Source organism: Gopherus evgoodei, chromosome 1 (assembly GCF_007399415.2).
Source record: "Gopherus evgoodei ecotype Sinaloan lineage chromosome 1, rGopEvg1_v1.p, whole genome shotgun sequence".
NCBI classification, from domain to species: domain Eukaryota; kingdom Metazoa; phylum Chordata; order Testudines; family Testudinidae; genus Gopherus; species Gopherus evgoodei.
In genome coordinates this window covers 306,269,053-306,413,231 of record NC_044322.1, presented here as the reverse complement: position 1 = coordinate 306,413,231, position 144,179 = coordinate 306,269,053, and positions in this window count along the sequence as shown.

Here is a 144,179-nt window from a genome sequence, read left to right as displayed (position 1 = left end):
GCAACTTAGACAAGATTTTTAAAGAAAGTTAGGTGCCTAAATACCTTTACAAATCTGGCCCTTAGTCAGTGAGACTTTGTGGATGGTTTGGAAAGGTTAAGAAGCTCTTCTCCAGTTACTTCTATATTGTATAAAAAAATCACAACTGACTGGGGCTTCTGCTCTGGAGCTAAAAAGAGCAATGTAGACAGTCCTGTTGGGGCTGCAGTCTGGGCTGTGAAACCCTGCAAGCGAGGAGGTTCTCAGAGACTGAGAGAATGTTTATACAGCTACTTTTAGCCTTGTAATGTGAGTCCCATGAGCCCAAGTCAGTTGACAGGGCTCTGAGACTTGCTGCCACAGGGAGGTGGGAAAGGGGAGAGGTGTTTCAGTGTAGATGTTCCCATTTTCTCCTGCAAAACTGTGGACCTATGGGTGAGCAGGTAGCCTGTGTCATAACCTAGTCCCAGATTTGGACCTTAGCGTCCAAAATATGGGGGTTAGCATGAAAACCTCCAAGCTTAGTTACCAGCTTGGACCTGGTAAAGCTGCCACCACCCAAAAAATTAGAGTGTTTTGGGGCACTCTGGTCCCCCCAAAAACCTTCGGGACCCCAAGACCCAAATCCATTGAGTCTCACAACAAAGGGAAATAAACCATTTCCCTTCCCCCCTCCAGGTGTTCCGGGAGAGATACACAGAAGCAAGCTCCGTGAATCTAAACAGAGGAATTTCACCCTCCCTATTTCCAGTCCTGGAAACAGAAGTACTTCCCTCTTCACCCAGAGTGTATGCAAAGTCAGGCTAGTAAATCTAACACACACAGATTCCCCCCTGACTTCTTTCTTCCCACCAATTCCCTGGTGAGTACAGACTCAATTCCTTGGAGTTCCCCACTAAAGAAAAAACTCCAACAGGTCTTAAAAGAAAGCTTTATGTAAAAAGAAAGAAAAATACATTAAAATGGTCTCTCTGTATTAAGGTGACAAATACAGGGTCAATTGCTTAAAAGAAATATTGAATAAACAGCCTTATTCAAAAAGAATACAATTCAAAGCACTTCAGCAACTACACACATGTAAATACAAAAAAACAAACCTATCTTTGTACTTACAACTTGGAAATAGAAAATTAGAAAGCCAAGAGATAGAAAATCCTTCCCATAGCCGAGAGGGACAGACACAAGACAAAGAACTCACACACCAACTTCCCTCCACCCAGATTTGAAAAAGTCTGGTTTCCTGATTTGTCCTCTGGTCAGGTGTTTCAGGTTACTTCTTTCCAGGTGTAAGAGACATTAACCCTTAGCTATCTGTTTATGACAGCCTGCAACAGGGCAACTGGACCCTTTTAAGAGGGAACAGAATCCAATGCACCTGGACTACTTACTTTCTGCCCAATTGGGTTTAAAAGAAGGGCCTTATAAAGGGGGAGACAGCTGCAGGTGGAATTTGGCAGATGCCTGCAGAGAGTAAGAAGGTTCCTGCAAGACTCTAAGTCAGCAGGGAGAAGACACTAGAGGGGAAGGCCAAACTCCAAGCAAGAGGCACCTGTAGAGCTGGAAAATAGACACTCACAGATGAAGGGCTGTGCCCATTTTGGGACTGGGGTGAAAGAAATTAGCTTTAATGTGAGAAGTGACCTTTAGGAAGCAGGGGCTGGATCTAGTTAAAATTGATGAGGATTTTGTAGCTTTGAGTTCTATGTTGAAAGACTTTGTGCAGGACTTCATAAACTGGACCCCAGAAAGGGGAATGTTTAGCATATCTGTACTGTGTGGATATTTAAGGGGAAACTGAGGCCATGCTTACACTACAAACTGTGGTTAATACAACTTACATTGGCACTATATCACTCATGCACATGCATACATGACTCCTTATGCCAACGCCGTGCATACTCATTAGGAGTGCTTGTGTCAATGCATGGTGCAATGCACCTTGTGTAGGTATCCTGCTGTGCAATTGGTCATCAACCACCACATTGTCTTGCGCAAAATTTGAGCAATACATGGTGGGGCAGAAATGAGTCATGCAGAGATGACTAGGAGTGAGGGGTCAAGTGCCATCATGCAACTTTTCCATCTCTGTGCCATAATTTTCACACCTTTTTTTAAAATCCCACAAACTTGTCACCATGTGCCATCTCTGCACGATCCACTGGTATTTGAAGAGCCACAAGAAGAACTGCAGCAGCGGGGAACATGACAATCTCATGGGGGAAAGATTGCTGTGGAACATATCGAAAATCAATTCAAAGTGATTGGTGGTGTTCACAGAGCACCTGCAGATGGTGTACCATATTTAGGTGTGAAAAAGGAGCACTGACTGGCAGGGTCACATTGTAATGCAGGCTAGGGACAAACGAGCAGTGGCTGCAGAATTTTCAAGTGCCAAAGGCTACATTCCTGGATCTGTGTGCTGAGCTCACCCCAGCCCTCCAGTGCATTGACAACAGAGTGAACGTTGCACTGACAGTTGAGAAGCAAGTGACGAGAACATGGTGGAAGCTTTCAACACTGGATTGCTACTGGTCAATTGGAAATCCAGTTTGGAGTTGGAAAATCCAGTGGGGGCTGTTGTCATACAAGTGTACAGGGCAATGAATTATCTCATGCTATGGACTGTGACTCTCAGGAATGTGCAGGACATAGTGGATAGATTTGCAGCAATAGGATTCCTGAACAGTAGTGGGGCAAAAGATGGCACACATATCCCTATTTTGGCCCCTGCCCACCGTCGCACAGTATAGATCAATTGAAAGGGATGTTTTGCTATGGTTATGCAAGCATTGGTGGATCACTGAAGACACTTCACCAATGTCAGTGGTGGCTGGTCGGGGAAGGTGCATGATGCTTGTTATCCTGAAGAACACATGACTCTTCAGAAAGTTGCAAGTAGGGGCATTCTTTTCCAACTGGCAAATTACCATTGGCAATGTTGAAATGTCAGTAGTAGTGATCCTGGGATACAAAGCCTTTCCCTAGCTCTTACACTGGCCATCTGACAGCATCAAGGAAAGATTCAGCTACCGGCTCAGCAAGTGCAGAGTGACATTTGAATGTGCTTTTGGTAGACTAAAGAGACACTAGCATTGTTTATTCACATGACTGAATATCTGTACGAAAAATATCCTAATGGTGATAGCTGCCGGTTGTGTTTTGTATCTGTGCGGTAAAGATGCCACCAGGATGAAGATGAAGAAGTTGTCTGCTTAGTTTGAACAGCCAAACACAAGGATTAGTACAAGAGCTCATGGCTGAGGGAAGCCTTGAAAGAGCACTTTAACAGTGAGCCAAAGTATTGCGGCGTGGAGGTGTCAAGGTTTTTTCCCCCACTTCGAACTTTAGCATCCAAAAAGTGGGGACCTGCATGATCACTTTTAAGCTTAATTACCAACTTAAATTTGGTACGCTGCCACTAGCCAGAAGTCTGTATCTGGCACACTTCTGTTCCCCCAAAAACCTTCCCTGGGGAACCCAAGACCCAAACCTCTTGGGTCTTAAAACAAGGAGAAATTAACCATCCCCCTCCTTCCCCCCCAGACTCTCCCCTCCCTGGGTTGCCCTGAGAGGCTACACAGATCCAAACTCCTTGAATCCTAAAACAAAGAGGAATTAACCCTCCCCCTTCCTTTCCCCCCACCAGTCCCTGGTGAGTTTAGACTCAAGCCCTTGGATTCTAAAACAAGGAAAAAATCAATCAGGTTCTTAAAAAGAAAGCTTTTAATTAAAGAAAGAAAAGGTAAAAATTATCTCTGTAAAATCAGGATGGAAAATGCTTTACAGGGTACTCAAATTCATATAGACTAGATGGACTCTCCCCTCCTCCCCCAGCCTGAGATTCAAAGTTACAGCAAACAGAGGTAAAAATCCTTCCAGCAAATGACACATTTACAAGTTAAGAAAACAAACATAAGACTAATCCGCCTTGCCTGGCTATACTTAAAATTCTGAAACATGAAAGACTGATTCAGAAAGATTGGGAACACATGGGTGTACGTCTGGTCCCTCTTAGCACCAAGAGTGAACAACGAACCAAACAAAAAGCACAAACAAAGACTTGCCTCCACCAAGATTTGAAAGTATCTTGTTCCCCTATTGGTCCTCTGGTCAGGTGTCAGATAGGTTGACTGAGCTTCTTAACCCTTTACAGGTAAAAGAGACATTAACCCTTAACTATCTGTTTATGACAGGAGGATTGCACTCTACCCGGCCATGAGTTTTGGGAGCTATTAGGAATTGTATTGTTCTTGGTATACATTTATGATAACACCGTTTGCTAATGCACCTATTAATTCTGTGGTGCTTTCTATGACTTTATAATTAGTATGCTGTGTTTGTCACTGATTCCATGAATTCTGTTGCCTGTACAATTACATGTGGTGGGGGAAGGACTAGACATTCTGTATTATATGTTGTAAAATAATAAAGATACATTATGTTTCCCAAAATTGATTTTTATTGTGTGCCCAAACTGGTGCATAGAAACCATGTGCAATAAAAATAGACTAAAAACTTCTGAAATAAATTAACGGAACAGAATTAAACAAGGGGAAAGGACATTGTTCATTTCACTCCATTTTGGCTACATATACAGCAACATGGCACTCACAGGTAACTGTATGTGAAGCTTTGGTTGTCCTTACTGTCTTCCAGGATAGATTGGTAGGAATAGGAATGCTATCTCTGGTAGCATGTGGAACACTGGGGGATGTAAGGAAGTGCTAACATGGAGTTCTTCATGGACAGCAAAGGAAGTGAAGTCATGCTTGCTGAACCTGTAGGAGAAGCCCCATTATGTGCTGGTGCATCTCACACTCCTTTTCCTGCTGGAACTCCTGGGCCTTTCTCCTGTCCAGTCTTTCCTTCTCCTTACTGTTTGTAATATTTACCCTCCTGACCCTCTGTTCACAGTCCAGTGCAGCACTGGCTTGCAAGATCTTACTGAACATGGCATTTTGCAATCCTCTTTGTTCTCCTTATCTGGCTCAGGCATTTCCACTGTGTGGAGAGGGGCCCCTTAAGGCCACAATGGGAGCAGCTACCAATAAAATAGTATCATTGTAAGTATAGTCACAATGGATTACAAATTTTAAAATTCAGAACTCTTTTTCTCCACTCCCCTAAAGTTTTAAACAAATCATGTTTATGCCTAAGATTTAGTCGTGGGTATTTTTAGCAAAAATCATGGACACGTCACTGGCAATAAAGAAAAATTCGTGGCCTGTGACCTGTTCGTGACTTTTATTAATACCCATTAGTAATATTTGGTAAAATTAGTAGTATTTATTAATACCCATTAGTAAATCTCTGCTCCGCTGCCCTGGGGGACCTCCTGCTCCAGCGGTGGGGGCTGACTGCCCCTGGTGGCCCTCTGCTCCAAGGACCTGGGGCCTGGTCTCTCACTAGCCTCCGGCCCCTCCCATTCCCTCCGGGCTGCTGCTCCAGCCACTCCTAGGACTGCTTCTGCTTGGGTAGTCCCTGGTGCCAGCCACACTGGCTGCTGCTAGGGCAGTGCCCGGGACCAGCTGCCTGGGGCTGTCCAAGCAGCAGCTGATGCAGCTGGCCCTGGGTACCACCCAAGCGGCTGGCCCCAGGGCTGCTCCGGTGGCAGCTGCTGTGGGTGATCCTGGGACAGCCCCAAGGATCACTGCTTGGCTGCTCAGCCGGCCCAAGAGTCAGCCACACCAGCTGCTGCAGCTGTGGAATTCACAGAGGTTGCATAAAGTCATGGAATCCATGACCTCCATGACAGAATTAAAGCCTTAATCAAGCTTATTGACAGAGCGCTAGATTTTTTTTTTGTATGATCACATGCTACTTTGCTTTCAGGACCTGTTCAGCATACAGGATGGAAATCGCTCAGTTAACAAGGCAGATATTTAATATTAACTTTTTATTTCATCATTCCTCTATCTTGTTTACTGCACAACATCCAACTCTGAATGGAATAAAGAGTTTTTCTTTCCTTATAAACTTTTCTGTGGTTCTCATCCAGGTGCTTCCCAAGAGTGCAACCTCATAACATCTGTTTACATTTGGGAACTATTATGATCCCCATGTTGCAGACGGAGCTCTGAGGCACAAAAAGACTAAATGCTCTGCTTCAGGATAACTTGGGAATTCTGTGACAGAGAAAGAAAAAGACTTAGGTCAAGGTTTTCAAAATCGATTGATGACTTGGGCTGCTTTGGTTTTTGAATGCTTGGCATGAGACACCTTAAAAGAGCCCAGTTTTCAGAAAATAATGAACACCTGCCATCTGAAAATCAGGCCCCTTTAAGATGTCCCAAACTGGGCATCCAAAAACCATGTTTGAAAAACATAGCCCTAAATCTCCTGGGTCCCAATCCAGACTCTTCTAATAGTGCATTCTTCGTCTTCTGGCAGACTCTGCCTCATTTAGTTAAAAACACTATGAATCTTCTGTAGAGTCTGTTAAAGTGTGCTAAGGACATCTTACATTATCTGTCGGTCTCAGATGGGAAGCCAGTAGACTTATTGTATATTTAAATGTAATGTTCCATTTTTCCTCATTATTACTCAGTAGGATCAGTAGTTTTAAGTATGTTTCTGCACTTGCAATCAAGGTCAAGTATCTTCTTTCTGAAATAAGACATTTAAACTAGTGTAAATGGTTGATTCTCTGTAACTTGACATCTTTAACCATAATTTGAGGGCTTCACTAACTCAGCCTGAGATTATGAGTCTATTACAGGAATTGGTTGATGAGGTTCTGTGGCCTGAGATGTGCAGGAGGTCAGACAGATCACAATGGTCCTTTCTGACCTTAAAGTCTATGAGTCTATTTAACCCTGTATTTCATTTCAGACTGCCATCATGAAAGGATTTGATCCTGCACCACTGAAATGTATGGGAGAGTTGCCATTGAAATGTATGGAAGCATGATCAACAGCAAAGAAAGTAATGGTATCTACTTATAATAACTAATTTTTCATGTTGTGGTATTTTTGTGAAGGATAGATTATTGGGGTTAGGATTAAAGTAACAGGAAAGTGAGACTACTGAAAGGAACTAACAGGATGAGAAAGGTACAGGTTTATTTGCCAACACATTGAACTATTTTTAATTAAACCTAATAAAGCTTTTTGTATGGATTTGCTCCCCCCCATCTACATTGCACAACAAAGATGATGATCAATTCCTTTTGTTCTTTTCAGAAATATGCTAGCTGAAAAACAGAATCATTTTCACAATGCAAAATATACTAACCAGTGCTCTATCAGAAGAGATAACACATTTTATTATCTTTCATGTTTCAAATGACTGAATTGTCTATATCGATAGATAAGAAATATGGGAAGAATATTCCTCAGTAAGACTCTGATCCAGCAAAATCGGAACACTTAAATTATCTGCTTAAAATCACACAGATTATTTTCTTAGCTTAAAATTTATCAGCCAAATCTTAGTCCAACAGACATTTACCACAGGATTTCACTATACAGTCCAGATACTACACATGAGTAAGACTTGTGGGATCAAATTATTTTCAGTTTATTTTGATGCAGTAGAAAAACTTAAGATGAATATAGTCAGTAGTAAGCAAATTTTCCTCCATTGTCCCAGATGCCTCACAAACAGTTTACAAACTCTCTGAATATGAATTCAATTTTACATTTACAGTGGCTTACAGAAGTGGGTGGAGGTTACTTTCAACTGCTTCAATCATCATCTTTATAAACATTTCATTTTTATTTTCCTAGAAGAAGCAGAAAATGAAAAGAGCAAAGATTTATGCCATTGAATGTCATAGCTGATTACCTCCAGAAATGAAAAGAATGTAATTTTTATGACTTTATTTAAAAGTCAGTTATTTTTCATAGGGAAACATAGTCTGGTTAAACCATATTAATTTTTAAGAATGCCTGGTACACTGTGGTATGAATTTCTAAATTAAGTTGTATCTTTGCAATGATTATTTTCCTAAATAATACATCAACAGTGTTCTAGTTATGTATGATATTTCCATTCTAATTTTAAACCACATTAGAATAATAATTTTCCCTTGTAAGATACAGAACATCCAAAATAATTTAAGGGACCTTTTCACTAATAAATCACTTCCAGTGATGACCCACAACCAGCCTGTGAAGTCTCATAAGATTTATTGTGAAATTTAATGGAAGCATCATATTGTTCTATTCGGTGACATGGACTTTGCATTAGGTATATGAAGATTTTGTAACAAAGCTATTGAGATCAAGGGATCAGAATACTTAGGTGTGCTATCTGCATGAGACTCAGCACCACTGCCTCCCCAAAACAGTGGCTGCTAGTGTTCTTTGAAAATGTGGGGGTTAATTTAATAAAAGAAAACATTTTTTAAATTGTCTCCCACACTTTTCCCCATTTTGAAGAGGTCAGAAATTCAATGAAAATGTTAGTTAATTTCAAATTTTTGAAAAAAAAAATTGACTAACTCTAGCATCTACATATTCTTGTGCTGCAAAAATCAGATACAGAGATACTGTGGTCCAATGACTAGGGCTCAGAACTGGGAATGTTCAGCATTCTTGCAACTTGTGCAAGTCACTTAACCACACTGTGCATCTGTAAAATGAGGATATTTGTACTTACCCTCCTTTAAATAGATCCATAATTTTTAGTTTTCCTCCCTCAAGTACCAGTATTGTGACTACTAAAAACTCTTTCCTCATAGGTTGTTTGATACAGAAAAGGCTAGCAACAGACAATATAGAAAGGAGAAAAAATGTAAATTGCTCATTCTGAGGCTGTGACATCATCTTTAGCTGCTTATAACTTTCTCAGTATTTACTCTTCAAAACGAAACTTAACCCAGGAGTGAATAGTTATTAGAAAGTCTGAGGGAAAAAACTGCTCAATTACCTTTGAGAGAGAAGAGAGTAAAGGAAAAAAAATCTGCTGCAAAATTTTTACGAAAAGCTAAACAGATGACAGAGACAGACACTCTGCATACAACTGGGACAAATACTTTTTAAAATTCCAATTACATTGTGAATGACACATGACATGAGTCTTTCCTCTTCTGGGACATTCCAGAAATATAAATGCATAGCAATATATTTGTCATCATTTATTTAAATTAATACAGAACTATGCATATCCAGAGCTTAAGGTCTTTGTATAATTATAGTTTATACAAATAATTATAAACTGAAATGTTATTATGAGTTAACATATTTTAATTAATTTTAGTTTGCAATCTATATAGCAGTAAACATATTGTTTTAAATTGTAATTTGGGGGATTAAAAATATTCATCCCAATTTTTCACAATTTAATAAACAGGACGGTGGGAATATGTGCCAGGGGCTGCTCTCGGGTCCCCCACCCCATCCAGGGCAGGTGGAGTGTCCAGGTCTCCCCACAGTAACCTGGGTGGCTCTTACCATGGCCCAGCTCTGGCTTATGGGCTGGCCAGGGGAAGGGGCTACAGAGGGAAGATGAGGAGCAGGGGGCAGGGCACCAGTTCTGGCACTGTGCCCCCACCCAATTTCTACCCAGGTTACAGAGCTCCTGCAGGGGTCACCAAATTGGCCAGGTGCATTAATCTGACATTGAGAGAGATAGGCAGGTAAGAATGGGATCCACAAAAGTTAGTATACTAGTTGGGGAGCCACCTAAGCTAAGTGTAAGGTAGCTAAGGCCCCTAAGCCATTCTTGCAAGAGGTACTGAAAGAGCAGGTACTGGTGCCATCATTATAATTTTCATACCAGTGGTTAGACCACCTAGGATGTGGGAGCCAGGGTTCAATCTCTCCACCCTCTGCCTTATGGGGAGAAAAGATCTGAAGAGGGGTGTTCCACTTCTCACGAGCATGCCCTAACCATTGGGATCTCGACTATTCTGGTGTGCGTTATTCTGTCTCTCCTGTTGAAGCTGTTTCACTTTGACTAAATAATTAAATACGTATTGCAGCAGAGAGACTGGACCATGGGTCACCCAAATGAGGGCTCTCTTGCTTTGGCCCAGTAAGTCTTTAAATATTTATCCAAAGTGAAACATCTTAAATAGGAGACATTTGGGGATTCCCCCTCCAAATCATAGTATCCTCTCTTGCAATTGTTAGGGCACTCTCCTAAAAGCAGGGAGACTGAATCTTTTCTCCATTTCAGGCAGAGGGGAGAGTGCCCTAATCACTGGACTAAAAGTTATAAGGGAAGGAACCTCTTTGGGCCTGATCTGTAAGGCATGCTCTGAGCTAATGTCTTCATCTTGCTTGCAAGAAAGTCAGGGGAATGCTATCTTTCCCCTGTTAGTTGATCATTTTTACAGTGAAAATTTAGGCACACACATTTTTAGGCAGCAGCTGAGTGGGGGTTTGTGGATTTCAGTAGTGCCTAAATCTGGAGTTTAGGTTCCTAAGTCCCTTTTTAGATCTTTCATCCCTTATCACTTTCAGAATCCTATTGGTGTCACGGCCATCACATTGCTACCAGTGCAAGATGCTTTTATATACCATTACTGTACTTAAGGTTATATGCATGACTTGAGCACAATGAATTACATAGGAGTGGGTGGGTTTTGATTGACAAACTCAAATCCTGTTGTGTTGTTGCTTGCTTATATAAATATAAAAATATGCACCATACACTGACATTGTTAACAAATACAATAGACATACTTTGTTTTGTGGGTGAGACTAGAGAAGTTCAAGTGTGGTGTGTAAATGCAGAAATTTGCCAATGGCAGCAAAATGCCTCAGGCTGGCCCTGAGATGATCCTCTCCCTCACCCACTCCTAACTTCCTTATGGTTTGTTCTGTTATTTCTTTAAAACCTCATTCCATTTGTTAGCAGGAAGCAAGGTTATATCAATATCATCCCACTATGAACAGAGGAGAAAGCAAAACCACAAGAAAACTAAAGACACTGAAAGTGTGTGCTGCATTTCTGTCAGGAATTGCTGGTGTTTGAAGCTATAAGGCCCTGGTCATGCACCATGAAAGCTTGCACTGACTTTAATGGTGCAGGATCAGGGCCTAAATGAGGAGCAAATCTGAGTTTACCCTCTTTATTCAAAATGGTGGCTCTGCAGTAAGTAGGCTCTGCTGGTTTTGTATATGTTCATAGTGATTAAGAGTGCTGGAGGTGATTCCCATTTTTAGAGACTACAATACTTCCCTAAGGTAAGAGAATGCCCAGGATATTATTCCTAAAGAAAGGAGATCAGTTCTGGAGTTTATAGCCTACAGAGACTTCTTCCTCTTTTATTTCTCACTCAGGTCTCTGTATCTCAGTAAAACAGTTTAATACAATTGGGGTATCCTGTTCAAAGGTTCTCCCTTTGTCCTGCCTCCCCTAAGGTTTCAGTTTGCTCAGTAACAGATTGCTCTTTTGAAATATTGCAAATATATTTTGTTCCTTCACTATACTGTTGCTAATGCCTTCATGTTATCAGATAGAAACTTTTTTTAATTGCACATTTGAAACTTCGTTTATTAAAGGCTATTATGCTTTATTACACTTTACTGCATCTATCATTCTTCACAATCAGGTTTCTGAACTCTTGGAAGTGTGTTATATATGTGAATTTTTGCCATGTGAATTCCTTAGCCAACAATAACAGTTAACTCATAGCTGAAGAGTCAATTTAATACTAAATTGCAATTAGTGTAGTAAAACCATACATTTCAGGTAAGATGGTTTGCAGTTATATGAGCATGCATTTTATGAATTCATACTAAAGGGGATCATTTAAATGTTCACATAGATTTCTCATTGATACACAAACTGTTTATATAATGATGTGGAATCTATTCAGAAATAGATCTAGTGGGTTAGGCAGGGGCTGACTATTTGTAGAGATCATCCTGCATTCTTGCAAATAGACTGAGAGTTGCAGTCACCTTGATTAGATGTGATTTTTCAGGATACTAATATGCTGGGCATGTTGGTAGTTTCAGCATTATCAGTGAGTACTATGTTCCTGGTGTTCTATAAGACAAGACAAGCTGATACAGGGTAGGGAATTGGGCAAAATGTGGAAAATAAGCTGTTAAAATAGAAAAACACAGCTGGTAAAGGAATAAATGGCAGACATTAGGCTTCCTAGCAATCTCTCAACCCTGGGAATAAGATCAGGATGAAAAATGTTACTCTTGTGGAGTCTTCTCTTAACTAACTGCTACATTCTCATGTTACATATAATGGAGTAAGGAATTCCTATCAACTGAAAACTAATTACTAAAGAATTCACTTTCTATACTGCAAGTTTATAAGGTGAAAACATTTAACCTGGAGATGAAATCTCTTAAAAAAATAAGAGACTATTAATTTTCTCACTTAAGGGCTACAGTTTTATTGGTTGCTAGTAGTTTCTGACAGTCCTGTAATCAGAGGTGTTGAAGATGTGTGTGAAAGATTCCGTTAACCAGTCTATGTGGCTGTTATCTTTTAGTGCTGCAGTTTATTGTGTACATATATTACTAGATAAAATCACAGAGTTTTGTTTTGGTTTAGTTTTTTTTTTTTTCCTTCCTGAGACTGATATTTCTGTTCAGCTCTATACTAATGCACCTGACACCTTCCTGGAACTTTAATCAACCACAGACAGAATGGAAATCAATAAAGCCCTGAAACATAGCCCTGCAATACCAAAAATAAGTGAGAAAAAAGACAGTCTATGCAGCGTAATTCTAAATGTTTCTGAGGATTGTGCTAACACTGCAAAGAACAAGTGTTATTTTTTTTTCCTCTGTAGACAGCTAAGGATCTGAATATTATATGACACATTTAGTGGTAGGTAATATATTCCTAAAACAATATTATTGAAGTCTTATGTCCTGATTCTGACTAATGAATATCTGGAGTAACTCCATAAAGAATCTTTGAAGTTATTCTGGATTTACAGCGGTGTACAGAATCTGGTCCTGTGGTGCCCTTCTCTACCAGGTGTTTATGGGAGTGTCTTAGTGGCTAACAAAAACTGTATGCTGGTAGATAATGAGGTTTATTTTAACTATGGTTCTAAATACATTTTGTATAGAAACAGGAAAAGGATTTGTTTATGTTAGAACAATATACCTTTTGGGAGAACCTGTGAGAGAAAAGCAAAATTCCATTGAATGCGAGAGCATTCTCTTGTATGATTTGATTGAGTGGGTTCAACTGATAAACCATAATCTTATGCATGACAGATGGTAACCACTTTGTTCTAACTGAATGAGAGAAAGCAAAGCCTTCCTCTGCAGAACAAAGCACACTCTTGGACTACTATCTAAACTCTAATGTAGTGGCTGTCCTATGCCCAGCTAGTATTTAGTTGTTTGCCTTGGCAGTTGTTTTTAAAGGTTCACTACCGTAGTCATCAGTTATTTTTCTAGATTTCATTTCTGAGGAGAAAGACAGTGGGGAGAGTAACATCTACCAACATATTTTAGAGCAGGCCATGTTTGGAATTGAGGCAGTGATCTGAAAACTCATAGCAGTATTGGATTCTGCCCACTATTTAGAAAATGAAGGCTAATGATCTGTCTCTTTATCTTTCTCATAATTATCCAGTCCATTAAAAATCTACAAATTTGGATGAAGTATCCAGTTCCCAGCTCATTCACTAAATACAATCTCTAGAGTCTGCAGTAGGATATTTCCACAGGAAACAATGCCACCTGCAGCATTAAATATTCATTCAAAACAACTATTCAGAGGGGGCAAGTTGGGCAGGGAATAGCAAGTTTTTGCTCATGCAGCTCTAGATACCCTGCTGGTGTTTTCACAGTAAATTAAAGAATCTTCTCTTTGTATTTATAGCTCTGTCAAATGGAAATATTTTCCATACAGGACTAATACTCTGACACCTTCTCATTCTAGGACCTAAACCGGTTTGTAAACACTAGCTAATTAATTGCCAGAACACCATTATGACAAAACAGTAATCTCATTTTCAATAAGTAGTGTTGCCAACTCCCACAATTTTGTGATATTTGGGGTGTTTCTTAAAGTCCCATCATGCACTGGTAGTCATATGACTGTGAAAATCTCAGCTTTCATTGATGTAAGCAGGTCTCCCCTGACATTTAGTGATCGCTGAAAGAGCTCTCCTCCAACCTCTAGTAATGAAGTTGGGGGGGGGAGACTTCAAGAGCAAGGCATATTTGCATAGACAAACCTACTCTGTTTAGGTATTTGGCAAAGCATCGGTATCTGCTGATGTGATCAGTTTTGGCTGGTTTTGGATTACAATTCACTTTATTTAATGCAGGGGTAATGAAATGTTGTTATCCATATGGTATGAGTAAAGGGCAGCAGAACTGTACCTGGTGTGCCCTGACTGAGGGGGTCACCCTCAACTGAACCTCACTTGCTAAGCAGGGGGAGGAATGCCAAATCCCTGTGACAGAGAGGGCTTGGGGATAGGTGTTCTTATTTCTGAACTTTGGGTTTTCACTGACTGACAAACTATGAGTGGGTTGTTAAAAGGGATGTTTGTCTGTGAGACTTGCACACCTCAAGGTGAGAAATTAAGGCAAAGGATACTATCTAACATACTGTGGAGTGGGTGTGGTTACATGCTTTTGAATCATGGTTGTGGTGGCTTACCAAATTAATGCTGGGTTCTCTTTCCCTTTTAACAAAAGTTATCTTGTGTTATACACAGACTTAGTTTTGTGGGTGGGGAAGTACTGCCCCTTAGAAGTCCTTGGGGTGGTGTTCCCAGATTACTGGGTGGGGGGCTCAAACTGGTTCTGTTTTGTATTGTTATTAGGAACCCTTAGATATTGAACCTGTCTGTTGTTGCTGCTGACTTCAACTGACATTAAAATAAAGTTTCTAGCTATCAGAATTGTAGAGAAAAGCTTGAAAACATGAAAACCAGAAGGCAAATACAAAGAATAAAAAAAATCATCTTTTAAAATCACATGATTCTGAAGCCAATTTAGTGGGTTTTTTGGTGGGTAGTTGACACATGATTTTTGAATGGTTTGGCTTGACAATTCTGCACATGGCAAATCCGAGACACACATTAATTGCTGTACTGAAATTTACACAGGAAATCAGTGAAAGAGCTGGGATTAGAACCTAAATCTCTTGACTTCTGTCATGGATAAAAAACAGACCCCTCTCCCCCAGCACTTGCTTCATATGCACTTATTCACTATTAACAATGTAGAATGTCCATCCCCTATAATGCAGTAGTCAATCTCTCTCTAGTTCTGCACATCACTGCTATACTAGGTTTGAATAGTTTGGCTGGAAGGAATGAGATACAAGAATCACTGCCCCATGGAAGATTAAAATTGAAAATCTCTGCATTAGCAATCCAGAATTTATCTGGCCCTTCTGTGAAATAGATTCAGAAAAAGATCCTCAAAAGGTATTCAGGTGTCCAATTCCCATTAAAGATGTGGACCTCACTTTCTAGAAAATTTGAAGAAATGACTCGCGTTTGGAACTTCTTGTCTGCTATGCAGCCTCAAAATAAGCCTTGTCCCTATGAATTTTCCATCCAAGTTAGATTCCACTTGGTGGTATCCTTCCGTCATGTAACATTTTCAGTCTATCATCCCTGGATATCATGGAAATTCCCTTGCAGACAGACTCCTAAAACATCTTTTAACAACCCTTAAGCAGTAGCTTTTGGATTTATTCTAATCTGATAGTTTCACATCTCATATCGTAGCCTGATTTAAAAGTGGAGTTGGTGAGTGTCTGAAATATGTTGCCCAGTGGCTTTCTGTTTCTTAATCATTATGAATCTCCCTTTGGTTGAAGTAGCCAGTGACACCCTCTTGGTGTCAGGAACACAATCCTTAGGTTCTATTGCTAATCTCAGCATAGCAGGCTTTTCTTTGTAAACAGGCTTTTCTCTGTTTTCTTATAAATAAGATGCAAAATAAGCACTAATGAGATTTTAAATATTTACTGGAGAGTGGTGCGTTATTTAACAAATCATCTATGAAATTTCCAGAATATTTATCTGTCTCTCTGTTGGTCAACCACCCCATCATCTGCTGCCAAGTGTCCAAGTTCTCTTCTTGGTTACTCTCTTTTCTGGTCCATTCCTGCCTGTCCTGGAGGCCAGAATGAGCTAACTTGACTCAATGCTTTCTATTCCAGCATCCTCAGTGTCCAACTTTCTGCTCAGGCTCTTGTTGTATTACACTTTTCTTTTGTTCTGTCTCTAAAATCATACACAATAGTGGACTTTTAATAACACTAGCTGCCTATTTCCCTATGTGGATTTAACAATCAGCCACTTACAGGCCTGGCAAATTATGTCAATTTATATGAAGACTAAAAAGACAAAAAATGAAGCAAAAAAAACCCATGTCTGTTTTTTTTCTCAAATGTCATACTCTTTGTGAAATCTGTTAATGAACTGAGCTTCAATAACCAGTCTGTAATAAAATAGCACCATGTCTCTGTATCATCCTAATAATAAATTCTGTACAAAAGATACAAGACAAAGTAGTCTTTGTTTATGTAAGTATATTAAATTTGCTTTTTCCTATTCAGTAAATGCTTTATTTATACTTTGCCTTTTGTAGCCTGCTGCCAGTGAGATACCATATTTTCCGGTACGGTATTGTGCACAATATACATTTGACAGTATGCTTCATGCATCATGTGAGACAAAAGTTGTTATATTCTTACCGTCAATAATCAAAAGGTAATTCTAAATTTTCTGTAACAAAAACTGGCAATAATAAAAAACCATTGACTCATGCACATTCCCAAAGAAAAGTAGGAACAATAGTTCCTGTAATTTCAGGAAGGTCAATATACCACAGTGATATTATAATTTTGTGCAATTTCTTTGGTTCAGCAGATTAATGTTCCCTGCATTTTTCTATTTAAAAGTTAAATTGTTACTTGCTTCTATCTAGTATTATGCTAAAAGAGAGAGAGAGGAAAGAGAACTTTCTAGAAATGTTCATTCCAATGATCACAGCTTTCATGTGCTGCATGGACTGGAAGATAAACTCCTTTCTGAAGCCTAATTCAAAAGACTTTTCACTGTGTTCTCCCTTTCATCATTCTTCATTAGAAAAAACTGTGTTTCAAACCATCATGTTGCTTATTATGAGAAATAATAAGGCAAAATAGTTGTAACATTTACACAGATTTCCCAATAGTAATTGTAGAAATATTATAGCATATGTTGTTATCCACATGGACAAAATCCCTATTCTTTTGGGGCCCGACCTAGATTCTTTCCTCTATTTTAACCTTCCTGTCTACAGTATTCTATGACTTTGATATATAGGCTAAACAGTAAAAGGACTCCAGTTTCTAAGTCTCTTGGTTAGAATGAAGTCCCCTGGTAGGATTATATGTTATATCTATAGATTAAGTTTAACTGGTTTCCTTTGAGATTCCACTTCAAGCAGACAAAGGTCAGATTTCAGTTAGGGTCTAGTTGATGGTTCATTGTTCCAAATAATAAAAGAACCTCCAGGCATGTTAGTGAAGTTTGGTACAGTCAGTTTGTGGAAGGAGAGGGAACCCGGGGAGGAGTAAAACAAACTCCTCATTGAAGAAAGAGACATTGGTCCACATTTTGCTATTTAGCGTGGCTGTACTGCAGTGTGCAGTCAGTGCAAAGAGAACCTAAAAACCAGGTCACTTGCCTTGGAGGATTCCACACATGTAAACAGCCCTTGGTGGATCATGTCCAATGATAGCAGCGTCACTGCTACTTTGAGATCTCCTTCTCAGCTGCTGGCACAAGGGCGCTGGAACAATTTGTATACTGTAAACAGGGCCCAGCGCACGCCAAGCGTGTTCTAGGGGCAGCATGCCGCAGGAGGCACTCTGCCGGTTGCCGGGAGGGCGGAAGGCAGCTCTGGTGGACCTCCCACAGGCGTGCCTGCGGAGGGTCCGCTGGTCCCACGGCTCTGGTGGAGCATCCGCAGGCACGCCTGCGGGAGATCCACTGGAGCCACGGGACCGGCGAGCAGCATAGCGCCCCCCGCGGCATGCCGCCGTGCTTGGGGCAGCGAAATGGCTAGTGCCGGACCTGACTGTAAACCCTGTATATAATGGAAACCACTTCAAGCCAGGGGGTTCCAGTTTTGTTCAATGGCTCTCAGCACCCCCAGAACCCTTAGTTCCAGAACGTATAGGCACAGGGACCTGAGTGAAGTAAAGAGGTATGGTCTGGGATCCCATGTGCCTCACCGATCCTAGTCTGCTGTTTTGACCTACAGGCTCCATTGGAATGTGTAACCTGCATGCAGCTTTAAGTTACACTCGGGGTAACTAGCCTGGCACATGTCTGCTCAGGAACAAGGATGCACAAAAGTGGGTTTTATGCCACCTTTACACCACTCTCCCCTGCTGCAGTGTGAACTTCAGTTGCAATTGAAGATCTGTTTCAGCACCTGGCTCTAATTTTCTATTCCATTTACAAAGGATACTTTGAGGACTTTGGTACTTCTAATTTTCTTTCATCTTGTTTAGCATATGTTTTTCCTTACTCTTTTCTCAGTTTCTGGTTTTTGTTTTGTTTTTGTCTTCTTACAGTTTGACACCTATCCTCTCTTTCATAAGAAAGAAAAATGACTTTTGTAACTAATTTGCAGTGTTCATTGATATAATAGAGACTGGAAAGCTTTCACAAGAAAAGAGGTGATTTTACTGAGGTTTAACAAATTTATTTAGTATTTTTGTGTGGTGTCCAAGGTATCTCCACCCACTGTCAAGTATTCCCTTTATGACAGTCTACTCCTATAATTTTGTGGGAAACATGGGGGGGGTCTACATTTCAGCTATGGGACTTCAAGCTCACATTCAATTTGAAATAGATGAACTTAGGGTTTGGGAAAATGTGAAAATTGTCCCTTTTTATGGTGAAAATGGCAAAACTGCATTGCAACTAAAAATATTATGAATGGCAACTGTACCAGTTTTACTGCAGGTAAACATCTCTTAGACACAAACTTATTTTACAGTGTAGTTTGGGATGCTACTGAATTAGGGTGACCAGATGTCCTGATTTTATAGGGACAGTCCCAATTTTTGGGTCTTTTTCTTATTAGGCTCCTATTACCCCCCACCCCCATCTCGATTTTTCACATTTGCTGTCTGGTCCCCCTATACTGAATTATGCTAAACTTTGGAATTGTGGAAATCCTTTGACATCTCTCCTCATATTGTGGTGATGTCTGATATCATCATTTTAAGAAAGATAGAGCCTGGTCAGTTCTTGTATAAGAAGCCTCCAAAGAAAATGCAGAATAGTGTAGAAATTGGTGTTGGTGATTTAGCATGTGGCACTATTTTCTCTGAGCCATTATCAAACCTTTTCTCTAGCATGGTGTGACGGGGCACACTTGCCCCACACTGGTACTGTGAGTGTTAACTCCAGTTTCTGGGCTGAGGAGGCCACGGCCCCATGGCTCTGCTGGGCAGACTCTGGCTGCAAACTAGGTATAAAAAGGAGCAGCTCAGCTCATTCAGTGCTGACTGCCGAAAAGAGAGGATGCATGCTGCAAGCTGCATCCCAGGAATTGCAGAAACCCCAGATGACAGAAGCCAGGGACTCTGAGACTCTGGAAGACACCCAAGGAGTGGCAGAGCTGTTGGGAGCCTCACTGGCCGAGGAGCCCAGAGACCCTGAAGATGCCAGGACCATGGCATCAGGAACCGGGTAGGAGGTAGCTCAGGAAGACTAGTTGTGGTCCTCCAAGTGGAGTCAGTGTGTTTTGGGCAGATTTCCCTATGACCCAGTGGCAAGCATACTTGCCACTGACAGGGCCATGATCTGGGACCCAGTGGAGCAGGGAAGGCCTGGGTCCCCCTACCTGGCTGCCACCTACCTCAGGGTGGCTGCCCACTCCCCTGATAGGCCACTAGGCCACGCAGCCCCATGGAAGGGGCAGTGATACAGACTCAGGCCACTAGGCCATGCAGCCCCAAGGAAGGGGCAGTGATTCTGACTCTGGTCACTAGGTCACGCGCCCCTGAGAGAGGGTGACCTTACTGACTTGTCCACTAGGTCACGCACCCCTGAGAGAGGGCAACATTACTGACTCTGGCCATTGGGCTATGCAGCCCTGAGAGACGGTGGCCCTACTGACTTTAGTTGCTAGGCCATACAGCTCGGCTGAGCCTGGTGGCCCCACTGACTTTGACCACTAGGTGATATGCCCCAGGCGAGCTGGAAAGCCATATTGACTTGGGCCATTGGGACCCACAGCCCTGTGTGAATGGGCTGACTCTGGCCATTGGGCCACACAATCTTGAGAGAAGTGGCCCCCATATTGACTTTTACCACTAGTCCACAATACCCCAAGACAAGGGGTGCTCATAAGGACATGGCCGGGGGAAGTAATTACTGTGCCCCACCCCAAGAGGGGACAGGGCACACTTGCCCAGCAACACATGGCATCAAATGAGATGAGATGTGCAAGTGTTTACTCAACACTTTTTCATGTACGTTTTCTTGGCCAAAGTATGTGTGCAGTGTCTAGAGTGCATGAGTTTACTTCAGTATCAAGCTATAGAATTAATGTTCTATTAGAACTAAGGGCCTGTACACTAAACTATCTTCCTGAAGTATTTGAGTTTCCAGGTTGCATTATGTTGTCATTAAATGAGTGCATTACATTCTTCCTCTACTGGTTTAGAAACCCACCAAAGCCTAACTTTTATAAGCCAATCTTTACAGTTTTATTCTTACACAAAGTAGTATTACAGATCTGTAGAACTTCTTTCTGTGGTCACATACAAATACTGTTTTTCTTTTGATCTGCAGAAATGTTAAACTCAAATATTTCTAATGGAATTCTATGATTTGGATCCATTTTACTACCAACTCTCTTCCTGGATTTGTTGTGGAGTTTGTGTAATATTTTTCTCAAAGAATGTACCTGTTTTCTTTTCTGCTGTCTCTAAAACATCTGGAATGGGGTGTATTTGTCTCCTTAGTTCTGTCTTTTCTCAGCTGAACTGCCTGTTCCCATCCAGAGTTAATTTAACAGCAAGATTTTGTCTGTGTGTGTGTTTTTTAGTTTTGTTTTTCCTTTCTCTATTTCCTATTGTCTCGTCTCTTGTAGTCTTAATGCTTGATTTTTTTTCCAGTGACTTACACATTGTGTGGTCACTTGCAAAGGGAATGGAGAATGATATGGGCCAAATCTCCAACTGGGGTAAATTGTCACCACTCCGTTAACTTCAAAGAAGCTACACTGCTATACATAAACTCAGGATTTAGCAACATTATTCTAACATGGTAGTATTTTACATCCACTTTGCAAAGGTGTAAAGGGTGCAGACAGTGCACAATGGGCCCCTAAATCTTGACAAGCTTTATATTTTCTTTCTCTTTTTTGAACACTTCAATTTCTTCTGGCACCCTCTTAAATTCTATTTAAATAACCTTTTTTATCAGTCTGCATTTGTTTGAAGTTGATTCTACTCTGTTGAGGCATATTCCAGCTTTGTCACTATGGCTCCATTCTAATTTCTTCTTCGCAGCTTCATTTCTTTTTTATTTGTATTATTTTGTGTGCACTTTTCTTTTGCATAAGCATAGTCTAAGAAAATGATGCAGGTATAAGCTTGATATTTTTGTCTTCTAACCCTATTTTCAGGGCACTGAGGTCCTGACAGATTCTCCCATCATGTAGATGTATTTAGCTTTCTCTGATTCCGTATTTTCTTATCACACAGTCACAGTCTGATCTTCGCTGATATCTGCCCTGTGGATGTTTTCCCTTTATCTCATTGGGCCTGAAAGGTTATTAAATGATGTTGGGTTTTTTTAATTCCACACTTACATCTTTTCTAATACCATGGAAGTAGAGTATCCTTCTGCTGGGTAGGGATTATGACCCACTTCACTTTATTCAAATATTTTCAAACCCCAGCATTACTATTTAAATTGAACTGTCAGCTTGTGTGGCTTCCACATACATATAGGTTTCATATTGTTCTGTGTCCTTATCCAGCATCCAAAAATCTGTCCAGCATTAACTGACTCACTAAGGACTTTTCTCTAGAGCTGTCTGTTAAGCAGCTAAGCACTGTTAGTGCCTGCTAACTTTGGCACCTAAATTTCTAGCATGGAAATTAGGCACCTCCCTTCCAGCCTGGGCTTAGGCACCTAACTCCCTAAAAGGTGCAGAACTTAGGATACACCTCTCTCCTTGGCATCTGCTTTAGGCTAGTTTAGGTGACTCTTAACTTTGTGTGCTGGCTTTTGTGGATCCCATTCTTAGGCTCCTCTCTCTCTCTCCATGAATTTTATAGGAAGCGTAAGCATCTTACTCAGGGTTAATGGCTAAACACATAAAAAGTTAAGTGCTGTAACGCTGAGCTTTGCAAAACCTAAGTCCCTTAGCTAATTTGGGCTTTGTCAGGTAGAAATTCCTATCTGCCATGTGTCTTCTCAAACGATGGATCATGAGTTTTTTACCTTCTTGGTCACATACTCTCTCTCTGGGGTTTTAGCTTGGACCCCAGAAACCATCTAAATTTAAAGTTTACTGGCAACCTTTTTTTGTGAAAAGTTTTGGTCTCAACAAATTGACTTTTTTTTTTATTTTGGTAAGAAAAGGAAAAATGCCTTGCCAGATCTGATCCTTACTCAGGGACAACATCCACTGAAGTCATTGTTTCCCTTGTACTCAAAGTATCATTTATAGCCATGGTGGCTAAACTTTTTGACCCTTAGAGCCGCATGAGGCAATCGTGAGAACTTTAAGTGCTGGGGCTTGGGGCATCAGCCTGTAGGGAGGGTTGTCTCGGTATTTCAGCCTTGTAGGAGGTGCCTGCCCGGGGACAGGGCTTCAGCCCTGCTCTAGCTGAAGCTCCCAGCCCCAGTAGACATGCACAGGGAGGCTGAAACCCCGAGACCCCCCACTTCCCACAGGGCTGAAGCCAGAGGCGACACGTAGGGGGCATGTGCCTGTCCCAGATTTTTGCCAGGGTTTGCTGGCTGCGCTCCATCACATGGTGCTGCTGGGATCCCTCTTTGCAGGGCAGCTGCTGGAGGCAGCAATCTGGGAGCTGCAGCCATGAGGGGAGGCAGTGGCAAGCAGCTGGGAGCTGCACGGAGAGCTGTTGCTTTCTCTCCAAGCAGAGCGAAAGTAGCAGCCACTGCCTGCAGCTCCCAGCTATTTGCCGCTGCCTCTCCACGCAGAGCTAACAACAGAGAGCTGCAGGGAGGGGCCACTGAGAGTAAGAGGGGTATGTGTGTTTGGGGGTGTATGACTCAAACTGCTGCGGGAGGCAAATCTTTAAATTGTGTCCCCTACTCTCAGCAGGCACCAGTTGTCTCTGGATGAAGCTCCTAGCCCCCACCGCAGGGCAGAAGCCCTGAGCTGCCGGCCCCTACCCCTCAGTCTGGTAGGCAGAGAATGGGGGGGGGGGGGAATGCGACGTGTGGGATTCTGCGAGATGCACTTTAATTGTTAAAGAGCTGCATGCAGCTTGGAGCCACACTGTGGTCACCCTTGATTTATAGTTTGTAAAACAACTTGGGATCCTTTTGCAATAAAAGGCTTTGTGCAATGTAAGGTATTATTTATTATTAATATAGGCTTCAATCTTGCAAAGAACTCTGCATGGTCAGAATCCTATACATTGAGTTCAGTGGAGCTCTTCACAAGCCTCACTGCAGGTTCAGGGTTATTGACTCTTAGAAGAAACTGAAACAGAGTTGCAGTTATTAGGATTAATTGCAGTTTGTTCATTCCAGCTGTGGTGCACCACTCCCAAAATACCAACAAAGGATGCACCCATTACAGCTGCATTCACCCTAACTCAAAACTTTGTAACTTCTCTTTAGAGCTAAAATACAGATTCACAGAATAGGTATAATTTTGTATTCTATGTTGCTCTTGGACATCTCCTCATGACCACATTAATCCTCTGATGACCTTTTAATTTCAAGAAGCCTAGCTCCTTCTGTGCTGCCTCTAAAAATAACAAATCTGCTGAGGTGACTAACCTCTAAATTATTTTTTCCTTACTAATCAGAGACAATAAATAAAGAAGCCCTCGCTCTTTGCTGCATCTCCGAATTCTGCCTTTACGGAAGAATAGTCTTCTGTGCAATCCAATATTATTTTTTGGGGGGAGGGGTTTAAATGCCAGTATTGAGTGATATGTGTATATTTAACATTTATAAACTGTCAGGGATTTCAATAAGAGAGCTCTATTTCTCCCTGGTCCCTTGACATTTTTTCCCCATCTTTTTTAGAGAAACTGAAGGGCTTTAGTTTTCATTGCCTTTCCTTGACAGAGGTGCCACAAGGTAGCTATACATCTTGAAGGCTAACACAAAATCAATCTGTGTGATTATGCTAATTTATCTACTAACATCTGTAAATTACTTTATTATAAAAAATTCAAAGGTTTTGCTGAAAGCCAAATTAGGCCTGGTAGCAACACAAAAACATTATCAACAAGGGAAATCTCTAAAAGCACCAGCAGACAACAAAACATCAAGTGATGTTTAGAAAGACATAAAATGTGATATACATTTATTAAGTGCTGACTATAGTTGTTTTAGTTGCGATCCGAGTAAAAGTGCACTGCTGCTGGGTTTGCCAAGTTGCCCCACAGGGAGCCAATTTACCTTTCTTTCCTTTTTTCCCCTGTTGTTTTTGAACACTTTATCCTTAAACTCATGTTTACCAATAACTTGTAGTCATCCAGTTAAACTGAAGGGAAAGTCCTCGACTTTTGATTGAATGAAGACAAAAACTGCCATCCCATTAGGAGACTTGGTAGCTAAAAGTTTTTAGTCTGCATAGTTTTAAAATGAAGGACATTGAACTCCAGGTTAATCATTTATGCCAAGGAGCAGCACAAATAAATAAATAACCTGGTAGAAAACTAATGAACTTCAAACATCAAAGGCAAAACTCCTATCCATTAGGAGGTCAGTGTGCTAATGTGGCACAAAACTGCACAGTAATGATTTGTGTTGCCAAATCTGATACCAGGGCCGCCCAGAGGATTCTGGGGGCCTGGGGCCATTGGCGGCAGGTGGCTCCGGTGGACCTCCCGCAGGCATGCCTGCGGAGGGTCCGCTGGTCCTGTGGCTCCGGTGTCTAGAGCCGGCCCTGTTCGGCGGCGGGGGGCCCTTCCGTTCTGGGACCCGCCGCTGAAGTGCCCCGAAGACCCGCGGCAGGGGCCCCCTGCCAGCGAATTACTGCTGAAGCGGGACCCGCCGCCGAAGCGCAGCCTGCCCTTTGGCGGTAATTCGGTGGAGGGGGGCTCCCGCCGTGGGTCTTCGGGGCACTTCGGCGGCGGAACGGAAGGGTCCCCTGCCGGCAAATTACCGCCGAAGACCAGGTTGCACTTCGGCGGCAGGTCCCGCTTCGGCGGTAATGCGATGGCGGGGGGTCCTTCCGCCCCGGAGCGGAAGGACTCCCCCGCCAGCGAAGACCGGGAGCGGAAGAAGCTCCAGGGCCTGGCCCTGCAAGAGTTTTCTGGGGCCCCTGAGCGAGTGAAGGACCCCGCTCCAGGGGCCCCGGAAAACTCTCGTGGGGGCCCCTGCGGAGCCCGGGGCCTCGGGCAAATTGCCCCTCTTCCCCCGCCCCCCCCCCCCGGGCGGCCCTGTCTGATACTGAAGGAAGTTCAAATTCTCAATGAAGTCAAGACGAGAAAAGATTTCCCACCAAAGGCTACACATTGCAAAAATCTCTCTCTTTGCCCTCATGAATACCACTCAAGTTCTTTTTGCAACCACAGGAATTTCTTGTGTTCAGCTAAAAGCCTGGTGAAGGGAAAAAGCTCACTAGACAGTTAATGCAAAAGAGCCAATAAATACAATAGCTTAACAAAATGGTGTTAACTTTCTTTTTTTGTTTGTTTGTTTCTTCTGTGTCCTTCACTGAAATAATGAAAGATCATATATCTGCTCATAAAGTGCCAATCACTTTGAACATTCAATTTGCAGGCAATGGGTAAATCATTGTTAGGTCAGGTATGAGTCTAATGTTTACCCCCTGATTTCACAACCCAAACAGGTTTAATTGTGTCTGATGTGCTTCCTATTATCTCATTTTAGTTTTAGGTGACCTCATAATACTTTCTTTGTCTTTAGTAATCATATTGGTGGCATTTGGCACCAAAACTCTCAGGAAAAACTTCAAAGTGTCTGATAATATAAAAGTTCTTTAATTTAAAAAGTAAAATACAATTAAAAATCCCTTGCATACATGCAATCTTAGGCCTTGGCTACACTGGCGCTTTACAGTGCTACAACTTTCTCGCTCAGGGGTATGAAAAGAACACCCCCCTGAGCGCTGCAAGATACAGTGCTGTAAAGCACCAGTGTAAACAGTGCCACAGCGCTGGGAGCGCGGCTCCTAGCGCTGCAAGCTAATCCCCATGAGGAGGTGAAGTATGTGCAGCTCTGGGAGAGCTCTCTCCCAGCGCTGGCCCTGCGACCACATTCACACTTCAAAGCGCTGCCGTGGCAGCGCTTTGAAGTTTCAAGTGTAGCCAAGCCCTTAAAGAAACACAACTATTATTGTGTAGCTGTAGAAAACTAATGCAAATCTTTGTTTTAAAAATATTTTAAAGTGATATCTTGTCAGATGTACTGATTTAAGATTATACCTAATGTGTATTCTGAAATGTGAGCAAATGAGTGCAGTGTAAAATATTCCAATTGTTTTACTACATCACCTGTCATCTAACTATGTACAAACTAGGCATGTGGCCACCTCAAAATATTTCATGAATGTGTCCTATTATTACCCCCATTTTACAGATAGAGAACTAAGGCACATTGAACTTGGGCAAACAATTCAAATTTCATACAAGAAGCATGCAGAAGAAGCAGGAATTGAATCCTCCTGAGGCCAGTCTGATACCTTAACCAGGAGACCATTCTTCCTGTCACTGTGGCAGCTGACTGCTTTCAGAACATATATTTATTAAACACGGACTTCCAACTGAGGTGAGCTTAACAGAGCTTCCTTTTGGCTTATGTGGTATAACTATTAATAGATCAGGACTCTTTTTTGAAGTCAACTGCAGTAAACTTCAGAACGCACACTGATATTGGGGCCCATACCTATTATGTCAGGTATCTATAGGATATGAAAAATATTCCTGTATGTATTAAAAAAGAAAGGGGAAAAACTAGAATTATATGGTCACTTCTGAGAATAGTGAGACCTGAGAATGAGGGATGAAAAGGGAAAATTGGGAGAACATGAATGGAGAGGAAAATCTAGGAGGGAGTGAAGAAAAGAGACTTTGGACTAAGAAGAGAAGACAAAAGAGACAGTAGACAATTGGGCAGGATCCAGAATGTGGCATGAGAGAATTAGGAGAATAAAATGCATCATCAAAGTAGAAGAAAAGTTGAGAAATATTTTCACAGAGAGAAAAGCAGAGACAGTCAGGAGAGAGAAGGCATAAATCACCATAGAGAAATAAAGAAAGAGCAACAGACAAGGGAATAAGGAAATGGAAAAGGGAAAATAAAAGGTAAGAGAAGCTTTTAGATTTGGTGGATTTTTTTGATTTTTTTTTAATTATTCATGATCGGTACATTTTATTGTATTTCCCTAGCAGAGATTTCACATCCGCACATAAAAGGATGACAGAATGTTTGTTACTGTAGGGATTTAGAGGTGAGCTGAAAATATAAACCATAGTATACCGTTATAGGTCGAACATCAGAAATAAGAGAGGTAAGAGGGGCATTCAGCACACTTGTCATTTAAATGTATACTACTTCCCCTGTAGCCTGATTTAGGATGTACTAATAATATTAATTCATCAATTTAATTTGTATTTAATTTGATTTTATTAATTAATAATATTAATTATTTATTATTATTAATAGTATGGGTTTTAGGCTCACCAGTCTGTTTGATCAGAAGATAAAAGTTCTTGTCCTGAATTAGGCTCCACAGAATTTACAAAGGACCCTCGGAGATATGACAGGAAGCTCATACTGGGACAGATATAGCCTTAAAGAATTTTTATTAAAATTAATAGTAAGTAAATGTTAAAATAATCAGAGTTACAAAGTTACAATTGCATTACTGCTATTCAAAAGATACATATGATCATATATTACTATATGCAACAAAGCTTTGGTTAATATACTCACACCCATCCTTGATAACCTGGTGGTAAGAGACACAGGACCAGCCTTGTAGTTCAGGTTTCTCAATTCTTGAGTGAGGGATGCAGTGCTTAGAAGAAACTAATGCTAAGAGTGATTAGAGCTGTCATGGTATAAACCCCCACTCTGAACCTTAGCGTCCAAAAGATGGGGTACCAGCATGAATTCCTCTAAGCTCAATTACCAGCTTAGAACCTGTAGCGCTGCCACCAACCAGGAATTACAGTGCCTGGTACACTCTGGTCCCCCCCTAAAACCTTGCCTGGGGAACCCCAAGACCCAGACCCTCTGGATCTTAACACAAGGAAAGTAAACCCTTTCCCCCACCATTGCCTCTCCCAGGCTTCCCCTCCCTGGGTTACCCTGGAAGATCACTGTGTGATTCAAACTCCTTGAATCACAAAACAGAAAGGACAATTCACCTTCCTCCCTCCTTCTCTCTCCCCCCTCCCAGACTCTTCCTGAGAGAAAGTAATCCTGGCACAGAGAGAAATTAGCCTTTCTCTCCCCCTTCCCTCCTTTCTCCCCACCAATTCCCTGGTGAATCCAGACCCAGTCCCCTGGGGTCTCACCAGAATAAAAAAACAATTAGGTTCTTAAACAAGAAAAGCTTTTAATTAAAGAAAGAAAAACAGTAAAAATTATCTTTGTAAATTTAAAAAAATGGAATAGGTACAGGGTCTTTCAGCTATAGACACTGGGAACACCATCCCAGCCTAAGTATACAAGTACAAATTAAAATCTTTTCAGCAAAATACCAATTTGAACTCCTCCCAGCCAAATACACATTTGCAAATAAAGAAAACAAACATAAACCTACTCGCTTTATCTACCTAGTACTTACTATTTTGAATCTATAAGAACCTGTATCAGGGAGATTGGAGAGAAACCTGGTTGCACGTCTGATCCCTCTGAGCCCCCAGAGTGAACAACCACCAAAACTAACAGCACAGCACAAAAACTTCCCTCCCTCAAGATTTGAAAGTATCCTGTCTCCTGATTGGTCCTCTGGTCAGGTGACAGCCAGGCTTACTGAACTTGTTAACCTTTATAGTCAAAGAGATATAAAGTACTTCTGTGCTATTAACTTTTCTTATCTGTTTATGACATGCCCCCCAAATCGCTGACAGTGTGGAACCACACTGGCAGTTATTTCTCCCTAGAACTTTAAAATAAACAGATCAATAAACACATGCACCCTTACATATGCTACTAATTATGTACAACTACAAAATTCTTCACATTGCAAGGACAATTTTTAACCAGTTGATTCTGGGAAATTTTCACGGGAGAGTGCATCAACTTCTTGATCTGTTGCCACTACAGACCTTTCCCGGTTGTGGAGAGGGTCAACTCTCCCACGCCACTGTTATTTTTCCCTTTATCGTAGACACCGTCAGGCCACTCAGCGTCATTTCCTCCCTGGGCTGTGAACTGACAAACCTGTAAGTCTCTGTAATAAAAGGGCTTGAGAGAATTAACGTGGTACACTCGGGGCTTTAGGGAGGAATTGGGAAATGCTATGAGGTAGTTAACAGCTCCTAGGCGCTCTTGGACTGTGAATGGCCCTTCCCACTATGCTTCCATTTTATGGGCCTGTTGCGCCTTTAAGACCATAACCTGGTCTCCTACCTTGAAGGAACGCTCTCTAGTATGTCTATCATACCAGGCCTTTTGCTCTTCCTGAGCATCCTTTAGGTTCTCTTTAGCAAGGGCTAAAGAGTGTCGGAGGGTGCTTTGTAGGTTGCTTACAAAGTCCAGAATATTAGTCCCTGGATAAGGCGTAAACCCCTCCCATTGCTGCTTCACCAACTGTAATGGCCCCTTAACCTCGTGGCCATACACAATCTCAAACGGTGAGAACCCTAAACTGGGATGTGGTACAGCCCTGTAAGCAAACAGCAACTGCTGCAACACTAGATCCCAGTCATTGGAATGTTCATTCATGAATTTACGTATCATGGCCCCCAAAGTTCCATTAAACCTTTCCACCAGGCCATTGGTTTGATGGTGGTACGGGGTGGCAACTAAGTGATTCATCCCATGAGTTTCCCACAGTTCTTTCATGGTCCCTGCCAGGAAATTAGTTCCTGAATCCGTAAGGATATCGGAGGGCCAATCTACCCTGGCAAAAATGTCTGTTAGGGCCTGGCACACAGTTTTAGCCCTAGTGTTGCCTAGAGCTACTGCTTCTGGCCATCGGGTAGCAAAGTCTACGAAAGTCAATATGTACTGCTTTCCTCTGGGTGTCTTTTTTGAGAAAGGACCCAGAATATCCACAGCTACTTGCTGAAATGGGACCTCTATTATGGGGAGTGGCTGGAGAGGGGCCTTGACCTGGTATTGGGGCCTTCCCACTCTTTGGCACACCTCACAAGACCGGACATACTTGGCAACATCCTTGCCCATCCCCTCCCAGTGGAAGGACTTCCCCAACCTGTCTTTGGTTCTGTTCACCCCAGCATGGCCACTGGGATGATCATGGGCTAAGCTTAAGAGCTTCCCCCGGTATTTAGTTGGAACCACCAACTTTTTTGTGGATGCCAGTCTTCCCGGTGTCCACCAGAAAGAGTCTCCTTGTATAAAAGCCCTTGTTTTATAACAAACCGGGATTGGTTAGAAGAACTGAGAGGCGGAGAGGTGCTCCGTACCGCTGCCCAAGCTTTCTGAAGGCTGTCATCTGCTTCCTGCTCAGTCTGGAACTGTTTCCTGGAGGTTGGAGACACCAGTTCCTCCTCAGACTGTGGACTTCGGCTTGGTCCTTCGGGAAGCGATGTAGGTGATGGGGTTGTTTTCGTGGCTGGTGAACTGCTCTCCACTGGTGCACCAGGTGGTATTTCAGGCTCTGGCTGAGCCTCTTGAGTCTGGTTGTTTGCTGCTTCTGCCAGTTCAGGCTCGCTGGTGCCCTCTGGGTTGGGGTTGAAGATGTGTTTGCAAGTGCTGGCGTCAGTGCTGGCAATAGTTCTGGTGCTGGTTGCGTTTCCAGGTCCGGGCCTGGGATTGGAAGTACTGTGGCTGTTGTAGTCGTTGGCAGGGAATCCGGGTCCACTACCTCTGTCTGGGTCTCTGCTAACACAGACGGGGCCTCTGTGGATGGTTCAGGAACAGGGATGGATCTGGAAGCTTGCCTGGCTTGGCTGCGTGTAACCATTCCCACCCTCTTGGCCCACTTTACCTGGATGGCCAAGTCTTCCCCCAGTAGCATGGAGATGTGATAATTGTCGTAGACTGCAAATGTCCACATTCCTGACCAGCCTTTGTACTGGACAGGCAGTTTAGCTGTAGGCAAGTTTACCGCTAGGGACATGAAGGGGAAAATTGTCACTTGAGCCTTTGGGTTGATGAATTTGGGGTCCACCAAGGATTGGTGGATAGCTGACACTTGTGCCCTCATGTCTCTCCACTCGATAACCTTTTTTCCACCCACTCTCAAAATTTCCCTTCGCTCCAAGGGTATTTGAGAGGCATCTGGGCCTGGGGATCTTTGGAGTGATGGAGATATAATGAACTGCACTCGGTTGGGGTTCTTGGGGCAGTTGGCCTTTATATGTCCCAGTTCATTACACTTGAAGCATCGCCCAGCTGATTGGTCACTGGGCCGAGGTGGGTTACTGGAAATTGGTGAGGTGAGAGCATAGGGCATCGGCGGCTTTCCTGGGGTTGTAGGTGGGGTCTTGGGTTGCCCTCGGTGATAGGGTTTATTGTCGGTGTGACTCCTGTGATATTCGCTCCCCTTGACTGTAGCTTTTTTCTTTTCTGCCACTTCCATCCATTTGGCTCCAATCTCCCCCGCCTCAGTCACCGTTTTGGGCTTCCCATCTAGGATGTACCTTTCTATTTCTTCAGGAACACCCTTTAAGAACTGTTCCAATTGTATTAGGAGGTGCATGTCGTCCAGAGATTTAACATTGGCTCCTGATATCCAGGCATTATAATTCTTTGCAATGTGTTAGGCGTGTCGGGGGAATGACACATCTGGGTTCCATTTTAGGGTTCTGAACCGCCGACGGGCATGTTCAGGTGTTATCCCCATTCTGTGTCTGACCTTGGTTTGAAAAAGTTTATAATCGTTCATGTTCTCCTTAGGCATTTCAGCCGCCACCTCTGCTAAGGGTCCACTGAGCAGTGGCCTCAGCTCTATCATGTACTGGTCCTCAGAGATGCTGTACCCATGGCAAGTCCTTTCAAAATTTTCTAGGAAGGCCTCAGTGTCATCACCTGCCTTGTAGGTGGGAAATTTCTTGTGCTGCGGAACAATTATTGGCGAAGGATTGTTAGGATTGGCTGGGTTCTGTTGCTTAGCCTTTTCTAATTCCAGGGCCTGCCGGTGGGTTTCCCTCAGGAATTCCAACTCTCTCTTGTGGGCAGCCTCCTTTTCTCTTTCTCTTAGCTCCATCTCTTTTTGTTTTATTTCTAGTTCTTGTATTTTTTTTCCATTTCTCTTTGGTGGGCTGCCTGTTTGATCTGTTCTTCTGTAACCAGTTTTGCCTTGGAAGTCATGGTTCCTGTTTTCTTGTGTTGGGGTGCCCTCTGCTGGTTTACTGTCTGAATTACTGTTCCTCTGCTGCCTGCTCTGTTGCTAAGCAACAGAGTCTTTCTAACAAGCTTTCCTGAATAAAACTAGAACAAAAGGAAACCTTTCATTTGCAAATGTGTTTTGCTGGTGTATGGTGACTCACAACTGGAGTCCCTTTGTTTAACAAAAGACCCTTTTTAAACTCTAATGCCTCTGCCTTCAGAGTACTCAGAAGGGAGAGACCAAAAAACTTGCAGACCTTTGCTTTTAAAAGCAATCTCCTCTAGCCTGCTTTACACACAGCTAGCAGGAAAAGAGAAAGAAAAAATCCTACTGGCTTTTGCTTCTAAACCCAAACCTCTCAGTCTGCCTGCAGATAGCTAGCAGGGAGAGAAATAGAATCCAAAAGCCAGTGAGGTTTTTATTTTATCTTATCTATCTATCTATCCCACCTCTCCCACCATGTCATGGTATAAACCCCCACTCTGAACCTTAGCGTCCAAAAGATGGGGTACCAGCATGAATTCCTCTAAGCTCAATTACCAGCTTAGAACCTGTAGCGCTGCCACCAACCAGGAATTACAGTGCCTGGTACACTCTGGTCCCCCCAAAACCTTGCCCGGGGAACCCCAAGACCCAGACCCTCTGGATCTTAACACAAGGAAAGTAAACCCTTTCCCCCACCATTGCCTCTCCCAGGCTTCCCCTCCCTGGGTTACCCTGGAAGATCACTGTGTGATTCAAACTCCTTGAATCACAAAACAGAGAGGACAATTCACCTTCCTCCCTCCTTCTCTTTCCCCCTCCCAGACTCTTCCTGAGAGAAAGTAATCCTGGCACAGAGGGAAATTAGCCTCTCTCCCCCCTTCCCTCCTTTCTCCCCACCAATTCCCTGGTGAATCCAAACCCAGTCCCCTGGGGTCTCACCAGAATAAAAAAACAATTAGGTTCTTAAACAAGAAAAGCTTTTAATTAAAGAAAGAAAAACAGTAAAAATTATCTTTGTAAATTTAAAAAAATGGAATAGGTTCAGGGTCTTTCAGCTATAGACATTGGGAACACCCTCCCAGCCTAAGTATACAAGTACAAATTAAAATCTTTTCAGCAAAATACCAATTTGAACTCCTCCCAGCCAAATACACATTTGAACTCCTTCCAGCCAAATACACATTTGCAAATAAAGAAAACAAACATAAGCCTACTCGCTTTATCTACCTAGTACTCACTATTTTGAATCTATAAGAACCTGTATCAGGGAGATTGGAGAGAAACCTGGTTGCACGTCTGATCCCTCTGAGCCCCCAGAGTGAACAACCACCAAAACTAACAGCACCGCACAAAAACTTCCCTCCTCAAGATTTGAAAGTATCCTGTCTCCTGATTGGTCCTGGGGTCAGGTGACAGCCAGGCTTACTGAACTTGTTAACCCTTTATAGTCAAAGAGATATAAAGTACTTCTGTGCTATTAACTTTTCTTATCTGTTTATGACAAGAGCGAACTTAGAGTTTACTTGACTAACTTAAACTTAAAATCAAAACCTAATAAACTAAGAATAAAAACTTAGGGAAACCAAGCTTAGCCTGGTTTCCTTGAAACTTAAAGTTTAAGAAGAACAAGTATAGACTATTAATAGTCATCGTATATAGATAGAGTAGAAATAGGATACTGTAGCAAGGTGGGTTACCCTCTTTTATAGGGGACAAGTGCCAGAAATCCTTCCTCCTATGCCCAAATTTCATTCCTCACCCACAAAATGTTAAGCTATGCTTACTCCATAGGCTAGTATGTATGTGTGTATTGATGACATGTACCTACGCACATCAGTTTCCTTGTGGTGTACTCAGTAAGTCTGTGGATACAAATTGAACCCCTCCCCCACACCATTCTTCTGTCTTCTATTGGTCTAGATAAAAGGTCTTAGACATATGCATGGATACTTATCTATTTAAGTAACAAGATATAGGTCAACTTTATTTTTCTGGGTAAAAGGTCTCAATATAGATATGCTAACTTTGCCTTAGCTTACATACAGGGTTTTGGACTGTACGTCTCTTGCATTACAGCCAAACTTACTTTAATATAAATTTATAAACCTATTACAATAAACCAAATACTTAAACTATAAGAAAAGATATATACATATAATATGCAAGCAAGCAGATTAATCCTATAGGCTACACCCCACCCCTTTTACAAATCCTGAATTGCAGCTCATATAAATCTTTGGTTTTTCTTTTTTGTGACTGCGTCGTATGTTCTGTGTTGAAGCATGGGAGGGAGGTCTCTTTCTGAGATGTCAGTCCCTACAACATCCCCATTCCTGTAGACAAGTAGGCGATAGGGAAAGAATGTTCTGGAATGAAGCCATCTTTGGGAGCAGAGAGCTTACCCCAGTACAATCCAGCATAACAGTATCAAGAGCAGGTCCAGGCACATTTGGAAACCCCCTGGACAAAATGGACGTCATCAGACTCTGCTTTCTTCAGTTTGGGCTCAGGATATTTTTCCCCCATTCTGATTGGCTGTTTGCTCCAACATCCTCTCCAATTAATAGACCCTCCAGTGCCACCTTACTTCCCCAGCCCCCCTGTCCCATCAGACAGGGACAGCCAACAGCCATATTGTGGTAGTGTGAGTTGCAATGATATTTTCCAGCCATCCCTTTGATCATTCTCCTTGAACGTTGGATCCATTACCTTTTCAGGGCAGAGACCGTTTCTTTGTATGTAATTATATATCAGTTTGAACCATGAATCCCATTCTAGAATGAGGCCTTTAAGTGCTACTGTAATCAAATAATATAACAAAAAGGCATTATATTAGTCTTCCTGGGTATCTGAACGTGCTCTTTTAAATCCAATGAACCCTAACTGAACACAAACCCTAAAGAGTGTGAATTTTCCTGTGTGGGAGAACTATAACCTTCATCAACTGAAATCGTACATTGCTTTAATTTGTCACAGCTTTAAAGGATTTATAAGGTCTATCGATAAAAGCATGGCTTAGATACCATCTATGAAACAGATAGAGAGGTTCCTGCAAACATGTTATTGCAACAAAATTGATGCCTGGGAGAAAAAAAATCACACATGAAAAATGCATATTTAAATACTTCTATCTTTGGTGCAGATGCCCCTCTAAGTTGAGCCTCTATCAGTAAGGGACATATCTCTATAGTGCTATCTGTAGAGAAACATCTGTTCCTTTGCCTTTCAAGAACAAATAATACTGTTTATTTGACAGGAATAATGACATACTATTTTCCCAATACAAATATAATAACTAGAGAAATATGTATATATATCTTCCACCTTTTCATCATACCACCAGCAGCTCAACAAGAGGATTAAATGAGAGAAAGGCAATGTCTTCAAAGAGCTCAGACTCCTAATCAAAATGGGATAAATATCCAGCTACCTGAACCAGCTCTGTATACTAAGTTTCTGAACACTTATTCTGGACTCTTTGGCATAACAGAAGTGAATCGGTCCCAAACGAAAAGAGAATCTCTATGATCTGTCCCTGATTTCTGGCAAACACACAGCCACAAGGAAGGATTGCTGCTTTATCCCCTTGCAATTGTTGCTGTGTGAGCTGCTGCTTCTCCTGTCTGCGCCATTCAACTCAAGCTCTGTTGGCCACAAGGAAGAAGTGAGAAGGCCATGAAAAACTCCCTTTCCAGAGAAAGGCTAGTAGAGGTGATGGAGTTATCACAGGGCAGGGTCTGAGCTCAGGTGAGTGCAAGCATTACAGTTGTCATAGCCCAGCTATCCATGTGTAAGCTGTAGTAACTAAAGCCCCAAAATTCAGAGCTATTACTATGTTAGACTTGCCCACGCAGCAAGAGCTTCTTCTTCTTCGAGTGATTGCTCACATCCATTCCAGTTAGGTGTGCGCGCCGCGCGTGCACGTTCGTCGGAAACTTTTTACCCTAGCAACTCCAGTGGGCCGGCAGGTCGCCCCCTGGAGTGGCGCCGCCATGGCGCCCAATATATATCCCTGCCGGCCCGCCCGCTCCTCAGTTCCTTCTTACCGCCGTGTCGGTCGTTGGAACTGTGGAGCGCGGCATAGCTGTCCTCCACGTCCCTAGCTCTCCTAGTTTCTATCGCTTGTTTATCGCTTATCTCTAGTTCTATAGATAGTTGTTAATTAGTATTGTTAAGTAGATAGTTTAGTAAATAGCTGTTAAGTAGTTCCTGGCCGGGGGGCTTAGCCCTTCCCGGCACCGGGCGCCAGGCTCATGCCTGTTTCGCCAGGCTTCAAGCAGTGTGCGGCCTGCAAGAAGCCCATGCCTACCAGCGATCCCCACGAAGCGTGCCTGAAGTGCCTCGGGGAATCGCACAGATCTGACAAGTGCCGCATCTGTAAGGCTTTTAAGCCGAGGACAAAAAAGGAGAGGGATCAGAGGCTCCGAACTCTCCTAATGGAGGCGGCACTTGACCCGTCGACTGCGCAGACCGTGGTTTCGGCACCGGCACCGGATCGCTCCGGCACCGAGAAGACTCCTCGGCACCGACCTTCTCCGGCACCGGAATCAGTGCCTAGGCCGTCGAAGTCTAATACTCCGGCCAGGCAGACCCGGCTTGAACGCCCGGCCTCGACATCGGCCGCGGCGCCGCCGGCACCGTCAGCACCGTTGACTCCGGGCCCGGCGGGTCTGTTGAGTCCGGTGCCGCCGAGCTCCCCCATGAGATCTGGGGTTGAGATAATGGTCCCATCCACACCGGAGACCTTCGCCTCGGCTCGGGACCTTATTGCCCTGACGGAGCCTACTCGGCTGCCACCCCCGGTTCCTCCGGTGCGGGTCACGTCCAGAGGCAAGCCCATGATGTCGGCACCGCCCTCGGACAGTCGTTCGCCATCCAGGCCCCGACGTCTTGGGCGCTCCAGATCCCGACGCCGCTCGCAGTCCCGGCACCGCTCCCCTCAGCGGTACCGGTCGCACTCGCGGCACCGGTCGGCATCGAGACGGTCGCGGTCAGGCTCCAGTCGACACCGGCACCGCGACTCCAGGAGCAGGTCCCGACGCTACTCGCCGCACCGGTCGACCTCCCGGCACCGAGCTGGTGGCAGGTCCCGGTCCCGATCTCGCTCGACCTCCCGGCACCGAGCTGGTGGCAGGTCCAGGTCCCGGTCGATCTCCCGGCACCGAGCTGGTCGTAGGTCCCGGCACCGAAGCGGCGCCCGGCACCGAAGCGGCGCCCGGCACCGAAGCGGCGCCCGGCACCGTGACAGATCCCGGTCCCGAAGCAGCGCCCGGCACCGTGACAGATCCCGGTCCCGAAGCAGCGCCCGGCACCGTGACAGATCCCGGTCCCGGTCCCGGCACCGTTATGACTCCCGGCACCGGTCCCCGGCACCGAGACGATCCTCCGTGCCGGCCCGCGCAGACCCGTACCATCCAGGGTCGGCCCCGCCGTGGCCCTCCAGGCAGCCGTCCGTGTCCTCCCAGACGGACAGCGGCTATGCGCTGGGCACCGACCGGCAGGCGGCGCTGTTTGCTGATCCGCCGCTGCAGGACCAAGGCCCCCCACAGTGGGGATTCTGGACACCCTGGGCGTACCATCAGGCCCAGGGCCCCCAGCAGCTCCCTGCTAGGCCGGCGACTGCGGAGCGTAGGGCCCCTGAAGCCTCTTTGTCTCGCCCCCCTCCCTCCCCGGAAGGGGACGAAGGGTCCAAACAGCAGGACTCCGCTGCGGCGCCGGAGACAGAGGCGAGGGCTGAGGAAGACCCTCAGTTGGACACTATTGTGCCTGGGGTCTCATCATCCTCCTCCCCGGATGAGGCGGTGGCGGGTACCTCCTCCAACAGTCCCCCCCCGCTGGATCTCAGGGCGCACCAGGACCTCCTCAGGCGATTGGCTCAAACCTGAGTCTGCAGGCAGAGGAGGTCTCGGAGATAGAGGACCCAATTGTTACCATCCTCTCTTCCGATGCTCCCACCAGGGTCGCCCTGCCGTTTATACGGACCATTCAGGCCAATGCCAATACTATCTGGCAGTCCCCGGCCTCCATCCCTCCGACAGCGAAAGGAGTCGAGAGGAAGTACATGGCCCCTTCTAAGGGGTACGAATATTTACATGTTCACCCGACTCCCGGTTCACTGGTAGTGCAATCGGTGAACGATAGGGAGCGTCACGGCCAGGAGGCTCCGGCCCCCAAATCCAGAGAAGCCAGGCGGATGGACCTCCTTGGCCGTAAGGTGTATTCGGCTGGGGCGCTGCAGCTCAGGGTCTCTAACCAACAGGCCCTGCTGAGCAGATACGCCTTTAACTCCTGGGTGGCAGTGGACAAATTTAAGGAGCTGCTGCCACAGGATGCTCGCCAAGAGTTCACGGCCATCTTGGACGAAGGCAAGAAGGTCGCGCGCACGGCCTTGCAAGCCTCCTTGGACGCTGCGGACTCGGCTGCCCGTACCCTCGCGTCAGGAGTTACGATGCGTCGCATCTCCTGGCTGCAGGTTTCCGGCCTTCCGCCAGAGCTCCAGCACACGATACAGGACCTTCCTTTCGAAGGCCAGGGCCTGTTTTCCGATAAGACAGACCCCAGACTTAAGAGTTTAAAGGACAACCGGGTCATTGCGCGGTCCCTCGGGATGCACACCCCCGTGACACAGCGTAGACCCTTTAGGCCGCAGCAACAGCAGCACCGTCGGCTGTTTTCCCAGTTCCGCCAGCGGCAGGACCCTTACAGGCGCCGCGGCAGGAACGGGAGGCGCAGGCAGTCGGGGAACCAAGGGGGGCAGAACCAAGGCTCCTCAAAAACCCCGCCTGGTCCTAAGCCTTCATTTTGAAGGTGCGCTCGAGGGCGCGGTAACAGTTTCCCCTACGGATCCTTCCCCTCCGTTTTCCAACCGCCTTTCGTTTTTCCTCCCGGCGTGGTCCCAAATAACATCGGACCGCTGGGTCTTGAGCGTGGTGCAGACGGGGTACCGCCTGCAGTTTGTTTCGTTCCCTCCTTCCCGCCCTCCTTCCTCGTCCCTCTTCAGGGACCCCTCTCACGAGCAATTCCTTCGGCAGGAGGTGCGGACGCTCCTCAGCAAAGGAGCTATAGAGGCGGTTCCCGAAAACGAGAAAGGCAAGGGGTTTTATTCCCGCTATTTTCTGATCCCCAAGGCCAAGGGGGGCCTCAGGCCTATCCTCGACCTGCGAGAACTCAACAAATACCTCGTGAAGTTGAAGTTCCGCATGGTATCCCTGGGGACCATCATTCCATCCCTGGATCCGGGAGACTGGTACGCCGCCCTCGACATGCAGGACGCGTATTTCCACGTTGCCATTTGGCCACGCCACAGACGCTTCCTCCGCTTCGTTGTGGGGGCTCGTCATTATCAATTTGCGGTCCTCCCGTTTGGCCTGTCCACGGCCCCGAGGGTGTTTACAAAATGCATGGCAGTTGTCGTGGCGCATCTTCGGCGCAACCGTGTCCACGTGTTCCCTTATCTGGACGATTGGTTGATTCGGGGCACGTCGGAACAGCAGGTGTACAGCCATGTCCGCGTGATCACCGGCATGTTTGCGAGTCTGGGCCTCTTGATAAACACAGACAAGTCCACCCTGAGGCCCACTCAGAAGGTGGAATTTATCGGGGCCGTCCTGGACGCCACTGTGGGCAGGGCCTCGCTGCCTCGGCAGCGGTTCCAGACCATGGCGGCGATCGTTCAACGCTTGCGGTCAGCCCCGTTGACGTCAGTGAGGACATGTCTAACCCTGTTAGGCCACATGGCGGCGTGCACTTTTATGACCGACTACGCTCGGCTCCGCATGAGGCCTCTCCAGCTGTGGCTTATCAGTCATTACAGACCAAGGCAACCGCTAGACATGTTAATCACAGTCCCCCAGAAGGTCTTAGATTCCCTCGGCTGGTGGGTGGACCAGTCCGTATTGTGTGCGGGTCTTCCCTTTCACCCGTCTCAGCCCTCGGTATCCCTGACAACGGATGCCTCAGATCTAGGCTGGGGGGCCCACCTAGGGACCCTGCGGACGCAGGGCCTATGGTCCCAGGAGGAGGTGGGGCTACATATCAACATGAGGGAGTTGAGAGCGGTCCGCCTTGCTTGCCAAACGTTTTGTCATCAGCTTCAGGGTCGTTGTGTAGCCGTGTTCACGGACAACACGACGACCATGTATTATATCAACAAGCAGGGCGGCACCAGGTCCTCCTCCCTGTGCCTCGAGGCGATACGACTCTGGGACTTTTGCGTAGCCCACTCCATTCACCTCAGGGCTTCCTTCCTTCCCGGAGTACGGAACACGCTGGCGGATCGATTGAGCAGATCCTTCCTGTCACACGAGTGGTCCCTTCGACCGGACGTCGCTCTCTCCATTTTCCGGAGGTGGGGTTATCCCCGGGTGGACCTCTTTGCGTCCAAGGGGAACAGGAAGTGCCAAGCGTTCTGCTCCTTTCAGGGCAGGGAGCCGGGGTCGATAGCGGATGCCTTCCTCATCCAGTGGTCGACCCACCTGTACTATGCGTTTCCTCCGTTCCCTCTGGTTCACAAGGTCCTCCTGAAGGTGCGCAGAGACAGGGCTCGTGTGATCATGGTGGCCCCGGCATGGCCCAGACAGCACTGGTACACCATGCTGCTAGACTTGGCCGTAGCCGACCCAGTTCCCCTGCCCCTTCATCCGGACCTGATTACCCAGGACCACGGGTCCCTCTGTCACCCAGACCTGCAGTCGCTGCACCTAGCGGCGTGGCTCCTGCGTGGCTAACTGGTTCCGAGCTGCGCTGCTCCACGCCTGTGAGAGAGGTGCTCTTGAGCAGCAGGAAACCATCCACAAGAGCCACATATTCGGCAAAATGGAAACGCTTCTCCTGTTGGTGCGTAGAGAGAAATCTCCGCCCTATGGAAGTTTCGGTATCCGAAATCTTAGATTATGTTTGGTCCCTCAAAGAACATGGTCTGGCCTTATCGTCGTTGCGAGTCCATCTGGCAGCTATCTCCACCTTTCACCCGGGTGCGGACGGTCGCTCCGTTTTTTCTCACCCGACGGTGTCGAGATTCCTTAAGGGGCTGGAACGGTTATTCCCTAACGTCCGTCCCCCTGCTCCAACCTGGGATCTTAACCTGGTGTTGTCCCGGCTCATGGGGCCCCCCTTTGAGCCGTTAGCTACTTGCTCCCTGCTTTACCTCTCTTGGAAGGCTGCCTTTCTAGTAGCTATCACCTCAGCTAGACGGGTGTCGGAACTCCGAGCCCTTGTGGTGGACCCCCCATACACGGTCTTCCACAAAGACAAGGTGCAGCTTAGACCACACCCTGCCTTTCTACCCAAGGTGGTCTCAGCCTTCCACGTCAACCAAGAGATTTTCCTCCCGGTTTTTTTCCCAAAACCTCACTCCTCAGGCAGGGAGCAGCAGCTCCACTCGCTGGATGTCCGTAGAGCTCTCGCGTTCTACATAGAGAGGACCAAACCCTTCCGCAAATCCCCCCAGCTTTTCGTGGCGGTAGCGGACCGTATGAAAGGGCTTCCTATCTCCTCCCAGAGGTTATCCTCGTGGGTTACGTCCTGTATCAGGACCTGTTATGACTTGGCCCATGTCCCTACGGGCCGTGTGACTGCGCATTCTACCAGGGCGCAGGCGTCATCGCTGGCTTTCCTGGCCCGTGTGCCCATCCAGGAAATCTGTCGGGCAGCGACCTGGTCATCGGTCCACACCTTTGCTTCCCACTACGCCCTGGTCCAGCAGTCGAGAGAGGATGCGGCCTTCGGAACTGCAGTGCTCCATGCCGCGACTTCTCACTCCGACCCCACCGCCTAGGTATGGCTTGGGAGTCACCTAACTGGAATGGATGTGAGCAATCACTCGAAGAAGAAAAGACGGTTACTCACCTTTGTAACTGTTGTTCTTCGAGATGTGTTGCTCACATCCATTCCACACCCGCTCTCCTTCCCCACTGTCGGAGTCGCCGGCAAGAAGGAACTGAGGAGCGGGCGGGCCGGCAGGGATATATATTGGGCGCCATGGCGGCGCCACTCCAGGGGGCGACCTGCCGGCCCACTGGAGTTGCTAGGGTAAAAAGTTTCCGACGAACGTGCACGCGCGGCGCGCACACCTAACTGGAATGGATGTGAGCAACACATCTCGAAGAACAACAGTTACAAAGGTGAGTAACCGTCTTTTTTAGAAAAGAGGGCTAAGAGAATAAAAATTCAAGGCCTAACAGCTAGATTTCTTCAATAGTCTGAAAAAACTCAGAGTTGCTGCAGTCTTTCACAAGAGTGTACCACTAGGGCAGCTAAAGAGACTTCTCCTTTGTCTGCTGTCTATGAATAAGTAGATGAACTAAAGTCATATTAAATTAATATCAAACATTGATATAACATGATGTGTTGGATACAGTAGTAAATTAGGGAACTTGATGGAATCTAATATAATTAAAATGTGTATAAAAGGAAAGTGAACTATAAGTGATACAGCTTTAGGCACAATATTGTAAATTTTAATGACGGGATTTAACCTCATGGGCAATCCTGTTGTTAAAACAGAACAGAACAGAAAGATTTATGTTGCTGCTCTGGCCTGCAGGAGAACTACAGTTTGCATTGTTTAATAGACTGTTAAAACGAGTTTAAAGAGCATCAACAAATATGGAGAGAACTTTGATTTGGGCATTTCATCAGCTAAGAAAATGCAACTTAAGTAAGCATAACTGCAAAGTTGGCTAAGGAATGCACTGCAAAGGGGCTCAGGGAAAGTGGCGCAGAGATGTAAGTTGCCACCAGGACAAATCAGACAGTATTCGAGGTGTGTCCCAAGATTGTTGTACCAACATCTGTGGCCTAATTTGTTGTACACAAGCTGGTATGACAAGATGTATTGCACAAAGAGACTGGAAAATTCCATTCCCAGTTGGAAGAACTCAAAGCTGATATCTCATTCCCTGATTGGTTGGTGAGAGAAGATGTGTCTCATTTTGGTTGGACATTTCATGTTTTTTGGAAGAAATATGGGTCACCATCTGATTGGCTCAGGTCAGCAACTCCAAGAACAGAAACCAAGTAGGACCACACAGCAGAAATAGGATAAAATGGCCCTTCTCCTTTAGCACCGCATCTCCTGAAAGCCAAAGAAACCTGGAAGGGAAAAGACTGAGGTCCTGGGTCAGCCACCACCTTCCCGCTGACACCAAGTACCTATCTTTAACTGTTTAACTTTAACTGTTAAACCTTTAACTGTTTCCTTCTATTTTCCAACAATTTGTGTTGCCTGCTAATGCACAAGGGAAGATTATAGTCCTTCACTCCATTTATGTTTGCAGTGTCAACTCCTGCTGTGAACAATAACTCAGCTAAGTGAAAGCTGACAGCTGAACAAAGATCTGGTGATAAGTAACACACTGTCTTTTTCTTGGGTGAGGACCCAAATCAGTCAATCAACTACTTCTTGAAACAGAGTACTTAATTAGTCAGGAAGTATACATGCTTGTGTATGTGTTTTAAAGATTGTTACATTGTGTCTGTTTTGTAACAGGTTCCAGTCAAGCTGGGCTGACTCCAGCGCTTTTGCTGCCTCAAGAGGCAGAAAAAAAACCTGAGAGGGACTGAGGGACCCGCTGCCATTTTGCAGCCAAAGAGTCAGATGTGCCGCCCCTCTCCATTGGCCGCCACAAGCACCTGCTTGCTGCACTGGTGCCTGGAGCTTTAAAGTAGCTTTAAAACTGAACGAGTTACTGTTGTTAACGAAGGTTATAGAACACTGTACAGGTGCTATCATAGTTAATTGTTTCACGCTGCCTTTCAAGTTCTAGGTGTACATAAACATAAAATGAGATCAAGTATGCATGCTTTTTGAACTGCACTCACTCTAAACAGTACGTCATAAATATAGGAATTTATTAGGTCTGGTCTAGAAATTAGATCAATTTGCCTATGTTGCTCAGGGCTGTGAACATTTTTGTGCCATATTCACCATAATTAAGTCAACCCAACCCGTGGTATAGAGGTAGCTAGATTGATGACAGAAGAATTCTTCCAATCTACCCACTGCCTCTTGGAGAGATGGATTAAGTACATCATCCAAAAACCCCTTCTGACGATGTAGGAAGAGTCTATGCTATGGCACTACAGTGGCACAGCTGCAGCACCATAGATGTGCCAGTGTAGCATCACTAGTATAGACATGCCTTTAGATATATAGGAGTATTTGTCAGATCCCAAGGCTAATATTATTCACTGGGAAATAAGTTAAAAGGGTTGACTGGTATAGATCCTTTGAAAAGGATACCTTGATGAATTGGCATGCAAGTAATTGACCAAATTATTTTGTGATCTAGCTTTGGATTGTTTTTCGTCTGTTGTATTAGCAACACCGGAGTTGATAAAGTGAAGCCCTGTTCTGGGGGATTCAATCAAAAATCTGAACAAAGTTATATTCCCTAGATAGCTACTGAGTATAAGTGTTATTTTCAATTGTGGTTGTGTGATTTGATTCCAAAACCATGAACAATTATATTGACCAGCTTTCTAATTTATGCAGCCAAACCCTAGTCCAATACAATGTTTGCCTTTTATATTCTATACTACTGCTGTTAAGGATAGTGAACAAAGCTTTGTGAAGCTAAATTCAACTCCAGTCCTTTTCTTTAACCAAACAATTAAAATTAAAATAATCCTAAAAAAAAAAGTGTTACAGGTAATCAGTTAAGCAGTTGCTTAACTAAGCTTGGTTTTATATCCTATCTTTCTAACAAAGCACTCTGGCCAAAAGCTCCAGAGGATAAGGTGCTCTCTGCTCTCATCTTTTGGTAAACTGGGGAAAGAATGGTCACAGAACTGCTTCATCTTTGTAAGTTAGTTACCCACAACTCCAGATGGACAGAAGCTCCAAAGGAGCAGAAGATCTCTTCCCCATCTATTGGTGAACAAGTGGGAGTATGGCTAAATAGAGATTTACTTGCAGAAGCTTTCTGCCCTGGATTCCTCTGGTGATGTAACTGTACACAAACTCAGAATCGGTTGGGTAGTGGAATCAAACTGAGAGATTGAAAGAGTTCTTTCCTTGGGGCAAGGACTCTGCTCAAGGGTCCTTATATGTTGCTGGTTCTTTTCTGCTGAAGATCCCGTGCCATGGGGAGGACTCTTCGGCAGGAGATGTGGCAGAAATGTCTCTTTGCTGAAGCTTTAGAGCTTCAGCGCTGTGTTAACTCTGGTAAGGCTCCTTCTGTCTAGCCACTAAATGAGGCTGAAATATCTATGGTTGGCTTAAGAGGTGGAGCCTCAGGACAGGACCAGGCAGCACTTTCCAAAGAATTGGAGACAGGTGTGCCTGAGAGGTTAACTTCACCCTAGTTATTTGGGGGCATTCAGAACATAATGCTACAGTTTGATTTAGAAAATAGGTTTTTCTGGCTTATGTTGCCTCCTCCTATTCTGCATGACAGAACAAGGGTAAAGCTAGGTCTTCCACCTGAGGTGTAGCTACTGCCTGTTGCTTCATTCAGCTGCTGTCAATTCCAATGCAATGGAAGGCTTCCCTGCACGGTGTCTGCTGCTGCTGCCATCTAACACAGCCCTTGAGAATGTAACTTGTAAGAGGAAAGAAGAATAAGACTCCAAAGGTAAAGGTTGGTTATACTACAGGTTACAATGAGTTTTGCAGGTTTAAATATATCCACATGATGAGGGATGAACATTATTTCAGGATAAGGAAACCCACAATCATAGAATGAACAAATAAGTCTCCAGGAGAGAGTATATAATGTGCTACTCAGAATTAAGGAATCTCTTCACATTAAAATGGCTAACATAATACAATGAAAACAGAATTTCCTAATATTTTCCTTAATTGTACATAGCTGCATACACCATGGGATATCTTTGTGTTACTATGTGGTTTCTTGAAGTGGATATCAATTGATGTCATTCTCATATTTTTTTTCTTGGAGACTTTTGTTTGGGAAAGATTCCTTCTACCTCCTGAAATTCTTTGACTCATACTGGTTTGGACCATCTGCTTTTTTATTTTAATTGATCTTTGTAGGAGAGTTATGATGGCCCAAAAAGAGAAGTGATGAGTACTTGAAAGGAGGCTCAGGAGCAGGGAGTTAGGGGCAAGTGATTTTTATTTTATTTTATTTCTGTTTATGAACCTGAGTTGGAAGTTGCTCAGAACTTAGACTCCAGGTCCTTCCCATAACAGGTAACTTCTAAAAATGGTCACATGGTAAAGGATTCTGAGAGTCCTGATTTCAAATGGGGCTTGGAGTTATTCCATTGCTTCAGACTATTAAAGGTCTTGCAGTAAAGTTGGAATCTAAAATAGACTCGGTAGCACAGGCACCAACTTTTCAAAGTGCTGGGAGACGGAGTTGACCCCTGGCTCCACCCCATGCCCCGCCTCTTCCTGACCCCGCTCTGTCCCCTCCCGCCTCTTCTCACACAGTTTGTCCCTTCCCCCAGCGCACAGTGTCCTCACTCCTCCCCACTTTGCCCTTTCCCCCACCCAGCCTCCTGGATACCGCATAACAGCTGTTTGCAGTGGGTGGGAGGAGCTGGGAAGGAGGGAGAGGCACTGATCTGTGGGGCCTACTGGTGAGTGGGAGATGCTGGGTGGGGAGAGCTGATGGGGAGCTGCCAGTGAGTGTTCAGCACCCACTATATTTTCCCCATGGGTGCTCCAGCCCCAGAGCACCCACAGGTCGGTGCCTATACCCTGCAGGACCTCATTTTGATAAAAAATATATATTTGAAGGAGGAATAAAACTCTGATTCAGCTAATATACATAGTCTGAGACTTTCTAAAGCTTTCCAATTTGTCTTGATTAAAGATAAGGTTTTGCATTTCATAGAAAAGTTAAAATCTTTGGGGAAAAAATCTAAAAATTCTAACTGAAGTATATTCAGCATAACTGAAGGTGCTAAAAGGGATTATCTAAATGGGACACATTTGATTTTAGGAAACCATTTTGGGTCACAAACCTTAAATTTGTGTGTTTAAAGGGTTTTTTTGGATTTCTACTAAGAGTAAAAATTCTCAGCTCCCTCAGGTGTTCCAATGGCAAGGGCTGGAATATATTCAATATTCCATTGCCCATGATTTCTGCTGCGGGAGGAAGTACTTTCTCAAATATGGTTCTTTCAGCATGAGCTAAAGTTCGTGGCATATTGGTAAGGTGTATGGGTGCTATCAGAGTATCTGCAGAATGTTATTAAGAGCTCGCAGGAGTTCCACCAATGAAGATTGAATCAGTGCATGTAGTGACTAGCCTGGCCTAGCCCAGCTCTTCGCTGGTCAGCCCTACCCAGGGGTGAAAGTAAGCCGGTATCGCAAGAGCCAATATGCCGTGCCGGACCGCACCGGCTTCCACGGTGGGCATATAAAGGGCTCTTGGCGCCTCGCTGCCGTGGGCAGCCCAGAGCCCTTTAAATCCCACCCGTGGCTCCATCAGATGTAAAGGACTCTGGGCTGCCACAGCTGCGGTCAGCCCAGAGCCCTTTAACACACACACTCCCACTGCCACGGCTCCGGCGGCCAGGCAGGGGCCAGATTTAAAGGGCACTGGGCTGCCACAGCTGCAGTCAGCCCAGACCCCTTTAAATCCCGCCCGCAGCTCCAGCCGCCAGAGCTGCAGTGAGGATTTAAAGGGTCTGGAGCTCCGCAGCGGCCAGAGCCCCAGGCTCTTTAATTTGCTTCTCAGCCCTGGGGGCTCCCAGCTACCTCTGCAACTGGGAGCCCCGGGTTGATTTAAAGGCATTGGGTCTCCCAGCCACAGCCAGTGCCCCAGGACCTTTAAATCTTGAGTGGCCACGTCTCTTCTGGTTGAGGCCATGCCTCTTCTGGTTGAGGCCACGCCCCCTCAGGACTCCAGCAGTACCGGTAAGTCCTGTAAGTTACTTTCACCCCTGGCCCTATCAGCTCCAGACCCTCCGGAAGATCCAGTGTTGGATGTCTCCGTTGCTAATGGGTGCCTCAACAAGTGGAAGTATTACCATTGTGTGGCTACAAAATGGACTGTACCTGCTTTAACCAGCAAAAATCACAGACTGATTCTTCACTAAAACTTCTCTATACTTAAAAATATTTTGAAGTCTTCGGATAAAAAATGTTAAAATTTAAAGCATTTTGTCACCTCTCAATTGTTAATATCACTGAGAAGTCAAACTCACTGCTGGGATAATTGTCAGTGCCTTCTCTTCAGATTTGGATGCCTTTTCCCTAAATCTCTACCATCGCATATAACTTTCAAACCTATCATTGCTGAGTTTTAAAGTATGAAAGTTTTTTCTCTCTGTTTTAATTGAAGTAAGGTGCATGTTCAGTGACATATCAAATGCCCAGTAACATCAGAAACTTCAGGCCAGAAGTTGCTCTTGGTTAAGTTGGTGTATGTGCAGTGTAATTCGATATTACTTATTTATGCTGGTGTAACTAAAATCTGAATTTGGCCCACAGAATTTATTTAACCAGACCCTATTTATTGTGTGTGTGTGTTGGCTGCATATCTCTTGGCTGTAAATGGTGATTCTATGGAGCCAAAATATTAAGGCTCTGGTCTATAGCTGGTACTAATTATGAAAAAGCACGGGCATGAACTTAAAATATAGAAAAAAATATTTTACTGGTGTATATTTGAGAACAAATACCCAGCAATGCCAATGTCTAGTGACTCTATTTAGTGTTTTCCTAAGCTATTTATCCATCCAGCATCACTGAAAAAAGCTTTTCCTCTGTCCTATATCAATCCTGTGGCGGATCCTGGTGTAAAATGATGTGTAGCTGTTTAAATTATATTAATGGTATTTGCACAATCACAAGCTGATCCTCTGAGATAACAGCAAAAGGCTGCAGTGCCGCTTATCAAATAACACTGGAAGAGGGCAGACTTCAAGATCCCAAGGCAGCACTGTTATTCATAAATGTTTTATGAGGCAGATGCGTAATGAATGGCTCTGATTTACTCTCAGCAATGGTGTTCTAGTATTTTTTTTTTTCTTACAAGGCAAGATAGGTAATCAAGCATCAATGAGAGATCATTAGGCTTTGCTAATCCTTCTTACTTGCCAATCTGTACATAAAAACAGGATTTTCTGGGCTCAACTCTAGCCCCATATAGACTCAAAATGTTTAACATACTGAATAAGTGAAAAAGAAAGAGCATCTCAAATCTTTTTTAAAAAAGTATCTGTCTAGTTTATGGTGCTTTAGTCATAGTAGATTGAAAAATCAGGGGATTTTTTTAGAGCTAGGAAGCTTTTTTCCTGATCTTTTTTATTTGCTAAAATCAGGGGATTTTTTTAGAGCTAGGAAGCTTTATTCCTGATCTTTTTTATTTGCTATGTAACAAACCACTGAAATAACGTTGTTGGTTTTTTTACTGAAATAATTTAGTAATCTTTTAGAAGGAAAGACGCATTGCTCAGTGGAATCAGGAAATGTTCATTCCTTACCTGGCTCTATAGTTTACTCACAAAGTGATCTTGGGTTCACTTAAGCGGCCGGTACCTCAGTTTCTCTATGTATAAAGTAAAAATGACATTTATGTGCCTTTGTTCTATGAATGACAACTAACGCATATGTGCATTATAATTGCTTTATTATTACTAATAATAACTTTCTGTTTTGTAATGCCAGACCTAAGGGTGAGCATTTTTAAGTGAGACTATACAACGCCATGCTTGCTGCCATTACGGCAATGATACCAGCTGTGAAAATCACTCCTAAAGGTTCTACTGTTTTGAAATATCATTAATAGTGGGAAACAGTTAAGTGGCTTTGGTTCCTGATATGCTCATAGCTGGAGAAGATATTTGTGGGTATCAATAGGCCTCACAACATGCTGGATATTTCGCTGCCTGTTAAGAGTAAATCGGTCAGATTTACTATATTTGGTTGTGGAAGATACAGCATGGTTCCATTGCAATTCATTGGCCAGTTGAGACCTCTAAAACAGTTCCAGTTCAAGACATGCTGCTTCTATCCTGAGATACACTTTTAGGCTGGAGCCATTAACATTTTTAGTAATGTTCTTCCAGATAAATCCGATACCTTTCTCATGTAAATGAGACCCAGCATCACAACTAGAGATGTTGTAGACAGAAGGCAATAGTGTCTAAACTTCATCACTTTCTAGTAGTCATGTCTTACAAAGATTTGAGTGTGCTCAAACTTATAAGACCTGGCACTACCATGTTCTTTAGGCAAGTCCCAAAGTAGGAAAATCCTAGTAAGGAAGCTAAAACATTATAAGTAGCATATTGTTTTGCCAATACTTAACACCCCTGGTGATGGTGCTTTTAGCATGAGTTCAGAGCATGTTGATCAGGTTTATGGGTACTATTGGAGGCACTACTTGCAGGTAGATTGATCTATTGTACAGTAACGTATTGTACTTGCTCATTTCAGTTCTACTATTGGTGAATACATAAAGCAGATCTGTGAGTGCGGTTGTGACTTTGATACTTAAGCAGCTTAAATCAGTTGATCCATGCAGATGTATTCAATTTCCAGTTCTGAGAAATGGCTGCACAAACTGAGGTTGTCAGCTGACAATGTCAGAGATAAACTGTCAACAAAAATAGGTTATCTGACCAAAACCAGACCCTTGTTATCCCGGTCGTTGACTTAGCTAGATCTTTTTGACTTAAGATACATGCTTGGCAGCTCTTCATTACTGTAAATGTTTGAATTTGGTTCATTTTGTGTTTAAGGTTTAGATCAGGTTTATCTCTCCCCCTGCCCCATACCAGTTCACACATCACCAGTGTGAGTGATCTGCATCACCTCAGAGCAACATTCTTGTCTTTTCTTTCTAAAGCAACATACTTTATCTTGAACCTTCCCAGATAAAATTTAAAGGATGGTTCAGGGGAAGGGGCACTGGTGTGCAGTGAAGAAATTGTGTTTAAATTTGAACCTGGTTTAGTCTACAAAAACAATATAAAGGATTTATACCAAACATTATTGGATTTGTTGATCCTATGGATAGAAGCTTAACTTGTTAAAGAGTATAGATATTTCTTTATTTAAAGCTACTTTGCTGTCAAAATATTTTTACTAAAAGAAAACAATATCATATATTTTATTTGTATTACCACAGGCATGGGGCAGGACCCCATTGCAGGTAGTTGCTGTATTAACACAGAACAAGAAGATGGCTTCTGCCCTAAGGAGCTTCTACTTTTTTTTTTTAACTGCTGAAATTGCTCTAGTTTGCAAAGTTTGTTGAATGAGAGTTGAGGAAAAAATGCTAACCACAAAGATGCCTCAGGCTGCTCTTGAGTAATTCAACTATTGAGAGAGAGAGGAGAGGACATTGAAATTCCTCAATGACTTTTTCGGTTAGACTTCATTAAAGTGAATGAAATGGGATCAATTTCAGAAGAGTGATGGGGCAGTAATGAAGAGGCCCAGTGCTACTGAGAACATCACACATCTGATGTTGTTTTTATTCTGAGGCCTGTTCCACGGGAACATCCTTACTCCTAAGATGCTGTTCTTTGTGTAATTATCACCTTCAATGGTGAGGACAGGCTGCACATCATTTAATCATTCCATCTGCAAAAAAGTCCTTCTCTGTGACACCTAAAAGCACATAGAAAGGTGCTGCTAAACAGGGAAAGGACACAGGATAATTTTGAAATCCCATGAAACAGAATCAAAAGCTCTTGTGTTTCCTTTCAGATAACATGAGAAATGAAGACGGATTAGAGAAGCTGGCAGAGTGTCACTCAATCTTTTTTAAGATACATTTCTTTAAAATACTGGATGACTTCAAACCTTTCTCTTTCAAATTTCTCAGATAAGACTACTTGAAATGCTATTAATCTTTTAGCTCATGTAGCCTATTCATTTGGCATTTATTTAGTATTACAAGAGGTAGCATGATCCAGTAGTTAGGGCACTGAATTGGGAGACAGAGTTTAATCCTGGCTCTGCCACCAACCTGCTGTGTGAGCTTGAGTCAGCCATGCCATCCTGTGTCTCCATTTCCCCTCCCCTCATATCTATTTTGATTGCAAGCACTTCAGAGCAGGGACTGGCTCCTGCTCTGTGCTCCTACACACTACCACAATGAGCCCTTGATTTCAGTCAGGGCCTTTATGCCCTCCTTATAAAACAAATAAACAACAATAATTTAACTGAAGTAGGCTTTTGGTAAAATACTTGACTATCCAACATACTGCTTATCTAATGTGAGTTAGCAGTTTGGGAGTGGTGACATCAAATGAAGGCAACTATAACTAAATACATTGTGGGGTTATTCCCTAATACTAGAGTGGGTCAGGAAAGACAAAAAAACTTGTTGGAAAATGCCAATCCGTTAAACTCGAAACTTTTTGAGAAAATGTGTCTGTTTCAACAATACTTTCTTTGGAAAGGTTTCTCAGATCAAGGATGGAATGTCTGAAGGGTGACAAAGCCATCACAAAATAGCCAACAGCTCAGTGGGTATGGCACCCACCTGGGATAATGGAGACTTTGTTTGAGTCCTTACTTTGAATCAGGCAGAGCAGGGACTTGAAGCTGGGTCTCCCACATCTGAGGTGAACACTATAACCACTGGGATATTGGCCGTTCTGAGGTGGGATGGTCTACCTTGTTTTTTCATAAATAACATTCAAAAAGTCTCATTTTCATTTGATGCAGAACAAAAACAAATTTCAAACCGCAAGATATGTTATTAAATGGAATTGTTGTTCTTCTTCGAGTGATTGCTCACATCCATTCCAGTTAGGTGTGCGCGCCGCGCGTGCACGTTCGTCGGAAACTTTTTACCCTAGCAACTCCAGTGGGCCGGCAGGTCGCCCCCTGGAGTGGCGCCGCCATGGCGCCCAATATATATCCCTGCCGGCCCGCCCGCTCCTCAGTTCCTTCTTACCGCCGTGTCGGTCGTTGGAACTGTGGAGCGCGGCATAGCTGTCCTCCACGTCCCTAGCTCTCCTAGTTTCTATCGCTTGTTTATCGCTTATCTCTAGTTCGTCTTTTTTTGCAGCCAGCCCTACTTAATACCCAGGCCTTAAATTCTCATAGAATATTTCCCGGAGTCCCAGGGCTTCTTCCCCACAGCTCATGCTGGGGCTCGGAGCTTCTGCCTCATGGGTTTGAAATTATTTACTGGACCTCCATTCCAGACAGCTCTACTGAATTCAAACCCTGCTAATACCCATGAATACCTCCCAATGTACCTATCCTCAACAAGGATTCTCTGATCAGTCCCTATGTGGCATTTATTTCTGGAAATATTAGATAATTACTAACCAGTCTGTGTTCTTCAGCATTGCACCATTATTTCAATAGAAGATCTCACCTATTCATAAAGACTCCTGCTCCCTTACAATTCCCTCTAATCAATAGGCTCTGTAGCAGACTTTTGCTTGAACAACATACTGTCCTCTCCTTCTGGTGTTATGTTGTAGGGAATGACCAATGGAGTGCATCCTATTACCACTTCTTTGGATGAGTTGCTCTCTCTTCTGGTTTCTTCGCCAAGAAAAGCAAAGATCCTCTCCAACATGGAAAGTCTTCTGAAGTAAGCACCCCTTCATCAAATCCCCAAACTTCAGTAGGAAGCAGCAAAGAGTCACTTCCTGCTGCTCGCAGAAATGGAAGACACAGGCAGGCCTACAGCTGTCTTAACAGTTGCTAGGGAAACCCCAAAGCTGAAAGAATATCTTTTTTTTCCTGATTGGTTAATGGAGAACCGACAATGTAGATGCTTCTCTGCATCAAAATGACTTATGCCAACCCTCCTGACCACACAGGATAGACTCTACTAAGCAAGGAACTTGTTGCTAAACAGAGCACCAGGAAGATATAGATTAAATAATAAGGCTTTAATTTTCAAAAATGACTTGTTTTGAAACCTGAGAGGGGCCAGGCACTGGAAAGTGCCTGCTTATCCAATTCAAAAAGCAACAGATCTGCTGCAACATTTTCCTTAGAACCAAGAATATTTTCATTCAGTTCCATTGAATACTTGTTTGAAACTGCTCCGGTTTTGCAAATATTTGCAAATTCATTAAAACAGGCAAATTTATTTCATTCAAAATGTTTCATATGGTTCTACTCTGAATCGCCAGGAACAGGTTATTGTCACAAGTAGGATAACTGTAACTAGGATGAGCTATTGGTCCAATTCAATAAGGCAAATCCTATATTCCTACATAAATATGAGTGGTCTCATCCTAGTACCTGGGTGAATTTTCCCATATTCTAAGTTAATACAAACTTGTCATAAGAGACAGTTTCTGCTTTGCTCCAGAACTGTAAAGTTCTGCTGAATTTCAGGCATAATGTAAATTCTGTCTGTAGAAAATGGCCATAGGTAAAAGCCTTGGTAGTACATTCTTTTATATATTGTTTGATTTATATAGTATGGCTGTTTAATAACCTGGTGTGAGATTTTATATATATATATACACACACACACACACAAACATGCTGTAATAAAGGGAAGGGAACTTCAAGTTACTTTTTGTTCTTAATTCATTTCTGCCCCATTCTTTATATATCACTTTCCTTTTTCAAAAATGTGCAATTATCACTCCTTAAAGTCTGGATATTCTGTCCCTCTGTAGAGAAATAATACTTAGCTATGACAAACAATTTTTGAAAGTGATTGCAGACTGAATGACTGCTCACCCACTCCCTGGGACTGGGTGTCAGACACCATGATGGGGATGGTCGGGCCTAGTGGCTAGAGCAGTGGAAGTGAGGTCTAGTGGTCAGAGCCAGGGGGCTGAGCAAGAATCTGGAGTCAGTGAAGCCAGAGTGAGAGCAAGGCTGGCGCAGGATTGGGAACAAGGCTGGAGCAGGCTAAGGCTTGGGTAGTCTGTTGTCCCTATCAGGCAGAGAAGAGTTCTAAACCCTCATCAGTGAATGTGGCTTAGTCAGACTCTAGTTCAGGAATGACTCATCACCATATCCTGGGTCCATTTAAGGTTTCGAAATTGAGTCATTTTTCAAAATGACCTTATTACTTAATCTATATCTGTCTGTTTTGGATCTTTTCATACTATTCTGCCTATTTACTATTTTCTACCTGTCAGGCTAATATCCAAGCATTATGTACTATCCAGTCAAGACTTTAATTGAATTTAGTAGAGAAAAGACCTGGGGTGAAATCCTGGCAGCTCTGACACCAGTGGGAGTTTTGCCACTCAGTTCAGAGGGATGAAGACTTTACCACTCGTTCTTCACGACTTCTGGAATCAGTTGTGTTTACTTAGAATCTCTATTTAGTTTATATTAATGAGTTATTGGGACGGTGCTTTGCCTGACTTTCATGACCATCAAAAGCATGCTCTTAGAGATGTTGAGAAGGGATGAAGAAATGCAAGGAGGGAAAAAAAAGAGTAAATTGAAATTCCCTTCCCTGAAAATGTATTGACCACTGAAAGGGAAATTTCAGCCAGAACTATGGTGAGTATTAAAGAAGATGAATGAGTTATGACACTTTCCAGTTATGTTTTCTCTGTCCTATGTCTCCAATATGTAGCTGCTGTTCTCCCAATATGACAAAATCCCATTTCTTACAGAGCAGTAATTAAAGTGCAGTAATACTTCAGATGACAAGAACATGAAGAGACATGTTTTATTTGGTTTTAGATTTTTTTTCCTCTTCATTTTCTCCAAACTTGGAAATACTGACCCCTAGTTAGCCTACAATGATACAAGGAGAGTAGAACAGCATGAATATGGTGCACACATTTAAATTAAAGGTCACTGCCGAAAAAGCAGTCACCTTGAATTCCGTCAAATGCAGCAGAAAGTATATGTTGGAGTCCCTAGAAAGTCTACTGGGGCTAAATCACATTCAGATTGGATCAGATATGTTTATTTAAAATACATAATACATTAAGGAAATGTGATGGTTGATATTTTTGCACAAAAATGAGTCTTTCTTCCACTAGAAAAGCATATAAGTGAACATATGTAATCTGACTTCAGGAATTTCTCTGCTGATATGCAGTCTTCACACACATTCTCATCATTTAATCCTGCAGGAAACAATATGGCTGTCATCTTTTATTGGATTTTCCCTCCCCTTTATCCCCTCCATCCCCCGTTTCCCCAAAAGTAAAACAAGATATCTTATTCTAAGGAAAACTACCCATTCTATATTGCATTCAGCTTATGTTTTTTAGGTCCTGTTCCTCCAAAATGTTTTCTTTGGGTTAACGTTTATACGCCAACAGCAGAGTTCTAGTGAAATAAACTAATGCTAGAGGTTTGCCTGCAAGATCAGGGCCATATGCAGCACCTACAACAACTATATTTAGACAACAAACAATAGTGATTAAATATATACAGAGTTCAAAACCAAATCAAGCAGTCCTGTCCTCCATAAAAACTAGAGTTGCTCAAAGACAGAAAACAAAACTATGAAAAAAATTCAACAGAATGTTTCTATAGTTTGGGGACTATGCTTGTTCATTTCTAAACAAGCAATGTATAGGGAGATTGAACTGTCCATTAAATATGCTGACACAGTGGAGAGAGAGGAGTTGCGGTGGAAGATAGTTGGCAATGCTGTAAGCTCCTGTGGTGCTTTCTCCTAGAGTTTCCTTTTGGAGACCTCTGATACCTCTTCAACTAAGGAGGAGCAGAGAACTACCTCTAATGGAAGGGGCAGAGTCCTTTTCTTCAGACCTGGAGATGTGGGTCTTAACTTGATCTCCTAAGTGTTATCTGGGCCTGTTTTTTGGTTGGTTTTTTTTTTTTTACACATGTCACACATCCACAGCTCCCATAGTTTCAATGCAAATTGCAAATGCTCAGCATCTAGAAAATCAAGATGAATTTTTTTGCTAAAAGGGTCTAAATCTTCAAAAGGCAGGTCAGAAGAGGGAAAAGAGGGGAGCTGTGTCCACAAGTTTAGCAGAGCTGCCTGAATCAGCTTTGCTTATAAACATGGCTAAAAGACGTGGTTCTGCAAACACACACAGCTTGTATTTCTAATCCAGCTATATCAGGATTGGAAGAAAAGTAACTGGTAACTAAAAAATATTTGGGGTTTGTTTTCTAAGTGTTTGTTACACATAACTCCAGCTTCTCCCCTCCCTCCACCCCACAACCCCAACCACCACTACTTTGAAATTATATCCCCTTTTCTTTGATCATTGTTATCTTTAGATTTGGTTTGCTTAGGCATGTGAGGAGAGAGAAGATACATTACAGGTTTTTTATTTAGGCATCCAGCCAGACAGCACAGCAGAGGAAATTATTATTTTTTTAACTGAATGCACTGGTAATGATGCACCAAAATGCCCCAAATTAGTTTTATTTTTCAAAGTTTCCAGGGGAGCAAAATACAGAATCCTTACCATAAATATTAACAGCACCAATTATCCAGGAGAGTGCTGCTTTTCTCAGCCTCTGTATATTTCAGCAGATATGGGGTTTTCTCTCTCTCTCTCTCTCTCTGAACTCTTCTGCCCAGAGTGTGAAATCTAATACAATAAAACAGAGATAACTATTAGTAAGATAATCTTCCAGGGTTTTTTAAGTACTTCCCATTGGTTCCATCATGCTCATTAATTCTAATGCTGAACACATGTTCATACTGGAAATGGTTCCTGCAGTCATATTGGTGGACTTGCATTTTTAGGGTTGGGTCTGTCGGGTTGTGCTGCTGTTACTTTTTTCTGTATTTCCTACCACCATCCCCATTAACTTTCCTACAAAGAGCAATAATTTAAGATGGAATATCTTCTTGTTCTCCCTCCCTTTCTCCATGCCAGCAATTCTTAGAGTGGCATTGATAATAGCTTTAGCGGTAGCTGCTTAGTAGCTTGCTCTCTCAGCCACAAACTCATTTTTCTTCACATCACTGTACACTTCCACTGGATGTTAAGGGCCCTGATCACAGTTAATAAATAAATGAGAGGAAAAAAGGTCAATAATTTAAAGAAGCACATGCATAAAGGATGATAAAAACTGTCTCCTCTCAGGGATGAAAATGAGAGTAAGGTCTGAGCTAGATGATAACACTCAATACAATTGGCCTGGTCTACGCTGACCAGTTAGTCATAGTCAGTTTATGGTAGCAGCTAATTTGAGCGTTTGTAATGCAGCTTGAACAGACTACAATTTTGCAGTGTGCACATTCCCTATTAGATTGACTGTCCTGCCCTTTTAAGTTGAGGAAATTTGGCTGGCCAGCTGAATGAAGGGAACAGTGCTTTAGGGCTGGGGAGGGGAAGGGGAGAGAGGTCAAACTGCTGCAAAAAGGGACGAGGGGACAGCATAGTGACACTGACTCATCCCCTGGAAACCAGATGAGCGAAAGGGCCTAAAAGGGGCATGCCCACGCGGTTAAGCCTTCTTTTACATGGAGTAGGCTGAGGCAGCACCCACCTTCCCTCCCCTTTAGGTGGTGAATTACCAGGTTTGGTCAAGACCTGCTGTGAGCATTGTGCTAGCCGCCCATTTTTATGGAACTGAGGAGGAATTTTTCCCTTACTGCCAGTTTAGCCTACACGGAGTTGGGTTGTGTAGTTTTTTTTTTTCCTTTTCCAGAGCAGGTTAATGGAGGGCTTTGTTGGCATGTACCATGAAGGGAATTTGGCTGTATGTTGTGACTCATTATATAAGTGTACGATGGATGTCCCATGCAGGTACTTCACAGGGACAGTATACAGTGACTATATAAATTGCTTAGAAAAGGACTTCAAAAGGAGGTGTGGATTAAAGGAATGGAATGGGGTTGAAGGGGTTTGGGGCTTCTATGAACGATATGGCAGGGAACCAACTCCCCTTTCTTATAGCCCACCTTAACCCTTCTACAGGAAGTGTGTTTGTGTGGATGGCAAGATCCCAGCAATATGTTGGCTTGGCGATGTAAAGAATTTGTCTTCTAATCTTGGTTTCTTTACCATTTACATGAAACTAACACTGCAGAAATCATTTACCTTGTATGATAAATAGGAAGCATTTCTTTTTGTCTTGAGTCTCTCAGTTTGGGTCTTTGTTCCACTTTTGGACCTTTAACTCTACTATCTGACCATAACTTGATCAGTGTAGACCTCAGAAAGAGATGCTTACATTATGTGCTTTTAAATCTCAAGAGTTACACTTCTAGATGCTTTTGTTATCCAATTATTAGGACATTATATATAATGGATAGAATATATGTATAAATGTACAGCAATGGATATGCATCTAATAAATATAATTAAATACCTTAACTAAATTACTATACATTAGATAGCTTTGTTCATTTTATAATAATCAGATCCTTATCTAAGACCTTTAATTTAATGGTTCATCAAAATTTGTTTGCTAGGAATATCGTATTGAGACTTCCTATCACATTTTCAATATTATCCTGAAGCATTGCCAGTTAGTTACAACTCAGATCTTTCATTATAAGTACTAAACATCAAGCAATTTTACATGAAGCTCCACAATTACATACATGCTCTAATCAATTTACCTATTTCCTTTTTAAAACCAGTCATTACATCAAGCAGTTTAAGATACTTAAGTAATTAATTGGAAGTTGATGGCCCAGCATATGCAAAGAACATCTTCCCTAAATCCACTTTAATTGGAGGACAATAAAAATTGTAATTAATCAAGAAATCTTAATGCACAATTACATATTATTGGTTTCATATAAATGAGCACCTTTGATGCATTTAAGTATTTGTAATAGATGGACCTTACTCTAACTTCTAGCAGATACCCAGTCTATTAAATGTGTTCATAACATTGGCAACAATGTTTTGCTATTATCGCATCTCCACAGTAAAATTATATAAATCCATTAAAGGACCAGATGTGGGTCTTAATAGAATTAGTTTTATAGAAACTGATATTCCCTCAGCTCTGGTTAAAAGGTCTCTTCTAGGAGAAATTTATTCTCTCCATTCTGATGAGTATTTCCCAGTTCAGTTCTTTGGGGTGGGGGTGTACTTCTGAATTTGCCCAACCTTTGTGTAAGGGTACATGCTTTTGCTTCTCGCTCTCTTCAGCTCACATTGAAGATGACTTAGAGAGCCTGTATTTTATTATCGCAATATGATTGTGACACACTGTGTATGTAATTTGCAACAAATCATTTATCTATTTGAATTTAGCCTTTCTTCCACTCATGGTGTGCCATGATTTCCTCATTTGTATGAATATACAAACCACTTGTTTTACTCTATAAAACTGATCATGAACAGTTTGAGATACTCTAGTCAAAATTTGACCAATCTAATTTTGTTATGAGTCAGCTAATCACATGGTAACAAAGTCAGTGGGACTACTTGCATGCTTAAAGCTGGGCTTATGTTTAAGTATCTTGCTGAACTGCAATCTCTGTTCCTGGATTGGATAACCATACAGACACTTCTATCAGTAATAGCATTGCATGAAACTTTGAAATTGCCTTTCTGCAAACTTTCATGCCAGTAAAACACAATCTTCTAAGTATTCTCAGAAGGTAAATGTGAAGGGTACAAGTATGGCCAAAGACATTTCATTTTAAGAATCTGAGTAGATATTAATGGGAAAGTTTCTGCAGTATTTACCAGGATAGCATGGTGACCTTGCAAATGATTAAGATGCACATTTCATTTGAAGGCCCTATTTTACTACTGAATTTTGTTTCTATTTGTTCTCAATCCAGAGGTAAATATTAAAGAGAAAGCTGCAAGAAAATATGTTCAGCTATTTTAGGCTCCAAGTGAGGAGGAGCAGATGGGGAAAAAAGTATTTTTCAAAGATTACATTTTCCACACACAGACTTCCAGATACTACATATACCAGCAGGTATATACGTGGAAAAATAGAATTAGCATACTTGAATTTATTGCAGTAATTAAACTTTCACAGTTTTGCTTTTTTCCCCCCAGCATCCTACTTTTTCTTTTTGAAGTATAGCAAATTTGTGTATGACGGTTTAGATAGATGGCACTTCTTTAAAAGATGTTCATATTACCTGGCCTTGTGAGGGTCTAATTACTTCACTATTGGACATCAATACATTTCTTCCAACAATGTTGACATCTCATTAATCGTGATTGTAAATTTGTGCCAGGTCTTGCAAGAATTGTAAATGATACCTAGTGGCATTGAACCAGGCTCTTAAATTGTTCATCAATAAAATATCATGTAAATTCTGTCCTTGAGGAATAATACACCTATTTTATTTGGCCCAAAACTGGGAATCCCAGCATCCACTTCAGAATTTCCCATGTAACTACTTTAGCTGCATGTTAAAATGATCCTTTAAGAAATGGTACATACATTTCTTATCTCCTCCCATAGTTCCTGCCTTAAAACAGTGTGTGATATTTTTACTATATTCTGTTTGTAGTACTTACAAGGGAGACCAATCCTGGTAGGCATTACTGGACTATATTATTTAAAATACTAAATCAAGAAGTACAATGATTTCTGCATGAAAAAAAATGCCACAGATTGCTAGAAACTGTACTGATTTGGAGGTAGGGGGTGTGGAAAAAGCCAGAGTAAAGAACTGGCTGCAGGAGTCATGTTCCAGTAAAATTACTAAAATCTAACAGTGAAATATAAACAGGCAAAATAATCCCCTGAAGTGGAACTAAACTCTTCTAAGTTTTATTTTGGATGCACGTGAGTTGGTGGAAGGAAATATCAAGAAAAGGAAGTAAAATGGACAAATACATTCTGTTTTTTCCTGTATTCCAGTATTTGTTTAAAAACCTGAAATTTAAAGAGAGCTTTTGCAAACACTTTAATAGATTTTAGTAAAATAATCCCCCCGAAAAATAGTTACCCAGTGTATATCCTATTTCTATTTTACAGCCTATTATACTGTAATGCAGGTTTACCATACTTCCAGTCATCCCTTATAAATAATATATTATTGTCAATAACTTACAATGCGGTTAATTTAAACAGTGAACAATACACTGAACTATGAATAAATCATAATACAGATTTAAAATATTATATTCTCTGCATAAATCTGCCTAAATAAATGGGAAAATATAGGTTATGGCATGAATGATTTTCTTTTATCCTAAGACAATCTTTATGAAAATAAAGCAAAAATACTTAAAACCCTATACATATATATACACACACCTGTGTTTTTGAGCATAATTCACTAATGTGATATCAGTACTTGCTATAATGATACTGATCAGACTAGCCAATGAAATCTGAAAATGTGTTTAGATCTAATTTAATAACTTTCCTGTACTTGTACTTTTTTATAGTTTTTAATTCTGCTATAGAAGTTAAGAGGAAAAATTTGCATTTCACTGCCAATATTTGGTGGCTTGGAATTTTAGAATTTTAAATAATATTTGTGAGCCTCTACACTTAGATCTATTTTCTCCTTATTTCAGAAGCCAACCAGTGATGACTGCAATGGGAATGTCGTGTATTTGCAACCCAAAATATTAGTGTCATCCTTTTTGCAAATATTAAACCAGATGATGTTATTCTAGATCTGTAAGATCTCTAGGAAATATGACATCCATGCTAAATCTATCCTTTTACTTGGAGAGCTAAACTCCATCGAAGCAGTTTTTTGTTGTTCCCAGTATGAAGCCACTTTAGCGCAGCATGGTCGGTTTGTAGCTGGAACCGCCGTCCCCAAACGTATGGGCGTAGCTTTTCCAGGGCGTACACAATGGCATAGCATTCCCTTTTACTGACTGACCAGTGACTTTCCCTCTCAGACAGTTTCTTGCTGAGAAACACGACAGAATGGAAGTTGTGATCTGGTCCTTCCTGCATGAGAACTGCTTCTATACCACACTCAGATGCATCCGTGGTTACTAGGAATGGTTTGTCAAAGCCCAGGGCCCTTAGCACAGGGTCAGACATGAGCGCCACCTTAAGTTCGGTAAAGGCCTTTTGACACTAATGTCCCCTTGTAGAGAAATAATTATGTAAGGAACATAATCACAGAGCTTCATGTTCATGGCCCGTGCTCAAATGTGGCACTTACTTAACAAGGGTAAACTCACAACTAGCTGGGGTGCTGAAACAATTTGTATAGTGGGAGTGCCGAGAGCCACTGAGCCAAACTGTAAATCCTGTGTATAATGGAATCCACTTCCAGCTAGGCGGTGCAGCATCACCCCTATTTCCATCACCTATGCACCTTGAAGAAATCCAGCAGTGAAATCCTAGCTCTGTGAAAGTTGGTGACGAAAATTCCATTGCCTTCACCTATTGTGCCAGGATGCCACCCCATGTGTATTAGCCGTATACTATCTTTCAGTGTGTACAACTACATTATTGTACTATCAAATTGAGATGACCTCTGATTCACAATCCAGTCAGCAAGACATGCAATGTAATTTGGTGACTTTTTTCCACAGAGGGTAATATCATCTAGGTTTTTCTGCCTCCAAATTAACCCTTGTTTTCAATGTTTACATTTATCACAGAGAAGTGTGTCTCTATTTCCCCTTTTTGTGTATTGCTGTTAGTTCAAATAAAATTGTCTCCATGTGGTAGGTGAAAACAACATGTTGTAAAGGGCTAGCTACAGGAATAGGAAAAAAATAACTTAACCAGGCTTAAAAACCCCCACAAGATTAACCACTAAAGGAATCAGCACCTACGTATATACTGTCCGTAAATACCTGCCTATACATTATTCAGAATAACAAATAATTGAATGCCTGATTTTCCTCTTGTATTTACATCAGTGTTTATGTAGTTACACTAATGAATAACTGGAGTAAGAAAGTGGAGAATCAGCACAGATAGTGCTTATCAAAAATAAAAGATGTTCCTCTTACCCCAAAACCGCTGTCTTGGGAGTTGAAGAAGCTAGCTCTTGCTAGTTTCAGCAATCCAAATCAACCGTTGGACTTGCTCTTGGTTCCATTCAAGTGTCAAGTAAGTTATTAGGTACTTATTCCTGCAGTCCAGATCAGCTGAGATTGAGAGTTTGTTTCCACTTCAAGCAAAATGCCCCCTAAATCTGCCCAGCTAACCTTTTCCTTTCCTTTCAGAGACTGAACTAGATCGTATATGTAGCCAGCATGACATTCTCTGGTACATGCCCATTAAGAGATGAAACAATTTACATGTAGTCAAAAAATAATTGAAAAGAATGAGAACCTTCATCTCATACAGGTCGTGTACCCAAATCATATAGAACCTTACACCACTGATACTCCTTTTGTCACACTCGTCAAGTGCACATTAGTTCAATTACATGCTAGATTGTGGCTACCCAGCAGTTTCTGCAGTCAAAGCTGATTCAGTAAAGGCTCTGAAAGCCACAGGGAGCCTAAAGTCTGCATCAGTTAACAAGGACTTGGACCCCTTTGCCACAATCTCCGACAGCTTTTTGAGGTTCAGACTCCCTTAGAAGATTCTTCATGAGATCCTTAAAATTCCCTCTGATATGAGAGATTTTCTGCCCCCATAGTAAATTCCATTGTATGAAACATATATTCCACATATATAACACATTGTCATTCTGCCACATCTAGCGCACAGTCCAAACCATAGAACTGGAAATCTCTCTCCTCACCATCTAGTTGCCTGGCAGGCCACCTGCTCCAAAAACCATCAACCAATCTGGTGACTTAACTTGAGGAGGGAAATATACCTTGGAGCCAATGAGTCTGAGGATGCAGGTGTTCAAGCCCCCTGGGGAATAGGATATAAAGGGCATGTCCTTACTAGTTGCTATTATGCTGCCTAACCTCTCCTTCCTCTATGACACAAGCCAGCCAGACCAATGAACTGTGGGAACCTCAGATTTCTAATGTAATAAAAATGTATATATTAAATTCTGGTAAAATATCTGAAACAAAACATATCAGATAAGATTTCTATGATAATCTGGAATATTATGTCTTAGTTTTTTGCTTTTTATCCATATAAAGAAACACAAGTGAAAATATTTTTCAGAATGTATGACATCTGCAAGATTAAGTAAGATTAATGACCCTATTTCTGCAGACTGTTGGAATGGTTGCCAAGAAAAAAAAAAAAAGGATCCATATGTGGTGGCATTATCCTTATATTGCCCAGTTCTGGCTCATAATCAACAGGATAATTTTCAAACACAACCGGACTAATGCTTCAATTTACTGTAGATGCTTTTCTACTTAGATTATTCCTGAAAATACCACTAATGGGTTTTCACAAAGATTTTTACAACCACATAATCCTTTTTAAAAATAACAGTATTGCTTGTGCAAAATAGCCATTCACCGCCAATTGAGGCTGAATAGTTACATACTCATACAACAGAAAACTCTTTATTCACCATTTACAAATGTATTGGTCTCTTCTATATAATTTACTAGAAATCTTATGTAAACAGTGAGGGCAGATACCTTTACTCCTATTGAATAGCGCCTTACCACAAGAGTAGTCCCACTGAAGTCACTGGGAATATTTGTGGAGTAAGGTGCTATTCAGTGGTAGAAAGGGTGTCACATTCTGGCCGTGAAAGAATATTCATATGCTGTATGAGTCACTAATACCATAGTAAGATAATCATCATGAAAAATTATTGCTAATAATAACCAAATGATTTTTATGAGATTGCAGTAGTGCTTTCCCCTAGAGATAGAATAGAAGATAGCAGCAGCAAAGGATGGTAAATGTTGACATTTTAACAGCTTGTGCTATAATAACCTTCCGATCTCCAATAATAATATGTTAGGTGAGAATGTGTTTTAATATTCACCTATCAAAATATTCAGCGTTATACCTAGTCCTGGAGTTCTATAGCAATACACTCCATACAAGAGTACTGTGGCATCAAAGTTTTTTCCTTCGTTATCTCTCCATTTGGAAAATATCTGTGTTCATGGGAGAGACAGAGTGGGTGAGATAATATCTTTTGTTGGACCCATGGGCGGCGAGTATAATAGGCCAAAGGAGGCTAAGCCTCTCTTGGCACAGCTGCTGCTGACCTGTGGCCAGACCCCTGGCCATGGTGGTCCCACCTACTCTCCGCCTCTTCACCTCTCTGCTCTGCCCTTCCCTGAGACCCCCATCACATGACACTGCCTGGAGAGTCTGTCTCCTTCTCTATGCCATCCCCCACCCTCTGGAGGTCCCTGCTGCTCACTGTGTCCCTCCTTTCCTCCACCCCTACACTTAGCAGGCAAGTGGGTCTCGAAGGGGTTGGGGATAAGGGGAGATGCGACAAGTGGCAGGCAGGGGGCTCTTACAGGGGGAGGGGAAGGAAGGATGCAGAGGAGTCTCATGGGGAAGTGGGGAGTGGTGTGGGGGGGTTATTGTGGGGTTGGGCAGTGGAGAAGGGAAGGGATGCAGCGAGCGGCAGTGCCTGAGGGGCTGAGTGGGAAGGGGGACAAGCGGTGAAGGGAAGGAGCCTGGGGGAGGGGCCTGGGGTGGAAGGAGCCTGGGGGAGGGGCCTGGGGTGGAACAGGGTTGGAATGTTGGTGGGGCTGCAGGCCAAAGAGGCAGGACAGGAAGCTAGCCTTCCCCATGAGAAGTTTCACCTGCCATGCATGGTTGGACCAACTTCTGTTGGTGAGAGAGACAAACTTTTGAGCTATACAGAGCTCTTCTTTAGGTCTGGGAAAGGAAGTCTTTTTTCCAATAGTAACAATTCCAATGGCAAAACATGTAAAAATATGACTAGTTACAATACTGTGATTTTTTTTTTAATATAATGACTACTCTAATACTAATGAATAAAGCAACATTTATTTTGGTGGATTTAGAGAAGTACATTTTCTCCAGTTCCTTGTTTGTACACGTGATTCAATATTTACTAAGAACATGTGGCAGGTGTGTATTCATGGGTGGGCTTGGGTGAGACCACTCAAATCTGAGTCTGGGTGAACCCCAAGTTCAAATAAATTTATTAAAAGGCTTTTTTTTTTTTAAATGCTCAAGTTCTAAACAAATAGGCTATTTTTAAAATATGTAGCAAACTCGTTCCAAAGACAAAGTTATTGTGGTACAATGCTTGGGTGGGATCTTTCTCTAACACAACAAACTGCAAGCAGCATTTGATTAAGACATTGTGAGATGTGATGTGAATGTGCTGGAAGCCCTGACTAAATTACAATGGCATAGTATGTACCCTCATTTATTATGCCCAGAAGTTTGTGTGGAGATTTTCATGTGTGTGTGTATAATATGCCTGGCTTTGAGCCCAAAAGGGGTGTGTATATATAACTGAGGCAGAGAAAACTTAACTCATAACATAAAAAGTGTATTTAACTATATGTACTGTTCTATCAAAATTAGAAGAACCCTAACTGGTTTTCTGTTTACTGATTTTTCTCACTATACTCATAATTATGAAGATTGCTGCATTGCAATTAATGATTTTAGGCCTTATTTAAAAAGCACTTGAGACCTTCTTGAAATGTGAGAGTAAAATATGCAACTCAGAAATTTTATCATAACTGTCTTATACATGCAGAGAGAGATATACGTTTGGAATAATCCCTGGACTGGTCGGTTAGATATGGATTTATATGTAACCAATCATCTCTCTCTTAGTTCTAAAGATCAATAATAAAATCTCAGAGGCAAAAGTATTGAAATGCTAAACTGCTGGGAGGCTAATTTTATCATTCCAGAGATCAAAATGTTCAAGAACAACTATGGGCTTCCAAAATCTTGCTTCCTTATTTGAATTTTCATGTTGGTCATCAAAGCCTTATCTAATCTTTAACTCAGGTTTGCTATGAAATTTTAGTTTTTGCTAGAATTGTCGGATAGTAGGTCAAGAACATACTAGTGAATATAGTACAGAACATTCCAGTGTGCTTCTCTTAGAATAAAAAATCCGCTTTCAATTATTCAGTGCATATCTCCTCACACCCATCAAAGAAACTAACAAACAAAAATAAGCAAGAAAAGTTGCTTCATACTGCATTGCAAGAATGAAATAACATTTGGTTAGTACTTTTAAGTGATATTATAAAAAGAGCAGAAGAAACACTAATTTCACTTCTAGCTGGTTTATCACTGAAAAAACATATATATATATTTTTTTTACAATGTGTTGTATAGATGCACTCACAATCAGACAGGATGAAACAATCAGTAAAGCCACAGTGATACTAACAGGAATTGCTTTTGCTGATGCATCTCACTTTAAATATTTTCAGTAAAACTTTGATTCAATATAAAAATCAAGAACATCTACAAGTAGGAAAAAGGAATAAGCAAGCAATAAATAAGGAGATAATGCAAATAAAGCACTTTTAAAAATTACTTCAGACAAGAATAGCCTCAAAGAATTAATCATAAAAATATTTTATAATATGCAAAAAGAAGCCTTAAACTTTAAAATTGGTTAGATTATTTCTTTCAGCTTCTATTTTCAGCATGAGGAGCTGGTAGAATGTTGACCTTTGCTGAAATAAGTGCCTTAGTTGATTACTCCCATCAAATTTAAGAAATAAAAAACATAAAGTGTGCTAGAGACAAAGAAATAGAAATATAGCAGAAAAAATCAGGATCTAGGAAGAAAATAATTATTTGCCTGTGTAGCTTGGCTTCTGTATCTCATGATACCTTGATGAGAGTTTACCGTTACTGTAACATTATTGACATAAACTGTGACCATATAGATCATTGTTGCAACCACTGTCATATATTTGCAGCAAATATTGTACAAAGGTTGTTGTGTGAGGTGTCTATGAGGGAGTTATAATTTGCTGGTTATGATTATGCTATCTGTATGTGTGTACCATTTTTATATTTGAAGTTATGAATATTGGCTATGTACTTGTATCTCAATGTGTTTGATTCTAAATAGCATTAGTGAAGCATTTGGTCAGCTTCTTGAGAAAGGAATTTGCAAATTAAGTGCCCAGTCAAGAAACACTTACCTGATAATGGACCATGGGAAACTCCAATCCACATAAATCTTCCTGGGATGTGCAAGGTAGCATGTGAGCAATGGCTGCTGCCTGCAAACTGAGTCATGCATGGACATGTGACTTGCCCATATGACTCCAGACTCCCTCTTGCTGCTGTGATTTTCCATAGTAAGAGCAAAGGGGTCCTTCCACAGGGCAAAGAATATAAAAGGCCCTGGAAACCCCTCCATTTTGTCTTCAATCCTGCTTCTTACCTCTGGAGGAACATTTCTACAAACTGAAGCTCTGAACAAAGGACTGAATGCCCCATACAGCTGTGGATGTACTCCAGAGACTTGATTTGAACCCGCAGTTTATTCCATTACTGCTACAAGCCTGAATCAAGAACTTTGTCATTACTGTATCTAATTGGGTCTGGGGCTTGGTCCTTTGGGATTGGGGGAACCTTTTTCTTTTACTGGAGTATTGGTTTTCATAACCATTCATCCCCATAACGACTGGCACTGGTGGTGATACTGGGAAACTGGAGTATCTAAGGGAATTGCTTGTATGATTAATGGTTAGCCAGTGAGGTGAGACCGAAGTCTTCTCTGTTTGGCTGGTTTGGTGTGCCTTAATAACACTGCTCTACAGCCAAAATGCTTCTGAAATAAATGTAGTCCAACTTTACTAATTCTGGGTCACTGAGAACGAAAATGATGCTTAAAATTGTTGATTGGCTCTAGTTTTCAAGATATGCTATTGGGTCAGTATATACGACCCTTGACTTGGGAATGGCGGAGGATAAGTGAGTTATAAAGGGAAGGGATCTCAATTTAAACCAGAAATGACTGAAATACATCTTTGACTGAATCTATGAATAAATCCATGACTGGGTTTGGACAGTACTTGCTTTTCAGGCAAAACAATGAATGATGCAATCTGAAGCTGGTATTGTTTCATACATGATATGAATTGCATCATGTTATTCCTAGAAGTCATGGATGATCCAATCATAACGAAGCTTACATCACTCTGCTGAACAAATTGCCCTATACAGCTCTAGAAATCATATAGTGCCGTGCTCTCTTATTTGTCAGTGTTTGATTTTGCAAAGGGACGCATTTCTGTTTAGCCAAAGTGAGCAGAGATGCCTCGTACTTGTGTGAACAGTGCAGATAACTTCTGCTATGTTTGTGGTGAAGTGACTTTTGCATCACAAAAGCGCAGTATAACCACTATGGTTAAGAAAGCCTATCACCTTTATTTTGGCTGCAAAATTGGAGAGCAGGACAAGAGGTGGGCCCCACACATATGCTGCAAGACTTGTGCAACAAATCTTCGCCAGTGGTTGAACAGGAAAAGGAAATCTATGCCTTTTGCAGTGCCAATGATTTGAAGAGAGCCAACAGATCATACCAGCAATTGTTACTTCTGCATGGTGCCTCCAGTTGGGAAAGGTGTGTCAAAGAAGAAAAAGTGGACTGTGCATTATCCAAACATTCCATCAGCTATACGCCCAGTACCCCACGGAGAAGGACTGCTGGTTCCTAATGCACCAGAATCCTTCTCACTTGAGTCAGATGAGGAAGAGAAGAGGATGAAACTTCTGGTCCTGAACCATCAATGTCACAGGACCCATATTTTCTCCCATCCTCCTCCTCTGAACCACACCTCCTAACACAAGGTGAACTGAATGACCTTGTCAGGGATTTGGAACTACCCAAGAGTAAGGCAGAGCTGTTGGGCTCCAGACTACAGCAGTGGAATCTCCTAGCAGGCTATCAGGGCAAATGGAGCCCATCAATGCTTGCAGACTATTGCTGGACAGTGACAAGAGATGCTCCATTTAATGAATACAAGAGACAAGCCAAGAAGCACCGAGTAGACACTGAATAGGACTAAACTATGTACATAATAGTTTTTTGCCTTTTGTTTCATAATACATTTTATTTATAGAAACCTTTTGCTGATTTTTCAAGTGTTACATAAACAGGACAGGTGAAATATTATCATGTAAAGCAACCATAAACACATGAAAAGACCTAGGTTTACAATTTATGATTAAAACTCTACTATCTACACTATATACATAGACATAAAATGTAAAAACTTAAATATCTTAGAAACAGTAGCCAATCAGTTGTTTTAATTGTCATATTTGAATTCAGCACATCAAAATACATAATAAATATCACATTTTATCTCTGAAGCAGACAACTTCTCAAAAATTGTAGACCAGTGTAATAAAGGAACTCCAGCTTTGGGCTGTAACTGCCCTGCTCTAAGCAATTTGTCCTGAATTGATACTCTCAGTTGTGTCCTGCAAGAGGCAACATTGTTACAGTTACTTTTTCTGGCCTCAGTTCAGAGGTCCATCTCTATTCAGCATAGCACTTGAACACATACTTAAAATTTTTGTTAACATATGAGGTACCTGATTATAAATATGCAAAACATTAATACATCAGCCTTAATACCAATACATTGCTAGTTTTAGAATCACACTAATTTGTGCTAATTGGTCCATAGGTTGAGATTTTGATCATACCACAAATATCTGGGAATCTTAAATAATGTAACTCTCAAAGTACTGCTCTGCTCCCCTACTAATGTTAGGATCACTCCAGGTGAAATCTGGACACCACTGAAGTCTATGGCAAACTCCAGCTAGCTCCAGTGTGGCCAGATTTGCAGTCCAAGACTTTTTGTTATGCACATGGATAACTGATCTTTGTTTATGCTTATGCTCAAATAAATTTGTTAGTCTCTAAGGTGCCGCAAGTACTCCTGTTCTTTTTGTGGATACAGACTAACACAGCTGCTACTCTGAAACCTGATCTTTGAAGGTGGTCCCAAATAAGATTCTGCTTTGCATTTAAAGTGTCTGAAGTGTTCAGCTGTCAAATATATGCATGGTATACTTGATGGAGGTAGTTCAAAACATGCTTGTTGTTTATGCATTAAACAACTTAGATGTGCACCATATTTCTTGCCCAGGGTGCCCCCTAGAGCCTCAGCTCAGGCTTTTACACTTGCCAGCCTCTGGTTTGCAGCGTTCAGATATTCTTTCATGTCAGTCCAGTCATAAGAGACTGAATCCCAGATAGTCAGTCCCTTGTGGGGCTGTCAACAAACACACACAAATGAACTGTCCCACAGGTATGGGCAGGGCCTCTTTTTCCACAAGACTTCTGGTAAGCTTGGCCCCAGCTAGGCTTCCAATTCCAGGCTAATATAGAAGAATAGTTCCACCAAAAGTGGATGAGTATCAGGCCCTTCCTTCTTTCAGGAACGGAACAGTCAGGCAGTGGTCCTCTGAGGCATTCTTGGCTTCAGCCAGCCCTTCAGCAGGAGCTGAGGACTGGAAGTCTGAGCTCCTCTCCAGTCTGCCACCAAGTATGCTGTGTACTCTGTCCCTTTTAAGCTCTTCCCACCAAGTCTGACATCTCGAGCAGCTGTGGCAGATCAGGGTTGACTGAGCCCACAATAGCTCACTACTCATGTGTTGTGCAGTGTGGGGTTTATATGCCCCATCACAAATTACATCATATTGCTCCAAGAAGTTTTGAAATCAGAATTAAAAGGCACCACATACAAAATCCATCTCCTGCATCATTGACTGCACAGCGAAAAATATCTTATATGGAAAGCTCAAAGCAGTCCCCAGCACTACATACTCAGTTTAAGTAAAGCATTTAGGCACATGTTTAGGGCCATTTCTGTTCAGTAAAGCACTTAAACATGTTGTTGTTATGCAAGATTCTTGACAATTTGTTGTACAAACATAATGTGAAATGGTCCATTAGTGAAATTCATTTTGATTCTAAATCTTGCAACACATTAGAGTTTTTTAGGTTGATGTGTTACTATCTTGTATATTTATAATCTTTCAGATTTCTTGGCTCTATGACCTAAGATGTGAAAAAAAATGATTTAAGGTACAAAAAGATCAATAAGACTATCACGTTTAAATTCTGTGTTTATATTATTAAAGAATAATAAATTATTCAGACAGATTATTTTTATTGAATTCACCTTGTCGAAGTGATTTCTAGGCAATTACACTATGTGCTCCATCTCACACATTTTTGTATATAATATTACAAATAATTATGCTAAAATAACATCAAGGTTGGAGAGACAAGGCAGGTGAGGTAATATATTTTCTTGGACTAACCTTTGTTGGTGAAAGAGACAAACTTTCGAGCTACACAGATTGCATCATGGAACAGGCGACCTAGATACCTCGAGATAATCTGATTCAATACTGAAATAAAATCTCCTATAGCCACACACACTTTCTAGGTGCCACCTACCACCCCTACACTGAAACCTACATGGGGAATCGTCAAACAACTACAACTCATACTCAGTGGGGATGCATCCTGAAATAAATCTTTCCTGAACCCCCTTTTCTGACCTTCAAACAGGCCCACTCTTTCCAAGATCATCAGAAACAAGCTCTCTACAAACCAGGATACACCAACTCAAGTCAGCACCGGACCCTGCCAGAACAACAGATGCAAAACCTGCAGACATATCTCCACTACTACAATGATCAACACCTCCACCTCCAATGCACTTTTCAAGATCCACGGGTCCTACACATGCCTATTACAATATGCGGTGTACTTCATCCAGCGCACTAGATGCCCCAACAATTAAGTGGATGAAATCAGATAGTCACTATGCTCTCAAATGAATTCACCCAGGAAAATGATAAAAGACAAAAACACCTTTTCCCCTGTGGGTGAACACTCTTCACAAAGCAATCACTCTATATCGGACCTATGAGTCCTCATCCTGACAAAGGAAACCTGCACAACATTTTCAAAAGACAAGCCTCAGAGATTAAATTCATTACTTTCCTAGATACTAAAAATCATGGTCTTAATAAAGACACTGCATTTATAGCTGATTACAACAATCTCTCTCTTTGTCCTATGACTCCAAGAGTATTAATAGGCCACTTCACCTTGAATTGTCTCTTAAAATACTGTTCTAACTACTTATGCTAAACTATCGGTTCAATCTTGTATTTAGCTATGACACTCAAAAGTACCTTTCCCAGACCTAAAGAAGAGCTCTGCAGAGCTTGAAAGCTTATCTCTCTCAGCAACAGAAGTTGGTCCAATAAATGACATTACCTCACCCATCTTGTCTCTCTAATATCCTACAATACAGCTACAATAACACTGCATACAAGCATTAAGGTTGCAGTATCAAACAATCAGGGATGCTGGAAAAACTTTTATGGTAAGGGTGCTGAGAGAGCCATTGAACCAAACTGTAAAGCCTGTATACAATGTAAACCAATTCAAACCAGGAGGTGTGGCATCACCATCAGCAAGCCTGCTTCCATAACCTATGCAAACAGTTTATTTTTCCCCCAACCTTGCACTCAGAAAGAGCTGAACCCTTTTGTCTGAAACTACCAAAAAACAAAACAAAACCACAACACCAAACCAAAACAAAAAAACAGTCTCAGATGGACACCTTATATGGAAAATTTCAATCCAATTTTTTTTGCAAAGCCATAAGCTACAGTGATCAGTGTCCTATAATGGGACATGTTGGGCAACTTAAAAGTAGACAGCGCTGACAGGTTTGCCTTATAACATATACAATTATTTTATAAAGAACAACCTGAAATAATGTCAATGAAAAATATTTCATACATTTACAAAAATAACACCTGTTTTGCTATTTATTAGTAGGATTATCTACAATAGAATTCAGAAATGGAAATATTAGTCTGAGTATCATGGACAATTCCTTAGTTAAGATCTAATGTAGTGGAACAATATCTGAAGTATAATGTTGGTTGAGTCATTTGCTTGAATTAGTTGAAACTGGAGTAATAAAATGCTCCTGTCTGTAAGGGGATCGTTTTACTATACTATACATGTTTAATTTTTTTAAAAATAGTTTGGACAAATTCTGGAAAATAGGTCATAATCACATAACGGAGGGTGCATGCATTAGATGAAATCTTTCCCACCTCGAATCTCCTTTACTCTTCTGTATAATAATTATACATTCAGAATTATGGAGTTAAAGCTGCATTGTGTGAATGGTTTACTTATGACCATAAGGTCAGTTCTAAATATAGGGCTCTCTTGTCACATTACATGAATACATTGCTATAGGGGGGTGGTGGGGAGGCAAGTTTAAGTCCATTTTTACCACCTCAGAGATGAGAAACAACCCATCACATAACAGAGTGGCTGCTGCCTGAGCACCCCCTTCTGGCCAGGGGTGCCTCTGCCGTGTTCTGCCCGTTTCCCCTTCTTCAGAACCCATTAAACAAACCTCATGCAGTCTTTCTCCTTCAAGCACAGCCCTTCTTGGGGTCTGGTTTCTTTGTTTAAAAAGTTCCAAAAAGCAAGCACAAACAAAAAAAGAATTTTCCTAATCACTTAGAGGCCCCAAAAATCTGTTTCAGGGCATGGCTTGTACCTCAGAGCCTGGGGCAGTATAAAAAGGTTCCCTCACATAGCATCTCTTATCACTGCACAGCTTCCGTGTGCAAATTGACTCCCTTCTCAGAGACAATCCCTTTCCCTGTGCCTCCACTGAAGGAACTTCAGCTTTCGCATAAGAAACAGAGGCTTGAGGTTCCTTCCCTGCCCCAGGTATCTCTGGTTGGGTGATTTAGTAAGACACTCTATGCCCTCGTCCAGACTAACCCGCGGCATCGGCGGGTTAAAATCGATTGCTCGGGGATCGATATATCGCGTCTAGTCTGGACGCGATGTATCGATCCCCGAGCGCGCTTACATCGATTCCGGAACTCCATCAACCCGAACGGAGTTCCGGAATCGACACGGAGACCCGCGGACATCGATGCAGCGCCGTCCAGACGGGTGAGTACCTCGATTTTAGAAATTCGACTTCAGCTACGTTATTCCCGTAGCTGAAGTTGCGTATCTAAAATCGATTTTAATATCTAGTCTGGACGTGGCCCAAGTGTCCTGCAGGCAGCTCCCGTCCTCCTTCTGACTCCCTTTGCTCTCTCAAATATCCTCACAGATATATTCACACGTGTAATTTTGAACATAAGAACATGAGACTGGCCATACTGGGTCAGACCAAAGATCCATCTAGCTCAGTATCCTGTCTGCTGACAGTGGACAATGCCTGGTGACCCAGAGGGAATGAACAAAACGGTAATCATAAAGTGATCCATCCTCTGTCACTCATTCCCAGCTTCTTGAAAACAGAGGCTAGGGACACCATCCCTGTCCATCCTGGCTGTGGAAGTGGAGAAAAGGGATAAAGAATTCGAACATAGAGATCTTAGTCTCTAGGAATATAGAGCAAGAGTTAGGCTAAGAAAGTCAGACCGACACTAACTCTAATAACACGAGACTTGAAGGCTTAGGCAGGTAGATAGCGAGAAAGTGAATGGGAACAGACAGTAAGAGATACTGTTTTGACCTTGTGTTAGATAAGAATGGAATGTAGACTACAGCAGAAATTAATGAGAAAAGTGAGATATCGGGAAGAAATATGTATAACAAAATGCAGCTGTTGCTCATTATTGTATGTGGTAAAAGGTATAAAAGCTTGCCTTAACTGTTTATCTAACAGAGACCTGTCCTTGTGTAGTCTCCTGTACATTTGCAATTGCTCAAAAATAAAGCTGCTCTGGCTTGTTGCTTCAAACTCAGAGTGAGGACTCATTTTTCTCACACATAACTAATTGCCATTGATGGACCTATCCTCCATGAATTTATCTATTTGTTTTTGAACCTAGTTATAGTCTTGGTCTTGGTCTTCACAGCATCCTCTGGCAAAGAATTCCACAGACTGATTGTGCGTTGTGTGAAGAAATACTTCGTTTTGTTTGTTTGCCTATTAATTTCATTTGGTAACGCCTAGTTCTTGTTTTATGAGGAGGAGTAAGTAAAACTTCCTTATTTATTTTCTCCACACCAGTTATGATCTTATAGACCTCCATCATATCCCCCCTTAGTTGTCTCTTTTTCAAGCTGAAAAATCCCAGTCTTATTAATCTTGCCTCATATGGAAGCTGTTCCATATCCCTAATCATTTTTGTTGCCCTTTTCTGAACCTTTTCCAATTCCAATATATCTTTTTTGAGATGGAGTGACCACATCTGCACGCAATATTCAAGATGTGGACCTATCATGGATTTATATAGAGGCAATATGATATTTTCTGACTTATTATCTATCCCTTTCTTAATGATTCCCAACATTCTTTTAGCTTTTTTGACTGTTGCTGCACATTGAGTGGATGTTTTTGGAGAACTATGCACAGTGACTCCAAGATCTCTTTCTTGAGTGTTAATAGCTAATTTAGACCCAATATTTTTATATGTATAGTTGGTATTATGTTTTCCAATGTGCATTGTTTTGCATTTATCAACATTGAATTTCATCTGCCATTTTGTTGCCTAGTCACCCAGTTTTGTGAGATCCCTTTATAACTTTTTGCAATCTGCTTTGGCTTACAAAGCTACTCAAGATAGTTATCATCTGCAAATTTTGCCACCTCACCATTTACCCCCTTTTCCAGATTATTTATGAATATGTTGAATAGGACTGGTCCCAGTACAGACCCCTGGGTGACATCATTATTTAACACTCTCCATTTTGAAAACTGACCATTTAGTGCTACTTGCTGTTTGCTATCTTTTAACCAGTCACTGATCCATAAGAGGACCTTACTATTTATCCCATGACAGCTTACTTCGCTTAAGAGCCTTTGGGAGGGAATTTATCAAATGCTTTCTGAAAATCTAAGTACACTATATCCACTGGATCCCTCTTGTCCACATGCTTATTGATCTCCTCAAAGAATTCTAGTAGATTGGTAAGGCATAATTTCCTTTACATAAACCATGTTGGCTCTTTCCCAACAAATCCATGTTCATCTATGTGTCTGACAATTCTGTTCTTTACTATAGTTTCAACCAGTTTACCCAATACTGAAGTCAGGTTTACTGGCCTGAAATTGATGGGATCACCTCTGGAGCCCTTTATAAAAATTGGAGCTATCTTCCAGTCATTTGGTACAGAAGCTGTTTTAAATGATAGATTACAAACCACAGTTAGTAGTTCTGCAATTTCACATTTGAGTTCCTTCAGAACTTTTGGGTGAATAATATCTGGTCCTGGTGACTTATTACTGTTTAATTTATGAATTTGTTCCAAAACCTCCCCTAATGATGCTTCATTCTGGGTCCATTCCTCAGATTTGTCACCTAAAAAGAATGGCTCAGGCTAGGGAATCTCCCTCCATCCTCTGCCATGAAGACTGATGCAAATAATTCATTTAATTTCTCCCAATGGTCTTTTGGACCTTGAGTGCTCCTTTAGCATCTCTATCATCCAGCGGCCCCACTGGTTGTTCAGCAGACTTCCTGGTTCTGATGTATGTAAAAAAAAAAAATTGCTATTACTTTTTGAGTCTTTGTCTAGCTGTTTTTCAAATTCTTTTTTTAAAATCCATCTATTACAAATATTGAGGCCGAAGACTATATCTATTTTGCCACAAAAGAAAATTGCTGTATCTCCTCACTCTCGTCTTAGAGCAGTTGCTATATTTGGAAGAGACAACTATTCTTAGGTCATCTATAATGCTTTCTATTATAAGAATATCCCATATATATCTCCTCAAGCACAAGATCACATCATGGTTTCCTCTTCCAGCAGTCTACCAAGACACACTTTGATAATACTAGATAGTGTGAAATCAATTTTGTTCTAAGGGGTGGATATATCTCTTTACCAGGAGTCCCTGAATGGACTCCTTTGGTAATATAACTTTTGTAATAACCAGGAAAGAAATTTAAGTTCCTTGACCAATATTTCTGTGCTCTGGGATATGAGTAAAATTACCTTTCATTCCACAATGTATCCCGCAGTTATCTAATGTGTCTCTCAGTTTGGCAGTAAATTTAATGTTACTTTTTGAAAGATCTGTCTTGATAGGATAAACTGGGTAGGAAGCTGTAGCATCAATATCTTCTGAATAAAAATTAGAGGAGACGTAAAAGATTTCTCAATTCTGATGTAATTTTAACTTTCTTTCTAATGGCTCCTCCAGCTAACCTGACTTATACTGCTAAATTAAAATGTGGGGCGTGAACTTCAAAGATCAAGCAGTGGTGCACGTACAGCTCTGCTTATCTAGCATTACCATTGTTTGATTTTGGCCTTCTTGGGTAATCATATTATTTAGGTAGACGTCAACCACAGGTTTGTAGGTTGGGAATAGACATGGGAGGTCTACTTGGACAAATCAAAAGCTAATGTAACTCTCTAACCATATGTGATCCAACACTTTGAGGTTGAGGAAGGAAAACAATTTCCCCTCATCACCACTCTTATCTGTGGCATTTAACACAGGCTTCTGGGGAAAGTGCAACAAAAGGACAGCCAGCCCCTTTTACACAAGGACAAGGCTTGTAGGGGTAACTGGGTAACCATATTTCCTCTCTAGTGTAAGACAGTTCTCAAGAGGCAGGTAACATTTTGTAACTTTCCCTGTAAGCCTTGTGTACCTTGCACTTCCAAAATCTCACATGCTTTCAGATTGTCATTGGAATAGGGGAAACTTATACCAAATTCAGCCTTTTGAAGATATTTCATTTTTCCTGGGTTTATAGGTGGAGCTTGAGCCAGTCGTGTTAGTTAATTTTAAGAGGAGCCCTTAGATATCTGAACCTTCTCGCTGCTGACAGCATCTGGCAGACAGGTCGCATGTGGTTGTCTGAGCTGCTTTGTTCTCTTATCTTCTCCTTCTCCTCCCTCTTTTTGCGTATCCAGTCTGGCTGCAGCTCTCCGGCTAACACTTTGGGTTTGTTGACATTCTCGCTTCCACAACCTTATGCAGTGTTAATGCTTGTAAAGTCTTTCCCCAATCATATAAAGTTCCAGGATTATTAAAGTTTGTCAGTCCAAGGCAGTCAGGGAATCCAAGGTTAGAAGAGTCTATAAAGGCCCTTGTTTCCCCACAAGGTTAGCAGAAGTGTGGTAAGCAAGACACAAGAAATAATTCTTCCGCTCTACCCTGCACTGATTAGGCCTCAGCTCGAGCATTGTGTCCAGTGCTGGGTGCCACATTTCAGGAAGGATGTGGACAATTTGGAAAAAGTCCAGAGAAGAGTGACAAAAATGATTAAAGGTCTAGAAAACATGACTTATGAGGGAAGATTGAAAAAACTGGGTTTGGTTAGTCTTGAAAAGAGAAGACTGAAGGGGGACATAATAGCAGTTTTCAAATATGTAAAAGGTTGTCACAAGGAGGAGGGAGAAAAATTCTTCTTCTCAACCTCTGAGGATAGGACAAGAAGCAATGGGCTTAAATTGTTGCAAGGAAGATTTAGGCTGAACATGAGTTAAAACTTCCTAACTGTGTTACCAGATTTGCCAGTTACTTTGGGGTATGCTCATTTATTCGGGTTACTCTTCTGGTGAGGGGGGCGGGGTATTCTGTAATTCTATCAATGTACTGCTTGTGTCGCTTGTGTTTTTATATGGAGCTCTACTTCTCCCTTCTGCAAGTCCCCTCCCAATGGAGCTATCCTGCAGAACCTAGGTTCCCTCCCAATGGAGCTATCCTGCCGGACCTAGGTGCTCTCCCAATGGAGCTATCCTGTCGGACCTAGGTGCTCTCCGAATGGAGCTATCCTGCAGGATCTATGTTCCCTAGGGCTGGGTTCCTCCAGCCCCAGAACCAGATGAAAACACACACACACACACACACACACACACACACACACACACACACACACACACACACACACACACACACACACACACACACACACACACACACTCTAACAGAGCAAGTCTGAGTGGACCAGGTCAATCAGCACTGTCAAGATGACCCCTTATATGTCTTTGGACTCACTGGACTGGATGAAGCTGCACTTTCAAGCTGCCTCTCCTTATATGTGCCTGGGCTCCATGGACTGGGTCAAGCAGCACTTTCAAGCTGTTACCTTTATGCGTCCCAGATTCAGCATGTCCCTATCCCCACTCTCACATCACAATTGTACTGGCAGTAAGCTACTTGATGAGCAAACCCCACAGTATTTTGGGTGCTGCAGGGATCTTCAGCTTAGGTAAAATAAGTGTTTCTGTAGAGTGACTAGGGGGAAGCTAAAAACACAAAAGAGTAAAGTTCAGCAAGAGAGAGAGAAGCAACCAACTTAACCATAAAAGTTATTTATTGAATAATAGCGATAGCTACACAAGGAGGGCTTAACCAACATAACATACATTAACATACATTAACATAAGGTTAATACCTAAGGTAGAAAGGCAAACAGAGAGAGAGCGAGAGAGAGAGAAAGAGAAGGGGATCTCACCGCTCCCTGAAGCTTGAACTGGTTGGGGTTCCCAGGTGGTGGTGGTAGCTCATGGTCTGAGGGCAGGAGACAGGCAGAGTCCCCAGCATGATCAGTCAGGAGAATATGGAGTCCCAGTGGAACTGATGCCTAGTTCGGATCTAAGCATCAGAACCCTGACTGGAGGGTGAACAGGGATTTTTGTAGAGAAAATACAATGGTTCAAGGGAGAACACTAGATTTGTTTATTGGTAAGCTGATGGCTCAAGGATTTTCTTTAGGCTAAACAATAGGAGCTGATCACTCTTGGATATGGGTGGTGTTTTCTTCCAGGGAGCTCACAATGCAACTAGGCTGCTTCAGTATTTTGGATCTCAATCAAGGATTCATTACTAAAATTGGTCTGATAACTGCTGAGCTGGGTGTGGGCAGGCATAGGTTCATTAACACTTGGAGCAGAGATTCCCATTATGCAGCGTGTCTCTGCTTTTCAGGTCCCAGAGTTCAGTACGGTTCTCTGTTCTCCATTCTGTATGCAAATTGCAATGTCTCCCTGTCCCTTCTTTCATACAGATGAGGCTAGGGGAGTTGTCTCTGTTCTTCATTCTGTATGCTAATGGAGATGTCTTAATCTTGTCACCCTTGTCACAAGGAGTCTAGGTATGTCTCCCAATGCCCTTCACTGCTCTCTGCACGTTTTCTTTCCTCTTATCGGTTTTAGTTTAAGCAGAGGCTGGTGGGGAGTGGGGTGCCTTTCATGAGTCAGGCTGGATACTGCACCCTGGTTTCCCAAGAACACAGATTTGACTGGTATCAATTGTTAGGGTGGTTAAGCACTGGAATAAATTGCCTAAGTAGGTTGTGGAATCTCCATCATTGGGGATTTTTAAGAGCAGGTTAGACAAACACCTGTCAGGGATGGTCTAGATAATACTTAGTCCTGCCATGAGTGCAGGGGACTGGACTAGATGAGCTCTTAAGGTCCCTTCCAATCCTACAATTCTATGATTCTAAGGTTAGTTTTTACATCCAAAGGTAAAGAAGAGTTTCTTCCAGCTTTTAATTTTTCTCCTAAATGAACTGAAAGGAAGAAAAAGTTAAAGAAGCAAAACACCATTCACAGAAAATGCTGGCAGAAGGCAGCAGTAAATTATTCTCTCCTCTCTCCCGTATCCCTACCTCCACCACCCCACCAAGGAGAAGCAAGGTGGAAATTATGGCTCCTTTTTTTTTTTCTGGTGCTACTCATGACTTAGTGCAGAACATGCCCCTCCCTTCACCCCAGTTACTATGGGTTATGTCTTGGAAACACAGTCTAACCCACTGTCTGTGTACCTAGAGTTAGGTGTTTGACATCAGTATTTAAATAAATCTTTATCTTTTTTTTTTTTTGTCAAGGACTTTTGGAAAGTCCATGTAATAGCATAGATTGTCTAAGGTGGCTGATAAACAGCAAAGTTCTGTGGCAGCTTGAAGCGATCTGAACTGACTCCTGGTGAAATTAAAAAGCCAGGTTGAAGCTCTCTGAGTCCTGATGTTTTCCAGTTCTAGAAAAGTGGCAGCCCTTAGCTTGAACTCTCTTGCTTTCCCCATATCTAGCACTTTTAAAAGGTGTTTCATAATACTGTCACTTGAAATGACACTTTAAAGTGGTATAGGTCCTAAAATTTGACCAGTCTTTAAAATTGTCACAATCCTGTGAGGAATGTCTTCCACATTCTAAATACATTAAATAACCTCCAAAACTGTCCACCACTCCATCACTAAGAAATTACTAAAAGAAAAACAGTGTGGTCTAGACAAATGTCAGAACTGCTTTGGTTTTTTTAGGCTATAAACCTTAACAAATTTTTTTCCTTCCCCCATCCTGCCAAGTGTTATATGATTTGCACTCTTTGACCCAGATTATCACCCCTAGATCAATACGAGAACCATTTCATGCAAAAAGGAGATGTATCTCCCTTGCAATAATTCCTGTGAAACTCTCAAGAGAGAGCTTGAGTACTCGAGAGGATAGGTGTTGGCCAGTTAGGACATTTCGCCCCATAGGAATCCTGGAGAAAGGACAGTGTGGCCCCATGTTGTTGTAGTTATTATTACAGTTTTACAGGAGTTGGGGTTGTCATAGCATTCTTTCTCAAATCTGAGCCTTAGAGTCCAGGAATGAGATACTAGCATGAATTTCCCTAAGCTTAATTACCAGCTTAGATCTGATAGGCTGCCACCACCCAAAAATATAGTGTTTTGGGGCACTCTGACCTCCCCAACCTTCCCTGGGGACCCCAAGAACCCAGATCCCTTGCGTTCTTAAAACAAAGAGAAATAAACCATTCTCCCACCTTCCCCCTCTCAGAACTTCCCTCCCTGGACTATCCTGAGATACTGATCTAACCTCTTAAATCACCATACAGAGAAGCATCTCCCTTCCCTTCCACAAAGAGGCAAACAGATTCAAGGAAAACAGAGAGAGATTTTATCTCTCCCTCTCCCGTCTCCCCACCCGTCCTGGTGAGTTATCCCAATCCCCTGGGATAAAACAAGGGAAACAGAGAAAAAACAATCAATCAGGTTCTCTAAAAAGAAATATTTTAATAAAAGAAAGGAAAAAGTAAAGAATTATCTCTGTAACTTCAAGATGTAAATATTACAGGGTCTTATGGCTTACAGACACCAGAAAGAGACTTTCCCACCAGTACCAATACAAATCAAAATATTTCCAGCAACTACACATATAAAAGTTAACCAGCCAGATCCACAATTGCAAATAGTGTAAAACAATTAAAAAGCCTAAACCGCCTGTTTTATTTACTATATGAAAAGAAACTTAGAGAGCCTGTAGTAATGTCTGGTCTCTCTCAGACCCTCCGAGAGAAGAACAAAGAACAAAGAACTCACACCCAAACTTCCCTCCACCCGAATTTAAAAGTATCTTATCTTCTGATTGGTCTTCTGGTCAGGTGTCCAATTTCCTGCTTGTAACCCTTTACAGGTATAAGAGACATTAACCCTTAACACTCTGTTTATGACAGGGGTAATGGAGAAAAGAGATTTCAGGTGTGTTGGAGGGATCTTATTAGAGAGAGGTTGGAGCATGATTATGGTGACTGAATAAAATGAGTTCCTAGAGGGTGAGGAAGGGAAGCAGACCGAGTTGGGGTGTTGGTTCGGAGGAAATGCAATAAGGAAGGTAGAGATGGAAGGTTTGAGTGATTAGGCTAGAGAGGAACATGGACTTAGAAATGGGGGAGAGGTAAGGCAAAAGGAAAAGAGCTGGGTGCTGAGTAAAAGGGAGGGAAAGGAGAATGAAAGGGAGGTAGGATGAAGTTAAAAGCAGAGGGCAGACAGAAGGGAGGGAGAGAAGGCACTGGGAAAAGAGGGAAAAATTGAAAGAGCATGGAAAAAGCACACATGGTTGGTGAGACATTTATTATATGTTTGTACAGTGCCCAACACAATGGAGGGCAGCTGGTTGTGGCTTTTAGGCTCTACCACAGTGCAAATGCTCAAAAAGAATTACAGATAGGAAAGAGATATAACATGGAAAAAGACAGAGTGGTTTAAAGGTGACCTGGAAGTAAACATGTACCGTTAAGAGAACCACTGAAATATGAGCTAATCAGGCTGTGGATGACTTTCTACACAGAAAATTTACATAAACATTAAAAAAACAAATAACCCTCGATCCCACAAAAACAACCCTGTTAGTGCCAGGTTTGCTAGGGATGACTCAGAATGCATCAGTCTGGGATGTCAGATACCTAATCTGATAAAATACTTAGCCACTCCATAGGGATAAGTCATGCTGTAAAACCTGATGTTATTGTTCCTGTCTGGTGCATTTCTCATACAGTACGCTTTTAATATTATTTTATACATGCATTAAAAAAAACATAATCACCCAGTTGATAAAAAAGAAATTACCTAAGCCTTATGCATTCATTCAATAGTATAGTTGACTAGATATCTCCCAACCTGCTCTATTACTGTCAGATATCATTGATAGAGTGTATGTCTATTTGAGGTCCAATAGCATGATGTACATTTCTTTATAGTTCAGAGTGTGTGTGTGTGTGTGAGAGAGTGGGTACGTCTACACTACAGGATTATTCCAATTTTACATAAACCGGTTTTATAAAACAGATTGTATAAAGTCGAGTGCACGCGGCCACACTAAGCACATTAATTCGGCGGTGTGCGTCCATGGTCTGAGGCTAGCATTGATTTCCAGAGTGTTGCACTGTGGGCAGCTATTCCATAGCTATCTCATAGTTCTCGCAGTCTCCCTCGCCCCTTAGAATTCTGGGTTGAGAGCCCAGTGGCTGATGGGGCAAAAATCATTGTCGCGGGTGGTTCTGAGTAAATGTCGTCAGTCATTCCTTTCTCTGGGAAAGCAACGGCAGACAATCATTTCGCGCCCTTTTTCTCTGGATTGCCCTGGCAGACGCCATAGCACGGCAACCATGGAGTCCGTTCAGCTTTTTTTTTTACAGTTACCGTATGTGTACTGGACGCTGTGGACAGAGGCGATACTCCAGCGCTACACAGCAGCATTCATTTGCTTTTGCATGATAGCAGAGATGGTTACCAGTCATTCTGTACCATCTGCTGCCAATGTAAATTGGCAGTGAGATGACAGTTATCTGTCCTTCTGTGCTGCCTGCTGCTATCATGGGTGCCCCTGGCTGAGATCGGCTGGGGGCGCAAAAGCAAAACTGGGAATGACTCCCCGAGTCAATCTCTCCTTTATGGTTTCTAAAAATAGAGTCAGTCCTGCCTAGAATATGGGGCAAATGTACTAGAGAAGCAGTGTATCAGAGAGTACAGCTGCTCTGTGTCAGATCCCACAGAAATGATGAGCTAAATGCCATTCACGGGGGGTGCCCTGCAACAACCCCACCCGTTGCTTCCCTTCTCCCCCATCCTTCCTGGGCTACCGTGGCAGTGTCCCCCCCATTTGTGTCATGAAGTAATAAAGAATGCAGGAATAAGAAACACTGAGATTTTAGTGACATAAAATGAGGGGGAGGCAGCCTCCCGGTGCTATGATAGTCCAGGCAGGACATTAACCAATGTGGGGGAGAGGAGCCCAGCATCCCACTGCTATGATAGTCCAGGCAGTACAGAATCTTTTCTTTTCACATGAAAGGGAGGGGGCTGATTGAAGCTCAGCCCCCATTTGTTATGATGAAGACGGTTACCAGCCGTTCTGTACCATCTACTGGGAATGACCGGGAGTCATTCCTATTTTCACCCAGGCGCCCCCGGCCAGCCTCTCCTGAAGCCAGCCAGGAGCACTCACAGGTTGATAAGAAGGACAGTTACCAGTCCTACTGCACCGTCTGCCACCGGGGAGGGGAGAGGAGCGGATACTTCTCTTCACTGCTGCAGCATCGCATCTACCAGCAGCATTCAGTAGACATAGGGTGACATTGAAAGAAGTCAAGAAATAATTTCTTTCCCTTTTCTTTCACGTGGGTGGGGGAGTAAATTGACGAGCTATTCCTGAACCACGACAGACAATGTGTTTGAACCTACAGGCATTGGGAGCTCAGCCAAGAATGCAAATACTTTTCGGAGACTGCTGGGGACTGTGGGATAGCTAGAGTCCTCAGTACCCGCTCCCTCCCTCCATGAGCGTCCATTTGAGTCTCTGGCTTCCCGTTAAGCTTGTCACGCAGCACTTTGTAGCCTGTAGATTTTTTTTTCAAACGCTTTGGCATTTCGTCTTCTGTAACGGAGCTTTGATAGAACAGATTTGTCTCCCCATACAGCAATCAGATCCAGTATCTCCCATACGGTCCATGCTGGAGCTCTTTTTGGATTTGGGACTGCATTGCAACCCGTGCTGATCAGAGCTCCACGCTGGGCAAACAGGAAATGAAAATCAAAATTTCGCGGGGCTTTTCCTGTTTACCTGGCCACTGCATCCGAGCTGAGATTGCTGTCCAGAGCGGTCACAGTGGTGCACTGTGGGATACCACCCGGAGGCCAATACCGTTGATTTGCGGCCACACTAACCCTAATCCGATATGGTAATACCGATTTTAGCAGTACTCCTCTCGTCGGGGAGGAGTACAGAAACCAATTTAAAGAGCCCTTTATATCGATATAAAGGGCCTCGTAGTGTGGACGGGTACAGCATTAAATCGGTTTAATGCTGCTAAAATCGGTTTAAACGTGTAGTGTAGACCAGGCCAGAGAGAGAATACAGCATAACTTCTCATTGACCCTGTTTCAGCAAGGATACTTAAATATGAGTAGTAGTCCCAATGACAGCAAAGAGAATACTCATATACTTAAAGTAAGGCACATGCTTAATTAAATATTGAGAAAGCGACATTGAAAGGCTGACTTTGTTAGGATTTGTTTTTAAAAGTTTTACAATTCTCTTTCATTTTGCTTCTCCTGTTCTCCTGCTCCTCCTCCCAGGATTTTTACATGGTTGTACCCCTGAAAGTGGATTCAGTTTTGAGAATCTTTGAGAGGAAAGGCAATAGAGAGTTTTGACCAAATTCTGCCTTTATATACACACATTCACCAAGCAGAGACACTTCAATGACAGCGGTGCCAGAACCTCTGAGGACAGAACTTGGCCCTGTGTATCTAACCTAAAATGTTTTAGTGGAGTTTTCGCCTAGATACAAAACTCTAATTCTCCCCCCCACCCCATCCACAATGAGCCTGAACCAAAGTCACATTTCTTGCAATATGGTGCGTGCCCTTGACTCTCACAGATATCAGTGGCATTTATGGCTGCCCAGCACCTCACTGAATTAGGCATAAAATCTTCAAGGAACAAAAATCAAGGCTTAAATACTTCTCCTGAAATGTTCAAAAGCACATCTCATTGTTTTGAAAAGTATCACTTAAAAGAGCTTCCCTTCTCTCTTTAATTCTTGCTTAGAGAATGATTAAATAAAGCACCTTGCAATGGCTGCATTGCTCCTTATCTCCTTTTGATGCTCACAAGGTAAAATTAAAGTAAATAAATTGTAGTTTTGGAGATCAGGGGCTCACTCCATATTGCTCATTTCCTTCAAACAGAGCTCTCTATTTCCAACCAACTAGCTCATCTCTAGATCACTTCACGCACTTCCCTTTCAAAAGCAAAATGCCCATTATAAAGGCCACAAATCAAGACAAATTGGTCTTATTCACAGCATGATTCTTCATGTCAGAAACTCACTCATTTCCACTGTTTACAAGATTGATATCGATTAGATATAGGTATATTTCTTTTTGACATTGTTGCTTTTTGACATTGAGAGGAAAATTTTCATGTTGTCTCCAACTTCCCTCTTCGCTGAAGGAACTTCAGGGTTGAAGTCATGTTCCCAGCAAAAATGGAATCTATCAGGCAAGTGGCACTAATTTCATGTATTTGAGCTTGTCAGTGGGCTGAGCAGTTCAACCTAGCTATAAAATAAATTAGATACCACTAAAAGAGCCCCATTCACCACTGCATTACTCGAGTGTAACTTCAGTGATTTCAGCTGAATTAACCAGAGCAAAACTGGAGGGGCAAATTGGGCCCAAAGTGGACAGTTTATAATGGAATTAACAGTAAAGGCAGTGAAATCTGAACTAGCATTTTCTGAGCTTTTGATTTAAAAATGCAAGGGAGATTGCGCAAGTCAGGAAACAAACTATCATTCATGGCCTACATTATGCTTTATATATATGTAATCCTGGAAATATAGTCATTGATTTTGAAGTTTATTATGCATACTGAATTTTATCCATTTTGATTGTATTAGGGCATAGCTCTTTTGTGTATTGACACCTTTTTGATACACTGAGACTCTATGGAGATTATATTTGTTATCCATAAAAGTAAAAGCCAGAAACAACATAAAATTTCCTGATTGTGGTGTTTTTTGCTTTTTGATTAAGTTTTGAATATGGGGTTGAGAGTTCCCATCTTCATTACATTAAAATTTCTTTGGAGATTTGGAGATTTGACCTTTAAATTGACAAAACCCTTCAAATGGTTTACTCTGCAGCTCTACTTGAAAATAAATTATTCTATTTAATCTCACATGTAACATTGGGAAGAGCAGATGGAGCTACTTTAGGATGATTGAGGTGTTAGTGGAGTGAAGGTAATTAAAGGAATACACCGGTTAAACAAGTCTGTGAAAGTCAGAAAGCACCTCATTATTAAAGCAAAAATTCATATTGTCTGATTGATGAACGAGTGATAGCTATGAAATGTCTAATATCCCAAAATCTAAATTGTAATGCTTTTTTCCTGCTAACATTATTTTAATTTATAATCATGAAAAGAGCAAATAATAAATTCACCTTCAACTTAAATTCCATGTGTGCACAGTTTTCTCTTCGAAGAGTTTGATCCACATTGTTGCAACTGCAACTGAACTGTGGGCACAGCTCCATCTAAACATTGATTGTGGGCATGAATCAGACAGTTAGAGCCATACATATACTAGGTGCACCTTATAAGTTTATTCCAAACATTATGCAAACTGGAGCTTTGCCATTGACTTCAAAGGGGTCATTTCCCCATATGTCATTAATGATTTTGGGTACCTTAACAAGGCTTGACTTTCAGAAAGTGCTGAGCTTCTACCCTTTGAAAACCTGTCCCTCCCCCAAGAAGGTGTGTCAAATTGAGTACTCAGAATCATTAACATGTTCGAAAATTCAGATTTGAGTTTCAAAGATATCCCATAGACTTGAAATGGAAAATATAGTACTAGATGCAGCAATCATTATAGGTATATCTACATTAGTGGTTATACACATGTCCATGTGCGGTCCTGTGCTATAAACCCCCTATTGTTCACATTTAAACCTCTAGAAATACATGACTGAAGGAGAGTAGAGGGCAAGGAAGGTAGCACGCCTGAGAAGTGTGGGTAAGTATATGCCTTGGGTAAGTAGTCATGGCAGTTTACAGCATGATTGGGACCAAGGGTATGTATGAGGTCTCATTCTCCTCACCCGCCCACACACACTCCATTCCCACAATGCACTGATCCTTTTCTGCCTGACCCTTACCCATTCTGTAAAGGGCCCTGTTGTAAAGGGTACTAGTGAAGTATGCTGAGCACATCAGGACAGCTTTCTGTTGCACTGTTTACAGATCAGTACAAGTGAACGTGGATCTTACTCCAAGAGCAGCCACCTGATGCATTAACAATGTGTGGTCAGAGAACACTGTTCTCCTGGAGTGGCAAGAATGTTCACTTCTATCAAGAAATTTCACAGAGGCTGGAGCAGGTGGACATTCAGCAGACACAGCACAGTCCTGAGAAAGCATCAAGCACTTGTGGTTCCTGTATAGGAATGTGAAGGTTAAAACAACAGCTGCTCCAGGATGGCTCATCATATGGCCCTGTCTATGAAGAGCTTGGCCAGGTGCTGTCAAGTGCTCTCAGTACAGAGCCTGAAGTGGCTCATGACCCCTCCTGAATCCCACCAACCTCATTGTCCAGTGGGATGTCGATGCATCTCAGGACAAGGAGGCAGCAGGGCCTAATTTCTGCCAGGGCCATCTGGAGCAGAGCTTCAGTAAATATTTTCAAACCTGCGTGAGCCCCAGTGCCTCCCATGGGGCTGAAGGCCTGAGCTCTGGTGCACCCTGTGGCATAGAAGCCCCGAACCCCAGTGCCCTCCCATGGGGATAAAGCCCTGAGACCGCTTACCCCACAGCTGAAGCCCAGAGCCCTGAATGGGGGGCAGCATGGAGAGCTCTAGAAAATAATATCTGAGAATATAAGCCTTGAAGCCCCAGAAGTCCTGGCAGGTAAGGAGCATATGATTCTGCACCTCCACCCAGAGGAACTGGTTGAGGAAGCCCCCCGGTGAACACAAGGAAGACCTCTAGCCCTGGTCGGACTAGAGCCTAAGGCTGGTAAGATCCAATGGACCCCTCATGCTCCCTTCCAGTAGCCCCTCTTGCTCTGTGTAGGGCTGGCTTAGCTGACATGCGCAGGCCCAAGGTAAGACAAGACATGCCTGAACATGTAACTGCTGAACAAGCCTGAACAAGTAAGTGCTGAAACTATTGTGAATAGGTTAATACAGAAAATAAGGAAGGCAGAAACTACTATAATTAAACTAACTATTGTGAATATGTTTATACTATACAAAGTAGGCAGAAACATCCTGAACTGGTAAGATTGCCTTACACAATCTGCAAAGTGATTGATCTCTACATGCAAGAAGTATAGACATTAGTAGCTAGGAAAGATGTATATAAACTGGGTGGAGTGTGACATGAATTGGAATTGTGGTATCACCCTGTACCTATATCTCTGGCATCTGGGCCTGGCCATTGTGAGCAAAGAGTTGTTCCATGCCTAATAAAGTAACCTGATTAATGAGCTGGAGCCAAACTGAGGTTTTTTTGGATCCCAGAGAGCTGGATGAAGAGTTGTCTCAGAACTGGACAAGGTGTTCTGGAAAAACTATGTGAAAAAGGTCTTGGAGGGTGGTAAATTCCTGATTTTAAGATAACACACATTTGAAGTACTGTGAGACTGACTCCCTGGATAATGTGCCATGCATTGCTATATCTTTGTGTTTGAATTGCAGTGCTGAAGCCACAGCATTGTCCCACTCCATCCCCTTACCAAACTCCTCCAACTTTCCCCCCTTGATCCGGTGCTCATTTTGCGCCATCCCGAAATAGTCCTCAAGTGAGACAGTGTTCTAAATCAATGATTAGATTGATTTCCAATGAACCGCAATTATGCATTTGGCTTTCAAAGCTATTTTTTCCAAACACATTATAAAGGCAAAATTATTGTACTACTGCATGTGCGCATTTCTCAGCCAGCAGTCAGATAGTAATGGTCCCAGGGCAATGGGAGATTGGGGAGGAAGGATATGGAAAGGCCCTAGTTGGAGAAGGGAAAGAACAACGTTGTAGAAAACCTAGTTGTGTAAGGAAAAGTTAGTTACAGCTGTTTTTTTTCTTCCTTTCAAGATTACAGTTTCTGTTCAGTGTTTGTTGTCTGAGGCAGGGGGTTGTGGTGCTCAGCTGAATCTTCAGAAAACCCAAGGAAGTTGCAGCATTTCTCTTTTTCTCTCTGACCTCTTAACTGCTAGGAAGGCACAGAGCCAGGATATTCGGGGGGAAATGAGGTTGGTGGTTCAGAGTCCAGTTCTCATTTTGCATGAAATTTCCATATGATAGCTGAAATTGAGGATCATTTTCAACTGATTTGCCTCCCACCCCTGTAAGCATATTTCAGCAAATTGCTGTTGCAGCAAAACCTCCAGATGTTTCTTAATTTTCATCAGCAGTACAATCTGCTTGGCCCAGCCTTCAGAAGTGACCAAACCCATCTATTCAGCACTATGTAGAGAGGAGACCATTAGCAGAAACATCTCTGCGGCATAGATTGCTGGATCCCTACCACAAGACTGGAAAACCACTTTTCTTTTCCATACTTTGTCATACTTAGAAATTTTCAATGTTCTCCAGCCTTAAGGGACAAAAATGTAAATGATAACCTAGCCCCTGGAAGAAATTATCCCACCCCGTCCACCCATGCTGAGACATTATGAACATTTTAAGTTGTTAAAAACACTAATATCGTTTCCTTGCCATTATTAGCCTCTGCTCATTCCTCATGGGCTGCAAAAGTTGTCTGGGAATCAAGAATTGTGAGACAGCTACATTCCTAGGTCCCATGAGTGAAACCATGCCACCAAGCAGACTGGAGCAGCCCCCTAAAGGCAGCAGAGGCAGATGCAGAAAGACCTTGGAAGTGCTGCTCATAGGGATGTACAAAAGAAACCAGGAGCAATTTGAATTCCTTGGGGCATAGGAGAAGTAGTTTCCTCAGCATGAGCAGACACTTATGAACCGGTTCATGGACACAGGGACAAACCTTCAGGAATGGAAGTGTTCCCTAATGGAGAGGCTCATTGAACTGATGGTCAAAAGAGTGTGGCACCTGCCTGCTGCTGAGGCCTCAGAACTAGCCCATCAGTCACCATCTTCTGCTCTGACTACTGCTCAGGGTGCTGCCAAGCTGGAGCATCCTGTTGCAGTGAGACTTCCTAAAAGACTAGGAGGAGAACATGAGCCTTCAGGAGAACTGGAATGCCATCATGCTCCGACCACCTACACCACTCAGAGGAGACATCTCTGCTTCTCACTAAGGCTATATCTATAACAGCTTTAGTGGGTATAAGTTATATCACTCAGGTTCTCCTGCCAGCATAACTACTGCTGCTTGTGGGAGCTGGAGTAATTAAGTTGATGAGAGAGCTCTCTCCCGGTGGCTTAGAACATCTGTACTAGCTGTATTGGTGCAGCTGCACCATTGTAAGCCACAGCCTGAGAGCCATTCCCCCTATTTTTCACCCCTTCTGGTTAGGAGGGGAAGGAGATGGGTAGAAAGACATTAAACTGTTGTCAGCATTCCTGGTTATAAACAGTCACTTTCATAACAATGTTATGAACATATTCATGAATACATTGTTATTTATGTCCATTAAACCATCTACCTCAGACTTTTAATAAAATGGTATGCTTTGTTTTAACTGTGCGTAGGTCCTTCTTCCTAATGATGAACCAAAGGTGTTTTTTTTTAATTCCTGATGGGTCAAAAGCTTCCTACCTCATGCAATGGAATGTATAAAATCTGGTGCCATAATAGTGAAAATATTTTTGATTTCCCCCCTCTTAGTTCAGAAATATCTTAACTTATATGGCTACACAGGAGTTATGGGGAAAGTTCAGTGTATGGTATTATATGCTTTAAAAAGCACTATTATTTTTCTACATTGCAGATGTCTAAAACACACAAAAGCATGACTCTTCTTCTCGGTGTCTTTGGAGCTTTATTACACTTGCTGAAAATCAAAACACAAGAACAATTCAGAGATTCTAAGGGTAGAAGAGACAATTGTTATCATCTAACCCAACCTCCTCTATAACACAGACAACAGAACTTCCCCAAAACAATTCCTAGAGAATATCTTTTAGAAAAACATCCAATATTGATTTTTAAAATGGCCAGTGATGGAGACTCCAGTAAGACCCTTGGTAAATTGTTCCAAGGGTTAATTACTCTCATCATTAAAAATGTACACCTTATTTCCAGTCTGAATTTGTCTAGCTTCGACTTCCAGACATGTTCTACAAAGGTAGATCATGCTCTACCTTTTTTTGTTAGATTGAAGAGCCCATTGTTAAATATTTGTTGCACATGTTACATTCTTATAGATTGCAATCCGATCTTCCCTGGATATTCTCTTTGTTAAGCTAAATAGATTGATGTCTTTGAGTCTATCACTATAAGGCAGATTTTATAATCCTTTAATTGTTTTCATGGCTGTTCTCTGAACTCTGTCCAATTTATTAACATTTTTCTTTAATTGTTGGCATTAGAACTGGAAACAGTATTTCAGCGGTGGTTGCACAAGTGCCAAATGTAGAGGTAAAATAGCCTCTGTACTCCTACATGATAGTCCCCTGTTTATGCAACTCAGGATCACAATAGCTCCTTTGGCCATAGTGTCACACTCATTTTCAGCTGATTATCCACCACAAGGCCCAAATATTTTTCAGAGTCACTGTTTCCCAGGATAGAGTCTCCAATCCTGTAAGTAGGGTCTAAATTATTCATTACTAAATGGATACATTTATATTTACCCATATTAAAGCGCATATTGTTTACTTGCTCCCAGTTTACTAACTGATCCAGATCACTCTGAATCAGTGACCTGTCCTCCCCAGTTTTTATGTCACCTGTAAACTTTATCAGTGAAAATTTTATGTTTTCTTCCAGGTTATTGATAAAATGTTAAATAGCGTAGGGCCAAAAACCGATCCCCGTGGGACCCCACTTGAAACACTCACACTTGAGAATAATTCCTCATTTACAATTACATTTTGAAACCCTATTAGCTAGCCAGTTTTTAACCCATTTAATGTGTGCCACATTAATTTTATATTGTTGTGATGGGGTGGACCAGGCAGCGAGGTGCCCTGCTGGAGTCCTTGTGGCCCTGCCACACCTCACGCCAGAAGAGGGCAATGGCGAGGGTCTTTGAAGCTGCCTAGAGTGGCTGTATGGGATACAGTCAGTCAATCAGAAAGGGGCTGCAGGGAGCAACCAATCAGGGCCCAGTGGGCTAGTGTAAGAAGAGCTGCAGGGCCAGAGTGAGCTCAGTTCCTTGCTAGAGCTGGAAGAGAGTGGATGGTGTGAATGGCTTGCTAAGCAGCACTGGCAGAGGCCAGTGGGGAATGTGAAGGAGCTTTGGGCTAGCTGCTGGGACTCAACCAGGACAAGGATAAAGAATGTGCTGGGGCTGTGGGGAAATGACCTGGGGAATTGTAGCAGTGACACAGTTTATTTAAAGGTTTGTGGTGGATGGTTGCTATCTATAGCAGTGATGGGCATCCTGCAGGCTGAATGCGGCCCATCAGGGTAATCTTATTAGGGGCCATGAGACATTTTGCTGATGTTGACCGTCCCTCCCCGAGCCCTGCAGCTCCCAGAGTCTGTGGTTCACCATTTCCGGCCAATGGGTGCTGCGGGGGGCTGTGCCTGTGGATGGTCAATGTCAGCAAAATGTCTCATGCCCCCCAGTCAGATTACCCTGATGGGCCGGCCATCTGTGGGTCGCAGGTTGTCCACCACTGATCTATAGGGTTCCTTGCTGGGACCTGAAGTAGAGGTTGGGACTGGATTCCCCTCTACCACACAAGCCACTGGGAAAGTGTCCTGGACTTTGATATATTCCAGAAGGGGAATTGAACTCTTTTAGTGGCCCAGCTGAATAGTTGGGCCCAGAAATGCCTGGAGAGGCAGAGTCTCCAGGGAGGGTGCCCTGGGGGGATGCGGCCCCATACCAGGTCCAAGACTGCTTGGAGACCAGGAACAATTTGAGGGAGCCCAGAAGGGTCTAAGAGACAATTTGGACCAGGGTACTGTGATAGGCCCTGCTGAACTGATTGAGGAATGCCCAGGGATAGGGCTGCAGAGAAGAAGACCTTGCAGATGGTGTTGAGATAAGCTCCCTATTGGACTTATATCTCAGAAGAGGTTTGCTTTATCTCACATACAGATTGTGTGTGACTTGGTCAGAGGGCTGGGTCGCTGAAGACTCACCACAAACCAGAGAGAAAGTGAAGGGGTACACACTCAGCCAAGGGGGAATTCATAAGAGGTGAGTGCACCCCATTACAGTTGCTTTAGGTTTTTTTTAATTTAAAATGTCATGTGGTACGAAATCAAACACCTCACAGAAGGCACAACACTTCCTTTATTGACTAAATGTGTAATCTCATCAATAAAAGATATAAAACTAATTTGACAAGATCTATTTTCCATAAACCCATGTTGATTTGCACATATTACTTCCTTTAAATTTTTCTTAATCAAGTCCCACATCAGCCTCTTTATTATCTTGTCCAAGACTGGCATCAGACTGACAGGCCTATAACTACCTGGGTTGTCCCATTTATTCTTTTTAAACATTAGCACATTATCTTTCTTCCAATTTTCTGGAACTTCCCCAGTGCTCCAAGACTTATTGAAATCAACATTAACAGTCCAGTGAGCTCCTCAGCCAGCTCTTTTAAAATACTTGGATGCAAATTATCTGGACCTACTGATTTTAAAAAGTCTTATTTTAAAGTAGCTGCCATTTAATATCCTCCAGAGATACTAGTGGAATTAAAAGTGTTATCATCATGATATGGTGAGCCTATATCATCTCTTTTTCCCCCCCCAAATACATAACAGAAATATTTATTGAACATTTCTACCTTTTCTGAAGAATGGTGCTCTGCAAATGCCAAACTTGCCATACACATGCGTGCTAGAGAGAATTGCTAATTCTACTATTTCCACCTAGCTGTGGACTAATACAATTGTCCAGTTTCTTTTAGTACCTTTCTTTAAAAAAAAAAACAAAAAACCAACCTCCTTCTGATTGTCCTTAACTCTTCTGGCCACAGATTTCCACTTGTATCCTCTGCTTTCATTATCAATTTTCTACAACTCCTAACTTCTGATTTATATTCATTACTGCCAACTTCTCCTTTTTTCCATTTGTTATGTATTATTATTTCTTTTATAGCTGCCTCACTTCTCCTTTAAGCCAGGTCATTTTTTTAAAGCAGCACAGTCTTATTCCTTGATTGTGGCTTTTGGGGCCTCTGGTAAGGTATTCTTCAATAATTCTCAATTATCATTCATTTTTTTCTAATTAAATTTTTCCTCCCAGCTGATTTGGTTCATAATTGTTTTCAGCTTTGTGAAATTGGCCCTTTTAAATAACCAAGTATACACATATATTACAATTACAAAGAAAGAGAGTATATACCAGCAAGAACAGCATCTGCCAGAACCAATCCCCACTTTCCCGAAACCTTAAGGAGTTTCAGCTATCGTAGGGATTAGAGCTTGCTAACAGCCATTAATTGCATTTAGCACTGCAGACAATAAAGTCAAAAATCACAATGGGTGCAGTACTCCCAATCCAAAGCAAACCTTCATAATTCTCATTAAAGTTTAAGTGCTCCCAGCAGCAGAGCTAAAGAAGCATGAATAGCAGAGACAAAAACATTGCACATTAGCGCCATAACTGTTTAGCCACCACACTCCACAGCACAAACCCAACCCCAGGGTGATAATCAGTGGAGTTGCTCTATTATCATTGTTTTGAATGTGTGTAGTGTCACATGAACAAATGACCTTCCATTACAGGGGAACAAAACCTTCACAAAGCTATGTACCTGTAAGTATGAGCTGATGTTCCTTCATGTACATTTCTAGCAGCTGCGTAGGTTGTGAAGGTGTGCCTTCGTTCAGACAGATGCCATCTTCTGAATCCCTGGTATGCCAAGATGTGTGCACATAAGGCATCCCTGATCTCCCTTGCCCACTGGGAACCAGGAGCAGTGTGTACTGGGAACAGATCTGGATGCCTATATAGAATTGTAAACTAGACTTGTCCTGAGACCACTCATCTCTGGGGAGTAAAGTCTTTTTTTTCCCCCTCTTCAGATACCATCCTGATCTCCTCAGCAACCTGCTGTCATTAAGTTTTCCAGTATATCCCACCAGTGTTGTATTCAGGAATCTACCTCTGTGATCACTATGTCATGTAGAATGATTGAAAAGTAACCTCTTGTGGTAGGCAAAGTACTGGGATATGAGTATATGGATATGGATTACCCCATTTTTTGAAATCCAGCTATTATTTAAGCAAATTTCTTATGGCAAATTACCTGTTGGTAAAGCACATTGTTAATTTCCCCCAAAACCTGTCATAACCACAACAGCAGACTTTCCAACCCCAAAGTGGTTTGCAAAAGATCTATAGATGTCTGGTATAGCCAGCTTCCACAGGGCAATGTCTTCCCATGCCTGAACTAATATAGCTTCCCTGAATCAAGTCCCCTGGCGAAGTGAGAGGAAGGTCTATTTCCTCATCTGGAAATTCTGAAGCCACTGCTGGTCATCCCGGATTTCCAAAACAATGAGATATCACTGTACTGTGCAGAAGTGACAGTGAACAAAAGGGCATACCATGACAATACCAGCATTCATTTAAACTGTATGGTGTGAGTTGAATGAATTGTCAGTGACCTTTAAGGTCAGCCATCTTTGCATCAGAATGTTCTGCCCAGATTGCATCCAGGATCCTACCAATCACCTGCTCCTCTGCATAACCATGAGTCCCACAACTAGGAGTGGGAGCAGAACCAGATGACCCTATTGCTCCATGTCTTTCTTCATGTTTTGCAGGGAATAACAGTGAAAGTCTGAGACACTTCCAAGGGATACTCTGACTATTTCATAATTATTTATTAGCATTTCACTCAGACAGCAGATAGAGGCCCATTGTGAACCATTCTATGCTTAATTGTAGACAGACAGATTGACAAATATTACTTGCCTGAAAGAAAACCTTTTTCATCTTTGTGATGATCAGTCCCTAATCACAGACCAAAAGAACAATATTTTCAGTGTATATGCAAACTCCTTACACAGCATGCATACATATGTTTTGCAGTTATTATCACGTGACACAAGCTTTCATTAGAGGCCTTACAAGACATTCTTTTGGTGAATCCAAGTGATCACTGTACTCTATGTACTACTGTGACCGCTGCCTATTGGCATCCAGATGTCCTTGAGTCACAGCCATAATGTGATCAGGAACTGCCATTGGCAAATGTCTGAAGACAGGGGACAGTGCCAACAAGACACAGTAAAGTGGCTCCTTTAATGACTCCCTGTGATACTTCCTCTGAAATGACAGCAGTAACATCACGTAATAGTGGTGGCATGGACACAGGTATACGTGTTTACATAGCATTATACCCATGTCCGGCATAGCCCATGTGGACTCTTGGGCCTGGGTATGGGAAGCATGCTGTAGCATTATATCTTCCACTACTTGGGTATGTGTGCAACTGCAGACAGAGCCTACATCTGAAATAAACACTGTGCCCACTGTGCTCTGAATTACATCCGCAATTAAATTTGCAGGTGAACGTTCTTGGTGCAAAAATTGTGCCCCCCAACAGGAAGGAGGCCTTATGAAAACTTACCCATTGCTATTTATTCATATATAGCTTTACATACCCCCCCACCTCCACACACATCATCAATGCAAAGTATACATCAGAAAGAGGTTCATCTTTTAAACACAAGACTCTGATCTTTTCAAGATATTGGCTGTTATTTTTGGTAATGTCTGGGGATTAATTGTATCCTCTACAATGATCCATGATGCAGGGAAAGATTGCAAAGAAACTACTTCAGCGATGGCTAATTCTTAGATGAATTAGTTGGCACTTTATCTTGATTATGCTTATATTCTATTTTCCAAAGAAGCTTAAGCAGGTGAATCCCACAGTCAATAAATACACATTTCATTGACAACTGATCTTTCCCACAAGGGAAATCTAAAGTGGACCTATTTTCCTTTAAAATATAACAAAAATGTTTAACTTCACAAGGCAGACACACTGAGCCAGATTCAACTCCTGTGCATGCAGGATTATGGATGAAAATATCCTTGTGTTCCACAGCTTTAAATTCCATATGGAGTTTTTGCCAGCAGAGGGCCCATGAGAAATTCTGTCAGTCTGCATATACACTAGTCATCATGGCTCCTCCTCTTCCCCAAATGGTTCCACCCAGTTTGACTCTGCCTGCCAGTCAGGGGCACCTGGCAAAGTGAGGCTCATGCACGGTCTCCCTCTCCCCCAAGGAGGTGCCTGAAACTGCAGAAAACCTGAGAGTCTCTGGATTAAGTTTAGAAGTTTGAGCAACAAGGATGATATTGTGGTGGGAGTCTGCTATATATCACCAGACCAGAGGGATGAGGTAGACGAGGCTTGCTTCAGGCAACTAACAAGTTACTAGATCACAGGCCCGAGTTCTCATAGGGGACTTCAATCACCCTGATATCTGCTGGGGGAGCAATACAGCAGTGCATAGACAATCCAGGAAGTTTTTGGAAAGTGTAGGGGACTTTCCTGGTGCAAGTGCTGGAGGAACCAACTAGGGGCAGAGCTCTTCCTGACCTGTTGCTCACAAACAGAGACAAATTAGTAGGGGAAGCAAAAGTTGATGGGAACCTGGGCAGCAGTGACCATGAGATAGTCGAGTTCAGGATCCTGACACAAGGAAGAAAGTAGAGCAGCAGAATACAGACCCTGGACTTCAGAAAAGCAGATTTTGACTCCCTCAGGAACTGATGGGCAGGATCCCCTGGGAGAATAACATGAGCGGGAAAGGAGTCCAGGAGAGCTGGCTGTATTTTAAAGAATCCTTATTGAGGTTGCAGGAACAAACCATGCAGGTGTGTAGAAAGAATAGTATATACGGCAGGTGACCAGCTTGGCTTAAATGAAATCCTTGCTGATCTTAAACACAAAAAGAAGCTTACAAGAAGTGGAAGACTGGACAAATGACCGGCAAGGGGTATAAAAATATTGCTCAGGCATGCAGGAGTGAAATCAGGAAGGTCAAATCACACTTGCAGCTAGCAAGGGATGTTGAGAGTAATAAGAAGGGTTTCTACAGGTATGTTAGCAACAAGAAGGAGGTCAGGGAAACTGTGGGCCCCTTACTGAATGGGGTAGGCAACCTAGTGACAGAGGATGTGGAAAAAGTTAATGTACTCAATGTTTGTTTTGCCTCTGTCTTCATGAACAAGGTCAGTTCCCAGACTACTGCACTGGGCAGCACAGCATGGGGAGAAGATGACCAGCTCTCTGTGGAAAAAGAAGTGGTTTAGAACTATTTAGAAAAGCTGGACGAGCACAAGTCCATGGGGCCGGATGCACTGGATCCGAGGGTGCTAAAGGAGTTGGCGGATGTGATTGCAGAGCCATTGCCCATTATCTTTGAAAACTCATGGTAATAGGGGGAGGTCCCGGATGACTGGAAAAAGGCTAATGTAGTGCCCATCTTTTAAAAGGGAAGAAGGGAGATCTGGGGAACTACAGGCCAGTCAATCTCACCTGAGTCCCTGGAAAAATCATGGAACAGGTCCTCAAGGAATCAATTTTGAAGCACTTAGAGGAGAGGAAAGTGATTAGGAACAGTCAGCATGGATTCACCAAGGGCACACGTCATGCCTGACTAACCTAATTGCCTTCTATGACGAGATAACTGGCTCTGTGGATGCGGGGAAAGCAGTGGACGTGTTATTTCTTGTCTTTAACAAAGCTTTTGATACAGTCTCCCACAGTATCCTTGCCAGCAAGTTAAAGAAGTATGGGCTGGATGAATGGACTATCAGGTGGCTAGAAAGCTGGCTATATCATCATGTTCAATAGGTAGTGATCAATGGCTCCATGTCTACTTGGCAGCCGGTTTCAAGCAGAGTGTCCCAAGGGTCGGTCCTAGGGCTGGTTTTGTTCAATATTTTCATTAATGATCTGGAGGATGGTGTGGATTGCACCCTCAGCAAGTTTGCAGATGACACTAAACTGGGAGAAGTGGTAGATATGCTGGAGGGTAGGGATAGGACACTGAGGGACCTAGACAAATTAGAGGATTGGGCCAAGAAAAATCTGATGAGATTCAACAAGGACAAGTGCAGAATCCTGCACTTAGGACAGAAGAATCCCATGCACTGCTACAAACTAGAGACTGAGTGGCTAGGCAGCAGTTCTGCAGAAAAGGACCTAGGAGTTACAGTGGAGGAGAAGCTGGATATGAGTCAAGAGTGTGTCCTTGTTGCCAAGAAGGCTAATGGCATTTTGGGCTGTATATGTAGAAGCATTGCCAGCATATTGAGGAATGTGATCATTCCCCTCAATTTGGCATTGGTGAGGCCTCATCTGGAGTACTGTGTTCACTTTTGGGCTCCACACCAAAAGGAGGATATGGAAAAATTGGAAAGAGTCCAGCGGAAGGCAGCATAAATGATTAGGGGGCTGGAGCACATGACTTACGAGGAGAGGCTGAGGGAACTGGGATTATTTAGTCTTCAGAAGAGAAGAATGAGGGGGGATTTGATAGCTGATTTCAACTACCTGAAAGGGGGTTCCAAGAGGATGGATCTAGACTGTTCTCACTGATTGAAGATGACAGAACAAGGAGTAATGGTCTCTAGTTACAGTGGGGGAGGTTTAGGTTGTATATTAGGAAAAACTTTTTCATTAGGAGTGTGGTGAAGACTATGAGGGTGGTAGAATGGGTTATCTAAGGAAGTTGGAGGAATCTCCTTCCTTAGAAGTTTTTAAGGTCAGGCTTGACAAAACCCTGGCTGGGATGATTTAGTTGGTGATGGGTCCTACTTTGAGCAGGGGGGTGGACTAGATGACCTCCTGAGGTCCCTGCCAACCCTGATATTCTATGATTCTATAACAACAGCATGGGTTCTTACAATGGAAGAGATGAATCTGGAATTTAAATTATCAGTTGCATTTTGGGCTAGATGTTTTCAAAGGTCTTTAGGTACCTAAAGATACATATTGATGCCTAATAGGATTTTCAGAGGCCCTTACACAGTTTAAGCATATGACTCTAATTGTGCAGACCGTCAGAGGAGAGCATCCCCACCCCAAGCTGACATCTCCCTGACTACCACTGAGTCTAATTTGGCCTGTCAGTGGGGTTTAGGTGGGGGGGAGGGATTATTTATCACTAAGTTCTGGAGCTCAACAACTCAGACACTTAAAACTGAAACACTGATTGGGTTTTGCTCATTTTATCATATAGAAAAGAGTTATTGTACTTCTTTTGTTGTTCAGTTTTCCCCTCAAATCAAGGGTATTTGTTGTTCCATGTTCCCAAGGGCTGCTGAGTACTTGTGAGTGGGGAAGACCTCCCTGCAAAGCTGACCAGGGAGGTTCTATTTTAATTTCTTAAAGCCAGAAGTAGAAGTTCTTATTTCTACTACTTTCTCTTCTTTTAGAGAAGGGCCCTGGAATGGATTGAACCTGGCCCTTGTTGCTTTGATTGGCATCTGGCAGAATGGCTACATTATAAGAAAGGTGGATGGAGGGGAATCTTTTTATTTTATATTGTTAGAATCCTGTAACAATAATATTTACACTAAACAAAAACTGTGTCTTTTGTAGGCAAGTTATAGTCATCACCAACACTCCAGTCACCACATCATCATCATCATAATAATATAGTGATATAGTAATCTGATATAATACTTAAATGTGCTAAGTAGGCCATTTTCTTGACCTTGTTCCATAATTTTATCCCAGTGGATATGTTGTAATTTGGGATTAAATAGAAATCTAGGAAAAACTCAAGTCAAAATAAATTTGAACAGATTTTTCCATGGTCTCTAAATGACAGACTTATCAAAGTACAGAAAATTATTTTTGCTCTTTCAGGTACCCCAGTGGATTACTGGGTAAATTCCGAGTATCTATTTTTGGTTGTCTGAACACTTGTTTGAAATATGGGAAATACACTTTCCTCTTTAAAAAGAGCATTCTGAGTCAATACATTTTCATTTAGATAGTTTTCTGACTGTAGGAGATTTGTGAAACTTGACAAGCTGTGGAGCCTGGCAGTCATGGTGAGTCACCAGAGAACCCATTAGCCATTGAATCCAGCCTAAATATTTTCAGGATTGCTCTTTTTTAAGTAGATTAGTTACATTAACTGAATGAACTAAGGCTAAAAGAGAGCTTTATATCTATTTTCATTTCAAATCAAGGGACATTTTATTTTTTAAAAGTAGGTTTAAAAACACATGGTAATATATCATTTGGGCCTGACTTTTCCCTTGCTACTCTTACAAGGTTACATGGATCAGAAATACATCTAGAAACTGTCTTAATTTTCAAAGAAACACTTTAACTGTCTTTTCGGTAAATGTAATAAGTACAATTTTCAATAATAATTCCATTGTAGTCAAGGCATTACAAAGAAACAGAAATGACAAGCAGCACCACCAGGAACATTCCTTCAGTTATATCACAGGAGGTCAAGTGGTCCTTTACAGACAGACTCTGGTACATGTACCAAGAGTTTATAAGGTCTTCTCATATAAAACCTACTATACATGAAAAAAATATTATTCACATTTGAGGATCACCATGTTAGGAGTGAGAAAATTCCTGAGCCAGTTGTCACATATAGAAAGCCACTATATAAATAAGATAGGTCCCAATGCTGCAGACACTCACACATATGCACGTATGCAAAGCATTCATTACATGCCCTGTATGCCTGACTGGCTGTGCCTTGTCTAACTGGTGACCTGCAGGCTGGATTCTGTCCACTGGATGATTCTGTCCAGCCACCATGGAAGATGTCATTTTGTAGAACAAAATGGCATTCTCTGTGCTGTGAAATCTCATATTTGCCATACATGTGAGGTCATGCCACGTGGAGAATGCCATTTTGAACCACCTAAAGAATGCAAGTGAGTTGTTGCATGTCTAATTAAAACTGTAATGGCATGCTACTGCACGTATGTTTAATTTACACACTGTGTAGTCCCATTGACATCACTTGACATTCAGGCAGGTGAAGCTAAGTATGAGGATAAGTGTTTACACGATCAAGGTCATATAGCTATAGTACATATTTTCAACTGAATCATAACAGCTGGAGAAAGAACAGATCTATCAGGTTCTTAATTCCTCTCATATTAATGCAAACTTGTTCTCTACAATATATTTTCTAGTGAATAGTCAGATCTTGTTTAAATAGCTAAAGTGATAGGAATTCCACCATTTCTTTTGGGAGACTAGCCCTCAGACTACTGCATCAATCAGGGATTTTTTTCTAATATCCAGTCTCAATCTTCCTTTCTTTTATTTTATTCTATCATTCCTAGTTATAACTACAATCACTCTTCCATTTTTGCAGGTGCTTATTTTTAAAATCTTGAATATTTTCTTTCGTGTTTGACCATTATCAATTGGCCTTTTGCATAGATCTTTAAAGCTTCCTGATATTCCTTTTTCTCTCTGTGTGTGTTTAAGTCACTGCTTTTTATTTCCCAGCTTCTTTAAACATGTGACTATGTGGTCATCTCTTGGCATATTCCTCCTTTTTCTTTTTTAGTATAAAACTTAGTTTTAAAATATCATTCAAAAAAATCTCATTTCCTCTTGCAATTGGACAGGTTGCCAGTTTTTATGAAGCCCATCTTTTTTCTCCTCCTCTCATTCCTATGATTTCCCACAAGAATCTGGCAATATCTCCCTGCTTCATGAAGCAAACTGCAGCAGCTCCTTCTTACTCTCCTGTGGAGGAGGGGTGTTAGAAGAACTCCTGTTCTTGAGCCAAGAGGAGGAGGTCTGATCAAGGCTTGAATGGGAGTGGGGTACTTCCCTAGTTTTCACTTGCAAGATGAGTTTTGCTTACTTGAGATACCAAAATAAGAGGCCACTTGCATCAGATTATGCAAATATGCAAAATATGATCATGTTGGCTCCTCCGACTTGGCTTCCCCTCAGTGGAGTTCAAGTAAATCATAGACACTGTAGGCAGGTGTCTACATCTCCAGATTCTACAGTCATGTGGTAATCTCAGAATCTAAGCTTTCATTAAAAAAGGGAGGGAAAAAAGAGAAGAAAAAAAATGTAACCCACATAATTATGAAGAAAAACCTGAAAACTTGAACTAAGCATAAACTGATACAAGGAAATTTACCTGGGTCTTCAGAGAGGGGGCACCAACCACTAGAGGCAGGAAAGGCGCCACCTGGCCCCACACCAACCTATACACCTGGCTTCCAGTGCTTTACAGTATGGCTGGTTGGTGGTACGCTTGAGTGTTACACTAGGCTCCGTGAGATAGGGTCCTCCTCAGCAGACTGGTCTCTGTGGCATTGGCTTTCTTTAGATGGGGCTCTGTGATAGGGTATATAAACCCTACAGTGGGCAACATGGGATTAATAAACTATTGTAGGCTCAGATGGACCAGCCCTGCCATCCTGTGAGAAATGTCAGATCTGTAAGGAGGAGCTTAAAAGGGAAAAACAGCAGCATAGTTGATGGTAAACCAAGGAGCACAGGAGACTGCCAGTCTTCAGCTCTTGGAGAGAGGGCTGGTTGAAGGTACAGCGGAAATAGCTGGAGGGCTAAGCCTCCTATGACTGGACTAGTGTGGTGGAACACCTGGATGTTGAAGACCAGAGGCCTAGGTAAGTGCAGGGCTCAGCCCAAGGCCTAGGCGGTGCCCTGGGGAAGAAAGTTGGTGATAGGTTCAGATGCTCCTCTCCTCCCTTTTGGCTCCAGGGGTGAGAATGGAGGGAGGAAACAATAACTTTATATAAAACACCTTCCACTCATAGCACCAAAATGAGATCCTACTCATGTAGATTGTATAGATCTGTGATCCTCCCTCCCTTTTATTTGCTTTGATAGACATTGCTATATAGGTTCATGTTTGCCTAACATTTTCATATTTTCTCCACAATCATAAAATCTAGTGACTTTATTTGTTTTGAAAAAGGGAAAAAACAAAGCAGAATAAAATGGTGTTGTCACCTGGTGTAACCAAGTCTAATCTGAACCCATGGTCTAATATTCTTGTCTCTTTGTTCCCCATGCCGCAAATCCCAAATAAACGATGGTGACTGAAAAATCCCCACACTGATCTAAGTACAATGTATCCTCACCTACTTATTTATAATCATTCTTGGGCACTGAACACATCCTATCTGAAGAACTTTATATATATATAATGTTATATCCCAGGGATTGCATCTGACATTTCAACTCAGACTTTTAAGATATAAATAAAAGGCTTTACTTTATGGGTGTGGGGAAGGACGACACATTGTTAAATAGAAGGAATAAAAGGTCAGCTCACACATTTAAAGAATGAAGTGCAAATACAATAGGCCAAGTGTTTACCAGGAAAAAAACACGCTTTTCTTAAAGTGCAGTTAATGTTAGATCCATTTCACTTTTGGAGTTAAAATATCGCCATTCCTGTTGAGAGGAGCATATTGAGATATGGTATATTTCTGTCTATCAGGGGAACAATAGTAGAAAGCTGAATTCAGAAGAAGTCAGCTTGGAAAGTACTGTTCTACACTCCAACTGTTCGCAAAACTGTTTGAGTGATTATTAAAATGCTCACATTATGCAGTTTAACTGCCACTTCTAATAACATGATCATATTAAATTTTGCTAGCGCCTAGATTAAACTGAATAGCAGAATTCTTGGGTTATTCTTGTTATGATAGTTGTTCTTAACATCATCAATACAGTGAGTTTGGAGTGCCTGCTATTACCAGTTATATATACCCATCTCAGCTGCTCCCCTTGCTTGGTGGCCACCCTTAGTTTTAGACTGATATTTAGCTACATCCATGCCAATTGGATATGCTCATTATTCAGAGGTTGTCAGATATTTGCTGAATGCAGTATTTTTTCAAACAGTGTCATCTTTCATTTTTTAAAAAGTCTTCAATTTTCCCCTCTTATTCGATTGGCATCTTTTAGAACTGGCTATACAACTCAAGTAAATTGCTCAAGGAGACTTGGCACTGTTCTGCTAAACTATTTGAAAAATAGCTTTTCTGATATTTGACCAGCTCTTCTGTTGTTTAATTATAGATAGACTAGGTAGCACGGTTTATTAGTCAAGTTTCTTGATGCTTTCCATGATAAGATCCTGTTTTCAGATGATTATAATTTTGCCAGACTTCAACTGTTTGCATTGAAATTTTCCATGGTAGGTGCAGGGCTGGAGTTAGGGAAAATGGTGCCCAGGGTTAACTTGTATTTTGGCACCCCGGCCTCTGCTGCCTTGAAAAATCTCAGTTTGCATGTGCTCAATATAGCCTTCTTAGATTTTAGCAGCTAAATTCTCTGAAGATTCCATTTGCACTGAGCATGTTCTGCCTCAGGCCACAGTGGATTAAGCAGGACTTCCCTATAATTGCAGCTCTGGGATGTTTTGTGCCATACTGGGTTTTGTCTGGGCACTTGAACTAAGGCAGGGAACCTGTGTTTGCTGTACTCTTAATGATTCCTTGCTAAGGCCACGTCCAGACTACCCGCTGTATCGGCGGGTTAAAATCGATTGCTTGGGGATTGATATATCGCGTCTAATCTAGACGCGATATATCGATCCCCGAGCGTGCTTATATCGATTCCGGAACTCCATCAACCCCAACGGAGTTCCGGAATCGACACGGAGAGCCGCGAACATCGATCCCGCGCCGTCTGGACGGGTGAGTAATCTGATCTTAGATATTCGACTTCAGCTACGTTATTCACGTAGCTGAAGTTGTGTATCTAAGATCGATTTCCCCCCCCCCAGTCTGGACCAGCCCTAAGACCAGGCATTGTGGTGAGGGAAGCTGTCTGATTCAAATGTAGAAGGGACAATAGCTAGATCTGCAGGAGGGGTGGGATTAGTAAACTAGGACACGGAACCTGGGCAGGTGAATACTGAGATTGGACAATGGGGAGGAAGATTTAGTACTGGGAGCGGGAAATATGGGCTGGGGGTGAGTAGAAACCAGGGTGAAGGAGAGACCGATCAGAACAGGAGCTTGGAAGAAGAGAATTGGAACTGACTAGGAAAGGAAACTGAGGCCTGGTCTCACTGGGGGGGGGGGCGCGGGAGGGATCAATCTAAGTTATTCAACTTCAGCTACGTGAATAACATAGCTGAAGTTGACGTACTTAGACCTGCTCACTGTAGTGTCTTCACTGCGGTGAGTCAACTGCTGCCACTCCCCCATCGACTCTGCCTGCGCCTCGGGTGGCGGTGGAGTACAGGAGTTGACTGGAGAGCGCTCAGGGGTCGAGTTATCGTATCTAGACTGGACGCGATAAATCAACCCCTGCTGGATCAATCACTGCCCCCCCATCCAGTGGGTAGTGTGGACATACCCTAAGAACAAGGATTTGGTGGGATGAGGAGACTGGAAAGGAGAGTTACACAACTAAGATTTGCTAGTCAAGGGGTCTTGGTTTAGGATGAGAGGACTGAGGAGCTGGGACTGGCTAGATGAGGAGAATGGAATTAGGGTGAAGTTTCAGGGGTGGAGAAGAGACAAGGCTTGGAAAGATAGGAGGGGATGGAGCAGAAGGGGGCAAGCTTAGAGATACTAAGCAGAAGTCTGTGCCTAGTAGCATACCCTCGCCTCCAGAGTTTGCAATGGAACCCAAGATTCCTAAATTTCATCATGCCTCTGCTGTCACCAAATCCTCTTTTATCAAACAAAATCTAATACAGACTATTTGATAGCAACCCCTGCTTAATTCAGTGACCAATAAGTAGGTTTTAGATTTAGATACAAACTTTCACAAAACAAAAAGTGAAAGTTTGGAATTTGTCTAAAAATGTTTCCTCTACTCTCCCTTACGCCTGCAGCAAAGCATCATTCCTGGTTTTGCTGTCAGAGACAAGAAAAGCAGTGGTAACTATTTCATTGACTGACCAGTGTGGGTGCATGTAAATGATGGAATTTATCTTCTTCCCTTGATACCTGTATAAATGCTCATTACAGATGAAATTCACATCTGTGTAGAGAGCCAGCACAAGTCCTGAGCACCACTTACAATAGTTAAAATACAGATGGATTTCAGCCTAAAAGTGTTCAGTAGCTGAGCTCAAGACTAATACATTGTGTTAATCCCTTTTACAGTTCTGGGCCAAATCCTAATCATAGTTCCACTGAAGTCAATAGACAACTTACATTTTCTGAGGATCTCCCCTTCGTTTTTATGATACATTTTGTATTTTTCAATAAGTTCTGCCTTTTCAGAGGCGCACATACAAACGGTGAAATTCAGATTTAGCAGAAGATTTTGGAGTGCTTTGGAAAGTGAAATTTAGAACCTAAACGTATCTGAGACTAGTTACTTGTCAACAGTTTTGACCCTTTCTCTTCCTTTCAGGGCTATGATCTCTATTTAATGGGTGCACTTGACAGTAGCAATCCTCTACAAGTACTCTAAAAGCAGACATAAGTAAAACAACCCAAACCACATCCATTGTTAATAATTGATGTTTGTTCAGCATTGGTGAGCATTGATTATAGGCCTAAAAGGAAGTTCTTTAAAATATTGATTTTGTTGCTTTTGACTTTCTACATAGAGACTGAAAGCAGCATGCACTTAATGAAAGTTGGTCATATTCCTTAAAAAATTAAGAAGTCATTAAGCTTGTGATTCTGTACTAGTCACTATCCTGTTTCTGTGGTATAGATGTCCTTGAAGAAATGTCAAAAACGTTTTAGATTTTTTCAGCCTTTGTAATAGAGTATTATAATGAATAACTACAACATCTTGTTGATGCCTTGATTGCAACTTTCAGTAGGCTCTGAAGTTCTTGCATTTGTTGTGTGTTGTGAAAGATGGATTATGACTTTAGTAGCAAGTTTTGCAACATAGCTAGGAAGCAAAACACTAAATATTACAACTTTTTTATTTTGCTAGTAGGGAGGGCACCAATTAGCCAGAGTTTTTTAAATAATGTAAAAGGGCTGTGCTGATTCAGACTATGGTAAATATGGGACTACAGATGAAGATGATAAAAATAGGGAAAACACATTTAACTTGATGAAGCAGATGGTTGCTTGAGTACGGTTATGTTGGAGCATAGAAAACATGAATATAACTGAGTTATAGGTTTCCAAAATGACTATTTTTCTGCAATATGAGTCAAACTTAAACCAAGATGTCCACCTATCATTAAGCATATATTTAAGAGATTTCATCTTGCTGACTTTCTATAGACTTGTGGGATTTCTTAAGAAATGGATACTCCTCTTTTACCTTTAAAGTAATAATGACAATTTTCAAAGGAAATCCACCCTGAATTGATCTTTACAAACTTTTGAAAACTTGTTAGGGGGAAACGTTAATGGTTGAAATTTTGTTTGTAACTTAGACTATTTTGAAAAGAAAAAATATTTAAAGAGAAACCCACATTTGTTAGTTAATATACTATGTGAAACCAATGGAATACATTTACCATAGTTATAAATTGTCAAGTCTTTCTTTATTCGGGCAAATGAGGTTTCCAAAGGGAGTTTTGACAAATAGAATTTGGCCTCATTGAAGGCTCTTGATGAAGATCCAAGGGAAGTCTACCTAAATATTTCTTTTTATTGTAAAGAGAAAATTGCAAGGAATTATTGCTAAGCTACAACACAAAAGAGCTGGAAAGCTCATAACTTGCAGAGAGGCTTTTATCTACTCGTCTTCAGTGTGAAACAATAGTCAACCTCTACTAACCCTGATCTGACTGTTCAGGTCAGCCCTTCTTTGAAGATTACCCATGATCATAGAATCCTAGAATTGTAGGCACCTCAAGAGGTCATCTAATCCAGTCCCGTGAACTCATGGCAGGACTAAGTATTAGCAAGACCATCCCTGACAGGTGTTTGTCTAACCTCTTCTTAAAAATCTCTAATAATGGAGATTCCATAACCTTCCTAGGCAATTTATTCCAGTGATTAACCACCCAAACAGGAAGTTTTTCCTAATATCTAATTTAAACCTCCCTTGCTGCCATTTAAGACCATTGCTTCTTTTCCTAGCCTCAGAGTTTAAGGAGAATAATTTTTCTCCTGCCTCCTTGTAACCACCTTTTATGTACTTGAAAACTGTTATCATGTCCCCTCTCAGTCTTCTCTTCTCCAAACTAAACAAACTGTGTTTTTTCAATCTTCCCTCATAGGTCATGTTTTCTGGACCTTTAATCATTTTTGTTGCTCTTCTCTGGACTTTATCCAATTTGTTCATCTTTCCTGAAATCTGGCACACAGAACTGGACACAATACCCAAGTTGAGGCCTAATCAGCACAGAGTAGAGTTGGAAGAATTACTTCTTGTGTCTTGCTTACAACACTCCTACTAACACATCCCAGAATGATGTTTGCTTTTTTTGCAACAGTGTTACACTGTTGACTCATATTTAGCTTGTGATCAGCTATGACTCCCAGATCCCTTTCTGCAATATCTCTTTCTAGGCAGTCACTTCCTTATTTTGAATGTTTGCAACTGATTGTTTCTTCCTAAGTGGAGTATTTTGCATATGTCCTTATTGAATTTCATATATTTTCTTCAGACCATTTCTCCAGTTTGTCCAGATCATTTTGAATTTTAATCTTATCATCCAAATCACTTGCTTTTTCTTCTGTGTAGGAATACCACTTCCCCGAATGACATTAGGTACATCAACAGAAGCCTTGTTCCATCAAAGTAACTGTGACTATAGTGGGGGGAGGGGAGTAAGGCTGATGTAGCTATGTTGGGTGCAGTTTTAATACCACTGATTAGTTATGGCAATATAACTTAAGGGTAGACTGAACCAGAGACAGGCTATCGGGATAGGGCCATAAGAGCTTGTAACCAATAGAGCTCACTTCCCCAAAGAACCTGGAATAGAACCAGCAGTCCTCTGTCTCTACACTCCTCTGATATCTGCAAATAGCAATGGAAAAGTTTGTGACTCATCCTCCATCGAGTGGCAGGTCCACAGAGAAGATAATAGTAGACAACTGTTACCAGTTACACAGTTAGTCCAAGTGGTAGAGGTTTATACTGTGAATCTAAAGGTTTGAGTGATGCTGATAAAACAAATTAAGGGTTAATATGGTTCTACATGATAGAATTTGTTTGGGTTTTTTTGTGGGCTTTTTTGTTGTTGTTGTTTTTCCTCAGTTTGTGTGATGATGGGCCTGGGCAAGTCACTTTCAAAAAATGTTTTCACATTGACTTTTAATTGTGTTTTCCTTATTTTTCTGTTTGCACTACATGAGATCGCTAGAGCTGCAGAAGAACTGAGTCCTCACAACTGCAACAGAAATCAATCACAGCTGTCCTCTGAACGTAAAGTGTTATAAAAATTCTAAGTACTCTGAAAAATAAGGCCCTCAATGTCTCTTGGTGGGCTCCCAAAATAATGCATATTTCTGATGATCGTGGCCTTAATCTCTCTGTGCCTCAATTCTCTAGCTATAAAATAGTGATAACACCATCACCTAATCTTGCAGGGGTGCTGTGAAGATAAATTAATTTGTGTTTGTAAAGAGCTCAGATACTATAGTGCTATGATTTAGAAATGGCACAAGGTAATTAATACTTTTGTATTCAATCAGGGTTTGACTGATGTGCAGTAAATAAGACTTAGGGTCACACTCTAAATGTGGAGGATAAAAAGAAATATTAACTACTACTCGTTTACTGATTGAAGTGGGGTCCCATTAAAAATGATTAATAATCATTATGCATATGCACCAGGGGGCTTAGTTAAGGTTTCACAAGCAGCCTTAATTCTGGCATTTTCTAACTCCTGTTTACTTGATTTTTGCAACCTTAATGTGCTTTTTAACTTAGTACTTTAAAATGTAATTATCAATATAAATAATACAATTTTGTGTCTAGACTGAATCAATGCATTAGTTGATTCCAAGTTTCCTGGCTCCTAGTCCTGTACCTGAATCACAAAACCCTCTGTAGTCCCCATTAAATAATTTTACTTTGTAAATGTATTGAAAAAATCATATGACTATATCCAAAATGCCAACTGTGCACATTAATGACCATGTCACTACATGTCCTTGCAATTGCTTCTGCAATCTCATCTAGATGCCTGGTATTTCCTTTATTAATAAGTACCAACAATCTGAATGTCCATTTGCTTTTGCTGCTGGTAGTTTTTAATAAATATTTATACTGCAGTAGTACCTAGAGATCCCAGTTAGGACTCCCATTTTCTTAGGCACATCTAATGTCAAGACAACCCCTATCCCAAAAACTTTACAATCCATGTATAATAATAAGCAAACGGGGGGAGCCTGGAATTACTGTTTACAGTCCAGTACACATGCTTTGAATTTCTTTTAACTTTTCAAAACTTTTAGTTAAAAAAAATCAAAACTTAATCTTCAAGTAAGGAAATAATAAGGAGGAATTACTTCTTGCATGCAAAAAAAAAGAGCAAATGGTATAAAAAGCATATTAATGCAAAAATAGATATCAACATATCAAACTTTATAGTTTTTGTCCAATTCATAATATTAGAACAAAATATTTCAGTTTTCTAAATTGTATTGGCCTAAAATATTAAACACTTTCAAAATAAAAGTAATTAAGTTTAAAATGTATGCAGGAGGAGGAGGACGAAAGGAAGAAAAATAGAAAAGACATTGTCAATCATCTCCCCATTAAAGTAGAAGTTAGATGATAAGAAGACCCAGGTAAAATAAGAGATCCAGATTATCTCTAAAGTTTTACCCTTTGAATATAACAGCAGGTGGTTCTACAACAAAACTAAATCAAGTTAGGAGACAGAAAATTATTTTTAGGATGGGAAACATTTTAAATAGTAGTGGTGGCTTCTCAGTCTGCAAATTCATAACCATATCTATTAAAGAATGGGCTAGATTATGACTTGAACTCTAGGCCAAATTTTAAAGGTATTTAGGCCCCCATTTGCTACCTAACTTCCATGTTTTTTAATAGGACTTAGGTGTCTAGGCACCTCTCTGTATGTTTAGGTGCCTAAACTTGACTCTGTGCCCATACAAAGGAGTAAGAACTCCTACTCTTTTTACTGCCCTACAGGGCAACCTGAACCTAGGCTCTGGTTGACGAGAAATAAGCCTGCTGCTTACTAACACCCAATCATTTGCTCTATAGCAAGGGAGAATAAAGGGGCAGGGGATGAGTAGATGAGGTGAGAGTTTGGCTTCAGTTACCCTTTGCTGGCCAAGCTCATGCCAGTAGTGTCATAGGCTTGCGTCACATGTGTGTGTTTTCAGGCTAAAGGCTGTAATTTGCCCTTGCTACCCTTATAAACACTCCTCTATATGAGTTGTATGTCTACACAGCAAAAGCTCTTCATAGACTAGCCAACCTGATCTAGATAGCGTGGATAACAATAGCAGTGAAGACAATTATCAGAGGGGTAGCCATGTTAGTCTGTATCCACAAAAACAACAAGAAGTCCAGGGGCACCTTAAAGACTAACAAATTTATTTGGGCAAAAGCTTTCATGGGTAAATGTTGCATCTGAAGAAGTGGGATTCTTTTACCCATGAAACCTTATGCCCAAATAAATCTGTTAGTCTTTAGGGTGCCACCGAACTCCTCGTTGTTTTAGTGAAGACAATGTGGCACAGGCTTCAGAGAAGTCCAGTGATCTGAGTATGTACCCAGGATCCATGCTGGCTTTGTGCTACTTGTACTGTTTGTTGCTATTGTTTCCCATGCTACCTGGATTGCTTGGTCAGGCTAGCCCAGGCACAACTTTTGCTGTATAGTCTGAATCATTATGCTTCCTAGGTCTGCTCCTGGAGTGGTACAATTTAATACACCACCCTTTGATCAAGGCTGTGTCTAAAATCACAATCTAAAACAAAGTTCCTTTTATTTCTTAAAGCTGATGAAGTACTTTGTAATAAAAAGAAGTAGATCAACCACTTTTTTCATTTACGCTCGAGGTGCAGCACCAGTATTTTTGACATATTGGTCTGCTGAAGTCATCTCAGAATTATTTCCCAAACATTCCTCATAGGAACGTACCATACAGATGCTGTTCTCAAGCAGTACTGTCATGGGAGCAGCAGAGGAGTTGTCATCCTCGTAGAAAAAAAGAGACTGAATTTATGGTTTAATAACCTGTGCTACTGCTTATAGGGTATATGCAGAATGTCCCCTGCAACCTCTGGTATGTTGTAAAAACATTCAGCCCATTACAAATGAGAATCTTTGAGCGCAAAACAGGAATGAGGTCACATGACAATTACCTTGCAGTTCAACATTTCATTAAAACAACACATTTTATTACAGCCCTTAAACTTCAGAAAGGGTCAAACAGGTCATGCTGCTCAGATAGGGGAAAGACAGGAAGAAATTCATTTTAAAGTTATGGATCTGCTATATCTCTAAACATCTTTAAGAACATATAGTTGGGTTTTAATTTGGATAACTGGTACTTTTACTAATAGGTCAAGATTCCTATCTGACCTTGGTCGATAGTGACTGAAAGCCATTCTCTGATTCCTGTAGTCAGCTATGTGGGATGAATAGGTGCTTTCAGTCTAGATCCCAGTGCACAGATATCCATTTCACAAGGGTTAATGATACTAACTGGCCTCATTGTTGATGCTCTCAGGATACAGAGAATTTGTTGCAAATAAGCACTTAAGTTTAGGTACAGAGGCTTAGTTGGCCTGTTCTAGACAAGCACTTGCCTTTTTCAAACAAATTTTAGGCATCTCTATTTGAAAATTGGGTTCAGAATAGTGACTATTGGAGACAGGTACTTTGATACTGAAGATATACAAGGATTTATTTATTTTGATTTTTTTTTATCAGCAGTACAAACTGGATTGATGTGAATTTTGCATTAATAAATAAATAGCTAAGTGTTCTTTACTGTGGATGAAATTCTGGATCCCTGGAGGTCCAGGGAAAAATTTCCATTGACTTCAATGGGGCAAGATTTCACTTTGTATCTCTGTGAAATTTTAAAATGGGAAGTTTTGGGCTCTGATCCTGCAAGCTGTTTCCTGGGCCACTGCAGATCTCTCTGTAGCTCAGATATTATTTCATGAAGCATCTTGCAGAGGACAGTCCTGGTAGCAGGTCCTTAATCCTTTACCTTTGCTCCCATTCTTCATTACTTTCTCTAAAGGAGATCTGGAAAGAAGTGATCTGCATGTATTTGCATTCTGTGTAGACTACAGAATTTATACACACACACACTAAATCTGGATGGTGCTGGCAACAGTTTGCTATTCAACGCTGTCAACAAGTTGGAAGTTAAAAAATAATTTGGATGGATGGAGAAGATAACTGTGTTAACACCTTTGTTCCTTTTGTTGTTTGTATATCATTTGTATATCTTAACCACATTTTTATTATTTGATTTATGGTACTGCTTAGAGGCCCAAACTGAAATCAGGACACCATTGTTCTATGCAATATACAAACACATGAAAAAATTATCTCTGCCCTGAAAAAAAACTAAAATCTAAATAGACAAGACAGAGAATGAGTGGGAGAAAGATAGTACTATGCCCATTTTACAGATGGTAATGAAGGCACAGAGCAATTTGGTGACTTGCTGAAGGCAACAGAAAGTTTGATAAAGCTCTCAGTGATGTTATTATGCAGGTTCAGGGCCTAAAGCACCGTGTAGTAGAGCTGGTTGATTTTTTTTTAACAAATATTATTCAAAGTTTCACACACACAAAAAAAACCTAACTATATCATACACATCTATTATGTTTAAGTAATCCATGATAACCATGCATCAGTACCATGGATTTAAAAACTCTTCATCACCTGGAGTCTTTACGCAGATGGTGAATATCTTTCTAAAGAGATGTTGTAGGTTAACCACCAAATAACTGCATGGAAGAATAATTCCCTCTGCTTCAAGGATTACTGGGTGAAATTCTATTACCTGTGTTACGCAGGTGATCAGACAAGTTAACTATAGTCTTTTCTGGCCTTAAAAGCTATGAACTTTGAGAAAGCTCAAAATTAGCTCTGCTTTTTAGTTCAGATCTGCCCCTTCTATCTTCAGTTTTCCTGTAGAATCAACTAACAGATGGACTAGGCTATAGATCAGTAGTCTTTGTACTGTGGTTTCCATTCAGTTCATGGTACAGATCAGAGCCAGCCTAGCAGTTGGGGATCCAAACTTCTCCAGCACATCACAGGCAGTAAGGGGGTCTTTGCATTTGGCATTGGGGCAGGTTGAAAAGTTCTGATTCAGAATGTGGTTTAACTAAGATGTTTGGATTTAGAGTTTTGGACATCCTTAAGAAAAGTGTACTTGACCCTGAGGAGCGCAAAAGGTGGTTGCAGGGCTCGCCTTTGTCTTGTCCCAATGTTCCTGAGCCTTGTTGCTGCTACCCTAATCCCTGATGCAACCTAGAGCTTCCTGGAAGCTACTGTAAATTGCTCCAGCTGCCAATTTCCCCCAGGGACCTTTACAGCAGCTGGGGATCTGTCTCAACCATGCTCAAAGGTTGTCAGATGAGCCCTACCCAGGTGGATCTTCCTGTGGCCACTTAAGATATGCAAATGCTCTGAAAATCCAGGCCAGTGTGTCTATAGGCTAGGAATGAAGTATTCTAAAGAAAGATGCTTAAAACAAAATTCTCTCCTCGTTTGTTATCTTGGAAGTCTGATTGTTCAGTCTGGACTCAGTCAAGCATACTGCAGTTATGCACAATTCAGACTTCCACACACCTCTTTACTGATGCACTTCAAGCTTTCAGGCTTGACCTGCCCACTTTGCTATTTTACCTATCGATCTTAGTTTTCCCAGGGCAGGCACTGCCAGTTATGAAATGTGTGATGGTTTGAGATTTCCAATCATGGGTGATCAAATACTGCAGTGATGATTGTGATATAACAAGAACTTAAATACATAGAAATTCAAGTCTCTGGAGTGAAATGTTAGCTAAATAACATTGTGCTACCTGCTTTTGCATTCTTCTCTCAATTTTTTTTTTCATAGAACCTATATATGATCTGAAAAACCGCATTTCTATCTTCAAAATATGCATTGAAAGTCAGACTGAAACTTTTTAATATTACCTATATCTCCTGTGTGGAGTCCTTCAGTTCTCTTAGTCAAAAGGTTTAGTTTAAATTTAGAAATAAAGTTACCCAAAAAAGGGTCCCAAAACCTCTTGGTGATTAATTGCTAACATAAGTAGTCCTTGATTTCAGTGGGACTACTTGTGCAGGCTTTTTTATCAACTGGAGTAAGGATTTATTTTTTTCTTTATAAAGAACTCTGAGTTAGATGCACCCTACACCATCTGATTCTCACATGTATAAATTTGTTTTACAAGATTTAATGAAATCGTTCAGTGGCAAATGTGTGCTCTTTCTAGTAATGATCATACATTTAATCATGAAAAATGACACCATCATGCTCTGGATAAAATCTTAAGGTTCCTTTTTTTAGATTTACAGCTAGTGGAACTTTGTCATTTTAATAGCAATGTTTCTCAAGTTTTTTGTAGAATTTATTTATAGTAAAATACCCTTTTTCATTTCAAAAAATTGTCATACTTCATGGTAGATAGCAAGCAATCTTATTCCAAAAGGTAAGATAGATCTACTTTCATAATATTTTTCCAACTCTGAGATTCTTTTCATGTAGTTCTGGTCAAATAGGTATAAACACTGATTAAATCTTTTCCAACTATATGAGATTTCATTAAATTGTTAAGCTAATAAATTGCATCTATACTAGATTATCTTGAGGTAGACTTGGCTGTTGAAGGACTTGACCCTAAAGTCTTATATATTTCCAGTTCCTGTTTAATGAGCACATTTATTGCTTAATTACTTCACACATCAATGAATTTTGCATGTTGATTAGGTAATAGTTTTAGGTAATTCTCTGGATCATTTGAGGATACACCCAGGAAACATCTGAACCATAGTAATGAGCTTCAAGAGGGCAAAATACATATTGCGGCCTCATTAGAGTAAGCTTTCTGTCCCCACAGCAATGTTTGCTTTTTGGGCTATGCCAACCTAGTCATTTTCACTGTAGTTCCCAAGATACTATGCAGTGAGTTTTTTTGCTGAAACTTTATTTCTGAACTGAACATGACTTATCTGTGTCTCACTATGCAATAGTGGCTGGAGTAACAGCTGTATCTTTCTGATAAGGTCTCATAAGGGAGCATGGAGATTATTAGTCTCTGTTCTGTAGTTTAGTCTTTTGATTTTTATTTCATCATGTTTTAAAAAAAAAGTACTAATCTGAACTGACTTTAAGAGCTCTCACTGAGTGTCTTTCGTTGTTACTCTGTTCTTGATTTCTACTCCCACCTGCACCCCCAAGATGTTAGCTATCTTTAAAAAAAGATATTTTCCCTTGACCTCACTGTTCTATTCATGCAGGTATGTTACCCACACACAGTTAATTTGACAGACAACAGTCTCAGTGTGTGGTTGCCTGCTAGGTAAAACTTTCAGCTTGAAATACATATATCAAAACAGTGGAAAACATAACCGTGGATTTCTCCACTTCAGAGACAGTAACCACTCTAAATGAAACCAGAAATATATGGAATGTAGAACACATGAAGGAACATAGAGACACAAAAGGAGGTATCAGACACAGCTTTTGCTTTTAAGGCACATTCACTCAGCATAAAATTCAGATTGCAGATTCAATTTTAAAAAGAGCAATATGGAGACTACCTTTTTAATGAGGCCAACTACAGGATCAGGCTAAACATGGAATAGTTTACAGGAAATACAAAGCAATGAATCTCTTTCAGTCTTTTTTGAGTTTATCAATTAAAAGGCACTCATGAAAAGATTACCACACAGGTCCTCAAAATCTGCTTGTGAATTTCCTGTATGCATAACAATTGGACATAATACTCAATATTGTGTTATCACTTGCAAATATTCCTAACCTCTGATCCCTCTGACACACTCCATGGTAATCTTATTTACATAATCATATTATCTTTTTTGTTGCACTTGTATTGACATGCAGATTTAAGTGCAATTTAGGATAGTGTGTGTGGTACTCAAGCAACTGCAGTTGTTGCATGCTATGTCCTTTAAACGTATATACATATACCTACATACACGCAGGGGTATGTATCTTTCACATCAATGCATTTCTCTTTCACCCCACAAACCATGTCTACTCAAATATAGTTGCTTCAAACTGTAATATTTTCCCCTTTCTATTAAGAGGTAGTGGTGGTGGCATCACTTACGTTGTTGGAAAGATCAGTCTTATATTTGAAATGTTTCATTATGTGTCTGCTGCCTAATGTGATACCTTAGTGCCTGTAGATGTCTATTAGAGAATCTTGTACTAGAAGTTCACTAATGGCAGTCATTGCAACCGTCAGCATTTTTTCACTTTTCTCATGAGGATACACTTGCTAATTGGATTAAGTCTGTAATCTCTGTGAGCAGCAGTGAAAGGAAGAACTGCAATGTCACACCTGGCTTATATGCTAGGAAGTGATGAACACAGCTAATAAGAGTAATTTAAAGCACAACTCATGCACATAATTAACTATGCCTTATTTCCTTGATTAACAACCTGCTCCTTGAGACTGGAGTAAATACTTGAATTACCAGAATTAGATGTGATTTAAAGGTACTGAATAGGATGGGTGAGGGATAGTCACCGGGTCTCAGTGGGTCACATCTGACAATGCCAAATTCAGGACCAACTGCTGAGAAATAGGGCAGACACATCCCAAACTAGGTGGTTACTCTAGCATTAGATTATACCAAGCCAGTAACAAAAGTGAACTTCTATATCACCCCACTGGTTAACAGAAAATCAAAGATGCAGTCTCCTTGCACATTCCAGCCCTTGTCTCACAACCCAGACACTGGACTCTATGATAGGGTGACCAGATGTCCTGATTTTATAGGGACAGTCCTGATAATTGGGACTTTTTCTTATATAGACTCCTATTACCCCCACCCCCTGTCCTGATTTTTCACACTTGCTGTCTGGTCACGCTATGCTATGATGAGTAGTTACTGAAACCAATTTTATCAAACAAAGAATTCTTCTAATCCCATGAGATCAGCCACATAGCCAGGTCAATATATAACTCAGCTCTTACCCAGTAATAGAAGGTCCTCAGCCCAAAGTTCAAAATGTTCCTTTTTTTGTAAATCCACAGTCCAGAGAATCAGAGCAGAAAAAGAAGCATAAATGGAGATCTCAGGAGTCTTTTTTATCTTTTGCCATGTGCCTGGAAATGTACTGTCTCTGTGGAAAGTTACTGGCCTAAAAGATAGAGTCAGGGGTCACATGAGCTTATCACATATCCTTACATGGTTTGATGACTCACAGGGGCTAGCAACTGCCTATATTCTTGCTGAGGCATCCAGGGGAAGAGCTATCAGGGCTGGAATGCGTTTCTTCTATGGCCCATTGTGAGTATCCTTGATGGGCCATCTGGACTTAATGTAAATTTTACCTGGTGGTTGTTACCCCGGAATACAGCACATATGTATGATGCCAGTACATAGCCAATATTCATAACTTCAGATACAAAAATTATATGTGCATATAAACAAGATAATCATAATAGCAAGAGTAGCTCAGGAAGAGTTAGTGGAAGCGGAGGAAGCATGCAGATATTGATTTCCAGCAAAGTTTTTCTATTGCATCTTTAATTGTATGTGAGTTCCTGATAGGAACCAGATTTGATTTCTGGGTAAGGAATCATGCCCTTCCTCCCCCTCTCCTCCTCACCCCCCAAAAAACCCATTAAAGGAGAATGTTTGATTTCATTTTGGAGTTTACTTTTGGTTTGTCCATCCCTAACAATCTAGCAATTCAAAACACTTTGTAGAGATAGCTGCATAATGATTTTTAAATTCTACATATTTACCTATACTACATGGGGATTTATAGTTGTTGTTTGTTGCTGCAGTATGTATTGGAGAGCATGAGAGGGATAATAATTTTAAGAATCTGAACATCCAAATTCCTGTTTTAATCCAAAATTTATATCTGTCCAAATTTAAATTGGTATTAAAAATGCATTGGGGGTATTTTAAAGGTTTCAGAGACTTATGCTAATCTTTTCCTTTACAACTGTAATTCTTTTCTGTGATACTCATCACTGTAGGGTCTGAGTAAGTTCCAACCCTTTCAGATTATATTTTTAAATATTTTGATGACTTTGACTTTTGATTTCACCAAAATGTTTTTACATAAATAACAAAATATATTTTTAAAGTCTTGGACTGAGCCCTTTTGATAACTCAGCTGTTGCAAATGCTTTGTTTATAGACCATGACATGTAATTTTGAATGTACTGTGTATGCAGCAGTTTTACAGGTGCTTGTCAATCTATTTTTACTATATTCCATGTCCTTGCTGTTTTTCCTCTATTTCTGGCATTACTTTGTTTCAGTCTCCAGATTTTTTCATTTTTTTAATTAAAAAGTTAGATATACAGTCTAATAATTTGATGGATATGTGATTCCACATTCTCTGTTTTACATACCATGACTCCTTTTAGACTGCAAAAACTGAAATTGCTGAGTTTCTGATTTAATTTAGAAATGTAATGAAAATTCTTCATTTGTTTCACTTCTGTATTACTATTATGCAAGAGTCTCCACATAATGTATGTTTCACATATGTAGAATGAATTGATGCATGGTATGTGATATTAATTACATACAAGGCTGTCAAGCAATTAAACAACTAATTGTGATTAATCATGCAATTAAACAATAGAATACCATTTATTTAATTTTTCGGGATATTTTCTACATTTTCAAATATGTTGATTTCAATTACAACACAGAATAAAAGTCTACAGTGCTCACTTTATATTATTTTTATTACAAATATTTGCACTGCAAAAACCAAAAGAAATAGTATTTTTCAATTCACCTCATACAAGTACTGTAGTTCAATATCTTTATCATGAAAGTTGAACTTACAAGTGTAGAATTATGTACCAAAAAATAACTGCACTCAAAAATAAAACAATGTAAAACTTTAGAGCCTACAAGTCCACTCAGTCCTACTTCTTGTTCAGCCAATCGCTTAAACAAGTTTGTTTACATTTGCAGGAGATAATGCTGCCTGCATCTTGTTTACAATATCACCTGAAAGTAAGAAGAGGCGTTCGCATTGGAACTGTTGTAGCCAGCATCACAAGATATGTATGTACCAGATGCACTAAAGATTCATATGTCACTTCATGCTTCAACCACCATTCGAGAGGACATGCATCCATGCTAATGATGGGTTCTGCTCAATAACAATCCAAAGTGGGGTGGAACAATGCATGTTCATTTTTATTATCTGAGTCAAATGCCACCAGCAGAAGGTTGATTTTCTTTTTTGGTGGTTCTGTAGTTTCCTCCTGGGAGAGTTGCTCTTTTAACTCTTCTGAAAGCATGCTCCACACCTCCTCCCTCTCAGATTTTGGAAGGCACTTTAGATTCTTAAACCTTGGGTCAAGTGCTGTAGCTATCTCTAGAAATCTCACATTGGTACCTTCTTTGTGTTTTGTCAAATCTCCTTTTAAAATGAACAACATGTACTGAGTCATCATCTGAGACTGAGCCCTCGTCCAGACTAACCCGCGGCATCGGCGGGTTAAAATCGATTGCTCGGGGATCGATATATCGCGTCTCGTCTGGACGCGGTGTATCGATCCCCGAGCGCGCTTACATCGATTCCGGAACTCCATCAATCTGAACGGAGTTCCGGAATCAACACGGAGAGCCGCGGACATCGATGCAGCGCCGTCCAGACTGGTGAGTACCTCGATTTTAGAAATTCGACTTCAGCTACGTTATTCTCGTAGCTGAAGTTGCGTATCTAAAATCGATTTTAATTCCTAGTCTGGACGTGGCCTGTGACATACAATTCTCCCCCAAGGAGTTTGGTCACAAATTTAATTAAGATTTTTTTTTTTAAACGAGCATCATCAGCATGGAAGCATGTGCTCTGGATGGTGGCTGAAGCATGTAGGGGCATACGAATGTTTAGCATATCTGGTACATAAATACGTTGCAATGCCAACTACAAAAAGACCATGTGAATGCCTGTTCTCACTTTCAGGTGACATGGTAAATAAAGCAGGCAGCATTATCTCCTATAAATGTAAACAAACTTGTTTGTCTGAGCAACTGGCTGAACAAGAAGTCGAACTGAGTGGACTTGCAGACTCTAAAGTTTTACAGTGTTTTATTTTTGAGTGCAGTTATGTAACAAAAAAAATCTACATTTGTAATTGTATTTTCATCATAACGAGATTGCACTACAGTGCTTGTATAAGGTGAATTGAAAAATGCTATTTCTTTTATCATTTTTTACAGTGCAAATATTTGTAATAAAAATAATATAAAGTGAGCATTGTATACTTTGTATTCTGTGTTCTAATAGAAATCAACATATTTGAAATATAGGAAAAAATCCAAAAATATTTAATAAAATTCGATTAGTATTCTATTGTTTAACAGTGCGATTAATCGTGTTTTTAATTTTATTTTTTTAATTAATTGTGAGTTAACTGTGATTAAATGACAGCCCTAATTACATATGCACACATTATACCTCACTGTATCCTTGCTATAAAGTTCTCTGTTAGAATACTCTTTCTATTCTAAAGCCATATCTCTGTAAAGATACATGGCCTTATGTATTCTTCTTGTATTTCAAAAGACTGGAAGTACTCTTTATTTTTGGGGAAAGAGTTAATCAGGAATCTCTACTTTTTAGTCTCATGTCAATAAAAATACTGCATCTTCTGTTAGAAACATGACAGTGGATTTGGTCACATATAGTCCATTTAGCCTGGTAATCTCTTTCGAATGGTGGCCAATACCAGTTACCTGTAGGCATGAAATGCTCCTAATCCACTTGAATTAAGTACTGTAGCACACAAAAAAAAATCTTCTTCTTCTTCCCCCATTGGTAATAGGCTTATCTGTCCCCTCTCCCTAGAAGCATGAAGAGGACTGCTAGCCTTTATTGTTTTTATCCTAGCTAGTGCAACGGTAGATGCTGTTCTTCATATAAAAGGCTAATCCTTTCTTGAATCTTCCCAGGAAACTTATCTCCATAAAGAGATAATAAGCTCCACATTTTAAAGAAAGTAGAGTTGGGCTTAATATTCCATGTTTGGAGCAGGCGGAAGGGAAACCATATTAAACCATAAAAGGAGACACCACCTGGAGAGGGCATACATTAGGTCTGCAATTGCAACTTTTTGTATGCCTCTGAACAGTTGTGCCTATGCCATGTTTCGGTTTAGCAAGACCTCATTAGTTGGACATGAGTTTGCAAAATGTTTGAAGTGCTGGGATATTACAGATGAGCATCATAGAAAACCCTCTAAATAAAATATGAGCAGAGTTGTCTTGAGGGTCAATCGATATCTAAATGCTTGGATGTATTCCAATTAGTTTTGTAACTTACACTTACCTACTATTTCATAATGGGTAGGTTACAGAAGATGGAGAAATCAGGTTTTGAACAGTTAGTAGATCATTCTCATACATGCTTAATTTGTATGTCAATTTCCCTTCCTGAATGCCTTCAATTTTTTTCGATGAACTCTGATCACTGTAGCAAGAGTTTCAATTAAGCTGAATCACAGATAGAATGAAGGACAGCCATAAGTGCTCATGCCTTTCTCATCAGGCTGTGGGAATTTTCTGAGAGAACTGATGCCTTAGGTGAATTATACAATTTCTCATTTTATGAAGTGCCTATCCAATCCCAATTTTTTTCCTATACCAATATAACACTTAAGATCATCCAATCCTACCAAATCTATCTTTCTACTTTTAGAGACACTGCCACCAAGGCTGTTACTATAACTAGCTTAAATTTCCTCAAGTGTGCCTTATTCTAAGTGTCTTTTTCTCTGGTACTCTGCTCAGCCTTGCATTATCCTAGTCTACTTTTTCAGTAAAGGATGCTTCATCTATTGCATTACTATATAACCTCACAAGATTTTATTTAGTTTTTTTTTTAAACTGTTTTAAAAGTGTTCTCTAATATTTTCTTGTTCTCTGTTCACTTCTTTCTTAGAGATTCTCTATTTATTGGAGGTGGTTGAAATTTTTCCAAATTTGAAATTTAATAAAAAACCAGGGGACAGATTTCCTCCACCACCATGTGTCACTCATCTCTAATAAGTATAGGGTCTGCTGTCCCTACTTAGGGAAAACTCCCATTAAAATCATTGGGCATTCAGTGCCTGATGTGCTTAAGTACCTAGCAGGATTTTCAAAAGCACATCTCTGTGTCTTCAGACCCCTAAATACCTTTGAAAAATCTAGCTGTAAATGCCTAAATTACATTTGAAAATAGAACTTGAGCTCCAAAGTCACTTGGACACTTTTGAAAACATAATCCCTAGACTGCTATCTTTTTGGAATCTTCACAGGGCTACTCACCCACTCTTACTCCTTTCTCTGCAGAAGGGCAACTGCCATGTCTGGAAAATAAAGGAGGGGTTGGAATGGTGTTGCAGAGCTACCATAGCAACATCTGTGGGAAGAAGGGAGATCCACATTAAAGAGATTAACTTCCAGGTTGGGGGAGGAGTGGGAATAATCCTACCTCCTGTTTAAGATAATGTGGTGATGCTACAATAAAACTTTATCTGGCATGTTGGGGTGATGGGGGGTGCTGCTTAATCAAAAATTCTGGTTAACTAAGAGTTATTCTTACCAATGGAATACTAATTTTTAAAGAATTAGTATACAATAAAATGAATAAAGTATAAAATAGTATACAGGTATTCACCAACCCAGTAGTAGTACTGTACTGCAGAGTGGTTGGTTTCTTGAAGCACTTACGTGTATGCAGGTAAAGTTTTCTATACACTAGGTTATCTTATGACACTACATATCACTATGGGCAGTGCATAGTGTACACCCAGATCACTAAAAAAGAAGCAATACTGAACATAATTTAATCTTTCTTTGATGATTCAAAGCGCACTTCAGGACCTTGCAGTGCCTCAGGGTCGTCATTATTAACATCAATTATCATTGTAGATGTAGTAGGTTTAGAAGATTGAGCTGAATTTGTAATGACCCTAGGAAACACCCTGGAAGCTGCGTTTCTGAATAAATCCCTGATTTCAGCTTGCTTACTTGTCTTCTTCCTCTTTTGCATAAAACAGTGCAGAATGTGCAGTTGCATAACTTCTTGAGCAGTATACTAATCCCAGTTACTAGATTGAAGATTTGTTTTAGGAGATATCAGAAATGCTGATTAATAGATATTTCTGGTTGATGAAGTGTGGGATAACACAGCTTTTACTGTATTTTGAATGCTTGTAACTGGAAGGAAATGTTCTTAAGGCAATGTTGCAAGCGCTTTCTTTACCTCAAGTGGTTTTGTCAAGAAAATAGCATCTTCCATACAAACAGTTGGAACAATTCATTAATCTCAATTTTAATTAAATTGTGATCTTCATTTAGCAGTGATTAAATTACAAACAGCTAGATAAATGTAGGCAACAACATTTAGTTAGGTATAATATTACTCTTTTTTACCCCTGTGAATGAGTAATGCATTGGATACCACAGTTTCTCTTGTTCAGCTTTTCTTCATTTACTAGATAAGCAAATATATTTTACTAATAGGATTACATCACTTTATTTGTAAAGGTCTCTTAATTTTAACTTCAGAAGAGCTTCATACCTGCATGTAGGTAGAAAGAGCTACTTAACTTTTTCCAGTTTTAAATCCAAGAATCCTACATTTTGTCAGATTAACCTTTCGTACAAAGGATTTTGTCCCTTGCTAGAAAAAACACACTGTCATTTGTGTTCAGTCTTCTTTGAAATATAAATCTGTTGGTTCTGGGATTAAGTCTTTTGGCCTGCAATTATTTTGCCACTTAGGGTATATCTACACTATGAAATTAGGTCGAATTTATAGAGTCGATTTTTTAGAAACCGATTTTATACAGTTGATTGTGTGTGTCCCCACTAAGCACATTAAGTCGGCAGAGTGCATCAACAGTACTGAGGCTAACGTCGACTTTTAGAGCATTGCACTATTTCTGCAGTCTCCACTGCCCATTGGAATTCTGGATTGAGCTCCCAATGCCTGATGACGCAAAAACATTGTCGCGAGTGGTTCTGGGTACATGTCATCAGCCCCCGCCCCACCTTCTGGAAAGCAATGGTAATAAATTGTTTCTCGCCTTTTTTCCTGGGATACTCGTGCAAACGACATACCATGACCAGCATGGAGTCCGCTCAGCTCACCATCACCGTACGTCTCCTGGGTGCTGGCAGATGTGGTACCGCATTGCTACACAGCAGTAGCTCATTGCCTTTTGGCAGCAGATGGTGTATTATTACTGGTAGCCATTGTCATCGTATTCCTGGGTGCTCTTTTAGCCAACCTTGGTGAGGTCGGTCGGGGGTGCCTGGACATAAATGAGAGACGACGATGGCCAGCAGTCGTACTGCACCGTCTTCTGGTGAGCAGCCAGGAGATGACAATGGCTAGCAGTCTTACTGCACCATCTTCTGGCAAGCAGCCAGGAAATGACAATGGCTAGCAATCGTACTGCACCATCTGCTGCCAGCCTAAGATGTATAAGAGAGATGGAGTAGATCAAAACAATAAAAAGAGCAGATTTGTATTCATTTGATCTGCTCCCTGCCCCCCAGTCCCTCCCTCAGTGAAGAGTAGCGAGAGGGATAGCTTGGTGGTTTGAGCATTGGCCTGCTAAACCCAGGGTTTTGAGCTCAATCCCTGAGGGGGCCATTTTGTGTGACAACTCTGTAAGCCATGTCTTCTGTCACCCCTCACTCCATCAGAGCAACAGCAGACAATCATTTCACATATTTTTTCAGTGCATGGAGCCCTCTCAGATTACCATCGCTGTTATGAGCACTGTAAACACCACACACCTTATCCTACAGTATATGCAGAACCAGAACCTGCAAAAGCAAAACCAGGTGAGGAGGCGACAGCAGCACGGTGACAAGAGTAATGAGGACATGGACACAGATTTCTGTCAATGTGGACATCATGATGTTAATGGGGCAGGTTCATGCCATGGAACGCCGATTCTGGGCTCAGGAAACAAGCACAGACTGGTGGGACCGCATAGTGTTGCAGGTCTGGGATGATTCCCAATGGCTGGAAACTTTCGCATGCGTAAGGGCACTTTCATGGAACTTTGTGACTTGCTTTCCCCTGCCCTGAAGCACAAGAATACCAAGATGAGAGTGAGTGGCGATAGCCCTGTGGAAGCTTGCAATGCCAGACATCTACCGGTCAGTCGGGCATCAATTTGGCATGGGCAAATCTATTGTGGGGGCTGCTGTGATCCAAGTAGCCAACGCAGTCAAAGAGCTGCTGATATCAAGGATAGTGACTCTGGGAAATGTGCAAGTCATAGTGGATGGCTTTGCTACAATGGGATTCCCTAACTGTGGTCGGGCAATAGACGGAACCCATATCTCTATCTTGGCACTGGAGCACCAAGCCACCCGAAAGGGATACTTTTCAATAGTGCTACAAACACTGGTGGATCACAAGAGACATTTCACGAACATCAACGTGGGATGGCCGGGAAAGGTACGTGATGCTCACATCTTCATTAACTGTTTCAAAAGTTGCAGCAAGGGACTTTCTTCCCAGACCAGAAAATAACCGTTGGGGATGTTGAAATGCCTATAGTTATCCTTGGGGACCCAGCCTCCTCCTTAATGCCATGGCTCATGAAGCCATACACAGGCAGCCTGGACAGCAGTCAGGAGCTGTTCAACTGTAGACTGAGCAAGTGCAGAATGGTGGTAGAATGTGCCTTTGGACATTTAAAAGTGCAGTGGCACAGTTTACTGACATGGATAGATCTCAGCAAAACCAGTATTCCCATTGTTATTATTGCTTGATGTGCACTTCACAGTATCTGTGAGAATAAGGGGGAGACATTTATGGTGGGGTGGAAGGTTGAGGCAAATCACCTGACTGCTTATTAAGCACAGTCAGACACCAGGGCGGTTAGCAGAGTACAGGAGGGTGCGGTGTGCATCAGAGAAGCTTTGAAAATCAGCTTCATGACTGGCCAGGCTACAGTGTGAAAGTTCTGTTTGCTTCTCCTTGCTGAGCCCCCGCCCCGCCTTGGTTCACTCTACTTCCCTGTAAGCTAACCACCCTCCCCTCCCCCCTTCAATCACCACTTGCAGAGGCAATAAAGTCATTGTTGTGTCACATTCATGCATTCTTTATTAATTCATCACACAAATAGGGGGATAGCTGCCAAGGTAGCCCGGGAGGGGTGGGGGAGGAGGGAAGGACAAGGCCACACTGCACTTTAAAACTTATTGAATGCCAGATTTCTGTTGATTGGGCAGTCCTCTGGGGTGGAGTGGTTGGGTGCCTGGAGCTCCCCCCCCCCACCGCATTCTTGGGTGCCTGGGTGAGTAGGCTATGGAACTTTGTGCTCAAGCTGCCTTTCCTGAACCTCAACCATATGCCGGAAAATATCAGTTTATTCCTTCAGTAGCCTTAGCATTGCCTTTTGCCTTCTGTCACCAAGCTGATGCCACCTATCATCTTCAGCCCGCCACTTATTATCTTCAGCCTGCCACCTTTCCTCGCGCTCATATTGTGCTTTTCTGTACTCTGACATTGTCTTCATCCATGCATTTTGCTGGGCTCTTTCAGTGTGGGAGGACTGCTTGAGTTCAGAGAACATTTCATTGCAAGTGCGTTTTTTTCATCTTCTAATCTTTGCTAGCCTCTGGGAAAGAGAAGATAGTGCGAGCGTTGAAACATTTGCAGCTGGTGGAGGGGAAAAAAGGGAGAGTGGTAGTTTAGAGAACAATGGGTAGACTCTTTCATGGTAAACCTTGCTGTCAACATTACATAGCACATGTGCTTTCAGTTCAAGGTCGCATTTTGCCTCTTATTGAGGGTATGCCATTTAGTGTGAGAGATCTTTCACGCAGGGACAAGCAACAGAATTTGGCTTGCACGTAGCCATGGTAAGACATAGTCTTTTGGCTTCTTTACCCTTCATAACATGTGGGAATGGTTTCAAACTGCGGCGCCCTCATTTTCCATACCAAGCAGCTGTGGGGTTGGCCATTTAAAATGGGTTGGAGGGGCTGTGGTTTTGGGGTTAACGTGCAGTACAAACCCAACTAACCCCCCCGCCACACACACACAATTCTCTGGGATGATTGCTTCCCCCCCCCCCCACCTGTGTGGCGAACAGCGGGGAACATTTCTGTTCAGCCACAGACAAACAGCCCAGCAGGAATGGGCACTTCTGAATGTCCCCTTAATAAAATCACCCTATTTCAACCAAGTGATAAGGAATGATATCACTCTCCTGAGGATAACACAGAGAGATAAAGAATGGGTGTTGTTTGAATGCCAGCAAACGCTGGGACCATATGCTGCCATGCTTTGTTATGCAATGATTCCAGACTATGTGCTACTGGCCTGGCATGGTAAAGTGTCCTACCATGGAGGATGGAATAAGGCTGCCCTCCCCAGAAACCTTTTGCTAAGGCTTTGGGAGTACATCCAGGAAAGCTTTATGGAGATGTCCCTGGAGGATTTCCGCTCCATCCCCAGACACGTTAGCAGACTTTTCCAGTAGCTGAACTGGCCACAAATGCCAGGGCAAATTAATCATTAAACATGCTTGCTTTCAAACCATGTATAATATTTACACTCACAAAAGATCCCTTCTCTGCCTGGGGGGTATGGGAGGCAGTCTTTGGTGAGTTCGGGAGGTACTGACTCCAGATCAAGGGTGAGAAACAGTTCCTGGATGTTGGGGAATACGGTTTCTCCCCTTCCTTGCTGTGAGCTATCTTCAACCTCCTCCTCCTCATCATCATCATCATCTTCTTCGTCCTCAAAACCCGCATCCCTGTTGTGTGCTACTCCATTGACAGAGTCAAAGCACAGGGTGGGGTGGTGGTGGCTGCACCACCTAGAATGGCATGCAGCTCATCATAGAAATGGCACATCTGGGGCTCTGACCAGAGCGGCCGTTTGCCTCTCTGGTTTTTTGGTAGGCTTGCCTCAGCTCCTTAAGTTTCATGCGGCACTGCTGCGGGTCCCTGTTATAGCCTCTGTCCTTCATGCCCTTTGAGATTTTTTCAAATATCTGGGCATTTTATCTTTTTGAATGGAGTTCTGATAGCATACAGCGATCAAATCCCATTCGTTCGGTCCATGCTGAGGCTGTTTTGCAATTCCATCATGGTCACCTCTGCTGATGAGATCTGCACTCACCTGCAGATCACCATGCTGGCCAAACAGGAAATGAGATTCAAAAGTTCTTGGGCCTTTTCCTGTCTACCTGGCATCCGAATTCAGAGCACTATCCAGAGCGGTCACAATGGAGCACTCTGGAATAGCTCCCAGAGGCCAATACTGTCGAATTGCCTCTACAGAACCCCAAATTCAACCTGGCAAGGTCAATTTCAGCACTAATCCCCTCGTCGGGGGAGGAGTACTGAAATCGATTTTAACAGCCCTTTAAGTAAAAAATAATGGCTTCATTGTGTGGACAGGTGCAGGGTTAAATCGATCTAACGCTGCTAAATTCGACCTAAACTCGTAGTGTAGACCAGGGCTTAGAGTTTAATTCCTTTGGCTGGTTTAACCTCAGCTGTGCCTAGATTCTACCAAACTTGTGGCTTCATTAGGCTCGCTGGTAGGGGATATACAGTGCTTTATATGTGTTCACATTTCAGAGATGGGTCTTGTCCAAGATTAGAGTTGGACAGATAGCATGAAAAATTGTTTTCATGTCTTCACAAAATCCATTTATGATTATAGACAAGGCAAATACATGGGAACATGAGTGACGTAAGAAATGAACGGTGCACAGAAGATAATTTTGTTCCTGTTTGCCCTTTTACATACACAAGGACAAGGGGACAGTCAATTAAATTAAAAAGCAGCAAACTTCATTCTGATAAAAAGAAAATATTTCAAAGTAAAAAAAAACAAAACACCAAACTGTGGAACTCGCTGCAATAAAATAGACCAAAGGCCAAGAGTTTAGGATTTAAAAATTATATATTTCATATAGTTAATCCAAACAGGCACAGTTATATTAGATAAGAAAAGCAATAGAAGTGATTATAAATTGGCATGCTGCAGGGCATAAGCCAATTCTAGATGGAAAACTTAGGAAATTTCAACCCATCGAATCACTGTTCAACAATTGTTCATGTCAGGGTACTGACCGCAATCAAAGATAGGCCAATGGGCCATATAGTTATATATTCTAATACAGTATGGTAATGCCTGTGTTCCTATGATTTGGGCTGTTCATTTTTTTTATCCCGTCAAATATTCCTGCTGCAGTACAAGTACATTCACATCAGAGTTTCAAGAGGGCTTCTATTCAGCTAGGTGCTCAAATACTACAGTGATGAGCATAGCATAATAACCTGTATAGAACACAGTAATATATAGAATTTTGCATATACAAGCACTGTATGGGAAGAGTTACACTTGTGTATCAGTTAAGCACACTTTAATGCCTGTGTGCACATTGGATGACTCCTGATTTGGACAGGAGTTCTCCTGTTTTCTGAACTTCTCCTGGTCTGCACCTATGGTTAGGGCATGTAAACATCAGTTAGTCCTCCAAAACTAAATATAGCAACTCAGAAATGTAAATTAGTCCTCCAACCTAGCGAGGACAATAGACTTGGAGCAAATTCTAAATATCAGTTAGAGCTGGTTACAGATTTATCAGCAAAGTATTTCTCAGTGAAAATGGCTTTTAAAATGAATTTTTGACGTGTTTCCTTTTTCAGGAGAGACAATGTACAAAACAACTTTTTGGTGAGAATTTTTCTTTAGGGTGGGGGGCAGAATTGTTAGGAATTTCCTGTGATGGGGGGAAATCCTTTTTTTTAATCATCCCTAATATTGACTACTGTGAGCTCAGTCATTTTGACCAGTTCAGAAACAACTCACAAGCTCATATGTTTGAAAAAATTATTCATGAAAAATTAATAAATCAGAGAGTGAAATTCCCACTGAAGCTAATAGGAGTTTCACCATTGACTTCAACGGTGCTAGGATTTCACCCATAATTTCTGCATTGATAACTCAAACACAAAAAAAGGCCAAATTTGATTAACTAATTTGTAATAAATAGTTTGATTGGCTCTCTGAGAGATGTATTTATTTTTTCTTTAAAGGGCTTCAACCCATGTCTTGTAATAGTTACCATTCTGAATAGGGGAGTCCCAGGGGAAGGCATAACTAAATACAAAAGTGGCATTGCATGCTCCACAGCCATGTTGCTAGAATACATAAAAATACCCCAACACAATGTGCTTCAAACTCCCCCTTGATGCATGAAGAGGTGTACAACTTGACCCTACCTGGAGTCATCCATGGAGCTTCCTCCCAGATTTTCAGGATTCAGTCAGACCTGGAAACTTCACTGTGATGCCTGGAGCCATCAACCATGGTCACTCTGGCTGTTGCAATGGTCCTCTGTAGATGATGAGCCTTTGAAGGCAAATCATCCATTCAACTACCATTCCAATGTTGAAGTTTGATTTAAAGGTTACTTTTTCTTTGTAACTGTATTTTCGCCTACTGATCAGGCAGAAATGCAGCAAGTGGTTTCCCCTTTTCAATTATAGTCCAGTTCTACAGCTCCCCCAAGGGCTTCCGGGCTTTCTCCTTAGTGCAGGGATTTCGAGGTCTGGACACTTGAACATTCAGGGTTTTTCCACTCAAGGTAAAAGCTTCTGTTGCTGTCCCATCTTTTGGGAGTGAGTGGGAGAGCCTGAGCATACCATCTCTCCTGGGCTTTGATCCAGGGCCCATTGGTGGGCAGCTATGTTTTCTACCTTGGGGTGCTACACAGCTGCTCCCCTGGACCACTTCCTACCCACATTTCCCTTTTCCCCGTGGAGTTAGTTACAGAACCACCAATATTCTCTGACCTTCTCAGCCAGTCACCCATCTCGGTTTTGTAGGGCTTTTATTTATTTATTTATTTATTTATTTATTGTAGTAGAGTTCTGCTCCCTTCCACAACCTGTCCCCTTCTGAGCTGCAATGTTTCCCCTTTTAAGCTCTGCCTCTAGCTTGTGCTGGCTTTGCAGGTGTGGCTGGGCAGGCCTACCTGGGCTCAGAACTTCTCATTAACCCCTGCTTCTCCAGTGTGGGGTTTGTAAACCCCATCACTGCCCTTTAATTATTTTGTTCTCTATATTATACTTCCATAATTCACCACAATATTTAAGACCCCAGTCTCACTCTTTAGAAGGCTGGGGCCAGTATTCTAACTTTGTCAAGGAGACTAATGGCTTTTCCTTTAGAGCTCTAAACTTTCAAGTCAGGCCTCAAATTCCTTTTACATACTATGCTGGAATCTTGATGCAGATTTTTTTTTAATCCCTTTGCTTTTATTTCCTGTTTTAATAGTCCTTTCCTTCAACTTTTGCAGCAGGTAATTAGCTGCTTCTGATAAGAAGTGAGATTTCTTTGAATTCATGATACAGCATGACACTCATTTGCTTTCTGTAGAAAAGCCCAAGAATGAGTAGACCTTCAAGTCTAGCTTTGATTGTTCACCCCCTCCCATACCTCTCCCCGCTATGTCTCTAACAATAATTGTTACACTCTTTTTAAACTGAGCCTTGTTTAAACCACCAACCCTGCATTTTAAAGGCTGTCCCTTCTATGGGGTCTAATGTCCTATTACCCTTAACTAATAAGAAGCTAAAAAGAATTTGACAAGATTAAGAGTTTGTTTTCATGCAGTATTATGCAGAGGACTGGTGCATAAGAAGGATTGTATACTCTTTGTCCATTAATTTAAATTTGTATTTTTTTCTATTAGGGTTTTGTTTGTATGTATCTTAAAATATAATTTCTTTCAAGGATTTCACAGGATTGGGTCCATAGTACCAGATATACACTTGTAAGCATTTGGTATTTTCTGTTAATACATTTTTAAATATCCTATGTTTGTGTTTTTATGATCAGCGGACTCTTTCCAGTGTTATAAATGATTTTGCTCTTGCAAAACCTTATGGCAAGATTTTTAAAATATATAAACTATATCTCTTCTTGAGAGTTACTTAAAATGATAGGTGAGCTCCCAGGGCTATTAAAGCAACATATGCTAGTTTGACCCCAGCACAACAAAAGTATATCACTTCTGGAAAGAATGCCCCTTCATCACAGAAATGAATTCTTTCATCAGACCTAAAGCCACTTGCAGTTATTAATATGCAATTACAATTTCATGAGCTGCAAAGCCTAGAATTAATTACCATTTTAATATTTGATCTTGCCTTCACATATTCGTTATAAATACATTATTGAAACTTTTCCTTTAGGTACAATAGATAAGCTTTATTTAAAAAAAATGACCATGTTAATTAGTTAAGCAGAACCAAGACAAGCAATATCATTAAAATCAGAGGAACAGAACAATGTTAATTTAGTCCTGAATTCATACAAATCACAGTATAAATGTTCTGAAAAGTAGTTTTTTTAAAAGCCATGAGGGAGATCTGAATTAAAATGCATTTTTCGTCATTCTCTTCAGCATAATTGCATTGTGATAAGAGAAATATGATCTCAAATGCATATATAGTAGATGAGGGACTAGACATGAAAAACAGAGTTTCAGAAATGATTTAACTGATGTCCTGAGGTCCTAGACCATCTGGAGGTCTCACTGCATACCGTTCCTCCTTAAAAATGCCAACTAAAAAGGAGTGGGTATAGCTAGCTGCAAAAATTACCCACTCCTCACTTCCTGTTGCATAGCTAGTCATAATTTCCCAGCTTGTATACTCAACCTTGTGAATAATTATATGCTTCTGAAAGATAGTGGGAATTCTTTGAATATGGGAGACAGTGCATGGCCTAAACACTGAGCTGCCTCTCAAACTTAGAAGCACCAACTTGTCTTCTGAAGTGAGATGCTGTAGCCACCATGGACAGAAAAATCCCAAATTAACCAGATTTACTTATACTTCATGTGCTGAAACTCAAATTAATGCCATCTACTTTAGATAGCACATGGGATCACAGCAAGCACAGCAAGGAGACAAGCAAGGTGGCATTTCCTGCATTTGCTGAGAGAGCACAAAATCATTTGAGAAGGCAGTCAAAAAATGTGCATGCTGCAGACATACGAAGTATACATTTTAAGCTGAGTGATAACTTCCCTGATATTCAATTCCTCTCACTCTGCTTTCACCCAAACAGACCAATAAAATCCCCCCATTGTTCACTGCAGCAACATTTCCCTCCCCCTCCCCGCTCAAGCAATATAAAACAAGGTAACTTTGTTTGTAGTCCTATATGTATGGGAGGGGAGTGTTGGAGGATTATTTGAGAACAGCAGTTTAAGACAATGACTTGGGAGGCTGAGTCTATGCATTTTTACAGGCAAAACAGCACAACAATGTTAACAGTACTTACTGTATAATGTCAGTGAAAAGCAAATATGCAATTTTTGATCCCACAATATTTGTCAACAAAACTCCTGCAATAGGCCACTCAGCTTCGCTCTTGCAAACAATTGCAGCTGTACAATGCTCCATTCAAAAATTAAGAGGTACCTTTAGTCACATTTTTACATTGCAATTGAAGAAGCAAGAGCTTGGGAATAGGAAAACATCAGTCACATGAAAATATATATTGTATGTAAAAATAGCATAGGTTTTTAATTCTTATCCAATGGATATCAAAGGATGTCTTAGTAGACAATTGCTTTCAGCATCTGTCTGTGCAGAGAGACACAGCCTAATTTTACTCTTAATTGGAATGTTTACACTAGAGTTTATGTCGGTACAATTTATATCAGTCAGGGCTTGAATAAGCCACCCTCAGAGTGACATAACTTACACCGACCAAAGCACTGGTTTGGACAGTGCTATCTTGACTGGAGAGCTGCTACCGTTGCTCCTTGAGGGTGAATTAATTGAGGCTATGGCTACACTAGAGAGTTTATATCCGTACAGCTGCATGCACCAGTGAGCCATAGCCTCTAGTGTAGCCATAGCCTCAGTTTGACTCCCAACTAATTAAACAAAACTTTTAGTAGACTAGGATGAACTTGATAATATTTGCCTGCTGAGTCATTTTACAATACTAAAACACAAACAAACAAATAAAAATAAAAATAAAATAAAATCAAAGTTGCTGAATTCATGATGCTTCATTAAAAATCAGTGAAGAATGTACTGCTTTATTTTTTTAAAGAACCTAAAAAATGATGCATGCAAACTAAAAAATACTAGCTCTTGACACAATTCTTGAGAAGGCAGATACAGAACCAACTCTGACTAATTTGAGGGGTCGGATATGGCAAAGATGGAAACTGCTATGCATTTTAAGAACTAGATCTGGATTCAGATCAACACCCCCTCCGGATCTGAACACCCCTTTACTTAATGCAGGTTTCAGTCTAGATCCAGTTTCATGACTTATCATGACAGTGATAACAAATACAATGAGGAAACATCACACCAGGAGTAAATCCATTCTTCCACGTATGCAGAGTGTAGTGTATATAGTTGTACAACTAGGCTTGATCAAGTGAACTGACTCAGATTAGTAGTGGTGAAAACCTAAAACTATTGTACTCCAGTCACTACTACCTCCCATGAATTGTATGGAAGGCCCACACTGTATTCCCATTCCTCCTCATTTCCATAGTTATCACTTGCTTATCAAAATAAACTCTGGCTTACTGAGGAGAAAAACAAACAGGAAGCCTTTTATTCCCTATTTAATAATGTCTGAATGCCCTGCCAGACCTTTTTGCCAGTCCTCTCCCAGGCAAGATAGTTAAGTATTTTCAAGTGCCAAGAATTAATTACCTACAAATAATTATTTTCAGCTAGACCAAATCTCTACAGTATTTAGCTCTACTGCTATGGCATAAAGCAGGAAAAAAAAGAAGCTAAATGATACATATTAAAATGGGAACATTACTTCATTATAAAAAATGATTTTTCTAATGGATCAAAAAAAAAACCCTATTCATTAGCAATATACATGTAAGGGAGTTTGTGCAGTTGTAAGTAATTATGAATTTAAAAAATAGGCAAAGTCTGACTGACTTTAGCAGCAAATGTATTTTGTAGTATGCATTTTACTATTAAGTTTAGTTCTTCTGAAAGGATTCATCACCCTAATTAAAAGAGTTGGAAAGTACTGTGCTCAGTAAAGATAGTCAGGAATATTTTAAACAATTTTTCATTGAAAAATATTGAGTTTTTTCAGACTGAAACTTCATGAAACAGGACTGGGTTCAAATTTTCCAACTTGAAAAACTATTGAAGTTTAGAAATTCTGTTTTGTTTTGGCATTGTCAAAATGAAAAATTCTGTTTTTCCAGTTTAAAATGATTTTTTATTTAGAAATGTTAAGATTAGAATGAATATTAAAGGTCAAAATTGAAACATTTCAAAATTATCCAAATGTTTCAATTGACCCAAAATGAAAAAAAAAAAGTGTAGTTTTGGTTCATGAATATTTGAGGGGGTTTTGTCCTGACTTGGGATGGGAAAAACAAAACTCTCAACTATTCAAGGAAAGAGAAACTGTTTCCCACACAGCTCTGCATTCAGTAAATTGAACAGCAGTTGCCAACACAGGAGTTTTGCATTGTAAACATCTATACATACAAGTGCAGCATGAAGCTATCTCACACATCATCATAGCACATTCTCAAGGGATGTAGCCAACTTATAAATGCTTAAGGTGATCTAACGATATAGTCATAGATCTCACAAACAAAATGGAGCTGTGCTGTTTAGTAACGCACTGACGTACAGCTACACACATTACTTAGTACTTAGATGGCTCTGTACTTTAAGGAATACTTAAATGCTGCTGAAAGTGCTGGTTGGTTATTCAGAATGTAGTATTCTTCCTTCTGCGTCAGAGTAAAACAACTGTTCCCCCAGTAGTGGTAGTGGGCATTATGCTGCATGGAAGTAAAGTTGTGTAGTTATCTGTGGTGCTGTATTAGTTGATTTTTGTGGGATAGAGGCAGATAGGGTTAGAGTGCTCCATAACTGAAGCAAACCAGAAAACTGGTATTGGTATTGTCCTATGCTTAGAGCATTGCCATAGAAAAGAATCTGCATGCCAGAGTTACTAAACTCACCTTTCCCTTGTTGTCTTAATGAGTGTCTGTATTGTTTAGGAGTACGCTAGCATCCCATTACATAGCTTGAGCTCTCTAGAAGCACTCACTATGTTTTAAGTTTAGAAGTCAATATAAACCAGTCATTGTAGCAGTCTGTATGTAGACAGGCCTTGCATGTTAGCGCATATTTAGTAAACAATTATCTGGATCCCATTGCCTATGTGGTTTCTTCATGGTTTTTGTAATCTAAAGTTCAAAAGAGACAACAGTATCTGATTTTTCTGATCTTCTCCAAAATGGACAGGAGACTATTAGGTGGATGTAAATGATGAGAGATAGTAGCAGTAGCCCTACTTGGGGCCTGGAGGCAAGAGTTTCATCCAAAGAATAAAATTTGTGAACAGCAATGTTAGCCCTTCCCTTTCAAGCCGGATGGTTAGAGTGCACAGTAGTAGCAGTGAAATAAAGTGCTGTTCAAATTGACAACAGCATAAAGCCAGTGTGAGATTTAAATAACAGAATTATTGCCATAATGTCTCCTGGTCAGCTTACAAAGCTAGGTCCACTCAAGCTTGTGTCTCCATTAACAGTTTGTCTCTGTTTTAATAATTCTCTCTCCCACTCTCTTTAACTACCCAATCATTATAATTAATGCTGACACCAAATCCCTGGATAAGATACTCCCCTGAGCTTCAGGATAATCTGGCTACACAATGGGTCGATCAGACCCACCCCTAGTTATAACAGACATTGATTTAGAGGCTGCCATGCCAAACTAAATAGATTCAGGTTTTGCTAGAAAACTGAAACTCACAGCTGAGCATCTGTGGAAACTGTTGTTCAAGGAGGTGCTGTGATGAGGAGCCATCACAGGACAGTACAGACAGAAAGGAAACTCCTTCAGGCACCATACGGGGCTATTGCTATGAGTATAGGGTTATTATATTTCAGGATTCCCAGAAAGAGGATCCTGCCGGAAGTGGGGGAACTGAGAGGAGGTTCGATCTGGGCAGTACAGTTGTGGGTGCTAAAGAGGGTACCTGCAGTGGGGGTCAGGGCCATAACCAGGATAGGGCAAGAGTGGCAGCTGCCCACAGTTCAAAGCCACTGGGGCAAAAAATAACGGGGCATGACAAAGGTCCGTAGGGCCAGCCCTGCATGGACACTGGAGAGGCAGGCAGGGTGTGCAAACTATATACCGGTTCTAGCACTCCACAGCTTGTCAGAATCACTCCTCCCTCTTGACAGCGATGCACATGGGATCTGCTCACCACAGCTGAGTAATCTCAAAGAGCAGCTGGGTTCCACGGTCTTCTCCCCACCCCCACAAGCCGGGCTCTCCTGCACCCGTGCATCCCCAAGAGCTGCTTGGAGCAGAGTCGGGTGAACTCCCGGGGAGGGAAGGTGTCCAAAGGCAGGTGAAACTTCCTCACAAGGGCTGAGCAGCCAGAGCCTCCCCGGGCACTCTGGGCAGAACTTATTGAGCAAGTGGAGCCATGTTTTTCTGTTTGTAGGATATACACAGTCAGGTCATAAATTTCCTCAAATTTATTCAAGATACCTTGTCATAATGTTTCCAGGCAGCATCACAAACCATGAAATCTGGTCTCCCCCCATGAAATCTTGTCTTGTGTGTGCTTTTACCCTATGCTATGCAGATTTCATGGGGGAGACCAGCATTTCACAAACTGGGGGCTTTGACCCAGAAGGGAGTTGCAGGGGGGTTGCAAGATTATTTTAGGGGGAGTCACGGTTTTGCCACCCTTACTTCTGCGCTGACTTCAGAGCTGGGTGGCCAGAGAGTGGTGGCTGTTGGCTGGGCACCTAGCTCTGAAGGCAGTGCCCCACCAGCAGCAGGGCAGAAGTAAGGGTGGCAATACCATATGTAACAAGGCGGTGTGGCTCCCCTCCTCATCCGGAAGGGTCGAGCCCCGTCACTCACCCAAAGGGGTGGGGCCACTAAGTGGAAGTCCCGCCCCTCAAAGGGTCAAGCGGTGACCCGGAAGGATAAAAGCCGGCCCTCAGCCGGGCCCCAGCCACCCTGAGGAGCAGACCGGTCAGCGGGAGCTCCTGACTGGGAAGCTGCTAAGGCCACAGGCCCGTGTCCGGACTGGCTGGGACCCCCAACGCTCACTATACTGAGGAGCTGCCAGAGCTTCCCTATGCTCGCTATAATGAGGAGCTGCCAGAGCTTCCCTGCGCGCTACAACGAGGAGCAGCTGGAACCACCCCGCCCCCGCTGCGGCCCTGAGGACACCCCGGAACAGGCCTGGCCGGACTTCCTGGAGGACCTGCCGGACTTGCCGCCCAGCCCTGGCCGTGAGGAGCCTCCATGGTGGGACGTCCCCGAAGCGGGTCCCACGAACCAGTTGGCTCGGAGGGGGATACTGGAAGTAGCCCGGGGGCAGCCGACCCGAGTCAGATTTCCCGATACCCATGGCAGTGTGTTGCGGTCAGGATCCCCTCTGACCACCTGCAGCGGTGATCACCGCTTCTAGGGCCCCGGGCTGGAACGCAGTGGAGTATGTGGGCCTGCGTTCCCCCTGCCACCCATCCATGGGTGG